Here is a 144,179-nt window from a genome sequence, read left to right on the forward strand (position 1 = left end):
AGTTGAAAATATCACAATCCAGTATTGCAGTGACTGAAAAATAATTACTTGTTGAACTTTACAATTCACGACACACCTATTTTACTATTTTCAGCACAATTATGCTTATCAGATCGAAAATTATGTGATGCAATGGATGCTTTATTATTGATTTTGGTACGTCATGCATTTATGCAGTTTAAAAATAATACCAAAAGATTCGTAATACAATGTACAAGTTACAGTGTATAAGTTTAGTCAAGATTGTTGAGCAACACAAAAAGAAAATTTTACACTTTTATTTGGAATAAATTTACATTTCTATAAATGCACAAAGCCTCCATGAAAATGCTACAAAATGTCAAGCATAGGTCAACAATTAAGTAAAACAGGAACTATCTTACAGAAAAATAATTTGGGAAAAAAATAAAAGATCTTTCTTTCTTTTTCTTTATACCTTTAACAAATTGCCAAAAAAAAAAACAAACTTAAAAAGACTCATTAGTATGTAGAAGATTGGAATTACTTTCTATATACTTAATTTATTGGACACAATGTGACCATGACATAATGTGACCATTCAGACATGAATCCCTGGAACATAGTAGAAAACACGCCTAAACATTTAAAACAGATAAAAGGTAAGGGTAGATTTCTCGGAAGCACAGAGCACCAAAACAGCCCCAGAGCCACGCATTTACATTGTAGCCCACAACAAAAAGAAGCTGTAATGAAGAAACATTTCAGACGGGTTGCTTCAAACATCCAACAAGTACATATACATACAGTCGCATGAGAAGCAAAATACATGATTGGGGTGCATTTTCAGTCAATTTCTATCAACAACAGACCTGTGAAAATGCATAAAATGTGGTTTGTTTGTACTCAATTTGACCACAAAATTTCAAGAGAAAAATCACCACTTCGAAAATCTTTGCAGGGTAAATGGAAAAAACGGCAACACTCAAATAGCAAAATGATACATCGTTGGAACCGGGAAGTTGTCCCTCTGTAAAATATATTAAAGTATGATGACAAAATTGCAGAAAAATACAAAAAAAAAAACAATCTAGTACATGGGGGCAGCTATTAAGGTAGACACAATGTGATCATAAACCAGTCACGTGATCACCCGCCCTGCATAACGTTGAACATGAAAAACTTCGCCTGAATGGTCAAATATACTCTAGATCGGACGAACATATATATATATATATATAACCGACATCTGATTACAGTTGTAGAGTATAGGGTCAGAGCGAATTAATAGAAAACGCTTTTCAAGTGAGTATTAAAATGTTGCGAGTAAAGCTTAAATAAACGATTACATATTGACTATGTAGCAGAGTCTGAATGCAGTCTGCTGTGCAATCAAGTTCCTCATTATAAAGCTGATCATGAGTAACAAAAAATGTTAATTATTTATGAAAGGAACGTTTCATAGTAACTTCGAAGTAACTTTGTGACAAACCTTTCCTGCTTATGTCTAGAAACATCATTATCGCGTAAGCGTGTATATTAACCACAAAATGTAACCAGATTACAGAATAAGCCATTATCAGACACAAAAGTCATAGGAAACTAAATAGGTTTACGTTTCTATTTGCTATTTGTGTGCATGATTTTCTTAATTCTAGGGTCACTCATACGATCAGACATTATTAACATTATTTTAGCTTCATTATGAAGGCCGACTTTAGCAGCTTAGCAAAAATTGTAAGCTGCACTGTCTTATTGATGCCAGGTTATAATACTCTGGTACAATTGTTGATGCGGATAGGAAGATCCGATTTGAGGGTAATAGTTTTTGGTGGTAACGAGGTTTTGACGGATATACCTATCTGCATCTTCTATCTGTGACAGAAATATGTCTCGCAAACCGTATTATACGAATAATAAAATAAATGAGGGAGGCCTCCATGGCCGAGTGGTTAAGATCTCTGACTTTTGCGGATATGTTTATTTCATTGTGTTGGGTTTAACGTCGCACCGACACAATTATAGGTCATATGGAGACTTTCGAGCTGGTTTGCGACGTTACACCAATCAAAATCAAAAACAAAATAAATTAAATGAAACGAAACGAAATAATTTCTTTGTAGCACTCTGTATCGAAACAAAGCGTGAAAATGAACGTCAGTAATTACCTCAGAAACTTCCAATGAAGCAGAGCAACAGAGTTCCAGTTTAGTTTTAACGTGCTAGATTAACAGCAAACATCCGACACTGGGTGTGAAAGATGGATCTTGCCTGCATTGGTAAAAACACTGGAAACTCCAGTCCGTTGTGCAAGTATATAATAAACTGTCACTGATTGACGCAAAACAACAAACTTCCCGTTCAGTTTTGACATTTGTAACGTTATTTTGATTCAAGAAATATACTATATGGAATGGAGATTTTGAGTATTATCGCATTTTACATGAAAAAAAATGTTAGTTGTTATTAACAGCACGAGAGTCATCTGGCATGGAAAGTGCCATATGTGTTTTGCAGGCATGGGTAAAATCACTGGAAATTTCAGTTCGGTGTGCAAGAAATTAATTTACAACGATAAACTGTTCAATGACCGGCTAGTTGTTAGAACTTACAATTGTTTCATAACATTTTATCTGCTTAATGAAAGAAGTTTTGTTTAAAGGCTAGAAATAAAACAAATACGATCATTTGATGATATATATTCTGAGAACGAAGCCAGAAGAAGATTGGGATATTTAGTTCACCGAGTATTTAACGTTGCATCCCGCCCTTAAATCTGCTAGTGCGTAAATTCATATCAAGTATCAAGTAAGTGTCCCATATATTTATTCATGTAGATAGAAAGAAAATGTGAAAACCACATAAATTAATGCTAGACTTACCAAAAGCAATAATAAATGTCCGGCTGGAATGTATTCATCAAACTTTGTGTGTGTTTTCAAATGTTTGATTAGACTTTTATTACACTCATACAATCTGTTATGTCCAATTATTTATCTGCATATCGTCTCTAAATCTTAAGAAAACGTTTGAAACTGGAATATGGCAATTATTCCGAAATTGTTAGATTGTGGATTCTGAAATCGTCCCGAAGCAGTGAACATTTCCTAGACATTTTTTAAAAATTCTTTGAGGGTAGTGAATGTTGAATATGAAAGTTTTACCTCGAGTAACGTTAATAGCAAACGTTTTTTAAAATGAAAATTCCAAGTAATAATGGCAGTACCGGTTAATCATAGCAATCATTTTCTATTTTGTCTTGTTTCTTAATTAAAAAACATAAAAGTAAAAACACAAACAAACAACAGTTAAAACGATGTAACTTATGAAGATATACATCACTGTGCGCGGAAACAAAAAATAGCTTGTTTGTGTTATGTAAAAATTGAACAGCATCATGCTTTAATTTCCATGCTAGTTCCTTGCAATATTACAGTAGTACTGTTGTATGCTGTTTTGAAAATTCCGCCATGTATGCGTATATCTTCTTAAGGATAATATCTGGTGAGTTTTTCACTGCGGTAATACTTGAAAATATTGTAAACATAGTTTATTTACTGCGTTCTTCTCATTCCGCTTTAGGTTCAATTTACTCGCATTTTGACCACATTGAGATATATACTTAGACGTAAGCTTGTAAAGCACCGTAAAAAAAATCATAGCCCCGCGTTTTCTACACAACAGTAAATGCGCTATACTTTCTTCCAGATGCTATAAATATATTTTATTAGATATATATGGGTTTTCTATGAATAGATCGAAAGAAAAACTTGCATAAACCACCTAAGTAAGCATATATACACCATATATACCGCTATAGATTCAAACCGATAAAAGTCCAATTTTAATGATTTGATTCGATTTTTCTTTCGGCGTCTTTATTATTGTGGGTCCGAGAAGCGATCGCAGAAGTTTTGTCGCGCTGGAATTAGACACGAATGAACATTTTCTAAAAAATAATAGGTGATGCTCAAACTATTGGTCAGTCTCGCCCTAAGGACAAAAAAAAAAATGAAAAAAACCTGCTGCCGACGGTTGGATCTGTATTAATATATAATTTGTAATACTGTACATTTGACGTTAGTAACGTCACTTGGTAGCGACATCGTTTTATTCTAATAAGGGACGTTACTATTCGGAGTTTTTCAAGGGACGTCACTATGTAATTATTAGTATGTTACTTTAATAACGTAAACTGTACATTATTACTCCTAAAGATCCTGTAAACGGGTGAAACCGGTTGAGTTACATTTTTTTACAAAACTTACTTAGATCAGATTAATTAAATATGTAAAAAGTTAAGGGCATCTTGATTCATCTTTTTCTCCGCTATTGAATATCCGTATTGCCGATCAATACATTTTGGATATACATACACACACAGTGAAACCTGCCTATAAAGACCACCGTTGGGAGAGCCAAAATGTGGTCTTTATTGGGAGGTGGTCCTTATTCACAGGAACCAGGTGGTCTCTGTTCAGAGACCACAGGTTTGATTGCATATATCCTTGAAGATGAAATTATCATTTCAGTCCACGTGAAATATAAATATGATATGTCATACAATCTCGTCTACTTCGTATCAAATTCTAAAAGCAGTACTGAGCTAAGACCAATTTTGTTGTTAAGAATGTGGATCTGTTTATGTCAGTCGCAATTCGAAAAACAACATCATTCATGGAAAAATAAATTTAAAACTGTTACAAAATATCCTGTCACTATTATCAGCTTATACGTACTTGCCAACGTAACTGCATGTGGATTTCAAGCACTGTCGACTGTAAGATTGTAAATTATTTTTTTCACAAACTTGGGCAGGAAGACGTCCAAATGTATTTAAGTTCACTAGAGCTAACTTTATGAATTGTGTAAATGTTTTTATCTTTCACAATACAGTGATTTCGTTTAGGAGTATCACTTGCAAAACCCTTTATATCTTTTAGTTTAGCTCTTAATACTTTCGCACATATCCCAATATAAACATCTTCTAAGGGGAAGAAAGTAACATTAATGGACACGTTGTATATGTCCTTTATTAAAACCATGCTTGAAATATAACCAGTCCCAGAGCAAAATGGTAGATATGTGTCATTAGTATACATACTCTTCGGAATGTAAGATTTTGAACTCGCACTTCTTTCCACTGGCTGTACACTGGTACAGTGTCCAACCAAAGTCTTGTCCAAATCTTCACTTTCATTGTAAATCAATTTCAAAATATTTGGTATATTGACAAACACATCCTCGTCTGTTTTTAAAACAAACCTTGCACTTGAACAGAACGAAACTGCCCATTGAAGTCCCAGGATAGTTTTATAAGTTAGGTTACGGTATGAATCGACAAAATTTCCTTTTACAATGTCTTTGTGTTTAGCATTTTCCTTAATATCAGACGTCTGTACAACAGTATCACTTCTATCACCAAGAAGGAACGCATAACGTACATTAGCAGTGTTTTTTCTTGTGAAACTTAGCCATGTTGACCTAAGAGTTTGTCGAATTTCAAAATGATCGCTTACTGTTGAAATTAGTATCAAAATATCAATGGTTTTGTCTGGTTCGTCATTTCTGCATATATTTTCGTTGTTTATTAAGTATGAAACATTCGGTGTAAAACATTTGTTACAAGTCAATTTAATTTTAACATTATCCTTTTTCAGCACATAATTTATTCGTTTATGCGGATATTTATCTGTAGAAAACTCATTAAAACATGTGAACATATATGTAAACCATAAAATAATTAAAATCGTAAACAGTTTTTTTCGTGTAAATGCATCTAGAAAGAACTTCGACATAATTCCGTAATATATTTCCTACGTAACATCCATACACAATACTGTAAACAAGTGACTTCACCGAGCATAAACCACGTTTAACTGATTTGCGCGGTTACTGTCTAATATATACCTTGCAATGGATGAGATGATGTTTAAGGTGATTAATAAGATGTTGATCAAATAATAGGTTTGGTCGGCAGTTTAACAAATGATCATTTACACTTATTTGCGTTCAATAACTGCGTAATACATTGTACATGCTACATTTTCACTGGATGTTTTTTTTTGTGTTTTTTTTTTCAATTTGATTCCAGTCGTAGTTGCCGAATGTAGATTTAGTTATTTCAGCATATGTATAAATTCAATTTCACTTTGCCTAAAGACTTACATGATTATATGAGCTATTGTATAGTATTTGTTAAATATTTATATTGACAAATATATATTTAGCAGACATTCATTGCAGATGCAGGATTGCAGGATTGTTATTACCCGCCTTTTCTTATCTGGATGTGCAACCAGGATAGATTTGAAAAATCGTATTTCCAAAGCGGCATACTGTTTAAACATTTGCGTTTAGGTTCAGATTGTTGAACTATCCTACTATCTATAAAATGCTTATTTAAAATTAGTCATCTTTTTAAAATCAAAAGCAGTAGTCCAGTTTTAAAACTTTTGTATTAAAGGTTCATAATAACAAAATTTCATAAAAAAAAAATGAAACTTAAATTTGTAAGAGGGACGTAACTCTATGAAAGGTACCCTTTTAATCCTTATATAAGTTTCTAACAGAATGATAATTTATACAAAACAGGAAACATATCATAAACTGTTGCCAAAATGTGACTGACCACCTTTAAATTATACCAGTTTGAAACATATTGTATTTGTTACAAGTGTACCATATAGGCAATTGGTACCTTGCATATGTTAGCGTCTTGATAATTTGTTTTACAGATTGGTACGAAAAGAATTAAGGTTGTATGTCCATGACGTGAACCTTCACTTCAGTTAGCGACGATAACAGTATATCAGTATTTGATAAGGCATTGATATATCACAACATGGCAAATGGACTAGTAATATAACGGTTCATGAGTTCAAACCCCACTAGAGCAGTACTTTCTTTTTAAATTTCTTCTTTTTTTACTTTCTCTTTTAAAATCTGTTTAGCAATGTTTGATATGTTTACAGCATACATGTAATGGACGAGGTTATGTAGCGAAAAACACGAAAACTGCATGATTATGCTGTCGAGTATGTATTGCTTTACATACTATCTTTCCTATTTCATGGACGGAAATTACATCAGCGACATGTTGTAAATGTGCATTGTAGCATTTAAAAATGAAAGCGGCAATGATGCACTTTTAAGATATCAAAAGAATAACATGAAATTCTGCGAAATAATTTCTGACAATGAAATAAACTACTTTCCTTTCAAATATTTATTTATAAATATACAATCTGTTGGTCTTAAGACATTTATACATAATGCTGAATCTGACCGATTAAAATTTGAACCAAATTCGAAATCTCAAGATAACCTCACAAAATCTGAAAAAAACAAGCCCTTAAATCATAGCGAACAAGAACCGATGTTATTATTAAGCCAGCTGACAAAGGCTTAGAAGTAGTAATTATGGATCATTATTTGTTAGAGGCCGATCGCCAACTTAGTGACACCTGATACTACAAACTACTTGATCACGATCAGACAGAAGAATTTGCTGCGGATGTCTCAAAATCACTCGACAAACTGTTCGATTGGGGCTTTATTAGAGAAGATAACTTATATGTAACGGTGCCAAATCACAAGACAGGTAGTTTTTCCCCATAATTCACGAAGCTGGAATACCCGGCCGTCCAATCGATTCAGCAAATGGACACCCTACATAACGAATATCAGAATTCAGTGATATGCATCTCAGACAACAGGTAAGCAGCCTACCGTCCTACGTACAAGCCACCACTGACTATATGAGAAAAACTGACTCTCAGCAGGTCCCTGGTGACACTTTGCAAAGTCAAGTCAGCTACAAACACAATTAGTACAGTCCAGTCAGGTCCTTATGGTGCCCCTAGATGCCAAATATGCGCTACCATGCCAAACACTAGCACATTCCTTTCCTCCAATGGAAGTTAATCTGCAGTAAGTAAAGGGAGTGGCTAATTGCAAAACGGAAACTGCCATATACCTTACATACAAGAAATGTAACAAAAAGTATGTTGGGGAAACAAAACAGACTCTAGCAAAACGAATGTATCTCCACAGATCTGACTGGAAAACACGCAGATTCAATCGGTCGCCCGAAGCTAAACGTCTCACACCTTTGAGGATATATATCCTGCTATGTTGCATTGAATTTAATGGCAGATTGACGTATACGCAAAGAAAGCATAGAGAAACCTACTGGATCCGTCGTCTCAACGCCTTTCAACCTATAGGCATGACAAAGAGAGATTAAATTAGCATTGCTTGTCACCTAGCGTTAACACATACATCTTACAGCCTGCTTAAGCATTATTTTCTACACAGCTTAATACGGAAACAAATATTCTTTCGACTATCCAATATTTTAACATGCAAAGTCCTGAAACAGCTGATTCTATCTATATGATCAATTTATTTTTAACGTTTATAGGTTAATTATCAACATATTTGAAATTTTACATCTCTGATGATAACAGCTCCATCCCCGCCATTTTAAAGAACTTACCACAAACACTATATTAATTTTGCAGAAAATGTAACACTAAACGCCACCCCTCCTCTCCTTTTTTTCTAATTTAACACAGTTATTCCGAAGATTATCTCCCATTTAGATAATAGAACATAAATATTTGCTTTTACTTAAAAGACACAAACATTTGGTTATATGTTTACAGCATTTTATCCATGTTTGCTGTTTGAGTTAATTCTGAAAACAAAGTAAGATTTTACTCACACCCTTTACCAACTCAGTTGTTTTAACTTTAAACAGAATACATTGTATCATTTTACCGTTTGTTTCTCGACTTCTCAAATACATCGTAACTAATTATTCAAATTACAATTTATTTCTAGGTAGCTTATAGAAAAACCAAGATTTGGAATGTATATGGGGTAATTGGGGTCAAGTTCAATGCCAGGATAACTTATTAAATCTCCACACTTGGAAAATTCCACGGTGGCGCAGTGATCTAGAGCGTCAGACCTAAAGCTACTTTTTGGTCAGCGGAACGAAAGTGTGTCGGTGCAAATCCCACTGAGATCCTATTTTTTGTGATAAAAATGTCATTTAAATACTTTTTGGTCAAGGTCAAAGTCACAGTTACTAAAATAGATTTTTGTTATCTAAAAATACATTTTTTCTTAACTTGATCATCAAAAAAGTGGTTTCCGCTTTATACCTTTAGTTTTGACATACATATTGCTACCAAAATTTGTGTACAGCAAGCTTATCTAAAAATTAGCTTTAAGTGACGTTTGGGGTCATTGTTACTAAAATGGCTTCTACTCAGTATGTTTAGTTTTGGTACACTTATTGTCAGTATACTTTGTGTGTAGCTTATATCAAACACAAAGATTTGACATGATGAGCCATTCCGGGCGAAAAAAATTTGTGACATTTTTATTAAAATTTAAGAAAATCTAAGCGAGCGAGTTAAGTCATTTTATAATTTGACAAAAAAAAAAACAAAAACAAAAACAACCACAAACAAACAAACATTCAATTGCTTTCACTGTTTTAACGGATTTGCAGGAATGGCGTTGCTATGACTAAGTGGATTTGGAATATTCCTCAAGTTTATTTGTCCCTTTACTGATTGTTATTTGTGATTTCTTCAACCGATAGAACGCTAGACGGATTAAGCTTTGCGTTTATACCTACAAAATATTAACACCTACAGGCTCATAAAAACATTAAACAAATATGATAAACAACTGAATGAAGTTTTGCCATGCAAAACAAAGTCCCCTACTTGAAGGCACGTACTTTTCTCTATTGGTATTTATAGTTACAACAAAGGGAAGTTAATCTAAACAAATCTATATAATATAAGTCCACACAAAACTCTTTACCAGTTAGAGATAGGTTAAAATACACCTAACTATTGGATGTAGCATGCATGTTGTACCACAGAAAAGTGGTCTCGATTTTTCCCTACAGCCAGTAACAAAAATGCTACTATATAAGCTATTTATAGTATCAACAAAGGAAAGTAATTCTAAAAACAAGGGTGCCTCATGGTGGTGAACATTTGTTCCAAGTTACATCAAAATCCCTCTATGCATGAAGGAGAAATGCTCCGGACAAAGTCATTCTTGTATCTGATATTTCGCCTCTAAGTGTGAACTTGAAATTAGACCTAGGGACCTGGTTCTTGCGCATGACACTCCGTCTCATAGTGGTGAACAGTTTTGCCAAGTAGTATTAAAATCCCTTTAAGAACTGTTAAGTTACAGACTGGACAGGAATCCAAGTGTGACCTTGACCTTTCAGCTAAGGGCCCGAGTTTTGCGCAGCTTCATCATAAAGAACATTAATGCCAAGTAATATTGTAATCCCTTGATGGATGACAGAGTTATGGACCAGACAGGAGAAAAATTGTTGACCTTTGATCTCCAATTTTGACCTTGGCCTTTGAGCTAGGTGTCCGGGTTTTGCGCGTGACACCTCGCCTTATCATGGGAAATATTTGTGTCAAGTAATATTAAAATCCCTAAATGAATGACAGAGTTATGGATCGGACACGAAACAGACCCTGTTCATGCCATGTAACCATTTGACTACCAAGTGTGACCTTGACCTTTGAGCTAGGGGTCTGAAAGTTGTGCACGACACATTGCCTTATTATGAGGTATATAAGTGACAAGTAATATTAAAATCCTTTCATGGATGGCAGAGTTATGTACCGGACAGGAAAAAAGCCCTGTTGACCATTGATCTCCAATGTTGACCGTCAAGCCCGGGGCCCGGGTTTTGCCCATGACATGTGACTCATCATTGGGAACATTTGTGCCAAGTGATATTAAAATCTCTTCATGAAAGACAGAGTTATAGGCCGGACACAAAATTGCGGACGGACGGACGGAATGACGGACGGAAAGTACATTCCTATAGTCCCCGAAACTGGTTTTCAACCAGTAGGGGACTAATAAATACATAAAAAAACATTGACAATTATGAATTTATTTTTAAGTAATACTAAATCTTGAATGTTTATTCATAATAAAATACAAATCTTAAGCACATATCAAATAAAGGATTACACCAAAAGATAAACATATACCTTACTTCAGTTGAGGTTCTTAAAATTCACTTAATTCACTTGACATAGAGATAAAAGATGGTATCACAGCTTCAGTTTGAAAGACTTCGATTTAAAGAAAATTACATTAAAACTAATTCAGAATAAGTTTTAAATCTTTTCATTTATTTATCACGTTGATGGAAGAAAGAAAGTTGTCGCACAGAGTATAGCCAAGAAATACGAATGATTTTGTACCCAAACCTTTGACTGTAGTGAGAGAGAATGATCGCTATTAACTAAATCAGTATTTGCGAAATAAAATGTTCACCAACACAATACGGAGCTATACCAAAACTATTTTGAAAGCATGACTTAGTGCTATTTGATCATGTCTTTTCAGAACGCGTAACCAATTTAAAGATTTCAAAATGTGTATTCTTTATATGAGTCAATAGATTCTCTAGACCAGTTTTGACTTAATGTTGTTCCAAGGTATTTGACAGGAGATGTTAATTGAATATCAGTGCCATCACATACAATATATAAAGAAGAACTTGAGCTTTTGGACCCAGAAAGTAAAGACTTTATTTTTCCTGAATGTAGAGAACTAATGTTATACAACAACAACACATTTACAAAATGGAGATCATTTGCCATCACAGTTTGTCTTGTTAATATTTTCTTATCATGCACAAGAACGCCAGAGTCATCACGAATTAATTTGAAGCTACTGATGACATACCATTTAACATAAAATAAAAATTAAAGCGGCCCCAGAATAAAGATTTGAAATACATATGTAATATTGCAGTGTAGAATAAATGTCCCGAATCATCGCCTACCAATAAGATATTGATGGATAATATTTTGCCGGGACTTTGTAGTGGAGCTCCCAATAAATGTCCGCGATTTCGGTAAACGAGACGGTATTCGTTCGCTAACCGTTTAAACGTGTAAATGAAAATTCTTATCCAGTTACGTATACGCACCGTTAAGCGAGACCCGTGAAACGAGATCATTTTCGCCTGCGCAAAGAGAAACCGACGAAAACTGTTAAAAGTCTGAATCGTCTTTCAATAACAATATTATTATCAATCGTAAAATTCCACAAATTCATTAATTAACGAATAAAATTAGTTCCAGCATAGGTGTGATATAGCCACGGACAAAGGCGACTGCCTTGGGGCACTTTGCATCCAAGATGGCGGTCTGATGAATATGCATTTTTGATATTAACTTTACAAGTACGGGCCTTAAGTAGGAGTTTACCCCGACACCATACTGTGCTTTTCGGAGAATGTCGCACTTAAGTCAATTACAAAAAGGGCCGTGACTTCCTGTTTCTCCATATTACTTAGAAAAGCATTAACCAACAAAAGCAGCGCCGATTCACATGGGTAAAATTTCCTGCATGCAGAATGGTTCTTAGGCAAAAGACTGATTTGATTTACATGTTTGTTTAATCTGTAAAGGACAGTTTCCTAACTAAGCTTTGACAGAAAAAATAAATTACTCACAGGGCGATAGTTAGTAAGCTCTAGTTTAAAACCTGTTGTCAAGTTTTTGTGGGTTTACTATGAAATGTGACAGTATATTAGGTATCCTCCAAGCAAAATACTACTGTAGTAACTGGTTCCTGGATCTTCTGTGGTAACCCGACTTGTTACACTTATAATAGTTGCTGCTCTCACTAGAGATACTTCCCAACCTGGACTTACTGCAATCCAAAGATTTGCTGCGCTTACTAGATTTGCTCCTCTTATTGGACTTGCTGTGCAACTTGGAATTGCTGCACTTGTTATACTTGCTGCACAACTTGGACTAACTGCGCAACCTTAAATTGCTCCTCTCACAACTTGGACTCGCTGCGCTTATTGAACTTACTCCTGTTACTGGACTTGTCGCGCAACCTGGACTTGCTGCGCTACTGGAGTTGCTCGTCTTATTGGATTTGCTGCGTAACCTGGACTTGCGGCGCTTACTTGACTTACTCCTCTTACTGGACTTGGTGCGCAACCTGAACTTGCTGTGCCTACTGGACTTTCTCCTCCCACTGGACTCAATGCGCAACCTGGACTTGATGCGCCTATTGGATCTACTCTTCTTATTGGACTCGCTGCGCAACCTGGACTTGCTGCGCCTATTGGATATGTTCTTCTTATTGGATTTACTGCGCAACCCGGATTTGCTGCGCCTACTGGATCTGTTCTTCTTATTGAACTCACTGCGCAACCTGGACTTACTGCGCCTACTGGATCTACTTTTCTTATAGGCCTCGCTGCGCAACCTGGATTTGCTGCGCCTTTAAAGTTTCGTAAGAGACAATACTAGAGGTTTCTTTCTGGACCTAAATTTATTTCTTTCCTTTTTATTTCTAATCCATTTCACATACAAAATGCGCGAACCGGATAGAGAGACGCCATTGTGACGTCACGCGAATAAAAATAGCAAACACAAAATGGCGGCAAATTGGGTTTGTTTAAGCAAATAAATTGGTTATTTTTGACACCTGTTTTTAGCAAAGTTCTAATAACTGATTGTATTTCACAGGAACAACAACTTGCTGTAATGAGAGATTCACCAAGTTAGTGATACTAGGCAGAAGTTTACCTAAATGTGATTTAAAAATACATGATGGCAAAATATCTAGCTCCTGTAACGTAGTATTCAATTCACTGATAAGTATTTTCACTTCATCTTTAATCAATTCAGTAAATGTGTCCAAATTTCGTACATCCATTACTTGAGCTTCAAAGTTTTCACTAAGCAATTGACGTATTTTTGAATTTTTTGCCAATGCATGAAAAAGTCAGCAAATTTTCCGGCCACTAGGATACTTGGTGTACTGCGCATGTTGGATCAACATCTTTGCAGCTGTGTCTAGTTCTTTGGATTAAAGATGGTCTCCTCAGATGGTTTCTATCTTCTTGCACTGGTCAACGAATCGCAGGATGTACCTGGCTTTCAACGTTTCGCTGTTAGAACTTCACGATTCTAAATTTGAATGAAGCTTGCTGGAACAGTCTCTACTCGTTATAAAGAAGTCAAGTAACTGTCGGACAGTTCGTCGAGGACACTCGTAAGTATAATGTCGACATATAAACATTCGGTAATTTCACCTGGATATACTTCTACATGTTTCTGGATCGACGCATTGAGTATAACAGGTGAGCATGTAGCTCCATATAGTACTGACTTGAATCTGTATGTGTTCAAGGGCTTGCTGGGTCGCTGGGAACGGATAACCAGTAGAATCTAGTGTCGTCACGATCGTCCTCAAGTAAGCGAACGTCAAGAATTCTTTCTCGATGTCTGTGCAAATTGCGTACTTGTTGTATTTGAACCGGAGCAGTATCTTCAATTAAGTTGGGAGGGGTATTCATCAAGCCTTTATTAATGGGAGTCGCGTGACGACTTGCAGCTACAATCATAGACAATGCGTATTGGAATAGACAATGAGTCCTTCTTCACAGGATGGTGGGGAATGTAGTGGGTCTTTCTGCTGATGTGCATTTCATCAGTGGGTATCTCTTTTATGAATCCACGGTTCTGTTGATCTGTTATAATCTCGCCATATATGTGAAGCAAGATTAGGTCTTTCTTTAATTTGTTTATCACGTGCTCACTTCTAAGTCGACTTATCACTTATTCGTGCCCTTTTCTCCATGGTAGTTTGGCAAAGTATTTACCATCAGTATATGTGATACATGTATCTTGGTAAAGTGTTGGGTAATCTTCATATTCTTGTTCCTTTCCAAACTTTTCCTGGTTAACTTCTTCTTTTGCATGCGTCATGACAACATTTATCATGGAGAGGGTTTTAGGTATTGTATTTCTCGTTGTCTGTGTACTAATGGGTCCAGACAGAAGGTATCCGAGTTTCGACTGTATTGCTGTTGGTCAGTTGCCACGAATAACATCATCTTGAACTATCGTCCAATAATAATCAGCTCCAACTAACACTTCAATATAAATCATCGTTTTACGTGATGGCGCCTCAATGGGAAACGATCTTTTACCAGGTCCCCAACCATTCCATCCTTCCAACAAACAAAATCTCACCCCACCCCCACCACCACCCCAGAACCGTCATTTATTTCTTTTTTTGTCGTAAGATATTTGGAATAATTTTGAAATCACTCTGTTTGATAATCAAAACTGTGTTGATATTTTCTAAAACTAGTTCTTTTCTTACAAAAACACGAGGACCGGGAGAAGATTTTTTCCGCTTAATTCGTTATAAATGTTAAAAAGTGGAGAGGCGGTCGCTTTCAGTCGTAACTGTCGGCATATCTTTCTGCTATGAAGCAGCAACATTGTATACAATTTGAAATAAAAGGGACAGACAGGCACGAAGACACACATATAAAGAAATAACGAATAAAATGTGTATGTAGTACACTAAGGAAAATAATCAAACAGGAAGACATGAAGAACAGAAATAAGAAGAACTTATTATTCCTTCGTAAATTTGCATGATCATTTAATTTCCAACATGTGCAAAAGCAATAAATAACACTGGTTTACACGTGACCAATATTCCGTCAAACAGAACTTTAAGGGAAATAACGCCTTTGCGGTGCGTTGATGTATGTATAATCGGATTCGAAGGCACCCTAATTAGCACACAATTGATTTTAAATTTATCTGCGCACAGAACTGGAAACGATCTAAATTTAAGATAACCATTTTGTCTTTCTGAGTAGAGGGCTTGACGGGAATAGAGAACGGGGGTAGGGTGGACAAGCACACCCACTCCCTTTTCAGTTTGAATAAGGCTGATGAGATATATCCTTTTATTTGTATCATATTTGTTATATTTATTTCAAAATGGATAAAAGTCAAAACCCTCCCATACATTGAATAGAATTAACATAATTTAGCAAATATATAAAATTGTTTTAACATAACACAACAGCAGAGACTAAATTGAAAACAAAATGTTCATGCAAAGTAGTTTGGATATATAATAAACACAAGATAAGAAGTTGTTTAACACGTTCTATATATCATTAGTTTGATTGCCAGAAAACAACAGCAGTATACTTCTGAGTTGTTTTCTTATTCTATCTTTTCACTGCAAGTTCTTTTAATGTTGAACATATCTTCAGGAAGTTACGTTTTGAAATAATACAATGACGTGGCGTCATAACAATTAATTAATTCACATCCACAAAACTTCTGAAGATATACTGTCCATATACTATATACCATTAAAAAGGAAGACACTAATTGTTGCTTTAACTCATTTCTGCTAGACACAGTAGTTAAAGAATAAAATTTTGATATTTGAAATACATAATAGTATAAAAATCAATACTAAACAACGTAAAAACAAAATTATACCCACTACTCACTAGTTATTTATGAAAAAAAAATGATATATAGTCAACACATAAATTTCAACAAAATTTAAACGGATATGACCAACTTTCAGGAAAAAAATGAACCAAAATACAAAACCACGAAGTATGCAATGCGTCTAAAAACGTTTTCAATTTGAATTCTCAATTTTAATGCAATTGAGTAAGCATGTATATGTCTTACCCCCACCATGTTGAGAAGACACGGGACAGTGTATATAAAAGTAATATCCCTTAGGTGAATCTCTAACACACGTAATAGAAACAAAAAGGCATGACATGTAAAACACAAAAATGCTCGTGTATAAATATATAAAGAGCAAACCTTAAGAACCAGAAACGTATGTACTCAGTGCCTTTCCCTTATAATACTGGACACGATTGATTCTGTCTTTGCGACCAGTGTAGATCACACATCTTTGCAGTCTGATCATGATCTGCACTGTTCGCCATTCAGTCAGTACATTTTTGGTAAGCACCCCTTTTAACAGTCAATGGTACTGTCTAAAATGAAATATGCAGGGTAGGGGTTATTAGATAATTAAAACTTATAAACTGTCCAGAATGGGCGCAGTAGTACATTTATATTGATTAGAATATGACCGATTTTACATTGCCTAGTCAAAACAAGTTATTTTGTCAATAATAATTGCAAAAATGTAGAATTTTCGTAATGCGCTTAGAGTGTCTTTTAATTGAGGGAACGTATAATAAGACGGGGGCCTAATGGTAGACAAAAAGGTATGACATGTCTTCGCACCAAATATCCGCTATTAAAACAACAATTACTATTTAATTTATTACTTTTAAGCAAAAGTATGTATAATTCATATGAAATATATGTGCCAATAAAAATGGATATATAGCTTATTTCAAATTATTTTAAATTAATTTACTAGTTGTGTTCTTTAAACTTGTGAAATATCATTTATCTTTAAATTGTATGTGAAAATTGATATGATTTATACAGTAACATAATAAAAGAAAAAAAAATAAATATAAGACAAAAAAAGAGAAAATATTTAGATTATTTTCGTAATCATTTCTTATTTTCGCACATTAGGCGGTCAATTTTAAAGTGGTATAAATGTATTCCCGTACTGTATAATAAAGTGATTGAAATTGAACACTTTGTAGCATATCGTATTTGGATCATTTTAAAGCAGCACATTATTGCAAATGTAAGAAATAAAAGAAGGCATGGGTAATTTTTGTATTCGGTAATATGTCGCGTATTGGAAACGCCAACTAAGCTGTTGATTGGCTGAACGATTCCCGAATCGCTCTTCTCGTTTAGGTATCATTTGATTGTATTGTTACTGAAACTGTTAGTGTCAAGGTCATTAATAAAGGAGAATGTACGGATATTTATCGAAAGCTCCACTTTAATAAGGATTTTGCTTTCTCTGAACAAAGCTTTTACCTTATTCAAAGGTCCTCATTTATTTATATGTACTTGCGAATGTACAAGATTAATAAAACCGAAAATCGTGGCATATGGAAATAAAGCACGCCAATAAAAGTAAAGTAAATGCCCTTTCGTTTTGGAAGATAAAACAAATATTGCATAAACATATTCAATTTATATTTTAAGTGTAAAGGAGACCTTTATGTCGTCTTTTAGTAAATGATTATTTTTATAATTATTTACTTTAAACGTTAATATTTTTGGAGATAAAAGAAACGCAGGGCCAAAGAATGAGAGGATTAGTGTTTAGCTTTTAGATTTGTCTTATATCCTTCCGGCTACCATAGCAGACTAATGCGTACCATAAAAATGTGGGTCGCTATTTCCGCTATCATGCACTTACTGACTACCGCAGAAGCCTAAAACGTACCATCAAAACTAGGGTCCACATTACCGACATCGTACAGCGTAGGACTACCGGGAATTTTTAGTTTTTCTTTGTATCTGGAAGGACTTTGAATGCTTTTTATTTTTATTTTTTTGCAGAATTTCATCTGAAGTGTAAAGTATCATTTATGTTATTAACAAAACGGTATGAAATCAGTTAAACTAATAATTTAAGTCATTCATATGACATACTTGATATTATTACGCAATAAAACACAGGTGTCCACTAAATTTAAAAACAATATCAAACGTCTCATGCACAATGATGTTCTAAAATCATTGTTATCGCAAACTGTTGATAAGATATTTCGTATCAGGCAATTAAGGGATCATCACTCTGCAAAAATACCAGTAAGTTCTGAAGGTTGCACGTCGCGTTAACTTTCAAACTCAGTTTTTAAAACTAAATTAATTACTCATTTCTACGCTACGGTATTTAAAGCTTTTTTGCTACGTCTGCATTATGCTGCTTCGGCATTCTAGGAGTCTGAAAACCACATAATTCCACTGATGCGTTTTGTAGACTTTTCTCCAATTACTTTCACTGTAGGACTACGGTAATTCTGAACTTTTTCCAGTAAAATACAAATATGCACTGTGGTAATCGATTGTGATGTGCAATCGCTATTTAGTACATACGATTTTTCTAGACAGAAATAGTGTACGTTTATACACTACGGCAGTAATATGTTAAATTGTTATTGCACATGGAGCATACATGGAACATACATATATACACTGTGGTAATTCTCTAAAGAACGCTTTATCGTTTTTACGCCGCAACGGTAATATATATGCACACATCACTTCTTCCAGTTGCACAGTAGACGTGTGTACATTTATTCACTATGGAAGTATTGTACTTTTCAACTTTCAAACTCAAAATTTATTGAAGAATGCATTTAAATTATTCAAAAGTACATAATGGTAATTTTGTCTTTGAGCTCCATGCATTATGCATTATAATGCATAGAGACTCGGGAATGCTTTATAAATGGTACAGTATTCAGTTTTTCACATGCGACTTTGCATGCTCATTGTATTCATTTATAGTCCGTGTCCGTAGTATAGGAGATACATTCGTGCACTTGTAATCTCTGAAACCTCTCACTGATGGAGGATCGTGCTACCGAGTAGGATATTTATGTGAGAACGTAGGCAGTTGCTTACGGACTTTGGCGTCTAGCACTGGTCTTTCCCAAGAACGATGGTTAGGTGAACTGCCTGAATAATGTTGAAAACAGCCGTTAATCCGAACAAAAACAAAGTAATCATTTATATACTCTGGTACTGTGGCAAATTGACAATATCCTTCAAGATGTAAAATCGTCATAGCGCGGTTTTGGCAATTAAATCTACCCTATCGACACTATGTGTAGATAGTTCTAAATACTTAAAATATTAAAGCATAGTAATTACAAACATTTGCAATATGGCCTGGCGAAATGTGTGATTCCACCGGGGTCTAACACTCAATCTCCCGATTAGGAGGAAGACGTTCTAACCACCGAGCTATGGGCACCAGGCAGAATAAAACCTTTAACTTCCAATTACCGGAAAGCCCCATAAATTATTCAATTAAAACAGAACAAATGATAATATTTTTAATTTGTTTTACGTTTCTTTTGTCAAAAGCCTGTAATAACTCATATTAATTTCAATGAAGACAGAGCATAACATAATCATATGTTCTTTTTTAACTCTTGTTCCGAAAAGAAACAATCAAATTTTCTAAATAAACGATCATAGTCATTGAAGTCCTAGACGTATTAGTATGAACTGTTTCCAAAACAGTACATGTATGTGTTTCCAGTGAAATGAGACCTTACAATTCTTCATTATTTAAGTAGAAAATTGATACCTCAATTGTGACTTTAAAGAAAAGTATCAACGGAATACTGCTCGCTACTGGGACACGCTCTAATTTAAATACAATAACATTAATAAATTTAGATATTTGAAAGTCTGTTTGAAAGTCAATAAGGCATAACAAATAAGAATATGTATCAATTTAAATGAACCTGAATAATGTATATTTGACGCATTTTAATGATAGACAGTCAAACTTATGGTCCCATCACTGACATAACTGGTAGAAGACTAAAAGTAAAATGCAACAAAAACATTTCCTTTGTATATACAAACAACCTTATAACAGAAAATAATAAAATTAACAACTGAATGAAAACAAAGATCAATACAGTACAGGCAATTCCCTATGAACGGGTATGAGTAAGAAAAATCATATATCAAATACTACACAACCTGAACAAACCTGACTAAATTTCATGATAGACGGTCATACCTACAAACCGATCCGGGGAAAACCGGTAGGCAACTAAAAGTAAAACATTAAAAGCAAACAAAAACATATTAGAGAAAATAACAAGAATCACAACTAAACGAAAGCAAGTTGTAAAAGCTATAACAGATGCGGATCTTGCATTACTAACAAAACATCGCAAAAGGTAACATAGAACATGTGTAATGTTACACAATCAGTTCACTCAACGTCACGAAATGTTTCCTGTTCTTTTTTGTTGAATTTGTACTGTAGTCCGTTTAGACTGAGTTAGAATGAAACAATTTTGTCAACAACTTACGACAGTAACCGTCAATCTATATATACATGTATTTTCTGAATATATTTTTAAACAAGATATTAGAAGGCAGAGGTAGTTTACGGTAATTTGCATTGTTAATGAGAAATAGAAAGATAAAATGTTCAAAATTCAGTCTGCTAAACATGTCAACGGTAGTATTGTTTAATCATTTAAATATTTAATATATCCGATTATATGATTATTATTTTATATCATATTATTAAAATGGAATCACGGTTACGTAGTAATGACGTTACGATGACGTTCTGTTTCTTTCTCCGGTTTTAGCTTAATGTAAGCTAGTCAGACAGTCATTTCTTCTTTGTCGATTTCCCAGATGATTTTGATGGCCTTTACGGGGTGTTTCTTTTTTTAGCATGTACATTCCTGGGTGATTTTTGCAACTGTTATGTAGCTAAACTGAACGAAGGTACTTTTGTTTTAAATATAGTAATAATGAGCAATAATAAAACGTATCAGATTATAACATTTAGTGATTTAAAATGGTAATATATACTAAAATAACAAACAAAATACTTAAAAACTTCATGCACTTAATTTGAGACACAGTAGTTTAGTTCCTGATTTTTCCAGACGCCGTTTTCTGTTCGATCGATTTTCTGCAATTTCCAATCTCGCTTAAGTTGCCATAAGCTTTACGGGCGTTTCCGAATTGGGGGTCAGTGTGGACAGCCATCCAAGTTTTGAATGATACGGAAGAAAGCATTCCCTGAAAGTATTATTCAAAGATCACGGGGATAAACACTGAAATTAGATGAGAAATATTTTCTGTAAGCAAGACATTTTGATTTTCAATTACAATTATGCACAACTTATCTTGAACTGGCTTTTGTACTTCAGGGCTGGATATCTCGAAACATTTAATCCTGTACTAAGAAGATTATCTTGTTATGAGCAGTCGAATATACAATGCAATAACAGACTCATCCTCTTATGCCAAGCTTTAGAAAAAGGTACGAATAATTGGATCCAGATAAATAATTTGAGAACACTTTTGGATTTGAGCGACTTGTTATGTTATCAGCAATGAGTCTGACCCAGTTTATATATATTTAGTATAAAAATATTACGTTCACTTAACATAGCAAGGGCTCAATAACACCATCAAACCATTAAAACTTCTCGTAAGATCAATGTAACTTTCTAATAAGAAGAGTATTGTTGATTTCAACTCATTTAGATTTGAAGATTGAATACCGCTTAAGCGACTACGAGTATTGTTATACCTGTGTAAATTGACCTTACGCTGCTTACAACCAAACAATCGCGTTGATGTTCGGAGACCACTGGCGGTCTTTAGCTTCTTCATTCTGCAAAACCGAAAAGCCCTTGTTCCCCCTGATATTGAGATAATTTTACGTGAGTCTGCAAACTATCAGTCAATGCTTTTTTTTTTTTTTTTGGTTTTCTAATTCTTGAACGGTAACCTCCAACCAGCTGTTCAGCAACCTGATGTAAATGATTCAATTTTTATTTAGAATAATGTTATAACAATATGCATTTTCATATTAACTATTTATATTTCATTTAGAGATAACAGGCACTCTACTTTTAGGTTTAGGCTTTTACCTTAGTTGGATTAATCGTTAATACATGTAATGTTAAGGATTAAGATTAAAACATGATAATTCCGAGAAAAAAGTTAACTTACCCTCTTATCTGGAATTTTGCGAGGACATTATTGTTTTGTGACATTGCTCTACATAAAGCGCATAAAGTTTAGACAAATTGAGCTCACTATCTAAATACTCTTTTACAGAACTCTTTCTGCAGTAATGAGACTCTGAGATTTCAACTCATTTAGATATGAAGATTGAATACCGCTTAAGCCGGTGCTAGGGGGTGTGGGCAGTGTTGCATTTTTCATTACTGCTCATGAACAGACTCAATCAAACCGAGTCTGCAATTTTCACTGTTTGCTTTGTTCTCGATGCTTCAGAGGGATCTACTTTTCAGATTTTATTTTTTTTATCTACACAAGAGAAACCTTTTATGTGGTCTTTACATTCTCATCAATGATCGTAGAATGAATTTTGTTAGGACGCACATTATGCTTTTCTTGTTTGTCATCAGTTGGAAAACCTGTTAACTTATTAGGTTGATTAAGAGTAGATTCTGAATCAACATTTGCATGTGAAAATGAATCTTCTACTACATGACAATAGTAAATGCACATCACGAAATGCGAAATGCACATCACGAAAGGTAGCTAAATAAGAAGTTTAACACACATATATTTTCATATTGTTAAAAGTAAATGAAAACTGCCGAGAGCATTTCCTATGCTTGGCTCTTTGACTGGAAAGTAGTATCCTTTAACTTGAATCTGATTTACAGTTGAAGAAATGTAATGTTTTTGTTTATTATATGAAGTGTGAATCCAGAATTCTTTAAAATAGTTCTCCCTTTGTTGTTAGTACAATTTTGAGGTACATTTTGTCTTGTAATTTATACATACAGGCTTAAGGATTTTTGCATACTTAATTTAGCTAAGACCGCTTACAAAATATGTTCCTAGCTATTTACGCAATAGTACAGACTTTCTTAACTCTCTTCCTGAAAGGATTACTGCAAGAACAGTTCTAGGGTCTTTTGATGTTGAATCTCTGTATTCTAATATACCGCATGTGTTGGGACTGGAGGCATTACACTACTGGTTAGATCTATATCCAGAAGAAATACCTAAACGTTTTGATAAGGAATTCATCACGGAAGCAGCAAAATTAATACATATGAATAAAACATTTTACTTTAGCGGAAAATACTAAAGGCACATAGAAGGTACGGCCATGGGGACAAAATTTGCACCAGTCTATGCTACACTAATTATTGGCTATCTTAAAAACAAATTATATAAGGACGTTTCTTCTAAATTTGGTGAAGAATTAAAAATCTATCTCAAAAATCACTGGAAACGATTTTTGGATGACATCTTCATTTTATGAACACGTTCTACTTAAGACCTAGAAATTCTAGAAAGACTGTTGAACAGTCTCAATGAAAATCTAAAATTTACGATGGAGAAAAGCAGCACTGAATTACTTTTCTCGGATGTTCTTGTGATAAAATCAGGCACTTACTAACAAACAGATGTTTACTATAAACCAACAGGAAAAAACAATATATCTTATTTAAATCTCCCGAATCGCACAAAAGGGTATATTCCGTTTTGTCTTGCAAGAAGGATGTGTGCTATAGTTTCAAATACATAACAACGTGATTATCGACTTTCAGAACTTAGAAGATATATTTTACTTCGCAGTTACCCTTTGACTCTTGTTGAAAATGGCATTAGAATGGCGCTGAGAATCAGAAAAAAATGAATTAAGACAAGTAAAAGAAAGACATTATTCTCCAGCAATTTCATTCGTATTGACAAACAATCCGAGAAAAGCAGGACTTTTTAGCACCATCAAAAATAATATAGCGATTTTAAAAGCTGATGGGAAAATAAGAGAAATTATGGACAAATACAATTTAATTAAGTGTAAAAGACAACCAGCTAATCTTAAGAAAATACTAACACGCGCTAAAGGACCATGTATGATAAGGCACAGTTTTAGCCCCCAAATTTTGAAGAAAATGAAATTAAAACTACATCTCAACGATATGAATTATTTGAAAGATAAAGGATTAATCTTGCATTTTATAAAGAAAAAATGCAACAGTTTTGCCTAAAAAGTCATGATACATGGTCTAGTTTCATGCCATCAACAGAGATTTTGTACATTTTTAGACATTTTCGTGCACTTTATCACCAAAATACGATACGAGCGCAGGGGAGAACAATTTTATTTTTTGGATATGTTTTGAGGATTGCAAAAACACGAAGAATGATACATGAGAGAAAATTGTTCTAAAGTGCGCTCGTAGTAAATTTTGAACAAATACGGTATTTTCGTCGGAAAATTCTACTCTAAAAATAGCCATGTAAAGGGACGAAACTCTTGATCTCCTTGAAGAGCTTGGCGTAAAGGTAAATAAAAACATGTTGTGACGTAATGCTGAAGTGATATCGGTTGAAAAATGGATTTTTGTCAAATTACAGGTAAATTAGACCTTTTGATAGTATTTGCATAGCATTTTAAGAAGTTGTCATTATCATTAACATATAACCATCGATTTATTTCAATGCTGTTAGCGTGTCATACAAAAATTACGTTATTATTACTTGATCAGTCGGCGAAAATCTTGACTTTGGTCAAACTCGTCAAAGATTTTTAGATTCTGTAAAATATTATACTAAATACGCGTTATATGAACCAGATCTAAATATCACGGTACTAACTTGGTTACACAATAAAGGAACTTGTGTAAGGCAGCTATTTAATCGGAATTGGCTATTCCAGAACATTCCCCATTGTGTTGTGGAAGAGGGTGTGTGTGTGGGGGTTGGGGGGGGTGTAATTTACAGGGAGGTTTCTAGAGGGAAAGAGAAGGTGCATTTTGTTTCTGTAATGTGGAAGCAGTTCTAAAGAAGAGGGAGGGAGCATTTTACAAATAAATTAGAATTGGGGGTCTTTGGAAATTGGAATTACCCAGTACTGGTACTGATTATAAACCAGGACAGATGATAAAGTCGACCACCTTGGAAATATTCGATTGCAATCGGTTATTTATAAAATTGAACACACCATCTAATAGTTTCCACTTACAACACCAACTGGTGCAAACAAAAACAAAATTAGTAAATATTCTGTATCAATAAATGACTTACATAAATTTGTATAAAAAATATTTATCCAAAATTACTGGGGAAGAGGGTGTTTTTTGCGCATGCTCACTGTCGAAACATGAAGGCCTGACATTTGGTAACTTTTCATTACTTGATCAGGAATGACTGTTGCAGCTTTTTGGGGAAAGTTTCAATATAATAATACCAAGAAAATTTTGTAAATGACAAAGTGTTCGAATTTATCATCAGTCAACATTCATACAATCCCCTTTTTACATACCCCTTTCCGGGCCTCACTTTTTTGTGAGTTTGTTTACTAAATATAAATTTGAATTATGTAAAGTTTTAAGCAAAGGTTAAGCTTTATTTTGATACCGACCGTTGATTACAATTTGCAGAAATAAAAAAGGTACAGGTAAAAAACTTCATTTTTTGTTCGGGTTTATCATCAGTACCAGTAGGGGTATTGTCGGGGAAGTGGATGGGGGGTATTTTGAGTTAACCGGGTTGTAGAAGGGTAGGAAAATATGTTTTCAAGAGGACGGGTTCTTTTTTCTAAAGAACTACTTCCGGGGGTGGGGTGGGGGTATTTGAATTTCTGAAATGGTCCGTTTATTCAAGGTTTATCTTCGAGTCCCAGCCAAGATTGGTTTTGCACATTCTTCTCAGACCTTGTTTTAATGTTGGAAGTGTCTATCCGTCCAGTAACTGGATACCTAGCCTGCATTCTAGTTGTCTGGTCAGCTATAAAATACTCGGGGGATTTTCTAGTCGTCCGGTAATAGATTTCCTAATGAATAAGTAATAATACCTGTCATTTACTAAAGATATCAATACTAATCTTCAAAAAAAATAATGTGTGCATACATACTAAAGATTTAGTTTTAATTGTCTCGAATAAATCAATGCATTATTCATGTAATGCCGAAATCAATGATGGCAGTGTCGTCACTCATTATTAAAATCTGTTCATCTGGTGGCGGGAAAAATAATGCTTTGTGGGATCGGAATTTTTTAATTTTAACAACTTTTTCACTGGATTTTCAAAAATAGAACAGTTTTAAAATACTTACAGGTTTCATATTTTAGTATATCAAAACTTTTAGAAAAACAGCAGTTAAGCATTCATAATTAACCCATTTTATTTCGAAATAAAAGTCAATATTAATGAACTGCTTTCCATTCATCAATTTATTTTATAAATTTGTGTTTTAAGAATTAAAGTTTAGGCCGTTAGAATAACATCACTTTTTACAAAATAACATGGACGTTTGGCAATCAATGATGTGTAACCAGGCTATTAGATCAGCCAAATTCTTTCATAAAATTTTATGAAAGGATTTGGCTGATTTATCATTTACAAAATTAGAATATCAACGGATTTGTATACAAACACGCTCTCATTCGTTAATATCGACTTCTAGTCGATGAAAATACTTTGGTTTGTTTAAGAAATAATATATCTCATCCAGTGATTTGTTGTTGAATAAATCATTGTTTGGAGTAAAGTTGTGAAGGAATTATATCACGAGGGTACAGCCCGAGTGATATAATAATACGCGTCTTAACGACAAACAATGATTTATTCAAGAGCAAATCACTAAATGAGATATATATTATTTCGATTCTAACACGTTACCAAGGATTTTTACGTACATCCTTGATGACATTCATTAAGTATTTGCCCATTTTCAATCGGTTTCTTTTCCAGCGCGCTGCTAGCCGTTTGATGCCATGACTCAATAATTGGGACGTCAGAACAGTGATTTGTTGTATAATAATTCACTGTTTTCTGTTTTCTGCCTTCTGTGTTTAATAGGAAAATAAATCGGATCGTGCTCGAATTTCACACAATATTTTGTTTACACAGAAAAATAAAGGCTGAAACTATATATGTAAGGTCCATATCGGTGGCTAGTCAACAAGGTGGCCGATTTCCCACGATGGCCGAATTGAAAAAATACGAAGGCGATTTTTAAATTCACAAACGGTGGCGATTTCCCCAACGATGGCCGACGATTGAAAACATAACGAAGGCGTATTTTTAAATTCCACAACGGTGGGCTCTGATTCCCACAACGACGGGCCGATTTAGATTGTTAGTCACAACGGTGGCAGTCTATAATCGTTTAAAGACGTACCCTCATTGTTAGCGTACATTTGCGTAACCTATTTAACTTTTGGCGTATACAAGGATTATTGGGGTGTTTTGGGTTACAGTTTTATACATCATGTGTTCCGATAGTGGAGAAAGAAACGTTATCGGTGAATCATTCATTTTAATTAAATTAATTTAATTGAAATTCAAATTAGTTATCAGACAGTGAAATATATTGCAATGGCCGGATTACAATTGTAACACGTTTATACCATTATTTAGTTTTTCAAAGTAACGGTAATTTCCTTTTTTTTTTTTTTTTTTTTTTTTTTGCATTTTTGACACGTTTGTCATTGCGAACTAGATTAAAGTATATTAAAGTATACACATAATATTATATTAAACCGCCAAAATCAAGTCAAAATGGGACAAAAACGTACTATTCCAAAGTTGAATATATGTAGTTTTTGTAGAAAAAAAAAGCATTATAGAAAGTCTACAATAGTTAAGAAAATACGAAACTTTTAACAAAATCCGGTCGCGGAAAGAAATAAAATCTTACGTTTGGTTAGTTTGGTAGTAGGTATTTTTGCTTCGGTTTGTTACAGGAAAGCCTTGAACAGCCAATGACTGACATGAGTACGTAAATATGTATTGGACGTCACGTAACCGAGTCTTTTATTTGGCAGAAAAAAAATATTTGATGAAAGTTACCGAGACGTTAAATAATGCGCACTGGTAAATTCTGTTACATTTACATGACGTTTTTCTGATGTTTCTATTATTCTCTTTGTCGAATTAAATTTATACTAATTATTTAACGTAATTGTGATCACATTTACTAGCAGGGCGATTGTTTGCCTTTTCTGTTGATATAAGGATATAAACAACTTCAATTTTTAAAAACCCATATTCTTAAAAAGAATTTCATGAAACAGTCAATTGTAAGAAAATTTACAAAAATTCCCGATGGTCGCCAACAACGGTACGCAACGTCCAAAGTTTGCGAAATTGACGTCATTCGTAAGCAAACACACTGACGTCATGATATTTGGGACGTCATAATTAGCCGCACGCTTTGCTGTTATGATCAAAGATGGGAGGATCATCTCCCACACCTTTCGGCTAACAGTAAAAAAAGACAACCAGTGACAAAGCCAAACTGAATGGTTTGGGCTCTGAATTTGATCTATTACTACTGTCGCCGAAAAAAGAAATCCAGCAATCCCAAATGGGGCCAAAGAAACTGTCAGAGTTAACAGATGTTAAGAAAGGAAATAAACAAATCCTAGAGAAGTATTTTATGATAACGATGGGGAAAACAAAAAAAAATAAAACATACAAAAAAAATAAACTTTATCCCCCCGCACCCGAAGACACCACCTGAAAGCATAGGCAAATGTGTTAGATAACGCAGTGGATAAGTGTTTGCTGCAGTAGAATCGCACGACATAGACCACAGGAAACCTGACGCCGTATATGCAATGCTTGCGGAGGCACATATTTCCGGTACCGAGGGAACAGTTATAAGACAATTTTTCAAGACGGAGGTATGTATATTGAAGTATACAAATTCTTCCTTAATATCCAGTAAAATGTCAGGCAAATTCGTGTGAAAACAATGAACAATAAAAACAACCAGGTCACATAGGCTTGTATTTGTGAAAGGTTTGTTTGAAAACCACCCACTATTGCTTAAACTGATTTTTCAACATTTTCATAATTTTTTCGTTGTTTTTTTTTTTTCTTTTTTAACTCCAACCAAAAGTAGAATTATGCTAAAGACACCGAATAAGGGTTTATTCTTTTTACTGATTTATCAGAACTTATTTCATTCATAGTCATATTTTAATAAAATATTATTACCAATTAATCTGGTTTCACATTCACTTTTGTAACCTTTTATTCAAAGGAAAAAACTCATAACTTAAAGAAACTATTGTTGAATTTTGAAAAAAAAAACTATTTCTAGAAATGTTTTTTCCTATTTTCATTATGAATAAAAACAGTTGGTTTGTGAAAATAAATAATGACAAAAAGTATGAGTCAAACTGAAATTAGTCTGTCCACCTACGGTTTTTCATCTCACGTGGTTCTGTTGTTTCAAAATTTCATTGCTTTTTATTGTTTAGACTATAATCAAACCATGCAAGTTTCGAAGAAAATAATGTAATTTTGTATGCTTCTGAAAGACTCCCCTTTATGTGAATGTTTGGGTGGTCAGGAGCACTCTAGAATTTCTCCGCAATTTTATCAGCAAATTGTTTTATATTTTTTCACAAGAAGTATCATCTTTTTTTCACAATTTTGAATTTAGAGAAAACTGCTTTGTTATTTCAGTGTTTTGATTATTTGCTGCAATCTGTTTTGTATTGATTTCCATACTGAAAAAAAAAACATAATTGCGGTAAAATAAACAGTTTTTAAGCTGGTTCTGTACGGTCGAATTAAAATTATCTTACAATGTGTCATTAAACCATGGTCTCGAAAACTTCGGCATCTACTTTAGCTGCTTCGGAAACCGAGAACGAGAGGGTTGTATGCTTGATATTTGTAGACTTTTTTTTTTTTCCGAATTGTTAAAAATTTTGTAACTTCCACCAGTTGTCACTATTTTTGCATCGATCACCCCCCTATAACGACCCGCACAGAGCCTCTCTGTTGCGACCAGTCAGTCGAAATCAAAATAGAAATTATTTACTTCAAGAAAGGGATGTGTGTATTTTATTTTACGGACAAGTGAACATACGCATCGCATCTGAAATTATTTGCATGCACATCTGGTTGCGGTGGTGTTGTGTATTCTAAGTTCTTTCACTGGGTTGTTAGGTGCAGATTGGAATATCCGGCCCTCGAGGTAAACTGTTTAGGCGGGAACGAGGCTCCCTGCGAGTTACCGCCTAAACAGTTACCCGAGAGCGGCTATTTCAGCTGCACCCTATACCCAGTGACAGAATCATTTTCTGCATACCGATTTCAAGAATAATAATAAAAATTTAAACTCAAACCGAACGGCGTTCTTATAGAATATTTCCAAGTTATAGCAGTGTATTTAAACAAAGGCGGGAAACCAACGTTCCGTTAAACAGAAGACGTCATGACGTTTCAAAGCAAAACAATAATGCTTAGGTCGGTTTTTGTGTTTATCAGTTGCACGCGTAACCGTTATGAATTTTGATAAAAATAAACGTGTTTTGAATCGAGATATATACTATCAGGAACTAATAGGAATCTCAGTATTGAATTTGTATTCCGTTTGTAAATAAGATTGATAAATTACTACTAAATCTTCTACATATATGTAGTTCGTAATACGTCATTTTACAGCTGGAGAGTACTCTTACACCCCGGGGTGTAAGCTGGAGTTTTCAGACACGACGGTAAAAATACCAGAAAATCCCGTCTGGTATGCAAGAAAAGTGGATCTAAACTATAAATAACTGACACCTAAAAACCCTAAGGGAAATATATTATGGTACACTATAAAACCTTACAATAACGTGCATTCGCCGTTTTAAGCTTTTTTTTTTGTCTAACACGTTCCTTCTTATCTCTATCACCGCTTCACCCCACCCCGCTCACCCTGGATTATGGGATCCTTCAATTACTAAAAACCAACAAGCTTCGCTTGTCCGCTCTCTAAATTCAACCTTTTATCCATTCCATCATCACAACACTCGATTGTCAAGGTTTTTGGCACAGTAATGTCGGCCAGGTTTGTAAACAGCCAAACAGACAAGGGCAAATTATTGATAACATACAAAAGATGAGCAGTTAAGGTGGTAGTTCTGTACGTTTAATAATCCGGAAGTGATAGCTTAACGTCATTTATCGGGAAAAATGTACAAAAAGTCTAGATTCGGGTACGAAATGAAAATCAGTTAATGAATTAAAGGCACCTGTGAGTTTAATCTATTGCATGGCACTGTTATAACTTTCTAAAGTTAAAAAATATGATACTACAACACTAGCATGTGAGATTATTCAAAATAATGTCTTAAAATAAGCTTGAAATGTGGAGGGTTCACATGAATATGGTCAGATATCTAAAAAAAATAGCGCACGAAACCTATACGATTTTATTTTCACCAATTTGAAATATAGGCTAAAAAGGTTATTATAACTTTGCGAAGATTCATTATTAAAATCTACAGTGCAAAAAAAAAAACATATCTTCATGAAAAGTTACGAAAGCTGTGATTTTTCCATAGACTTCCTTTATGAGACATTGCGCGAGATCCTATATTTTCATATTCGTCTGGCCAAAATCACGAACAGACCCTGTCTTTTTATTGCTGAATTTTCTAATTATATCGAAGTTTGAAAAATCACAGTTTTGTCAAAATTCTACATTGTAGAAATTCTTTCGGATCAAATGTGCAGTAACTACCTAACTTGAGTATTTATATGCAATGTTCAACAACCTTGTCGAATGTATATGGCATTAAATACTGGGCGCTTGGGAGTTATGTTACTAAAGTTACAATACTATGAAATTTGATAATACTTATAATTATTTTATGGTGTAATGTCTTCTGAATTATCATAAACTGTTACTTTTTTTGATAACTCGCATTTCTAATAACACGTAATTTCTATATGTCGCATGTTTCTTTTACTTTAATATTCAAAACCCTCCCTCTTTAGCCAATAATACGGAAGAGAAAGGCGTAAAACAATATAAGAACAGAATGCCAGTCGTTTACGTCTTTAATAATTCAATACAAAAATGTAAAGGGTACATTGAAGAATAAAGGCCCTTTTTCTTCTGTTTCATGCATCTAAATAAAATATGCTTTGCGATTTAAATGCCACCAGTGTAATGTGCTGCAGATTTACCGAAGACAAAAAGATCAGAAGACCCTATACAGCGACATACCCAAACAGCAGTTGGCAAATTGGACTTGTAAGAAGGATGCCTGCCTGGTAGAGGTTACAAACTATGTTTTAAACTGTGGACTGCTACTCGAGATTTGTGATTTGGCAAAGCTTTGAAGAGCAAGAATCAAAAGAAGTTGCGAGGCCGTAATCGCGTTAATATACAGTCCGGAGCTCCTCGAAATAGTTCAGTCAGGTAAACATGCATTAACATATTTATATAGAGAGCTTCTAAATGAAAGACTTTTTGATGCCATCCCCCCCACCCCCCCCCCACCTCCATGATTGGTGGGGGCATATAGATCTTGCCCCGTCGGACCGTGCGTCCGTCCGTCTTCCAACTTATTTAGAGTTATGGCCCCTAACTTTGTAAAATTGTCCAATTTAGTGTTGTGGTCACGTTTAGGCTCCAAAACGTTATTTGGACGTAGTCCACAAAACTTTACGGGAATGTAAAGTATTTGATCTAGAGTCACAAAGGTCACAGGAATGTTTGGTCAGCTGGCTAGTGTGCAAATGGGGTTTCGCGTCCGGATTCATTAAGTCATGTAGGAGTAATGACCCTGATTATTTTGTTTCTTATTTTTTTCATTAAATAAGACCAGACTTCTTGTCCAGACTTACTCATAAAACATTAGAGGACTGTTTTCTGCCTTGAATGTTCTTTTAAGGATTTTACTCAGCAAGGCTTGAGTTATGGCTAACTAAGTGAAAGATACACATACGGTTCTTACGTTTGGTTTTGCAAAATCTTAAAAAAATATTTAAAATGAGTCATAAAACCTGTTGCGTGTGTGTGGGGACGGGGGGTGGGGAGCGCCTGTGTCATATAAGGAACACTCTAGTCTTTGATATCTTATTAATTAAATATTTTTTTCTTAAATATTTCAAGCTATGCATCTGTTTAGGATGCTTTATGGCAAACATAAACTATTTGTGTCCGTACAAACTCTACAGCTCTTTGCAATGAAAATGTACTGTGGTAACGTAACATAAATTTTCCTTTATATAAAAAGCAGTTATCATCTCAAACATTGTTCATTTAATCGGCCTGTCTGGACACAACTAGTTTCGCAATGTATAAAATCAATGCCTCATACTAGCAATTAGTTTAGATAATGGTAGAGAGTTTAAAAACTCTGATCTGCTGATGTTGTGATGGAGTTTGAAGCAATACAGATGCATGAAGACCCCTCCCATCAACAGTTCTCAAGGGAAGAAGAGTAGAAACGGATCACTCGAAACAATGATGATTACTTCAGGATAAGATGTTCGATGAGAGGAAAATGGGTTTACAGTACCCGAATATTACTACAGTTACAACATCACAGAATCACTGATCTACTAGGCTTCAAACACCGATACCAAAAAGTTTTTTAAAGGCCAAATTTTGCTGCACCCGAAGAATGATAGGTGATGTATTTAGGTTTAGGTTATCGAATGTTCTCAACAGTGATGAAAACATCATGTGGAATAACTGACATTTAAGAAACATCATTGAATGACAAATTGAAAACTAGACTATTTTGTACATGCTTTTGCAGATTGGTTTATATTACATGGTTTAACCAGATGTTGAAATTCATAACAGTACTCGTTCTTTTTTATTTCCTTCATCAAGGTTCCCTATGCTTCTCTCACAGCAGAGAGAAGGAATTCGTAAAACGGCGCATATAGTCGTAGAAGGCGATACAGAGGATATCATATGACGACGTGGTCGATTATGTGTTGTTTGCACAACGGTTTTATCTGGTAACTTCAAAATTTCAATATTTCATTGCTCTTAAAGTCCATTATTATCTTTTTATGTATAAAAACAAAACTAGAAAAAAGCAAAAGATTGATATTCTTTTTAAATAAATTTATGAGCTACCCATTTATGAAATATGTTTAAAAAACCACAAAAGAATGTAGGGATAACGCATGTGTTTTCTGATGTTACACCTGCAGAAGGGTACAACGGATCCGAGGAAAATAACATGCGCTAACGCTTTTCTTGCTACACACGCCCCGAAAAAAAAAAATAATCGGATGAATGAAATAAATTATTTTCAACGCATAAAATTTCCGTTTTAAATGCGCCTGCTAGTATCCGAGTTGTTCTTTCACGTTGACGTCATTTTTAATTGAATTATCCGTATAAGTTTACGCTGTGCTATAGGGTTAACAGCCCACGTGAGGCGCGAGAACCCCTCTTTTAACCACACATTTTACTCCTGTTAATTCAGCAGTTTTATGCTTAGAAAATGTTTCATAAAGAAATGTGTGTTGTATTTAGTTTTTTCACATGCTTGACGTCACGGCCATTGTATTAAAGCCTTAATAACAACAATACGCTAGTGTAATAAAGCGTTGACGTCGACGTTATTTACAGTTATCGGGCACGTTGGTCAATTTGACTTATTTATCAGTGACAAGGGAAGGCAGATTTTGCCCCCCCCCCCCTTTCTTTATGTTTCAGCAGAAAAGCTAACATGAGATAAAAAGAATATTGTATTTTGTGACTTTCCACATGAATACACTGTAAATTATAATTAATAAAATACTCGGCAGAGGCCCCTGCTTTTATCATTTTATCTAACTAGTTTAATTTATATTCGATATGAAGAAGACACACATGTAATATCCGCTATGTACTCGCAAGATTCGAGATAATGTACAAATTTGTACACAACTTAGATTTTTTCTTTTATTATGGTTGTTATTTAAAGCAATACATCGAACTGTAAAGTTTTTGAATTACTGGGCAAAAAATATTTACAATTTCAATGCCCGCTGAGATGTGTATAAAATTAAAATTTATTATCATCACTTCTGCCCCCCCATTAATAATGTCTACCGAGGTGATTTGTTTCTAAATGTTACCAAGCTACTCTCATTGCGTCTGGACGAAGCATTACGGAGAGGTGGCGGGAGGCCGGTACTTACAGGAAGAAGAAATTAGTTGTAAGTACGATTTACTTAAACGTTTTATCTTCAAACCCTAATGAAGCGTAATGTTTTAATGAAAAATGTCTGACATAAAGAATTGTCAACTGAACGTAATAAATCACGATTAACAAAAAATTTAAACAAGAGGCCAAGGATGGCCTAGGTCGCCTCACCTAAGAAACACACCATAACAGTGTGTAAAAACATGTTTGACCTAGTGATTTTTTGGAAAACAAAAGATTCTGACCATTTTTCATTAAGATTGGACCAACAGGTTGGTATCTTGCGATAAATAACAAGCATTTTCTTTAGATATGACCTAGTTTTGGACCCTAGCTGACCCATGTTCAAATCGACCTAGATTTTATCAAGGCAATCATTCTGACAAAAAGTCATGAAGATCAAATTGAAAAATTAATGGCTCTATCACATACACAAGTTTTTCTTTGATTTGCAAGTGGACCTAGTTTTTGGACCTCAGATGGCCTATTCAAATTCGACCTAGTTTTCTTGAAGGCCAATCATCCTGACAAATTTCATGAAAAATCAATTGATAAAAATCAGTTTCTAATCGCATACCACAAGATTTTTCTTGAATTTGAACTGTGACCTAGTTTTTGATCTCAGATACCATCTTTCAAACTCAACCTAGATTTCATCAAGGCAAATCACTCTGACCAAAATTTCATGAAGATCAATTGAAAAATACATCTCTGTTGCTAGGTATACACAATGTTTTTCTGCGATTTGACTAGTGACTAGTTTTTGACCCCAGAGACATTTTCGAACTAGCCTAGAATTTCTCAAGGTAATTCATTCTGGCTAATTTCATGAAGAGATCAGTTGAAAATACAGCTCTATTGCATACACAGGTTTTTTTCTTTGATTTGACTAGTGACCTAGTTTTGGACCCCAGATAACCCATTTTCGAACTTTGGTCTAAATTTCATCGAGGTAATCATTCTGATTAAAATTCAATGAGATCAATGAAAAAACTCCCGCCTCTATCGCATACACAAGGGTTTTCTTTGATTTGGACCTAGTGACCTAGTTTTTGACCCGAGATGACCATTTTCGAACGTCGCTAGATTTTATCAAGATTATCATTCTGAGCAATATTCATGAAGATCAATTGAAAAATACAGTCTCTATGCATAACAGGTTTTTTCTTTGATTTAACTAGTGACCTAGTTTTTGACCGAAATGACCCATTTCCGCAAGGGCACTAGATTTTATCAAGCAATATTTTGACCACTCTTCATGAAGATCATTGAAAAATTACAGCCTCTATCGCATTACACAAGGTTTTCTTTGATTTGCCTAGTGACCTAGTTTTTGATCCGAGATGACCATTTTCAAACTCGGCCTAGATTTTATCTAGGTAATCATTCTGACCAAATTTCATGCAGATCAGTTGAAAATACAGGGCCTCTATCGCATAACAGCCTAATGTTGAGGACAGACGACAGACAGACGACAGGACCAGACGCCGGACATCGAGTGATCAGACAGGTTCCATTATGACCGGAGGATGCAGGAAATCGCACCTAAATTGCAAAGTTCTGTAATGTTTTAGTTTGGCTTTAAAACGTAATTTTTGCCTTAATTTTTCAAGACACAGTTTTTGTCGAGAGCGAAATTAGTATGCATCCGGGTGACTGAACAGAAATAACTGGTATTTAAATCTTTGTTACTGTCAAAGTAGAAACAAAACTACCTGTGTTAAAGAATACATTCAATTCTGTAATACCAAAATGATGCAATGGCATTATTTCCATTCCAAACCGTAAATCGTTTTCACTCCAATGATGAAACATTAAATTGAACATAGTAACAACTTTTCTGTTCGAGCATTTTTTACCATGGTACGCAAAGTTTGCAACCAGAAACCTGCTTTTTATGTCACCTTTAGTTGCAACTCGTGATCCGAAAAAGGACATTACATCATATATATGTGTATAAGCTGATTTTATATATTATTTTATTCTTAAACTTTAGCAACAGCATATTTGATTATCTCCGACGCTACCTTTTTACATGTTATGGATTTAATGAGTGTTATATGCATTGTAAAGAAATCCTTTTCTTTAGGAAGTCTCAAAGTCAGGACGTATTATATACAATGGACACCAATTTCAATGCCAGCATAACACCTGTGCATCTAACACACTAACGCAATTGTCAGAAAAAAACAGTAAGCGTAAAATATATAATTATTGTTTTATGTTGATAACAATACAAGAAACAAAAATTTCAGTAACATTTTTTTATCTCATATTATAGTTTGGACCTTGTTTTAACCATCCATAAAAACATAGGTTAAAATAGCTTAAGAACTAGCCGTGCTGTTACATTTATTCAATTTTAAGTAATATTGTACTCATTACGGCCTGTTTCTGTCATTTCTCCTAACTTGATTTAGCAGAAAAAGTAAAGAAGAAAAGTAGGGCTATTGCACTCAATCCCGTTGTCGGCGTTCGCTTGCTCAAAGTTTTTTTTTTTATAAATATCTCTCTTATTATCAAAGATTAACTTGAACCTTTTAAATGGTTGTAAACTTACTATCAAAGTCTGGCACCAGTGAGAAACAATCTCTATATCTGATTTGGAATTTTGACAGAATTATGCCCCTTTTAGTTTATTTTGTTTAAGTTAATATCTCTGTTATTATCCAAAGCTATTGACTTGAAATGAAAATAGTTGCTACTATCCAAGTTTTCACAAGGAAAAAATAATCCCATAACTCTGATTGAATAATCCATGGAGTTATGCCCAATTTTAAACTTAGAATTTCGGTAAAAGTTTTTTAGCTAAATTCATATATCTCTTTTACTATCAAAGCTATTGCCTTGTAAACTTTGTAAATAGTTTTCTACTATCAAAGTCTTTACCAGAAGAAACATCTCCATAACTCTGACTATTTATTTTGATTGAGTTATGCCTTTTTTTAGCTTATATTTTTTTGGTAAATTTTTTTTTGTGTAATTAACCAGATATATCTGTTGCTTTCAATGCTGTTGGGGGGGGGAAAAAACCCCTTTGAATTAAAATAGCCTATTTATTATAATCAGTCTTCATCAGGAAGAAACATTCCTCATAAACTCAATGTGACTTTATATGGAGGGATGCCCCCTTTCTTACTTAAGATATTTTGTAATAGTCTAATATTTCTGATACTATCAAAGTTATTAAAAGAGTTATTAACTATCAAAGTTCTACCACTTGGAAGAAACAACTCCCATAACTTGATTTGAATTTTGTCAGAGTTATGCCACTTTCTAACTTAGAATGTTTGTTTAAAGTCTTTACGGGCAGGATTCTAATTTGGAGAACAAGCACTCGGCAAAAAGTCGGCGCGCTTGTTACCAGAAGTTTGATTTTTACCCCCCACAATTTTTCTCGTCAAGGATATTGGTAATGAAATTACCATAAAATTAATGTTTATGCTTTTACAGGTGACTTGTATAATAGACGTTTATGCTTGTTTACATCTAATGTTAATGAGTAGTAACAGTCATTCATTGCCAGTGTGTATCTTTAACAAAAATTCTCATTTACCTTTACTTTTTTTCTTCCTAGATATAGACAGAGAGTCGCCGATACCTGGACTGAAACATCCGAGGAGAACAAAAGACATTGTGGTTAAGACAGTTTTAATACGAATTGAAACTGATTTAAAATGAAAACAAATCAGTGAAATGTTATATTATAACGCGTTTTTGCTACCAAATCCTTTCTTAAATATGTATTGAATTAGCGTGGATAGCGATATTGACTTTTAATCACTGTAAATATCTAAAAGAATAAGCATGTTGAATTATACATGCATGTTCTGTTTTGGCGGTAACTCGGTACAGTTCGTTTTCACCTTTAATTTTAATTTAGTCATTATGTTTTTAACAGTTTTAAACGTATTACAGTACAATGGTTTTATTATAACCATTTTTACAAAACTTTATTTAAAGGTATATGATAGCGAGACGCCTATCCACTGGAACAGGTACCCCAGAGGGAAAGAAATTTTATCGTAAGGAAGGCATTTTTATACAGTTCCTCTGGAGTATAGCTCTAAAAAATCATAGTTTGTCAATGGGTTTCCGGGGGCCCTTAAAGTGCACCAGCCCTGTATGATAACCTTCTCTTAGTATATCTACTCTTTTCACAATGTTGCCGTATAGAACGTGTCAGTTTTTTTTATTAAATTCTGTATTACATAAATATTTACCAAATAGAATCAACAACAAACTTGAATTTGACGAAGTTCAACGCGTATTTCATTATTAATATTGAAGGTAAAAAGCAAATTCGTAATATATAAAAAATATTCTAGGGAGTGAAAGAAGATGTGAGCCAAGGGAAATTGAAAGTGGATACGCACAGGTATCAGATCTAAATGTATGGACACATCATTAAACGTATTGTTTTAACGGTTGTCTGCTTGATAAAGCGCTGTTTAAATCTGCTACAGAATCAAATCGCTGGAGGATAATGACTTTTAGATTATGTTTTTAAGGTATACATTACTATACCCGTCATCAATTACCCGACCGGTATTTAAGTTATTTTCAGGTTCGACTCCTTACTATGGATAAAAACAAAGTTCATGCATTTTAATTTTTTAAACAGGGGTGTTTTTAATAAAAAAATAAAAAATAAAAAAATTTTTTGTCATTTTTTCGATTAATTGCTCTTGCTATGAATAGCAGTCAACGTCTGTCAATACCCCCAAAATGTTTTCAAATGCGACGTCTTAAGAAGGGATGTAGTGTTTCGACAGTATGATTTTGCAATATCAGACAATAGCTGCATATAAATGGGAACTTAAAATGTGTTACAAATGGCATACACGTTTTAGAGCTATAAAGCAATTATCATCACTTTCAACATATCCGCCTGAAGTAGGAATACATTGAAGGGCTATAATGCTTTTCTAGTAAAGGAAAATTTGTTGCTGCGACCAATGAGTTTAGACTTCTCGGTGTACAAACACAGCACAAAAACAACAAATGTACAAACCCAAAACTCCCTCCCCCCCCGAACCAACTCAACCCCACCACCACACTTCCCCAACCACCACTACCAACTCCCCCCTCCCCCTCCCACACAAACAATCACGTTTGTTTAATTTTCTGTTCTGGTCGGGCGCCAAACAGGGGATCATGGTCTATAAGACTTAAGCAAAGATCCCATAATGTCTTACGTTTTTTAACTACCCGTTAAATCATAACTGTGTTTCTAAACTGTTTAATGTTGGCTTATATTCATGTTTTACATTTTTGTTATTTTTTCTTGTTAAACAGCGAACAGTTAAGAATACAATTGAAAAATGGAGGAAGCGCAAAATCTGTGTGAAAATGAACAATACCTGAAATGAATCAGTGAGTTATAAAGACAAGCTTCTTTGATCGTAATAACACTATTAGGTTTTCCCTTGCCAGTGTTTCACTAAGGATAGTCACATGTAGAGGGGCAACTATTATTGAAATTGATCATTTCGTTTCATCCGCAATAAAAAGGTGACGTTATCAAAGAAATGGACAGTGTTCAACGTGTATATTCCAACAGTAATTGCATAAACGAAAGAATAGCTGATTATGTATCCTCAATAACCAGTTGAGCACAAATCATTTTGACTGGTTATTAAAGGAAAAGTTCTGAGCTTTTTCGTTCTGAAATAATTTAAAACAAAGAGATGTTTTCTACACTTTTGATTTACGGAGACGTTATTATAACGTTCGCCCTAGGGTGGTGAAACCTAAGCTAGAGAGGTTTGTTCCCTTTCATAATCTATTTAAGAAGCAGAAAAATTTGCTAATCGATTTTCTATGCCAAAACATAAAGTTATCCTGCATATTCTCGCAACATGTTGTTGATGTGCTTCTCGTGGACGTAGTCGTCTGTGAGTTCGACCGGCATATTTGGAAAAAAAATAATATGAAACTTAAGCATTTATTATGTGTTAACAAAAGAAATGCGGATAAAAACGTTAATATGTGCCTCTAGTATGTGTATATTTCTCTTTCAGGAAATTGAGTACCATTAGAACAAAGCTTAAGAAACGTAAATAAATGTCATATGTAAACAGAATGGTTCAAGTATTGATGGATTCAAAACAAAACGTCATTGATTAACTCATATTGTTTCCCAAGCTAATCTGGTGTATAGGAAATTATTTCCACATTCGATCTTTTCAAACAGGCCACTGTACGTGTAGCCAAGCTCACCATTCATCAAATCTTGCTCATAGATGTATTTCATATCTGAATGCAATGCTGATTTAAACACACTGACTTTAACCTGGTTAATTTTTGGCGTTATAAATTTGTCAGTGCGACTGAAAATACATTGCGTTAAAATTGTATCGGCTGCGGTATTATGTCACGTGAGCGCACGCGCGGCTATCACTACTTTTGTTGGTAAAGGCATGTCACCAATGGTCGGTGATGGACATTGATGGTACGAATTTGAATCTGCTGCTTTCTGCAGAGAGCGTATTTCTCGAGATGCCGCGTGCATAGGAATACCGAAAGCATTGGTTCCACACTCAATAGGGAACTTATTTGAAGACGTATTACTGCTGTATAATGTGTTAAAATATAGTGTGATGATTATTTTGTGCTTTAATCTAAAACAGTAGAAAATGATTGTAAGTGCTCTTTTAGTCGCATGTTAACCGTGGCGTCATTCTCTCAGACTCGTGATTTAACGGGAAAGAATACTTTTTTGAACCAGGAAAAAGCATCAATTACTGTCTGATTCTGTTTCTGAATCTTATTCCTCCACTTCGGGAGTTGCCAGTTTGCTATTAAAACATAAATTTATCAAGTACCAAAGGTAATATATACAATCATGATGACATATCAACAGGGAATGCCTTAATGTATAATACTATATCATTTGAGGATAAATATCAAGAAGCTGTTATGTGTTCTACTGCTCTTCTTGTTCATTTTATACTGTCTTTTATACACTTCGTTCAGTATTCTAATTATCTGATATTACAAGCAAACAGTTAAAATGTAATCATATGAGGAGCGCAATAAAAGCGATATGTCCGTAATGCGAATTACCTTATCTCGTTTTCAGACATGCCTTCTCAACAATTTATCTTACTGTAAACATTTTTTTAATTTAAAAAAAGCAATTTTATACTTGTAATGTAAATGTTTGTAATACTGGTTCTAATTAGTGAAAAAACGATTTCGTGTACCGCCACTATAATAGAAACATTTTGTATAACGTGAGAAAATCATCCGAACCGATGGCCTATCCAGAGTTAACACTAAGTCTCTGTTAAGGTCTTACGGTCTTGTCATCTGTTTTTGCTATTATATCTCTTTTAAGTCTGTAAATATATTGTTAATACCAAGTTAGGCATCCGATAATAAGTGCATGGAGGACAAACACCTGTGGTATGATCTACGTTTTCGTGATATCTAGTGACTTTATTTAATATAGAACTAGGTTGTTTTGTACTTAATCTTTATTAAAATAATTGCAGGAGAGGATAAGGATCTAAAAACGTCGCGTTGCAGGACGGAGCTAATAGAAAAATGTTCTCTGGACAGTTTAATTGACACCCCCTGGTACATGGCCGATATGAATTGTCGACTGCAGGGGAAAGTGTTTATTACGAATTGAATCCTGCCCTCAGTGTCGGAACAGTTGTTGCAATACGGATTTTATCGTCTGTGAAAATGTGTTGGTGTTCACATACACTGACACAGGTAGGCTTTACAGAATTTATGATGACCGGAATGGGAACAGAGGCACACACTCAACAGGTTTCAATCAACCAGCATGATTTGTACATTCACATTGTCAATAAATAAATATAATTTTTATGCCCAACGGTGGGGCATATTAAAATCGCACATGTCCTTCCGCTGCGTGGCGTGGTCGGTTAATTATGTCTCCCACAACATCGTGGTGGGGGTACAATATTGCATTATCAGTCCGTGTGCTGTGTGTGTGTGTCCCAAAGTTGTACACGCTCTAAGTCAAACATTCTCATCGATTTTCACAAATTAAAATGTTTGACCATAAGACTCGGCAGTTCGATAACTAGCCAAATCGTCCTAGCATTTTGGAGTTGACCCTTGACATTACTGAAAAATCAGCCTTTACTCTTGTCAACATTTAAGTCGACATTTTTCAATTCGTCTTCACTAAACTTGAATAAAATGTCTTTGACTATGAGACCACGGTCGGGACTGTGTGCTAACTTGTCAGATAGGTTCAGGCATTTTGGAGTTACTGTCCTTGAATTACGAAAAACGCCTTTTACTCTTGTCCGCCTCACTAAGTCGTACATTTTCTCCTCGTCTTCACCAAAACTGAACAAAGTGTGTTTGGGATAAGACTTAGCACGTTCGATAACAAGCCAAATACGCCACAGCACTTTTAATTTATGGATCTGTAGGGGAGTTGTGGGAGACATTGCGGCTTTTTCAAAAGATCTCTAGTTCTTCTCCGGGCTGTAACTCCATGAATGATTTTTTAATATACTTTGCCCCCCCCACACATGATTACAACATGACGACGCGATGAATGCGCAAGATCGACTGACGCCCCCCCTACAAGGTCAATGTCACATTGCGAAGACAAAAGTTTTTTTATTGGTTCCATAAATCTGCCATTAATAAAGGGATATGAAAATATTTTAAACAATAATTTAACCTCTTGCGAATGCTGTTCACGTTATGAACCCGGTGTCTCTTAGGTCAAGGGTCACGAAATGATGTTATGATTTTTTACGCATACAGCTGTATAATTTTGGCGTGCTTTTTTGGGCATTTGTCATCAATAGTGACCCACCTCTTGTTCAAGACTGAAGTGGCCTCGTTATTTTTAGAATAATTTATAGCAAAAGGAGTTTTCCACTATTATACACGATGGGTGGTAAAGTTCGTGCGTAATACTTTTCCGATGGCGCAGCCGAGTGAGGCTTCACCAGTACGCTGTCTTACCCGCACAGATGTATAAATAATGTTAAAAACATGCATTTGCTATGCATTACTTCGTATAACTTATACCCTTCATTTAAAACAGAGATAAAAATATAGTAGCGCGATTTTAAGTCGCAACACAAAATACCACTGACGTGATCGCACGTTAAGTACCGTCATTCTGGCGTACGTATGTTTTACCCGAGACAATTTATTAGAATAAGATATAATTTATAGAAAAATAGTGCTTTATCTCTACTATACACGATGAGCGGTAACCGTTCGGGCCCGTAATAATTTCCCGGGTGTACAGTGACAAAGCACTGTTTTGTTATAAAATATTTTGATTTCATATTGTAAAATTAATATTAAAAATGACAATGTTTCTGCAGAGCATGCGCAGTAGAAAGGCTTTTTGTTAAACACGCCAGGACGGAAACGGTATTACGTCTTGCAGCAGAATTCAGTTCGAGCGAAATTATTGCGAATAATTCGCAAATGCAAATACACTATTTAGTATGTGTACTAAATTTAAATCAAAACATTTTAGTAAGTGTATAAATTAATCAACAACTTTGTGCAATGTGACATTGTTCTCAAAACATGTTATTTGTAAATTCGTGATGAATTTGAAAGGACTTTTTCTTGATGCGTACTATATATCACGTTGGCGTGATTGTCACATAACATCGTTGTGCAGATTAAAGCATTGTCGTTAGCCATATTTGAATGCAAAATATTGCATTTATTTAGCTGGTGGACAGTGTGTAGTGGTATGTTTGAACACATGATCTTTCTAGTTATTCCGGTTTTAACTTTCAGTAATTTGCCTCATATGCATGTTATCGATTTTGAAAATTTTATTCATCAGATTTCAGACGTTGTTGCCGTTTCTAGCAGATCTATTTCCCTACATCCGTACATTTTTAAGATATGTCTAGGTGATATTTTGCTTGCTAATGATAAAAATCGTCAATTCCAAGAAATCAATATGGTGATAAATAGAGAATATTTAGGTAATTGTCTATTCTTAACGTATTTCTTTCCACGAGTTGGACATTTTTTCATCCTAATGTTGACATAACATTTCTTGCATAAAACCTATTTTTGAACGGATACGCAAGTATTTACGGGAGCAAAAACGTGTGCAAACGATGTAACTAACGTGCTGAAAATGCATGTTTTTATTTTTGAAATGCTTTCCAAGCATTACACTGCGGTTATTTCTGCGATAAACTGACATTAGTATCTGCGCGTTGAAATGTGTTCCAAATTTCTGGGTTTCGATTACTCACTTATGCAAGAAATAGGTTTGAGTTTTATAAATGTTTTAAGTACGTTTATTTAAACAGTAATAGAAACTGGCATTATAGATGACATCTCTTATGAATGTGTATGATTGTAAAGAGTTTGCTCAGTGATGTTCTTTGCCTAAGTCTAAATTGTATTATAAGCTTTTAAAGATACATGTTTAAGCAAATAATCAAATATATTGAGACTTCGGTGATGAATACTATTAACGCCGAAACCAGGAACTATTGGCTATGGAGGAAAAAAAGCTTAGGACTTTTTTAAAAAAGAAAACATGTTTTTCAGCCCATTAAACCCACGGTTCAAGGTCACCGATTGTTGTTATACGTGGAATTATTTTTCCAGGTACTGTTAATAGCCGAAAGAGTGTATATATGTATGGTACTATATGTGAAAATATTGAATGTTTATAGTAGACAATTATGTTTGAAGGGAGTTTGGTAATGTCAGATCAGTTTATACAGGACTGATCTGTTTAATATTCGTTTTCTAAAAACCATTTTTATTAGATACACGTTTGTAGTGTTTTTTGTCTTTTCAGTTTTGTTAATGTAATTGTCCACTTGTATGTCAGTTTTTCAGGCCATTAAAAGCCAGTTTCTCAGTTTTTCACATATATTGTTTCTTTTTTTTTAACATTTCTCAATACAATAATAGTATATGATAGAAATTTTATGATATTTATAGAAAATAATTCAGTCTCCAATAATTCTTTAAAAGAATGGTCTTGCTTATGATTTTATTTATTACTCAAAATAAAAAACCAATATCTCATACAACACTCTTTATTCATCAAGAATATGCACATTGATACTTACGACGATAGTTAAACATACGCATGATACATTTTGTAATAATTTAATTAAATTCAGTTAAAACAAAGTTTATTGACAATATTGGGAGTTGATCGGCCGCCTCATGACTCAACAAGGGTCCACCGTGTAGAGTCGTTAAAATGCACAGCAAAATCGTCTTCGACGGAGCGGAGACAGACGCACCAACCCAAGGGCTTGCAAAAACAAGCAACTGCGCATCCATCGAACTACGAATTGTGAATCCAACCAGCCCGGTGTCACGGGATGCGGTCAAATGCACAACCCCTAGCCAATGTAAAGCGAGGCAATATAACACAACGGACCCAAGGGCAAAGCCAATGCAAGGGACACTTGTACTGTGTACAGGTATCACATAACAACGCAACGTAAAACGCAAGACACTTTGTACTTTGTAAAGGTGTCACTCAAAGGCGAAGCAACACAAGACACTTTTCACTTTATAACGGGATCCACTCAAATGCAAACACACACAATTTCAATTGAACGTCGAGCTACCATTCACCTTTCGGGTTTCACGAGAAATGAGCGAAACGCAACAGCGTCAATGAAAGCAGGCAAGGCAAGGCAAAGTGACACACTGAGAGCAACGCAACATACGCAACACCACGCAAACTAGGAATCGCAAGTACTAGGGCAAAAACCTTTACTATCCAGTTAACACAAACTGGTAAACATATGTTACCCAAAAGTACGCAACTTGAAATGCAAAATTACAGACACGTATCGCTCACCTTCACGGCGACAGAATTTTTACCGCCAACATATTATGAGCGACAATATCCAATCAGAAGCCAGTATCATAAATGAACACCTTTTCTTATAGTATTCTGACAAGATGAAGAAAAAACTAATATTAAGGTTATCAAATGTCACAGTTAAAAAGCCAGTGCCTACATATAATTGTTACTACAAATAATTAGAGAATTTCTTAGAGATATCACAAACTGTGATCACCAAAGTTTTTAGTCTACATAAAATAAATATTTCCGGACAGTCAATACTTCCTATACTGATTTTCCTGGTCCTTGAATTTAATGTCAATACGACACATTTACTTAAAAAGTGGAAACCTTTTCTAATAATTTTATTACTTCACTATTGTCTTCTTGTACATTTAGTTGTATATATTTTTAATATTAGAAATACGTAATATAATATCAATCAATATCCCGTGCCTTTTTAAAGAAGTATAAAATTTTCAATTATACTGGAGAGTCTTATACACATAATCGTCACCGCATGCTAAACCGTTTCTTAAAAAACAAAAATTTATATAACTGCATCAAAATGTCTCAGTTTTTTCGTCTAACATCTGTATGAACAATTCTACATTTGGAAGTCCTTGGTCACGTAACAAGATGCATTAGCCCGTCATACATTTTGATGGCTGGATGTGTTATTCTCCTTGCAGTGTTATTGCTCTCGGTATACACCTCATCAAATTTACTTTGGCACGGTTTTAACCTGCAATTGTAAGTAAAGACGGCAGTACTAACCAATCAGTCGTCATAGACCGGGTGGCATTAACAATTAACTTGAACTAAGAACATCAAACGTTAGCAATTGTTAAAATAGATGGACTTTATGCAATTTCTTTACAAACTTGAACCAATTTCATAAAAACATTCCAAGTGATGTAAGTCAACATAATAGATCAGTAAAGTGTATATAAAATACTGACGCGTATTCTAGAAGTTGTTAAAACTACAATACTAGCCCGAAATAAGAGGCAAAGCTCTATGGTTATTTCGAAAGTTTCTATAAATACAGGGTGTGGGCGGGGCGGGTAGTTTTGACCCCCCCGTAAGAGGTTTGTAGCTAGCAAAATGTGCGAGAACTGCACGAGATTATTGGTATTTTATTATATCGATGGGTACAGTGGCAATAGGAACAGTTCAGATTCAGCAAGTGTACACTTTCGATGACACGTTTTTACGAAACCAGATGACAATTTAATAAACTAGCAAGACGGTAATTAACGGGCAAACCAATTTGAGAAAAATAATTTAAATTATTTTATTAAAAAAATTGCCATTATGTTTGTATTATAATGTAATTTGTATGAAGTACATGTATGCAAGAAATGAAACGTAAATAAAGATATATTGTATCACTCTTTCACCTGTTTACTCCCCTTTTAAAAGTGGGTTCCGATTCAGTTTTTTTTATCGATAACGTGATTTGTTAAACTTGCGTGAATGTTTGCTTTTTTAGGATATTTTTGTATAGTACAAGTTATCATTCTTGAAATTATGCACCCTGTATCGAAAGTTGTAAGTAATATAAAAAAATTAGTAATGTTATCTTTAATAACGAGAGATAATAAACTCACACAAAAAAACTTTTGAATGTGTTTTTTTATCTTTAAAGTGTTACACAGTAAGAATCCCATTCTGGAGACGTTGGTATATAAATCGGCCACCGTTGTGGAATTTAAAAATCGGCCTTAGTTATGTTTTCAATTCGGCCATCGTTATGGAAATTGGCCTCCGATGTGGGACTAGCCAATGATATGAAACTTTCATATATATATTATGTGTCGTAATCGCTTGTACAGTTTTTCGACAGGACATTATTAAGTAAACCATGTCATGTTAGAATATGGAAATGTCTAGATGTCTTGTAACCAATGCCTAGCCAGAGTTCTAGCTGTGAGGTAACCAGATGTATCTAGCACATCCTTAAGTACGTGTTTTCTTTTCATCATCTGGTTACGTCATGTGATTGATATTTTATGTTAGGAAAACAGCTTCTTATGAAATTGTAATTGTCATTGTTTAAAAGGGTTCTAGTTATGTTTTTGTTGTTGTTTTACTAATTTTGTCCAATATAAGATTGAATGATACATTTTGTAATGTAATGATTAAGAGTTAATTGTGTTCGAAGATTTGATTCACAGAAAATAATTAGAATTTTAATAAGATCCGCTTTAAGCATGCTTATGACGTGAGCACAAAAGTACAAATTTGTTTTTTTTTTATATATTATATAAAATGCCATTAGATATGATCCGTGGCAAAATACGAGCCATGCCATGAGAAAACCAACATAGTGGCTTTGCGACCAGCTTATGTGCAGTCTTGTCAGGATCCATGCTGTTCGCTAACGGTTTCTCTAATTGCAAAAGGCTTTGAAAGCGAACAGTATGGATCCTGACCAGACTGCACAGATGCGCAGGCTGGTCTGGATCCATGCTGGTTACAAATGCACTATGTTGGTTTTCTCGTGGCGTGGCTCATATTATTATTTCGTGACACTTTCACAATACTTTAATAGATAAGTATAAATTTCTTTTTCAGTGAACAAGTTATTGTGAGATAGTCTGATTACTTTGGAGCTGCCAGATTGTGTATGAAATCCTGAACAAATTATTTCAACAACTTTTTCATGAACCACAGAAACTTCACCTTACCAAATTGTGTGAGTGTATACATTTGCTAGAAATATTTTTTATGAATTTGTTGTTTGGATAATCCATAAAACCCAGTTTCAGAATACTATACAGGTTAAAGATCATGACTTAAAATCTTTCATTGTTTCATGACATATAATCTATAAACATTTAAGACATTTTATATGTATCTTTAGGTAACGTCTCTTCTTCCTGGTACACATGCTTTTCAAGAAAGTTCCACAGTCATTAATTTACAACAATAAATAAAAAATGTAGAAAGAAAACAGGGAGTTGAATAGTTCCTATTTGAAATGCTGGTCAGTAGTGGTCTGCTACCTTAAAATTTAATGCCTACTCTCAAATTCGTTATGAAAACTTGTCGAAGACATGAAAACCATCACATTTCTTGTAGAATACATTCCAGCAGTCGGGGACGTAGCTTTCCACAAATAGGTGTGTAGGTACATATTTCCTAGTGAGAGTTCAGTGTAATATCTTCTCGGAAGTTACAGAAAGAATGCATAGTACAGTGGCGCCCGCGTGTTGGTTCCCCGTGCACACGATTAAACCCTTGCGTGGCACCATTCATAAACGTTTCCCACTTTAAAAACCCTTATTTAAATTTTCGTGCGGGCCAAAAAATTTATTTTTTAAGCCGTGTAAGGGGTGCGGAAGCGGAAAACGATTTTTTTTCTTTTAAAACGCATGCGCAGCGTGTGGGATTGGAGATGGAAAGCGCAGCCACTCGCGCCCCGGCTGCATGATGCCTGTGTTTGACCACAAGGGAAATTTTTTCCCCAACTTTTTTTGTTTCCCCTTTTAAAAATTTAAAAAGGAATAAAAAACAATTTACAAATTTTGGCCCCTTCTTTAAATTTACGATTAAAGCTTTGTCTTTAAAACAAATATAAAAGGTTTTTTTTTTTTTTTATGTCAAAAATCGTTTTCGTTCTAAACGGGTGTTAAAATCATTTTTTTTTCCTTTTTCAGTGAACCTCTTTTTATTTTTCAAACACACGTTTGTTTTACGTAAGTCATTAAATAAAAAAGGTAAAATTATTTTTAAACAGTATTTTTTATACAGTTCCCATAACATGATACAACAGTTCTAAAGAAAAATGGGGATTAGGAAACAAATTTGTCTTTTTCTCCAAAATTTTACTAACATTTTAAAATTTTACTTGTTATAAACGGGAACTTTACAAGCGCACAAAAAATAAAAACAAAAGAAACAACTGTAAAAACAGGATAAAAAAAAAATTTAAAAGTGAAATTACCCCATATATTTCCAAATGCCTGGGGAAATTTCCTTTATACTTTTTTAATGGTTTTTGCGGGCGTTTTTCCACTTTTTAAAAAGGATGATGTATACCTTTTTTATCAAAAATTATTCTTGTATGAAATTTTTTTTAAATAACTTTTGAGGCTGAAAAAACTAAAAAAAAATTTTACGCTGAAGAAAACTCTGTCCAGAATACGGGCTAAAATTAAAGTGTAAATAAATTTGTTTTTGATAGATTAACACATTGGGGAAAAAATACAGCTTTTATACGGGGTTTAGCGTTTTTTAAAAAGTTCCTTTTTTTCTCCTATTTACTAAAAAAACTCTCATCTGTCTAAAATCAATCAAAAAAAAAAAAAAAAAAAAAAAAAAAAAAAAGGGAAAAAATCCCGAACTTTAAAATAATATGAATTTATTTTTCAACTAAAATATTCAACAAAAAACAAAAAATTTTATCATAAAAAATGTCTCTAAATATACGTAATAAAAAGAAGAAACATAAGTTCTTTTTTCGAAAAATTTTAAACTTACACATCAATTTTACAAAAGTTTAATACATATTTAAACAGGGCGCAAAATGCTACCCCCTAACAATTAATAAAATTTTTGGATAACAAATCCAATCCTGCCAGTCAGAGGATCAAAGTAAATACCGCCTTTGGCGGAAGGGTTTACGGGGCTTTTGTGATCTACCTAATCAAACGAGAGTCTCAAAATTAGTACATTTTTTGACTCAAAATAGCTTGGGGCAATATCTCTATTTTGAAAATATTGGGGTAAATTGAAAAAACTTTTCCAAAAACGGCCAGCTTTTTAAAACTTCTTCAGGCAGTTAAAATCAAACCCCTTCTAATAGAATAAACCACTTGGGCCCTATGTATCAATTTTAAAAAAAAAATTTTTTTTTTTTTGTAATTAAACACGTAGTGTTAAATGGGGGGGGGCACTCTGTCTAAAATTGGGGAAAGGGAATAAAATATGTGAAAAAAGGGAAAAATTTCTGCGATAAGTCCCCAAAAACGGACCAAATATTTTTTTGACTGTTTTTTTCGAATTTGGGGGACCCTTTTCATTTTCGTGGGGGGAAAAAATTTTTATAAAATATCACCTTATTTATTCGTCGCCCCACATTTTTTATGCAAAAAGGGGGCCCCTAAAGTAAAAGGGTAAATTTTCCTGTACTGAACTCGTAATTTGGGAAGGGAAATTTACTTCTGACCGGTTTGAAATTTAAAAACCTTAAAGGGATCGCTTGCCGGAAAAAAAAGTGGAAAAATATTGCCCGGGGTCCGAAAAAGTCATTTATTAAACTTCAAAAAAAAGGTTTTTTTTAAGGTGTTTTAAACATTTTTTTATCAATTTTTTCAATTTTTACTATAAACGGAAATTACTTCCCAAACTTAGAAAAAACGGGGGGGAAATAATGATTTTCTCGCCCAAGGGCCCAAAAGTTTCCCGGCATAAAAATAAAACGTTTACACCCCTGACTTTATTTTTTTCCAAAATTTTCAAACATTTTGTAGACCTATTTTTTTGCAATACTTAATGTATTTTTCGTTTTTAAAAAAAAAGGAGGGGAACCGTAAAAAATTGGGCCCCAACAGAAAATTTCCCAAACCATTTTTTTTTCCACTAAATTAAAAATTCAAATTTCTGTGTATCTGGCAGCAGAACGAGAAATTTCCCCATTTAACGAAGGTTCGTTTAATTTTATTTTCTTTTTCCCTTTTGGGGGATTTCATTGAATTTACAGATTCAAAGATGATATTGTGACAAAAGAGAAGGCTAAATCAGATGATATGTCCCCCCCGGGTTGCACCACTTTGAGAATATCTGCCCTTTTTCCGGGGGGCGTACCCGCATCTTTTTTTTACTTTCCAACGCCACAAAACCACTGGGCCACAAGCCCCCCAAACCCCCCGCCCCTGCACACACACATATCAGCCAATGTGTAGTTGCACTTTTGCTAAATTATCACTATAGGAAAATCTGTGTTTTAAAAAATTTGAATACATTTCATGTTTATTAAACAAAAAAAAGGGGCATAAACTGCATTTCCCCGGGTAAAGTCGGATAATAGGGTGATAAAAAAATTTTGGCGATTCTAGCTTAAAAAAATCCCCCTTTTAAAAACACCCAACTGACAGCCGGACGGGCAAAAACAAAAAAAATTTTCTTTCCCTTTTGCAGGGGACAAAAAGGAAACATTTTTCAAAAATACCAAAAATGAGAAAAAGATTCCGTGCAATTTACTTGTCTCATCACGATTTAAAACTTTTTACCTTTTTTGAAAATGACGCATTGGACCGGGAAAAATTTAAGTACAAAAAAAGATAATTTTAAATGCTTTCAACATAGTAACTTTTCCCGTGTTTTTTTACTGCTCGCACCCTAAGTAATTTAAAAAACTGTCCGAGATGTTTTTTAGTACTTTTGGGCCAAAAAAAATTATTAGCACATAAAGGGAAATAATCCCGAATACTCTTCAACCAGACATCGGGTTCTTGTAAGATGCATTTCGTCTCACGAAAATCTATGTGCATCTTTTTTTTTAAATGAAATGTCGGCTGAAACTTTACGAACTTTTTGTAACATCGACGCCCGGAAAACGAAAAATTTTTTCCCCCTAAAATAAGAAAATATTTTTTTCCCTTATTTTTAAAATTAATGCAAAATTTTTTGTTATTTTTTTTAAATTATTCTTTTAAAAAAAAATTGCTTTATCTATTTTTTTTTTTTAGTCCAAAGTTTTGCCCCACATTTAGCATAATAAAATTTTTAAATTGGGGGAAATTTTTTTAAAATTACCCTTTTGATATTTACTGTGTATTACAAAAATTGCCTGGGGGGAAAAAAATACCCCGGTCAGGGGGTCTTAAAAATTTTTACCCCCCCAATTACTTCAATAACAATTGGGTTTTTTTTTTTAAATTTTTTTTTGCGTTGATTTTAATATTCATTTTTCTTCGTTTTTTCTGTACCCTTTTCCCCTTTTCCCATCGGATTTTAATTTTTAAGTTTTACCCTTTTTTTTTAAATAAAAATGACAGGGGAAATTTAGAATTCACAGAAATATTTATTTTTGCCCCATCTATAAATTTTTAGATTATACCAAAAATTCTTTAATAATGGGGCCCCGCAAATTTTTAAACTAAGTAAAGATCCGGGCCCCAAAATTTTAAATAAAAAAACTTAAGAAAATTACTTAGTTAATCTGCTATTTTTAAAATTGAGCTATTGCGGAAGTTATTGTTTTTTAAAAGTTGTTTTTTAAACATTTAAAGTTAAAATTTTAAAAAAGGTATCGTATTTGTCAGTATACTTTTTCAATCACGAAAAATATGAAAATTTCCAAATTTAAGCACGTAAAAAAAAATTTAAAAACCCTTTCCCAATCAAAATTTTTCTTTTTTGAACTTTTTATTTTTCAGTTTGGACGAAACAATAAATTATGAAAAGGGTGCATCCCCAAAAAGGGTCCCCAAGGTTTGAATGGCCCAAACTTTGCAGATAAAGACATCTGCAGGATGTGCGGGCCCTGACCCATCATCACACTGATCGTAAATAAATGTGTTAAAAATTTTAAAAAAAAATGTTACGTTTTTAAAATCTTTAAGGGGCCTATTCCATATTTTTGAATATTTATTTTATTTCGACTGTTTCTTGTGGTGAATTTTCGTTTTTTTTTGTACATATATATATGTTTAACAGGAGTTTCATGTATTGAAAAAAACCAAAATTTTATGTTTTTGATGTTTTAAAATGAACGATTTCAAAATATTTTGATAACATATTCGTTTTCGAAATTTTCCCTAAAAAACCCCTTTTATTTGCAACTGTTTAAAGAAATAATAAAAATTTTTTTCGACATTTTTAATAATATTAAAACTTCATTCAATATTTTCTTTTTCGCAAACCGCCCGCCAGAAAATGCATCAGAAAATACCAAAGCTGTTAATTACCCGACCCCATCCCCGTTTTACTAAAAACAACAAAAATTAAAATACGGAAATCGACGAATCATCGGGAAAGGGGGCTGTTTTCGGGGGAGATTAAACGGGGGTTAAAAAGGGGGCGGGGTCCCGGGCATTTGGGGTTTGGAAGGTTTCTAAAAGTTGGGGTTTTGGGGGTTTTTCAGTTTCAAAAAATGTGGGGTAAAGTCGAACAGGTAACAAAGCAAAAAATTTTTAAAAATTCTCAACGGGAAAAAATAAATTTTAAATTAATTCTAAAAAATTATTTTTTATCAAAAGAAGTTTCAATAAAAGAAAAATTTAAACAGGAAAAAGCCCCTTTTAAACTTTTTTTAAACCCCCCCATGTGATAAAAAAAAATTATCACTATCCAAAAACACAAAAAAATTTCAAAAAAAATTTAAAGGTTTTTAAAACAAAAAATCATTTTCTTTTTTTAAGAAAACCTTGGGGTGCTTTTTTAAATTTACAAAAAAAAACCCCAGAGGGCCATGATGGCCCTTATGCCCCCGGGAGTCCCCATTACTCAAAATGAATGATCAAGTTTGACAAAAGGGGGTCCTAGGCTCTTTTTCCCTGAAATTTTTGGTACTAAAAAAAAAATTTTCGTTACATACTTAATTCGTTTTCCCCTACAAAAAAGGGGGAGGTAAACTGCAAAATCAGAAAAAAGGGTTATCTACCCGGGATTGTCCGGGGCCCCATCTGATGGCACAAATGATATGCCCAAATCAGTGTCTTCAGGGGTTTACCGAGTTACAACCATTTTAATTTGGGAAACAAAGGGAGGAATTTGGGTCATAAATTCATTTCAATAGGTATTTTCATTTTTTTTCCCAAAGGGCCCAGGGGGTTGAAAAAAGAAATTTTCAATCAGTACCTTCGGGGTTTTACAAGATATTTTCCTTTTAATTTTTAAAATAAAGGGGGGAAATTTTGAAATCAGTCCTTATTTTCCCTACCCTTTTTTGTCTCAGCCCAAAATTTAATGAAAAAATGAAATTTCAAAAAAAGTCCTATAAGTATTTAAATGATATAAACCATTTTGATTACAATCAGGGGGTAATCAAAATTTTAAAAAAATCATGGATCCAAGATTTATTTTTTTGGGGAAGATATTTTGGAAGTCCGTATCAATCAAACCAAAAAAAGGAAATCCTAAAAGGTTTTGAAAAGGCCAACTTACCCAATTTGGCCTTTGGGGGGCCATAACTCTAAACCCTAAAGGAACCCGGGGCCCATTTCCCAAAAGGAACCAAAATCTTGGGGTTTTTTTAAAAGTTGTGCGCAATTTTTATTTTAAGGGTAAAAACATAAACAAGCGCATTGGGGCAGAAAAAGGGTAAAAATTTGCTTTTTTTTGGGGCCCTATCGGGCCTTTAAACTCTAGTACCCATGATGGAATCTGGCCTTTTCAAGAAAGGACCCCAAAAATCTTTTTGATACAATTTGGGGGTGAAACCCTTGTTTAAAATTTTAAAATCATAAACAAAGCTCTTTTTCAGACGGGGGAAAAAAAACTTTTTCTGGCTTTTTCGGGGGCCCAAATCACCCCAAAACCCATAATGAAATTTTTTGGCCCGGTTCAAAAAAGGAATTTAAGACCTTAGGGTAAAAAAATTTTGTTGCAATTTTGTTTAAAAATTCAAATCAAAAATTTAAGCTGCTATTGTGCAAAAAATTGTAAAAAAAAAGCAAATTCTGGTCCTTTTCAGGGCCATAACCCGAACTCAAAATGTTTTTTGGGGGCCAGTTCAAGAAAAGGAATAAAGATCTTTTTGGTGATTCAAGTTAGGGGAAATTTGGTTAAAATAAGATAAATTAAAAAAACCCCTCTAGGGGCCAAAATAAGAAATTGTTGACGCAAGCACGGACGGGACGACGGACAAAGGGGGATCACAAAATTTCACCTTGTCACTTTGTGACAGGTGAGCAAAAAACCAAAGCAAAAATTTGGGGGTTGGCAATATCGGCCCATTCAGTGGAAAAAAAAAAGCTGCAACAATAAAACCCAAATTTGTAAATCCGGGTTATTTATACTTTTTTGTCCGCCCCCAAAGTTTAAAGGAAATTCCCGATCTACGAACCGCGGTCGTGATTTTCGACCCCCCGGGCGAGGCGTTGTTTTTTGGGGGACGTTTTTTTAAAAGACACTGTACCTGAAATCATTTTTTTCCTCCACCTCTATTCATGTGGGGAATTTGGGCATTTACTTGCGGAGAAAAAAGTTTGAAACAGGTACAAAAAAAATTAAAACACTGGGGGGGTTAACGTCCTAAATCACATAACTAAAAACACTGTTGAATATGAAAACTGTAAACCTACAAAAATTTTTTCGAAAAAATTTAAAGGGCCAAAAATTCGGCCCTTACAAAAAATTCAACATACAAAAACTTATCATTTTTAAAGCTGAAGGGCCCTTCGTTTTAAAAAATTCAAAATTAAATTTTAAATGCTCATTTTAAAAAATACGGGTTTCAAAATGAAAAATTACAATTCAGTGGGTTAAAACAGACACAACAAAAAAGGAAAAGGGCGCAAAAAAAAATACAGAAAATAACGGATTCTAATAGTTTGCATTTTTTGGCTTGTAGAAATACATCCTTTCTTGTAAATGCAATTCCTTTTTGGCTCAAACTATTTAAACAGATTTCCGAATGTTTGGGAGCATTTTTTGCGAAAAAAAAAAAAAACAGAAATTTCACGGGGAAAAAAATCCCTTTTTTTCAAAAACATTTGTAAACTGCCTGACAACAATTCCCTTCCCAAAAAAAAGTAACTAAGTCACAGACCTTTCAAAAGGCCCGCGGGTGCGCATTGTTCAGTCGCGCTGCAGCACTAAAAAATCCCCCTATTTTATATTTGAAAATTTTTTGAGTCAATACCCCCAGCAAACGTCTCTGTGGTTTCCTTTGCGCGAAGCGATAATTTCTGTATTCGTCTGTTCTTTTCTCCTTCCAATATAAAATTTTCGTCTGCAGCAGTGGGCCCTTTGCCATTAAATTTTAAAAGGGAAATTTAAAGTAAACAAGCTTACTTTATTTAAAAAGCTAGTAAAGCGGCCGTTGGGGCTTAACCCGGGGTAAATTTTAAATTTTTTTAACATTTTTTTTTCATCGGGTCTACATTGCACAATCAAAAAACTGTTTAAAGGAATCGTGTGCCATGATAACTCAGTCGTAGGGCGCCCCCCTAAAGGATCGAGAGCTCCAAATTTGAGCACCCCGAAAGGGGGAAAGAGAAAAAGGTCACAGTTAGGCAGAGGGAGCTGGGCCGCGAAAAGCCTTTATTCCTGAAAGAACTTCTTCAATGATGGAAAAAAAATGCAAACTGGCCCGACGCAGTGGGCTTTCTTCTCGGGGTGTAAATTCCCCCAGCTTCGTTTGATGCAAGACTTTTTTCTTTAGCGGGAAAATCATAAACGGTTTCTTCTCTCCACAACGAGATTTTCCGGGCTTAATCGCAGATTTTCGTAAAAACAAATTTTAAAACCGTCTCGCCCAAAGCGGGCCGAAAACTGTCCCTAAAGTTATCACAACTTTAAAAATCAAAAAGAGTTTTTCCGTTGGTGGTTCTGCAGCTGCCTCCGAAAAAAATGCTTGGGAAACATCAATTTTTTCGTCCTTCAAAGTAAAAATTTTCCTTTTTTCACCTGCAAAAAGATAATTCTCTTTTTCCTTGAACAGCAAACATTTGAAGGGAACGTAAATATTGTAATCGTTTTCCCACAAGAGACACAAAAGTTTTAAACCCCCCAATCGAAAGAACTTCGCAGGTTTTATTTTTCCGCCATTTTTTTGAAATTAAACCTGAAGAATTTTAAATCTCAAATTAAACCCATCTGTGTCCCAACCCTTTTTATGGGCCATTCCCCTTTACTTTTTGTTTCGTTTTCATGACCTTTAAAAAAAACAAAAATGTCCGTAAACATTTTTTAAATTTTTTTATACCTTCCCCCGGAAAATGGTAATAGAAAAATAAAATAAATTTTTTTTACAAACTTACACGAGAAAATTGAATCGTTAAAGGGCGAATTAAAATTTTTTTTACTTTTTTCAAAACAACATGGGCATTTGACTCTTGATCGCTCACCCAAGTAACAATTGGGCCCCATTTTGGGGGCCTCTTTTTAACCAGGGGCATTTTTTAACAAACTTGGTTTTGAAAATCCGCTAGGAAAAGCACAAAACCTAAAATCAAAGGCGTAAACCCCTTTAACTTTCAAAAAAATATTTTTTTTTCCCCTATTTAAAAATTTTAAAAACCTATTTTTTGAATAGCGGAGCTATAATGCACACTTTCCTTTTGGAGTTCGAGTTTCAGGGTTCGGAAACTTATAGAAACTTAAAAATTTTTTGGGTTTCTTTCCCGGGGGGGGGGAAAGGTACCGACGTCTGCCCTAAAATTTAAAATTTTAAATAAAAAGTGGCAAATTTTTAATTTTCACATAAAAGTAAAAATTTGGGAGGAAAAAGTATCTTTATTTTTTTTTTTAAAAAAAAAAAACAGTAAAAACTTAGCCGGGAAAAAATTCAACGGGGGCCGTACCGGGCAACCACCCCTGGCCGCCTTTGCAAAATAGGGACTTTTTGCGGCAAGTTATTCTGCCTTTGCGACCAGTTGGGGCCAAATGGGGCGGGCCGATCATGGTCCCGCTTTTTTTTGCTATTCGGTCAGTAAAATTTTTAGTGAAACCCCTTCTAAAAAATTTAAAGACCCCTTTCCCAAAATTTTTGTAAACATTCCCTTTTGAAATTTTTCAGGTAAAAGGGTTAAAAAATATATTTAAACAAAGGAAAAACCCGCATATTTAAAGAAAATAAAGTACCATTAGTTTTATGCCTTTTTTTGTTTTCCATTTTGGGGGACTGACGTAAAAGAAATTTCCGAAATTTTTTGTCTAATTGGCTGGAATCCCGAAACCCAAATTTTGGGCCCCCGTCACATTTGCTTTTGGGTTTTTAAAAGATTGACTATTTCCAAAAATAAATTCCAACTACATCATTTTACGTATATTTGCTTTTGGGTTGTAAAACTAGGGCCGGATAGCATAAAAATAAAATTTTTAAAAAAATTCCAAAGGGCGTTTCCCAAAAAAATTGTGGTTTTAAAAGGGTTTTAAAAAAAAATCCTCCGTTTCCCAAAAGATTTCAACTCTGAATATAGGGGTGTCAGTTACTTTTAAAACAAATTTTTTCATTCCTTTTCCCTGAGAGACTTTTTTTTCTTTTTTCAAATTTGCTTTTTTTTCGTATAAAATTTCTATTTAAGTTAAACTTTTTTCCTGAAACGAAAGCTAATGTTTTAAAATGAAATATTTTTCAACAAGAGGGGGATGAAGGGCCCCATATCGCTTTACCTGGTTTTCCCTTGCACTTAAGGACAAGAAGGCAAACAAAAAAGGGGAAAAAATTTAAAACCCAAAAAAAACCCAAAAAACTTTCAAAAGGGAAAAAATGTCAAAAAACACCTTAAAAATTGGGTACCATCCGTGTTGTACCCCAAAAAGTGGTTTTGGGGATCTTTATTAGTTATGGAGATTTACCCTTTTTTAAATTGGGAAAAAAGGGAGGGAATTTGACATAAAACAAATCCGTAGTTATCTACCCGAATTTTCCCGTTTCCACTAATTTTTAATAATGAAATTTTAAGTAATCCCATAAAATACTTTCTGAAAAATAAATCCATTTTAAATTTCAATAGGGGGGTAATTTAGATATTAAAAATTTCTCGGGAACCCACGACCGAACTGACAATTTAAGTTAAAACAAGGTTTTTTGTAAGTCTGGTTTTAAAACAATTCTTAAAAAGGGAAACGCTATTGTGCAAAAAAGGTCAAAAAAGCTAATTTTGGCCCTTTTTTAGGGCCCAAAATCTGGAAACCCCTTTTGGGGTCTGCCCGGTTTTCAAACCCCCGCACCGAGACTTTTTGGTGAACAAGTTTTGTGCAATTTGATTAAAATTAAAATCATTTAAAAGAAGCTGCTATTGTGCAGACAAAAGGGCAACATAGCTAATTCGGCCCCACAGGGGCCCAAAAACCCGGAACCCTTTAAAAGGGAAACTTTCCAGTTCAAAAAGGCCCAAATCTTTTGGGGGATACAAGGTTTTTGCAAGTTTGGTTTAAAAACAAGTCTTTTAAAAAAGATCAAATTTTGCAGACAAAGTCAAAAATACTAAATTTTTTCCCCCTTTTAGGGGCCATAACTCGGAACCCCTTTAAGGGATCTGGGCCGGTTTTTAAGAAAGGAACCCAGAGTTATGGTGACACAGGTTTTTTGCAAGTTTGGTTTTAAAAACAAAACATAAATTTAAGCTGCTATTTTGGGAGACAAGGGCAAAAAACTAATTTTTGGGCCCCTTTTAGGGGCCCCATAACCGGGGAAACCCCTAATGGGATCTGGCCAGTTTTAAGAAAGGAACCAAAAATCTTATGGTGATTCAAGTTTTTTTTGGGAAGTTTTGGGTTAAAAAAAAATCAAAAAAGAAAACCCCCCTTTTCAACAAAAGAAATTGTGGACGGATGCGGCCAAGGGGGATCACAAAAGCTCCCCCCTGGGCACTATGTGACAGTGAGCTAAAAACAACCCTTTGGGAAAAATTCCCAGGGCAACGTCATAAAATATTAAATAGTACAGCAATTACTTTTAAAAACGGTTTTTGATACATGTCCCAAAAGGGGTTTGAAAAAAGTGCAGTCAGACCAAGATTTAAACCCAGAGCCTCGGGAAACCCTTTTAGATCTCTCCAACTGGCTACCCCCGGCCGCCACAAAACTTCTCCCGTTTTTAAAATTTTAAGTCCTATACCGTGATTTATTTCCCCAACCCTTTTTAAATTTGTCCCGGGTTTTTTTTCAGTTATAGGGACTTAAGTATATATAAGCAAATTTCAGGCGTAGGAGATACCAATGTAATACCCACACCGCCAAAGCGGGGCGCCCAAAAGTCAAAGGGGGGAGAAAAATGTGCAGCCCCGACCGGGAAATCAAACCCGGGGCCCCCGTATTAAATGTTCTATGCCGAAGGGCTGGGGCTACAAAGGGCCCTCTAAAAATTTTTTCCCCCGTTTTAATTTTCCCAAAACCTAAAACCCTGAATACAATTTCCCAAAATTCGGGTTTTGAGGAAAAACCCGGGCTAGTCCAATTTTGATGTGATCCTAGAAAATATTGGATCTTTTTTTTTTGGGAACCTTAGGGTGGCCAGCACATTTTTTATGCAATTTTCGCCAGGGAATATGTTTTTTTACAAAAAAAAAAGAGTCCCCTCGACCGAAACAAATTTCCCGGGAAAAAAAGAAAATGAAAGGAGAATTCAAACTTAAAACCCAAAGCCATATTTGATTCTAATTGCCGGGGCACGCCAGGGTCACCCCGTCGGACGCTCATGACTTTTGGGTTTTTTTTTTTTTTTTTTTTTTTTTGCTATTGGAGAGTCAATTTTCGCACTTTTAACAAACCCGAAACTGAGACCACCTGAAATTTAGTACAAGGGGGGGGTAGCTTTTTTATCTACAAAAAAATTTGGCTCAAATAATTTAAAAAATTCCCAAAAAGAGGGCCCGGCCCCGAACCAAAGGGACAAAATGAAATTTTTGGAAACTAAATCAAATCGCCAAAGGGTTTTTTATTGATGTTGTTTTGAGAGTGTCATTAAAAAGCCTTGGATTAAAATTTAAACCCAAATTTGGGGAAAAAGGGAGACCCAAACATTTCCCGAAAAATTTTTCAAAAATTTTTCTTTGGGGGTAATAAAAAGGGTTTATTCATGGAAGCCTGAAAGGGGCCCCAGACGCTAAAAAGGGTTTTAATTAAAGTTTTAAAGGGTGCGGAAAGGATAAGGGCAATACCCCCTTTTTGTGGTTTTTTTAAAAAAACTGCTTAGCATTTCGTATTTTAAAACCCCAAACCCCCTTTTTTAAAAGTTTCAAATGCTTTTAAAAATTCAAAAATAAATTTCACAATTTAAAAACGAAAATTTTTTCTCCCCTTTTTTTTCCGGGGGGAAGGGCAAGATTGACTGGGTTTAAAAACTTTGGGCATTTAAATTTTATCCCGCAGCTTTTTAAAACTTAAAATAAATTTGGAAATGTACCGGTCAACATCAAAAATGCTTTCCGGTTTAATTTTAAAGAAAGGCAGAGAAAAGAAATTTTCCACTTTTTTTGGGGGGATAATAACCCTAAAGTACGTCAACTTTTTTGGGCTTTCAAAAAATATCCCCCAAAAGGGAAAATTTTGCAGCATTCCCAATTTTAAACTTCACAAAATTTTTGTCTGGTTAATCAAAAAAAAAACCCCCAGGGTGTGCATTTAAAGGTGCGATTTACCTGTGAAATTTTTTTTTTAAAACCCGGGCTCCAGATAATTTTTTTGGCCAATGAGTTTTACTCAAAATAATTTTTTTTTGAATGAGTAAAAGGTTTAAAAATAAACTGACTACAATAATTTACTTTTTGAAAATTTTTTTAAAAGGAAAAAAAAAAAACAAAATTTTTTTTCCCTATTTACTGGTGGAACCCCCCATGCTTTTTTTTGCAGTTTAGTTTTTTATTCCCCCTTAAGTTAATTTTTCTTCCTTTTTAAACCTTTGGGGTTCAACCCTTTGCTCCGAATAAATAAAATATTCAATATACCCTTTTGCTAGGGTTTTTGGAAACAGTTTTTTTTGGGGTTTTAAAAAAGCAAAAAGGGGTTTGTTTTACTTTTTTTTCATTCTTTGAAAAAAGACTTTTTTTTTATTCCGCACCGGAAATTGAAAATTTTTAAACGACACCGCTTTAAAAAAACCCCAAACCCGGCCATCAATTTAAGTCCCAACTATTTGAAATACCAGATATATTTTGGGAAAAAAGTTTAAAAACCCCGGGTTTTTTTGAAGTTCCATTTTTTTCGTGTGTATGTTCAAAGTGGGAGAATTGATCCGATTTTTGCTCTGTTACATAAAACATCCGGCGATTTTAGTTTTTTTTTACGCCAATAAAAAGTCCCTGCCCTGCATTTTTGGGTTTTTTTATATAGATCAACGTTTTTAAAATTTTCTTAAAAATTTTCAGACATCAGCGGTACGCATTATTTTAAAGCGTAATTTTTCGCTAATACACCTTTGTCTTTTGGGGGTTTAGCCCTGTAAACCAAAAATTTACGGCCCAAAAAACTGAATTCCCCCCTAAAAAATTTTACTGTTAATTACTGTGTGTGCTCTACTGGGGAAAGTTCGTAAAACAGCTTTTCCCTTTACACTTTAAGTATAATATCACGCCCCTGTTAGCACTGGTATTTTCTAAAAAGGAGGCTTACAAACAGGGAAAAAAGGGTTTCATACATTGAAAAAGTTTTTTTGGGCAGAACCCCACCGTAGAACTAGTTAAAAAACCCAAAATTAAAAATTTCATATTTTCAACAACTGAAGACAACACCTCGTTGACCGCAAAAGGTGTTAAAAAAAATTAAAGGGAAGTCACCACCTTTGGTTTATTTTTATTTTAATTAAAACATTTGCCCCGGGTACAAGAAAAAAATCTTTCAAAAGCGCGAAATTATAAGAACAGTGGGAAATATTTAAAATTTTTTTTTTTTTTTTTTTTTTTTTTTTTTTTTTTTTTGGGGGGTGCAACAGGGCATATGCTCAAAAAAAAATCAAGCCCTAACTTTAGGTAACTTTCAACACTTACTGATGGAAGGCGAATCCAAATTTCCTCATGTCGCCGCTTTTTTTTGCTTTGGGAAATCCGTCTTTTTTTTGGGTGTAACAACATCTAAAAATCCTGTCCCACACTACTTTCCGGGGGGAAATGGTTTTTAAAAAAAACTTTTTCGGAAAAGATCAAAAAGTTAAAATTTTAAAATCAAAAATAAAAATTTTAAAGAAATATCATCTTTCCAAAATAAAAGATGAATTTCCCTATCCTTTTTAAAAAACTTAAAACCCTTGCACCGAGCATGCGCATTTAACCTGCCCGGGTTTTTCCAAACCCGGGCAAAGCGCATTTTAAACCCTTCCCCGGTTTCACGCTGGGCATCCAGGAGAACAAATTTTTTTGCGCGGCCGCGCAAAGCTGCACGCTGAGCATGCGCAATAACTATTTCTCGTTTATGCACGCATTTCTAACCGTGCAACACGTTTCACTTTTCGCCTTCAACACGCGAGTTGCTCGCGTTATCCCGCAAACTCGGGGAACAAACACGCAGGCGCCACTGTATTATGTTTTCAAACTTATTCATGATATAAATATTTCTTTTTCAGAGGACCAGACATTGTGAGAAAGTTTGATTGCATTCACTGCCAGAGCTAAAGCTAGAAAAGAAACTAAACAACTTCTTCTCATGATCTGCTTAATTGATCTTCACATTGAATTGTGTGAGTTATGAATTTTGTTTCAAAGGGTATCATAAATTCTCTTTCTGATTAATCCGCAAGAACAGGTTGAAAACTTAAATATTGAACATTCCTTTAACACTATAGGTCATTTGATCATATAGCTCTTTTTTCATTTACAAGTTAATGAAGCTTACACTAAAAATGATTGTGTCGCATGGCGGAGATATACTCTTTCTGCCTTTGCCGTCTGTCTTTCCGTCCGTCTATCCTGATTAAGCTTGGCCGGCTTTCTTAGGTCAAACTGCTGGCTGGATTTCGAAGAAACTTCACAGGAGTGAATCCTTGATCAAAACCAAGCCTAGTTTTGCATATGGCGAACACGTTCCGCCTCGCTGCATAAAACGGCTGACAGAGCTTAAGGTATACATAGGGGGGGGGGGGGGGGGGGGGGGGGGGGGGGGGAGACATATGTTTTTGTGACTAAAGCACCTTGTAGTTATTCTAACAGATTTCAGCGGAAGGGCGCAAATTTATTTAATAACCTGATGCATAAAAAAGGTGAAAAATTGAAAGTTACTTAAATACCTTGAAATTTAAAAGCATTTTACTGAGCTGTATATTCATTTCTCAGAAAAAAACATGCATATTAACTTTTTGTTTTCAGCAACCTGTATGCTACATTGTAAAATGACGTTGAGCAAATAAAGATACTGCAGTCAGCGTTACAACCTTCATTAAACAGTAAGATTTTTATGACAATATTTTAAATTACTTTACATATATTTTTGTCAAGCACAGATGGCTGTGCTGTGTATGTGTGTCCGTCCGTCTGTCTAGATTTGAATCTCTCGGCCATAACTTTGACATGCATGAAGTAATCATGTTTATATTTGGCATGAATGTTAATCTCAATAAGACAGCGCATTTGCAAACCCAAGGTTCCTATCTCAAAGGTCAAGGTCACAGAGGTCAAAGGGTGGGCCCGACATGTTTCCTGTGGGCCTCTAGTTAAGGGGGGTTATTGCACTTCAAATCTAAGTTATCCATGCAGAGTTCTGGTTTCCATTGCAGCCAAAAAGGAAAAAAATACTTTAAAAATTTTCATCACAGAAACTACCAGTCTGATTTTGAATTCTTTATCTCTACAGCTTTGATATTCGGCATGTGATACAAGGGTTTGACTGTCTACCATAATTCTCCAGATTATTGCCTTAAGGCCAAAAAGGCCATACCCATGTTAAGGCATGAACAGAATATAATGAAAGCCGGGAACATGTTTTGACAGGTCAAATAAATTGTACAATATAGGCTAACATAGAAGAAGCCCAAATCTGTACTGGTACCATTACACAAACACACTTAAACTTTGAACACAGGTGAGCACTTTAGGGTCAATGACACTCTTGTTTTCTGAATATTATTTTTGCTACTAGTGAATGATATATATATACACTTCAATGGTACCAGTGTAAGGTGGTGCAGAGTAAAACAAAAATATACTTACAACTTTTTCTTGTATATTTTTTTCTTCTGCAATTAACTGTTTTAATTAAACAACTATTTAAATGATAATGTGCACTTCAGTTTATGTTTTCACTCTTTATTTCAGGAATGAATTGGTGTTACAGAAATAGATAACATATGGAGACAAACACTTTCAGGCTACAGAAACTACACTATGAGACTATGAAAATGGCTTATTTTCATGATGGAACTCATACCACAAAGAAAGAACTTGCTTTATCTTGTTTCTTATAACTAGTCCTCAAAGACATACCCAAGTAAACTACAACAGGAATGAAAGCAAACAAAGTTGATTCAGGATTTAGAATTGAATGTTTTTGTGTCAACAGTGTGTGAAAACTGCGGAAAATAGGATTTTAATTTCAAGGATTTGATTTAGTATGTCAAGGAGTGATTTGTTTTTAATTCATCACACAAATTATTGACACTGCTCTAAAATATAAATATGAAGTTTAAATACAGACTTTCATACCTAACTAAAATAATGTTGAACTCAACAGAATAAACAAACTACCATCTGTTGTATAATATATTAGTTGATTTATCAAACTTTGTCAGTTTTGTTACATTACTTATCATTGATAGAATCTATTATCTAATAACTCTTTACAGTGTGTCAAGTACTCATCATTATAAGCCATTTTGAAATAATTACAGGACTGATATTTTACTGGTATTAGTTAAATGTGTTGTTATTAGACCCCTTATATTTGAAAGTGAGTTTTCTTTATACATACAGGATTCTGCTATTCCGTCTGTCGGCTAGTCCAGTCTGTCAGATCTTTGTCCAGAAATTACATTTGAAAATAAAATATAGCATCATTTCAGTTATTCTTGCAAAGAAAACTTTTAACAAGGTGATGGACTGCTTGCACGTTTCAACTACTCTTTTTCCAAAAACATGGTGACATTTGAAGGTCCAAAGAGTGCAATTCATTGAGGACTGTACATAATTCCTTTCTTTCTGGATTGATACTCTATTATCAGTATTATTCAGCCAACTTGTTGCATGCAAGATTTGATGCAGTGATTCAAAGGTCAGTGTTACACGGAAACATTTAAGTTTGTTAGCTCAGATATACGAAGTATGGAGAGCTGTCCTACTTGGCCTCGGGGTCTTTCTGCGTCACCTTGGTTAAAGTTTTGATGAACTTTCTCTTTATCTCAGTAATTACTCGAAGACTTTGTTTCAAACTTAAAATAGTTATTCGTCATCTTTACCCACATCATATGACACAAGGATCATAACTCCATCACCAATATTTCATGAATTATCTCCCCTTTTACTTAGAATTTCAGTTTGAAGTTTTGATACACTTTCATTCTGTCTCACTTATTAATCGCACGCCACAAGTGGTGCGGGGTGGGTGTTATAGGAATGGTCTCCGTCTGTCCTTCCGTAACACTTTTGTGTCCGCTCCATATCTCCTAAACCCCTTGAAGGATTTTCATGAGACTTGGGTCAAATTATCACCTCATCTAGACGATGTGCAGAACTCACGAGTCTGCCTTGTCAACTCAAGGTCAAAGGTTTGAGCCTTCCATTTTGTGTCCGTTCTATATCTCCTAAAACCCTTGAAGGAATTCTATAAAACTTGGGTCAAATGATCACCATCAAGACGATGTGCCGAACTCACGAGTCTGCCTTGGCAGCTCAAGGTCAAGGTCACAATTCAAGGTCAAAGGTTTGAGCCCTCCATTTTGTGTCCGCTCTATATCTCCTAAAGCCCTTGAAGGAATTCTATAAAACTTGGGTCAAATGATCACCTCATCAAGACAATGTGCAGAACTTATGAGTCAGCCATGCCGACTCAAGGTCAAGGTCACAACTGAGGGTCAAAGGTTTGAGCCTGTCCACTCTGTATCTCCTAAACCCCTTGAAGGATTTTCATCAAACTTGAGTCAAATGATCACCTCATCAAGACGTTGTGCAGAATTCATGAGTCAGCCGTGTCCGTTCAAGGTCAAGGTCACTGCTTAAGGTCAAATGTTTACCCTTTCACTATCCATAGCAGTGGCGGGGGATTTAGCTGTCTTTCAGACTGCCTTGTTTCTAAATGGATTTGATTCAAACTTAAAAATGTTGTTCCACATCATCACCCACATGATATGACTCAAGGTTCATAATTCTAGCAGCAATATTTCATGAATTATGTTTCCCTTTTACTTAGAATTCAAGGTTCATTTCGATGCATTTTCACTATATCTCTGTTATTACAAAGAGGTTTTGATTCAAACTTAAAATAGTTGTTCCATAACATCACTCACTTCATATGATACTAGGACCATAACTCTTGCACCAGGATTTCATAAATTATCTGCCTTTTTAGCTCACCTGTCACAAAGTGACAAGGTGAGCTTTTGTGATCGCGCGGTGTCCGTCGTCCGTCCGTTCGTCCGTCCGTGCGTGCGTCCGTAAACTTTTGCTTGTGACCACTCTAGAGGTCAAATTTTTCATGGGATCTTTATGAAAGTTGGTCAGAATGTTCATCTTGATATTATCTAGGACAAGTTCGAAACTGGGTCAGGTGCCGTCAAAAACTAGGTCAGTAGGTCTAAAAATAGAAAAACATTGTGACCTCTCTAGAGGCCATAATTTTCAATGGATCTTCATGAAAGTTAAGTTGGTCAGAATGTTTATCTTGATGATATCTAGGTCAAGTTTGAAACTGGGTCATGTGCGGTCAAAAACTAGGTCAGTAGGTCTAAAAATAGAAAAACCTTGTGACCTTTCTAGAGGCCATATATTTCACAAGATCTTCATGAAAATTGGCCAGAACGTTCACCTTGACGATATCTAGGTCAAGTTATAAACTGGGTCACGTACCTTTAAAAACTAGGTCAGTAGGTCAAATAATAGAAAAACCTTGTTACCTCTCTAAAGACCATATTTTTCATGGGATCTGTGTGAAAGTTGGTCTGAATGTTCATCTTGATGATATCTAGGTCAAGTTCGAAACTGGGTCACGTGCGGTCAAAAACTAGGTCAGTAGGTCTAAAAATAGAAAAACCTTGTGACCTCTCTAGAGGCCAAATATTTCATGAAATCTTCATGAAAATTTGTCAGAATGTTCACCTTGATGATATCTAGGTCAAATTTAAAAGTGGGTCACGTGCCATTAAAAACTAGGTCAGTAGGTCTAAAAATAGAAAAACCTTGTGACCTCTCTAGAGGCCATATATTTTACAAGATCTTCATGAAAGTTGGTCAGAACGTTCACCTTGATGAATCTAGGTCAAGTTTGAAACTGGGTCCAGGCCGTCAAAAACTAGGTCAGTAGGTCATATAATAGAAAAACCTTGTGACCTCTCTAAAGGCCATATTTTTCATGGGATCAGTATGAAAGTGGGTCTGAATGTTCATCTTGATAATATCTAGGTCAAGTTCGAAACTGAGTCACGTGCCATCAAAAACTAGGTCAGTAGGTCTTAAAATAGAAAAACCTTGTGACCTTTCTAGAGGCCATATATTTCACAAGATCTTCATGAAAATTGGTCAGAACATTCACCTTGATGATATCTAGGTCATGTTCGAAACTGGGTCACGTGCGGTCAAAAACTAGGTCAGTAGGTCTAAAAATAGAAAAACCTTGTGACCTCTCTAGAAGCCATATATTTCATGAAGTCTTCAAGAAAATTTGTCAGAATGTTCATCTTGATAATATCTAGATCAAGTTCGAAAGTGGGTCACGTGCCATCAAAAGTAGGTCAGTAGGTCAAATAATAGAAAAAACGTTGTGACCTCTCTAAAGGCCATATTTTTCATGGGATCTGTATGAAAGTTGGTCTGAATGTTTATCTTGATGATATCTAGGTCAAGTTTGAAACTGGGTCAACTGCGATCAAAAACTAGGTCAGTAGGTCTTGAAATAGAAAAACCTTGTGACCTCTCCAGAGGCCATACCCTTGAATGGATCTTCATGAAATTGGTCAGAATGTTCACCTTGGTGATATCTAGGTCAAGTTTGAAACTGGGTCACGTGCCTTAAAAAACTAGTTCAATAGGTCAAACAATAGAAACACCTTGTGACCTTTCTAGATACCATATTTTTCGATGGATCTTCATGAAAATTGGTCAGAATTTTTATCTTTATAATATCTAGGTCAAGTTCAAAACTGGGTCACATGAGCTCAAAAACTAGGTCACTATGTCAAATAATAGAAAAAACGACGTCATACTCAAAACTGGATCATGTGGGAAGAGGTGAGCAATTCAGGACCATCATGGTCCTCTTGTTCACTTAGACACTCAGGTTAATGTTTGGTGCATTTCACTCTATTGCACTTATTATTAAATAGATTTGATTCAAACTTAATGTAGTTGTTTCACATCATCACCCACATCATATGACACAAGGTACATGACTTTTGCACCAGTATTTCATGAATTTTGGCTCTTTCTTAGCTCACCTTAGCCAAAGGCTCTTGGTGAACTTTTGTGATCGCTCATTGTCTGTCATCCGTTTTCAGTGGTCCGTCCGTCAACAGTTTCAAGTATCAAGTCAAAACCTTTAATAGTAATAGAGATATTTGACATTATCAAAAACTTGAACCAAAACTTGTAAGTAAAAAGGGGCATAATTCTGTCAAAATTCAAATTAGATCAGAGTAATGGGGATTGTTTCTCCTGGTTTAGACTTTAATTGTAAATAAGTATTTAAAGTTTCAACTCAAAAGCTTTGATAGTAACAGAGATATTTGTCTTAATCAAAAAAATTAACCAACGGTGATGCCGACGCCGGGGAGAGTGCAATAGCTCTACTTTTTCTTCGAAAAGTCCAGCTAAAAACCACCCCGTCAAGTTTTTAAAAAAAAAAATTTGTCTCTATCATATGTTATCCTCTGCACCATACCTGTCCATATTTATTTAGTGGAAACTTTTATAACCATCTTCTCAGAACAGACGTGCCCTATTTCAGAATAATTTGACAAATATTTTCCTTGCATGGCCATCTACCAAAATTGTTCAAGCAAGCAGTGTAATTCAGGTGAGCAATCTGGGATCTTTATAGTCCTCTTGTTTATATTTTAACACCACAGACTCCATATGACACCAACACATTTGTTTTACTATAGTTAACCTATAGACTTTCTTTTTTTTTAATATCTCAAAACAAACTTGAGTAATTGAGGAGAAATAATGGATGCCTTTTTAAAAAATGCATATGAAATCAATCTGTAACCATGGTAACAAGTCATTAGATTTGTAACCATGACAATTTCTAAACTTACAAAATAAGATAAAATAGATATAAAACAATTAACATTTCATGATGTGTCTTTATGGTGGAAATTTGAAAAAATATGCATTTTAGTGAATTTTTACCTTAATTTCCAGTTGTTTTGAGTGAAGAAGAGTTATCTCCCTTTATATTTCTTTTCTTATCCAAGTATTATAATGGATATTAAATGTCAAAATAAATTTCACACTATATTAGCAATGAATGATCAAGTAAATTTCTAATTTAAGTTAAGTAATAACTCCAATATGACACTTTTTTAAAGCATACCCCCTTATAAAGCAAATGTTCACACACTTGGACGCATGTATATATAAATCAGTATTTTTCAAAAAATACTGACTTTATTTAGATATTTGGCAACTAAATGAAGAAAATAGACATATTTTATAGTCTAATGATGCATTTAAAAACAAAATTGAATTGGGGGCCCAAAACACCCCTTATCATACATGGTCCTTTCACGACGAAAAACAAAAATATAGAATTACGAAATATGAGGGAACTGTGGATTATGCCCTCATCTTCTAAAAGGGAACACATATGCATTTAGAAACGGCAAATATTTTCTGCAACTTGCAATATTAAGAAAGTGATGTATGTAATACGCTGCTTTAGTTGTAAAGAAGATTATATAGGATAAGCCATCTATCTATGAAACAGAGTAACACTACATAATCAACAAGCAGACGTGGCAATACTTCCAGTTAGCAGACATATAGCAAAATGTGCAAAAAAACTTACACCAAAATTTAACATATTTCAATATTATAAGCCGAAAGAAAATATTAATAGTCATCGAAATATGAAAGAAACATATTTCATCAAACTATCTAAACCCTCTCTAAATACTAAATAATAATTACTACTTATATTAATATTTGCAGAATCTACAATTACGGAATTTATGCATTATTTCATATTTTATTTTTTTTACAATTTTACAATATTTATCATGTACATAAGCGACCTCATTATTGATAACGTCGCTGGCTGACGACGACGTCATAAACGTTCTCCTGGAGATCCATATTAATGGTGAAATCGGTTGAAATCTGTTGAAATATTTAACTTGTAATTTCATTCAATTAAACTATGTAAAACTATGTAAAACCAGAAAGGCATTCCCTTCCTTTTCCCCCGCTGTATTATCCGTATTGTTCAGCATCAATACATTTTGTTTGTTTGTTTGTTTGTTTCGGGTTTAACGCCGTTTTTCAACAGCATTTCAGTCATGTAACGGCTGGAAGTTACCCTAACCAGTGTTCCAGGGTTCTGTACCAGTACAAACCTGTTCTCCGCAAGTAACTGCCAACTTCCCCACATGAATCAACAGAGGTGGAGGACTAATGATTTCAGACACAATGTCGTTTATCAGATAGTCACGGAGAACATACGCCCCGCCCGAGGATCGAACTCGCAACCCCGCGATCCGTAGACCAACACTCTTACACAATACATCTTGGATATATATATATATATATATATATATATATATATATATATATATATATATATATATATATATATATATATATATATATATATACATACATATATATATATACATATATTTAAAAAAAATAAAATGACTTCACATGCCTTTCCAACAGTATTTGATTACAAAAAAACAAACTAGTTTCGCCTATATTTGTGTGTACGCTAATGAGCCGATAGGCGAAACTAGTTTATATATATAATACTCAGAAGATTGCACTCCATTCCCCAACCTCTCTTACGCTAATATATACAGTATGGATTACTGTTCACATACTGAAATTATCAGTATAACATAATTATTGCAGTCACAATTACACTACACAGAATCAATCTGGCACTCTTCTTCAGCAGTGTCCAATATTTAATTGTTGATAGAAATGCTGCTCAGAAGTATTATGCTGTGATATATACTAGCCTTATTATGTAATTATAAGACATTAAATCTAAAAACTGGTTCGAAACAAAGAATATGGCTTTCTGAGTAATGGAAATATTCTTTTTTTTAATCTGACTTCGAGGCTACAATTTTTTCAGTGATTTAGGAGTTAGATTTTTTTTCAATATATGAAAGCCATAATATGTTTTTTTTTCAAGCAAAAAAAAAGACCGGATTTTTTCCAAAAAAAAATAATCCTAGCAACCTCCGCCCTACCCCCCCCCCCCCCCCCCCCCCCCCCCCCCCCCCCAACACCCCCGAATGTCAATTGGTTTCACCCTTAATGTCCGTATTGTCCATCTTCTTTCATTATAAAATACCTTTAGAGGGTCATATACTTCAAACCTAGATAAAGCTTGTGCTCAAAGGGACAGAGATAAACGAGCTGGAGATTGTAGCGGCTAAAATATTAACATTCACGAAAAAAATATCATTTGTTACGGTTTAACTAATTTGAATTTGCCCTAGCAACAAGGTAACCTACCTCCTTAAGCAGTACAGTGTATGGTGTTCAAACTCACTGAATGTTAAAATTAAAATAATTACTATTTTGTTTGCCTATCTGTTATATTGACTTTTAACAAAACATTGATGCAAAAACAAGTCAAGTGCACTAACCTTTTTTTTTCTTTAGTGTACAACACATACTATTTATTCGTTTTTCAATAGTTGTGTCTTCATACTTGCCTCTCCCATTTATTTCTAACTTATGAAGTATAGTTGTTTCAAAGCAGATAGATAAGCCGGTGGTTAAAACTGAATGCGACTCCCTCTCCACCTATTTAACATTTGTTGCAACTTAGGCGGACAAAATCCTCCCCCGGTCCTCCTTCATTTGAGATTTAGAAAATATCAACAGAGTTATAAGAGTTTATTTTTAAGATTTAAGATATATTTATCGAACAGATTGAATTCAAAGTTATTCGAAATATCTTATGACAAAAAGTACTAAATTTGCTGACCTTGAGTGGGTGAGGGGATTTTGTCAGTTGTAAGTATGGCGTAGTTGTGTGCTTTGTTTCTTGTATTTTAATATATGTTTCTACATTACAGGAAAATAAAATATCAAATTTAAAGCACAAAATATATGGAACTATTTACTCGAGTACATTTCTACCAATACTATAGAAGAGAAAAGAAAATATATTATTGTTGTCTTATAATTACATGAATTATCAATACCAGAGCTGACTTAATATAAATCTAAATACTAATGTCATTCGTGAATCGTTTAAAATGATCTATTTCCTTAATTTGATATGTTAACATATTGTTACTATAATCTGCTGGATAGCAAACTACAGCATGTGAATGAGATTAAAAAAATGATTAATACTGTTTTAATTAACACATTCTCCCCACTGCAGGTTATCATAATAGTTATCAATGACTGAAAACCAACAACAACATTTTATTATTATTTATTATTTAAGATCCCGTTTATGAAATATATAAAATACCGTGAAATTAACTCGCATGCAACAAAATATTTATGATAAGATATTTTACGCGAAAGGCAAAGAATAACATGTTTAAATTATTCTAGTAATACATCATTTAAATCCAATTTGCTTCCAAAAGAAGCATGTAGTCCAAAGTGTATCGCAAATTTAAACTTGAATTGATATTTCTGTACGTTAATAAATAAATTTATAGGATTCTAAATTTTATTATTTCGAAAAACTGAATAAAATGATTTGATTTTTTTCACCTTTATCGTAGTTTTCTCGATACACAGACGGAATAAACTCTCGTTTCATGTTTTCGTTTAACGATGCGCATGCGCAACTCGATAAGAATTTCCATTTACACGTTTTTCGCTTTTGCACAATTACCGTTTCCTGAACTGTCCGCGAACGAATAATGGTTCGTTTCTTGAAAGTGCGGAAATTTATCGGAAGCTCCACTGTATATTGTTACGCGTTGCGAACTGCGGATATATATTGTTGTGATAATGTAAAGGTGCACATTTTTATTTGTCATGTCCTTGTCGCCTAAGACAACATTCTTTCAATACAAAACGAAGTAAACCGACGTAGCATTACGCTGTATTGTGGGAATATGTTGAATTGATAATACATTTCTAAAATAAAAAGAACAACAAAGTTCTAATAGTTAGGTAACGTACATTATTAGTGTCAACTATATCGTCAACACGGAGTTATATTTGTTATTGTAATATGTATGAAATGAAACAGTTGTTTGTCGGGTTGGAAACATAATAAGCTGACAGTGTCAATAATTGAACAGGCAGTACTTATGTTAAGGTACATGCACAGGTGAAACATTATTATAACAAGAAAAATGGGATTTACCAAAACACGCGTGACTGGTTTACTTTTAGTAACGGTGGTGATGTTTTTATGGGTCCGACTATCTTATGACAGTGATACAAATAAGGAGCGTATAAATAGTAATTTGATGAGTAATGTAAGCAAAGAAAAGCAGCCACTTAAATACAAGGCAGAGGAAATGTATACCAACATAGCAAATCTAATTCAACAGAGAAATAATATGTCACGTGCGTTGAATCTGAAACAACAAAAAATAGGTCAGATGGAATGTGAGGTTGGTTAAACCCTATCTTATTATTTTAACTCTTTCAATTTATTCATGTCACTTTACAAGCCCTTTGCCCGCCTAACCCTCAAAATATGTTCCTCGTTTAAGCAAATGAATATAATTATTTCTGTTGCATGTTTCACAGATTGCTACCAGATATTTTATGTACTTATACGCAAATCATTGCATTAAAGGAAGCGATGATATATGTATCCTTATGTTAGTTACATGCAGGTCATTATGTATGTTTTAGAATGGCTATTAAAATAAGTAAACCACAATTTATGTACTCGATAGCTGAACAGGACTCGTGTGTTTCATGCATTTTTTGAGTATTTGGAAAGGCAATTAATTATCTATTTATTTTAAGCATTTCAACTACCTGTAATAGCATACATTGAACAATACCGCACTTATATAGAACAGTTACAAACGTTAACTGTCGCATACAATGTGTGACTAAAGCATGCTCAAAATCATGAAGAACCAATTCATTAATGATTAATTAGACATTTGCGAATTAAGACGAAGTGGAGTGTGAACTCCTAAGACGTTAGATATTTGAAGGGGACAATCTCAACATAGTTTGATTATATTATATTCTGTAGGAAAACATGCGTATAACAGTGGTACGGCCTGACTTATTATGCCACCATAATGTAGTGGGGAAATTTATTTTGCTTCGTCTGTTCGTCCATTCGTCAGAGAAAATTCGTGTTACACACATCGCAAAAAGAATTGAACGACCGTCATAAATTTGTATACGATTAGGGGCCGTGCACCCGATATTTAGGCGCAACTGGGCATTGTGCTCAAGGTAAGTTTTGTGGTAGCACTGTGTCCGTCATCCGTTTTCGACCGTTGCCACCCATCGTTCACAGTTTAATAATCTAGATGTTATAAGTTTAACCAGGTATTAATGAAAAGTCAAAATGTTGTGTAAAAACAATCTCTGCACATTTTAAAACTGGGACATCTTGGCTCGAACAGTATATACAGTACCTTTATGAATTAAGTCTACGTGGACTGTGAACACCTAAGACGATCGATTTTTCAAGGGGACCGTCTCAACATGATAATTTTTATTTATGTGTGGTAGGAAAACATTCCAATAATGATGGTAAGATCTGGCTTATTATGTTACCGCACAGGATAAGATTTGGATTTGTCTGTCCGTCTGTCTGTTCGCCAGAGAGGTGTTTTGTTATGCATATCGCAAAAAGTATTTGATCTAGCGTCATAACACTTTCCCTGAAGGTTCTTCAGTATTATAAGTTGCGCATCTGCGACAAAGTTGAAAAGATGAGCTTATCTGTTCGCAATGTATCCGTATTCCATCGTCGTCCGAAATGAAAATAAATCTTAACTGGGTTAGCTGGGATCAAAATGTAGGTCAGCAGGTAAAACATTGTGAAAACTGTAGAAAACGAAATATCTTGCGTCTCCATTCTTTTGTTGTTATTATAGGCCCGACGGAACGTATTTTGGTGTTCGTCTGACCGTCTGTCTGTCTGTGTGTCCTTCTTAGGGGTCAAATGTCATATAACTTTGTTTCGAGTGCGATGTGTAACTCTTAAACTGCTTGAAGGAATTAAAAAAAAATTGGCACAAATGTTCACCACATTGAGACGAAGTGCAGAGCACACAGCTCGCTTCAAGGTAAAGGTCACACTTAGAGGTTAAAGGTCACATGACTTTGTTTTGTGTTTATGTTGCTTTGCATTGCGGTGCTCTTGTTTTTATTTGGCAGATTCTTTTTTTTTCACTTACAATATTTTTTATTGAATTACTTCCCTTTTATGTTACTAGAAATAGGTTATTTTGTAACTTTTTTATTATTAGCCGTAGGTGAAAACCGAGGCCAATTTTCTTTGGTCTTTGGTACAACATGGATAATACCTTTAAAGTTAAGGTGTATTTTGACACATCTGTACCTATTAATAATTTTAGTGGATTAAGAGTTTTTCGGGGAATTTCTTCCCTTTGTTGTCATTTTCCTTAGGACTTCAACAGTAAAGTTTTTTAAATTTTGCTCCAATCCTCTGATATTTGACTTTATCCAAACCTTTGGGGGCCTCCGTGGCCGAGTGGTTAAGGTTGCTGACTTCAAATCATTTGCCCCTCATCGATGTGGGTTCGAGCCTCATTCCGGGCGTTGAATTCTTCATGTGAGGAAGCCATCCAGCTGGCTTACAGAAGGTCGGTGGTTCTACCCAGGTGCCCGCTCCTGATGAAATAATTCACGGAGGGGCACCTGGGGTCTTCCTCCACCATTAATGCTGGAAAGTCGCCATTTGACCTATCATGTGTCGGTGCGACGTTAAATAAAAAAAAAAAATATCAAAAACATTTACCAAAAATTCTAAGTTAAAAAGGGACAGAACTCTGTCAAAATTCAAATCACAGTTATGAGGATTGTTTTTCCTGCTGTAGACTTCGAAAGAAAATAACTATTTTAAGTTTAAAGTCAATAGCTTTGATAGTAACAGAGACATTTGAATTGATCAAAAACTTTAACCAAAAATTCTAATTTAAAAGGGGGCATTATTCTGTCAAAATTCAAATCAGAGTTATAGGGATTGTTTCTCCCGGTGTAGACTTTGATAGTATTTTAAGTTTCAGGTTAATAGCTTTGGTAGTAACAGATATATGATCTGACGCAATATGTATTTTGCGTCTAGCTCTGCCCCTTATTTTTTAGAGTTATGGCCCGTGAAGTATACTCGGTAAAAATGTCCTGCAGAGCTAGATGTTTTCTTCATTATAGCGCCAATAAAAAAAAATTACATGCATTTTTGGATTTAACATAGCCAACAGATATCTCAAGGACACTGGTCGAAACAGAATGAAAATCGATACACAAATGATCAAGTTATAACAGTTTATATGCACTGGGGGAGAGCCTTAAAAATGGTAAAATAAGCAGTAAATTTGAAAAGTGCTCAGAATAGTATTGCTTACATTCTTTCCTCACACACTGACCATACATATTTACAAAGTCCTGAATAAGAGTAATTTGTTTTGATTGTTGATCAATCAAACACCTAGTAACTTAATTACTACGTTTGTAAAATGAATTTTATAAAAGAAAATAAACTTGCGATCCATATTCAAAGTTTGGCCACTGTCAGAGTAATGGCTAATGTACTGCCAAGGCGTCCGTTAAGACGACCAACTAATGAAGACCGGACTCGTGCTCTGGGACATTTACAAGCTGGTATGCGACCCTAGGATGTTGCAGCGATATTTGGAATTCACCGGAGTACTGTTGTTCGTCTTAATCAGTGATATCAAGCAGAGTGTCACATTCAGCGTGGAGAATATACGCAAGAAACCTTGCTCGAGTCTTTATCATGATATGAGCTTACGCATCTCCTATTCTATGTCTGACTCCACCAACTATTTCCTGAGTTCTGGCCCTTGAAATAGTCAAAAATAGTATTTCATATAAATTAATGAAACTTTGAATGAGTCTTTGTCATGATATGAAATTGCGCTTCTTCTACTGTTTGGCCCCATCCCCTATTTACAGACTTATGGCCCCTGAATTAGTCAAAAATGCACATTTTCACCTTGTGACGCGCCTAGCTCAAAACGTTTTTCATACAAATTAATAAAACCTTGCATGAGTCTTTATCATGATATGAGCTTGCGCATCTCCTATTTTTCGTCTGGCTCTGCCCGCTATTTCCAAAGTTATGGCACCTGAAATAGTAAACAAATGTACATTTTCACCTGGTGATGCGACTAAGTCAAAAAGTGTTATCTATAAATTAGAGATACTTTGCATGAGTTTTTATTATCATATGCTCTTGTCTAGCTCGCCCTCTATTTTTAGAGTGATGACCCCTGAAATAGTCAAAAATGCACATTTTAACTTTGATACGTGCCTAGCTCAAAAAGTATTTGGTGTATATTGATGAAACCTTGCAGGTGTCTTTATTACGATGTTTACTTGCACACTTTTAATTGTGATGCTCATAGCTTTAAAAAGTACATAGCCTAGAATAATAAATCTTTTTATATAATAATTATGTTTGTTGAAGCTATACTCCCTAAAGACTGCAAACGTTTGATTTTTTTGCCCCTTATTTGTGACAAAATTTCAGTGAGGACACAGACACATTCTAAATTCCTGCTGGATATGTAAGCGATCTGGTTAGAATGTCTTTATATGATTTACATCAATTTTAATCAAAGCCAGTAAACTTGCAGATTTAAATAATTTCATCAAAAAATAAGATAAGAAAAGCGGTTGAATCAGTTCGTTTGATGTTGAATATGAAGGATTCCAAGTCAAAGAAGACGCGTAGTATATTTTTGAAATTTATCTTCTCGTTAAAAGTACCAGGCTTATAGGTTATTTTTCTTTTTCTTTTAAAGATGGGGAGAATCCATTCAGTCCTTTTACTAATTCGTGTGATTATAAAGATCGTGAGGTTGTTTTCAAGCAAAAAGATAAAGTTAAACTAGGACGGGAATTATGGTTCGTTATTGCACCAGTCAATGTTGTTCCACAACACCAACCACAAGGAACGTTTTATGTGGAGTTTTCTATCGAACCAGGAAGTAATGTCAGATTCTATCTAGTCAATTACTATCATGGAAATATTTAATAATATAAATGAAAAAGTAAATGAAATAAGAAAAAAAAAACAATAGGAAAACCTCCTTTGTATTTAACAGCTACAACATGATATATTGCTGGTGGATTATTTAGAAAAATTACTGGTAATGCTAGACCTGGTGTTCTGGATTAACATACTAAACGAATACCTGTCATTTTAACGATGTTTATCTTTTTTACAATGTGAGCACATGCTGTGCGAAAAACTAAGGTTAACGAACACTAAAATTTATTCATCTTCATTTAGTAACAAAAATTAATCGAATTAACTACCGACTACAGGGTGTCCTTCCGAACATTCTCCCCTCTTGATTGGATATACCAATCAAATACATTAACACAGTTTCTTGTCTTAATTAAAAAAAAACTTTCTATAGACACTGATCTTTCTTAAGAAATTAGAATAATCAATTACTACAACTTTCTGTACCTTAGTTTGGAAAACTGTCTAAATAAATGTTCATACAAGGCACTCAAAATCACTTATATGTAATAATAAACTGATTAAAATATAAGCTTTAATTAATTCAACAAAGACTTTGCTTTACATGCTTATATACTCTATCTAAGGCTAAAGATTATTAAATTCCGCAAATACTTGTAATGCCCAAATACAAATATTGATACAATGTTCTTTATATTAACGACTTTATTATAAAGTTTATCACTGTAACTTTTTGTAGTAATTCTCAACGTAGCTGATGCCTTCAAGTCATTGTTTCAACCTGTTTCTTTGTGTCAGTCTCTTCTTCAATGAATAGCGATGGAAAAGTTTAACATCGATACTGATCAAAGCAGATATTAGTGGATTATTATGCCACTTAATCACTTTTTAAAATGTTATTAACACTGAATTGCTCTTTCATTGCAATTTATGAATGCACGGGAATTATAATGCCCTAAACACAGTGCAATCAATATTTTTTCTCACACACTGAAAACATTTATTTACTAAATGCAAGGGATTATTGTGCCCATTAACACGCAATCAGTATTTAGGCTTGCAACTCGAGAGGACATAACTTAGTAATAGGCCGGGCTATTTCATTCTTTCCTACACGAATTCTAGCAGCCCGATCATGATCATCTCTTCCTTTAATAACTATGGGTCCTAATGGCCAATGACCACGCGCGGTTTCGTGTGATATCACTACAACAATCTCGCCTTTTTGAAGATCGCGTAGTTCTTGATGTCACTTCTTTCTGTTAGGGATAGTAGGCAACCACTCTGTTAAACAACGTCTCTGGAAATGACGTATAAATTCCCGTATTCTACGCCACCTTTTCATGGGGTTGAAAGGTACTGTATCTATTGTTGACGGAACGAATTCCCCACCCACTTGTCCGAACAAGAAGTGATTTGGTGTCAGTGGAGTAATATCTGCCGGATGTACTGACTGGTAAGTTAATGGTCTGGAGTTCATAATAGATTATGCACCGGTAAATGCTGTCATTAATTCTTCGTCATTGATGTCTGCAGCCGGAAGTATTGAGTATAGTGCCCTTTACGCAGCTTTTATCATTATTTTATGCACGCCAGCCCAGTGCTGTGCCAGTGGATGATTGAACTGCCATTTAATGACTTTGTCAGGCGTATTTGTAATGATTTTATCTTCATCAAGCAATTTAACTAGTTCTTTCAACTCCTTGTCTGCCCCAACAAAATTCGTACCATTGTCTGAGAGCATTTTAACCGGAAGTCCTCTTTGATTCCGTAGAAAGCGTTCAGAAAGGAATCGGAATCAAGTCCAAATGCCAATTCTAAATGTGCGGCTCTTGTAGCTAAACAAGTAAAAAGACACAAATATCGCTTCACAGGTTGTTTGCCTCTGCCTTGTTTAGTAAGGAATGGTCCTCCATAATCGATTGATGTATGGGCAAATGCTCTGAGTGGCATTGAAAGGCGACTTGCTGGTAAAGGAGCCATAAGCTGGTGATACGGTTGTGCTTTACGTTTTCTGCACGGAATGCAATTATTTTCCACTTCACTCATTTCTTCTCTCGCGCGTATTGTCAAATAATGTGCTGATAAAGCAGCCAACGTATGGTTTGTGCCACAACGATTGTTCAGTTCATAAAAATACTTTATTATCAACATTGTTATTCTTTTCTTTCGCGGCAAAATGACTGGAAAGCGAACATCAAACGACAAAAAATTCTGAGTATTTCAAACGACTGTCAGCGCGGAAAACTTCGTCTTTTTCTATACTGAACAGCAAAAGAAATTATCCAGATGTGTAACTGGTATATTTTGAAATAGAAAAATATTTTTTCATATTTGAATTGTTTCTTCATACCAACATTACACTTGAAGATCTTCACGTGATGAATTTTTAAAAATCAATCAACTGTGAAGTCAGTAGTCCCACAATAGCCGTTTGAAAGGCTATATTTTCTGCGTATCAGTTGCCTTGTAACATTCCAATTAGGCGCTCGCGCTAAATTTGATTCAGTCGTGCGGTGCAACCAACAACATGTTTAAAAATTTGTGCTGTTTTTCGAGTTAGCCAATTATAAATATTTCCAATGACAAAAAAAAAATTCACAAAAGAAAATTGTTAATTACAGGCGCACGTGAATTTTGTGCAAAACGGCTAATGTGGGACTACTGACTTCACGGTTGATTATTATTTTTTTAAATTTTACACGTGAAGTTCTTGAGTGTAATGCGATATGAAAAAACACAAGTGATTTATAAATTAAAGATTTTAAGTAAAATATACGCCAGTTATAAAACTTGGAAGTTTCTTTTGCTGGTCAGTATAGTTTGGGGTTCAAGGGTTTCAGAGTTTTGTTCATTTGCTTTAATATTGTCAGCAAACGATTCTTGCTGTGCCTGTGTTAAAAGCCTTATTTCACTTTCTTTAATTTTATCTAAGTTAATGGTCCAGTGACTTGCACATCCCTACAGTTGTTCACAAAACGATACCGGATGCCGATACTCGCACTAACCTCGTCCACTTTGGAAATCTCTTTGGATCTTAACCCCAGGACTCTTTTGAAGTGACGTCTACCATGTTTTCGTTCGGCTCTTTTATAGCTATGTGGGCTCTCTCTGGATTTTTTTCTTTTCTGGGTCATTTGGTATCTCTTTAATATGCGGATTCTCTAGACATTTGCTACGATATTGTTTGAGGAAATCAGGCCCTTCCCACCATGTTTGGTTTTCAGCCATATTGCTCACAGGTAAGCCACGTGAAACATAGTCCGCAGGATTAATAGAAGTTGGTACTTTACGCCACTGTTGTGGAGTTGAAATCTGATGTATTTCACCAACAAGCAACGAACGGTTTTCGACTTTGATTTCTTATCCTGTGAGGAACATTCAAACTCAGACCATATAATTGCTGTTTTAATGTCAATTTCAAGAACTCTACAGATTACGATAGTTAGTATGAGTCCCTGAACAGCTGCAACTAGTTCTTATCGCAGAATGCTCATAGCGGATAATGGAGCGACTTTACTCTTAGCGGCTATAAATCGCACTGTCACATCACCACTTTCATAGATATATCTGCAGTAAGAATCAGCTCCATACGCCTTTGACGACGCGTCCACAAATTTATGAATTTGTACCGATTTTGCAACACTGTATCTTCTCTTCAAACACATCTGGGTATCTTAATAAGTGTTAGATCTTCAAGCTCTGAAAACCATGTGCGACTGTTATCCGATATTTTATGTAGCAATTCGTCATCCCAGTCGATGCCGCTGACCAAAATACCTTGCATAATCATCTTTGCTCTAATAATGTAAGGCGCAATGAATCTTTGAGGATCATACAGTGAAGCTATCTTTTTCAGAAAGTTTCTTTTTGACAGAGGCATGCTTTTGTCTTGCGCGCTAAACTGAAACATGAACTTATTATTTTCTGCTGACCATAGAACTCCAAGCGTTTTGGTTGACGGTAACTTGTCCTGTGACAGATCAATCTTTGAAGCTCGATCTTCTGGGGAGATAGCTTCCAGTACATTTGACGAGTTTGATAACCATTTACGAGCATGCACCCCTGCCTTACTCAAGATTTCAGATAACTGAAAGAATAACTGCCCAGCATCTGCTTCCGACTGTACAGAGTCCATACTACCATCCATATAAGTGGACTTAAGAAGTTTCCGATGCTAACGGGTAGTCTTTATCGAACCGAGTTGCATCATGTTGAGCGACAAACTGTGCCAAAAAGGTGAAGCGTTCACACCGAATACCAGTCTGTTGAAATGATACACTTCCGGAGGGTCTTTCTCAGAATTCCACAAGAACCGGTGATAGGGACGATCACATTCACTGACACCGACTCTCAGGTACATTTCTGCAATGTCTCACACTAATGCTATTGGATATATATTCAAAATCGCAACAACACATGTCACAGCTCATTTTACAATTTTTGATCTTGGTAGATCGTATCATTTAGACAAATTGGCGGAAGCATCAAAAACGATCTTGCCTGGTCTTGTAACTGGAAAATGAGGAAGGTACCAACTTGGTTTAAACTCATCTGCATTCTTGTCCACTTTTGATATAAACCCTTTTTCCACATAATTGTTAATAGTATCCGCGTAAGTTTGAGCAACATTGTCTGAACTTTTTTTCAGTATTTCGTAACCGATTCAAAGCCATACTGTAATTATTCCTGAACGCCGCCATATTATCTTTCTTCAAAGGCATAGAAACTTCGTAGATCTGATTAACTTTATCATAAACTAACGATTCTGTTGATTTTTCTAGAGCTATAATATCTTCTTGTGACATTGCCACTTTTTTTCTGTTTCTTTGTTCTCAATTTCCCAAAACTGTTTCATATTTTGATTCAAATCATGACTGAAAAATGTAAAGAAACTATTTTCACTGTCCAAAACATTGACCGATAGACCGACACATGTACATCCAAGTAGGGTAAGTCTTTCTATGGGCTTCCTGGGCAGACCTTGGACTTCACACAAACATCGGTGCAGATCAGTGTAATCTAAACCTATCAATAAATCAACTTTATTTTTCTTGCTGACACATGGAAGTTCAATTCCTGCTGAATGCTTCCATTTCCCAGATATTACATAGTTTTGCTGTTTCGCAGTATCTTCCTGTCCTTTTGGTTTGCAAACCCGCCCGCCCCCCCCCCCCCCCCCCCCCCCCCCCCCAAACACACACACACACCACAAATGGAAGACAAAATATGAACGCACAATTCTTGGTAATTAATGCATCACTATTTATATTTTTGCCTTAATTATGAGGAGATCACGACTGATAACAAGTACATGGCCTGATACAAATCAATTCTGATTGTGTTACATGTATAAAGAGAAAAAATAAGATATTATTCAAGTTTAAAATCTCGAATTGCAGCTGGTACATAGATTTATTATTATCAGGCGTTTTATCTACTATAGTCTGTCCCACCTAGATTTGGACCTCAACTTTGGACTGATATGAAGAAATGGAACGGGTTCAAAGAACATAAAACATGTTTTCTTGTGAATTAAAAAAGTCACCCTCGAGAATTTCAAGGATTTTTGCAACAATCGTCTGGTTTTCCCGTGCGACTAAATTTCAATTTCTCTATGGGAAGTTGCTGTTGTTTATTTCTGGTCGCCATTGCCAAATATTCTCTATTTTGGAGATTTTCGCGAAAATTCACGTGTTATTCCTCATGGACGTTTCACACTTTTTGTTTTACATTTAGCTTTTTTTCCTTCCGTAAAAACAGATTGAGTTTGGAATAGATTCTACAATTTAATAGATCTAGTCTACAAACGAAATTTGGCAACATGCAAAAATGAAAATTAGAACTTACCTTGCAAGAAAGAATCCTGCCATTAAGTATTCAATATTATAAATTCCATCAATCATAATTCATTTTATCCGTAAATCCTTCCAATCGAGCACATCTAGTTCAATGCACAGCCTTTTACACAGAATATCCATCATCCGAAAATTGATCCAGTCCGTCCTTGGCAGTGTTTTTAAGAAATTCACGTAAATAACTGAACTATGCATATGAAACAATATCTTTAATCACAGTATTTTTCAAATCATAATCCAAGAAAAACCTGTACGATACAAAACCATCAACTGCTTCAGGCTTCTTAGAAAGTAGCCTTCTTTACATTCAAAACAAGCTCTACAGGACACAATAACTTTTCAAACGCTGAATTTCAATTATGTCATGCAGTATATGACGTCACTAAATATCTCGAGCGATTAAGTTTATAGGCGGGAAGATATGTGGGCTCTCTTACGCATAGCTATCCCAATGACAATTAATTTAGTAATTATTGAAGCTAACTGAGTCCGTAAGTTAAAGAGGTAAAGTAAATTAGCTGTCGACTGTGCAAATCTGACTACGTAGATAAAATTTAAGTCAAAGGTGGGGGATGTTCCGGATTGATTTAAGTTTGAGCCCATACCTAAATCTCAGACCAAAAAGAGAATGTTTCATTTATTACATATCAATACTGCCAGTTTAAAAGAAACCGTGAAAAAGGGATGTTTTTTCTGTCACCGACAAAAAAAAAACAACCTTGTTACGGAAGGTGCGTTATATTTATTAATTCGAAACTTTGACTTCTTACCTGTAAAGTGTAGATGAATGTAGGTTAGAATACCCGAAATTATTTAGGACTGTCAAAGACCATCAAAGGATATACGGATATACGTTGGCTCACATCTAATTAATGTTTACATTGACTCACGAAATACAATTGGACAAATAAATGTCACATACAAAGTTCAAGAATAATACAAAATGTTCTATATTGATAGTTGTATCTCACAAATATTATACTTTAAAATTTCATCGAATATTTCAAACGAGACGTTTAGTCGCATACGAGGTCAGTGTCATATCTAATGGGAAGTTTAAGTTCTAATCTATTTTTTACTTTATTTCTATAAACCTATTGAAAGGTGAGATTTATTTGCGTTTGAATTAGAATATTAACTGTTTCGGGGCATTTGGAGTGTAGATTGTATTTCAACTCATCGCGGATAATTAAGGGGGCTTCTCGGCCATGTGGTTGAGGCCGCTTACTTCGAATCACTTGCCCCTAAACGGCGTAGGTAGATCCACTTTGGTTCTCGTCTGTGATGAAATAATGCCTGGTGGGGCACCTAGGGTCTTATTCCGCCATCAAAAGATAGAGAGTCGCCGTCATGACTTAAATTGTGTGGGTGTGCCATAAAACGAAGCGTAAAAACAACAACACGAAAACAAACAAACATATTTTGTTAAAAGCATTTGGTCAACATAAGTCCTGAAGCTTCGTGAGCTTCCGTATGATATATACAATGAAAATCCATTTTGCATTTTACTATATATTTCACATACATGACCGCACTGATGTTCTGTGTACATTTTGCATTAGTTACAAGTAATGGCACCGTCATTTTTGTCAGAGTTTAATTTTTAACTGAAATGGGTTGATGTATTTAATAGGCTAGTTATACACAGTATGGTAAAGTTACCAGCAATTACGAAATTTTCGACTGAGTATCTATGAAGTTTGAATTGCCACAAATAACTTTTAACGGAAACACTGTGTTGTCGCCGTCAACGCGTTTTTTTTGCGGAATTTTCAGTGTAGCTATCTACTGTCCCCCTTTCCCCCCCCCCCCCCCCCCCCCCACCGCATCCCTCCCATCATAGCCATTCTTTGTAATAGAACCAGAAGTAAATGTTTCGTATTCGTACTTTTTGGTGGGGAAAACACGCGTGTTTTATATCATCGAAAATGAAAGTAACGGACGCGCTTGAAAATGCTACTTTTATCTTAAGCTGAAGAATAAAATACCCCTTTATAATAAAGGCAATTATTAATTTGTTTAACGTAGTCCCTTATATAGGCCGTTGTCTCAAATTAAAATATATCGAGACCGTATATTTTAAATTATTAATTGCGTTGAGATCATTTTTTTTACCTAGATCGAACGGTCACTAAAAATAGTAAGCACATAGGTAACAGAAAGCACCAGTCAGTACACAAACATGTATTTACACAAAAAAAACATAGTGTTATCATCCGAACCTTTGATACGACTGTTAACGATAGTAACCCATAATGAAAATGAGTTATTTGGCTTGCATGCTTCTCTTCTTTCCCCACCTCTATTATCTATGGCTGAAACAATGATACGCTGAAAATCTGAAACAGAGAAAACAGCTTAATTTGAAATGAAATGTTAATTCTGGGCTTTCCGTGAAATTTAATCCTACAGGTTTTGGACAAAGTTTGTTTAAATTTTCCATGTCTTTTATTCAACAATAAGTTGATCACACGTCGCTAACTGTAAGCATCCCCCAAATGACGTTTGTATGGACGCCGCCATCTTGAAATGGACGTCTTGTCATTTTACAATGCAAGTGTATGGGAAAAACATAAAATCTTGATTTTTAATTTCATATTACATTTTTTTCAAAAAAAGTGAAAAAGGTGTCTAGAGATATTAAACTTCTGGTATTAACAATGTCAGTTTTGACAATTTGTTCTTACAGTATAAATAAATTATCGGCGGTCCAAAACTAGGTGCGACAGAATTTAGATACACCGAATCAACTCAGAAATTTTGGTCTTATGCATAATAGAATAGAAATTTAGTAATACCTTTATTTCTGCCCTAGTAGATGTGATATACTGAAACACAGTACAAGATATGAATATATATGGAAACGAGGCTACAAAACACAAAAAGCAAATATATATATTACAAGAAATATATATGTTATATTAACTTTATGCTTTGATATACGTATGCATGTGTATACACTAAGCCTTTTATAGTCTCATTGCTATATAAAGTAGTGCACATTTACATATGATAATTACGGTGGAACAGAGGTGACATCCGCAACACTTTATTTATATTGTGGCCACAACTTAGTAACTTGTGGCCACAATGTACTAAGTTGTGGGCACAACTTAGTAAATTGTGGCCACAACTTAGTAAATCATGACCACAGTTTAGTAACTTGTGGCCACAACTTAGTAAACAGATGAATAAATTGGATTGTACCTACGTACCTACCTACTTATTTATTTGTCTGTACTTCTGTCCGTCTATCTATCTATCTTCCATTCCTGTCTCACCTCTCTCACGTAGTGAGTCCATTTCGTATGGTTGCTGAATTCTGCCATTTTGCGTCGAGTTAAAATGCGAAGAAGCACATTGAAAACTCTCTATTTTTGCAGGGACGCGGAGCGAAAACACGATAATTACCGGGGTCGCGGGGCGGGAATTAGTAACTTGTTTGTCGGGGACGGGTTGCGAAAAACACGATTATTAGCGCTGCTTAAAACGTAGTGTTCTCGAACCGCGCCCCGACATTCCAGTTACTAAATCTCAGTCCGCGATCTTGCTAATTATCATGTTTTCGCTCCTCACCCCCGCTAAATAGTGAGTTATCGCCACTAACCCCTGCCATATAAGTGGTAAATTTCACGTGTTATCGCTCGGCGGGCTCATGGGCGAAAACTCGCTATTAAACGTTTAAGCAGCGCTAATTATCGTGTTTTCGCTCCGCGCCCCAGACACCCCAGTTACTAAATCTCCCTGGTGGGGTTTCGGCCTGCTTTCTCGACATTTGAACTTGTTAATTCTCGTGTTTTCTCTTGATGGGGACGCGGGACAAAAATATAATTCAATAGGGCTAAAACGCGAATTGACAGAATCAGCCAATCGAAACGACTGTTACTAAATTGTGGCCACGACTTACTAACTTGTGGCCATAAATTACTAATTTGTGGCCACAAGTTACTAAATTGTGGCTACGATTTACTAAGTTGTGGCCACAATTTACTAAGTTGTGTCCACAATATAAGTAAAGTGTTGCGGATGTCACCTCTGTGCAACCGTAGATAAAACTACCAGACATGACGTTTCACATAGCGGCAAGGTCAACTTGAAAGACCAATAAGACGTATTCTACCGAAACAGAAAGTCGAATTGTGAAAGGGACTTACTCTCGTCTCCACATACTGGGCCAGATCTGAAATCAGTGCTGTGCATTTGCCAATTTCCTTTCGTAGAGTGACATACAGGTTTTGATAAAAGGCTATGCATAGGACAGGTATAACAGATAGATTTCTTCTGTCATTTCGTGATATTTGACCCCAAGAACAGTCCTAGCAAACATTTTATTAGAACCTGCGAAGCGATATTAATTACTATTACCCATCTTAGTGTGAATAAAGTCAACAAACGTGTCTTTCAGTGTAGAGAGAAATTCAGTACGAACGTGTCGAGTTTTATCAAAGTACACCTGTTCGCAAAGAGAACATACGGGAAACTTCTCCGTCTTGAGGTCTGACTAGTAAATCTGCTATGAAATGTGATAATTCGAGATCCTAATTGTACAAGGGCTCCTTCCACATAATAGGATGAGATATATGAACGTGTATCCTCCTAAATCTGTAAAGGTATCGATGTGATTGCCGTCTTAGTGACCATAAATAAAATTCACTTTGGTCGCCGCTGGCTCCTCGCTTGCCACTTTTACTTTCACTTTGCATAATTAGTAATATCTTCTATTTAGGAAGACAGCAGACATTTATTTAGAGAATGACACCACTATGTAGTGACCCTTGCGGTAAATCTCACTTATTAAAATGAATGTCATCTCCCACTCATTGACTATCAAAAACGGGGGCATGTGGGCTGAAAATTGATATCCATTAACGGTCTCACAAGGCCAAATTTGTTTATAACTAATAGAAGTTGTACAAGAAACACAACAAACAAACAAAATAGATTATGCTTGCATTTGTTTATACGACTGTGACTTTGTTAGAAGATTGGTTTAGACACTATCAGTTAAGACGGGAAATGTTCTGACATTTACTCGATATTCTAGAAAAATATTTAGAAAACACTAGAGCAACGCCTACTTTGCACCATACTGTTTTGTAATATGTTTTAATAACGTTGCAAGAGTACGCTTTGGTATATCTTGTCAATAAAAATGAATAACTGGAAGCAGTTTTTGTCTTCTTTGAATTTTGACTCTTATCACTCATGCGTAAATTACAACATTGCTCCATTATTCTTGGAGCGATTCTTAGACTTTGATATCCAAAATGGCTGTGAGTGAATTCACAGGGTTAAATATGATGAACATAATCAAAACAATGTTCTGTATGGTCAATATGATTAACAGCGCTAAAGCAGTGTTTTGATTAGTTAGTGATTTGACGCATTCTGATTGGTCACTCATGGATCAGACTCATATGTCAGATGTCAATTTGACTCTGACAGAAGGCGTTACGAGCTACTGCATAAACCACCACCGCCACCAAAACTTCCACTACCACGAACTCCACTACCACCACCCCCTCTACTACCACCACCACCTACACTATCACCACCACCACCATCATCACAACAACCATCAATCCTATACTTCTGACAGCAGCATCTGTCTTAACGGCGTAAAAAATGCATGTGAAGCTGGTAAGAACAGAAATCAGTGTCTTTTTGGTACGAAAATTATATATATCTGTTTCACAAATGAATAATAGCCTTTTTTGGCACCAGTCATTCTCGAGGCGCGACGCAATGCTGAGAAATCAACGTTATGTACACGGGAGCGACGAAGCCACTGGCAGTTATTTATAGTCCTTACCAATATCAGAGACTTCAAAAGAGATGAAGTTTCAACATAATTTTCTATGGTCGTTTCAGGACCTAGTGGAAGAGGAAAAAATGAACGGACAAGAAAACTGCTATTATCAAATCATGTTAGACCTCAGTCTCAGTGTATTATATGGTGTTTTGGACAATCGTCAATGGTAACCTTTGTATGATGAACTTCAGTGTCAAGTTACTGGGATCGAATTTGTACACGGTATTCTAGACTACTTGAACGATTCCCAATACATGAATGCTAATCAAAGGCACCTTTGACGATTTGATGACAGAAGCTAAATGCGATCAAAGAATTGCTGATCTCTTTTCAGTCGCCACAGGAACATATATGTCGTATATCTCACCCAAAATTTGTTCCTTCAAGATAAAGCCTGTAGAGATATCTCTTGTTATACCGTATACCGGTTAATTCTGCGGGTTTTAATTCTGCTTATTCTGCGGGTCGAGGCTGTCACGCAGATATAAATTCCGCACATTTAAACTATCAGCAGAATTTTTTGACGCAGAAATAACCTTCGATATTTCGTTTAATATAATGACTCGTTATCTTTATCTCACGAGTTTTTCTTCAACTGTCAAGATATTCACACTGTATCGATTGTGGTTGATTGCTTTTGTTATTGCATCAATCTATTGTCCACGAATGAATGATTCCGTTTTGGGGGTGAAATCATTACAAGTGTATATCACAAAACACACTAGATTTATAAAAAGTTTGACAAACGTTATATAAATTTGGAAAAATAAAATTAAACATGGACTGTGCACGGACTATGTACTAGATCTTTCAAAATGAAGTACAGGTACTAGACCTACAGTACTTATTTCTAACTCTGATTTCTGATCATGCGCGGTAATGAAAAGAAATCAAATTAAAACATAAGTCAGCTGCGCAAGCTTCACTGTGCTAGATTCCGACCAAGACATAACTGACGAGAAGAATATGCATTTGAGTCATTAATTATGACGTAGTAAAAGCAGTAGCTATTTCCCATGCGCAAAGTTTACTTCCGGTTTATGCAAACCACAAAAATTAATTCCTGCTTTTCTTGAAGGTCGCAAAAATAAAAAAACACAGAAATAATATAGGCCCATTATAGGACAAAACCGCAGAATGTTTTGCTCGCAGAATAAACCCGCTATACATTACACAGTATCTGGTGCTGTTTAATTATCCTATTGACAGACAGCAAGTAGCTATATTGGCAAGAAGAATTTACTCTCCTTACAGTAACAACTTTATGAAACGGTTTGAACAAGCGATATCAAGACCGCATGGTCATTTTGTCATTTGGTCATTTGGTTATAGAACTAAAATCGAACACACCAGAACGACTCCGTTTACGCGATAACATTTTAGAGGTAGACAATTAATAAAAAACAACTGAAATATGGTTAATATAAACCAGAAGACTACTTCAGTGGTGAAGAAAACTTACCTGACAGAAATGATAATGATAAAAAGGATGATGAGGAGGATGAAGAGGAGGAGGATGATAATGATGATGATGCAGATGAGGATGATGAAATATAAAATAGGAATTAAAAAATGACATCAGTTCTACACAGAAACGACCTTTGTTCAAGGGACCTCCTGGTAAACGTAGAAAAGTTGAGCTCAAAGAAGAGCAATCAAGTCGTGAGATATGGTATAAGCGTTTTCAGGATCGTCTCAGACAATAAGCGATTTCAGGACCCTGTCAAACGATCAATTAAAGAAAAAATTAAAGCTAAAGTAAACAGCTATGTAGATACAGGGATTTCTTTTGAAAAAGCCTACCGTCGCACTGCTAATGACGAATTGCCTCAAAAGAAATGAACTGAGACAAAATTATGCCCAATTTCAAATAGACTTTTATGAGCTACAAGGAGATTCTACTGAGCTGCAGATTCTACATTCGGCAAGGAAACTAAGAAGTCACCACGATATGACTGTCTGAAGAATCCATTCGACAAGCCGTTGCACTTCAGAAAAGGCATATTTGAATCGTTGTGGCCCTATCATGGAAGCAATGAAGAGCATCCATTAGAGAATAATAATGACGATGATGACGATCAAGCATCGGATGAAAATGAATGAACGTTGTTAGAATGATCGCTGTGCTTTACCTTTCACCACGCTAAAATGGGTTCCATTGAAGCGAACGATTATTAACAGCAAACATGTGTACCGTATATCCCGGACCCGGAGAAGTGGTATCAACATTTCAAAGAATTGAGGGACGGGTACGTACGCCCTGGTCATAAGGGTCGTTACATCGTGGGTAGTGGTACTCTTCTTAGAAAATGCCCAAGTTAAAAGAGAAAAAAGAAAGGAAAGCAATGAAACAAGAACAAAAAGTGGAAGAATTAGTGACACCTGTAGCTCAAGCGGTTTATATTGCTAGGTCGGAAATAAATAAGATAGTCACAAAATCATAGCGATCTGATGCGACATAGGAATGAAATGGACAGAACTATGAGCTACGATTTAGACAGCCAACGACGTAAGAAATATCGCAAATGCATGACACAAGATACTATTGATTGGAAGACATACATTTTTTTTTAAATGAATATCTATGAGGAAATGTTAAAATAATAAACTGGACAATATGTGCTGCTTATGTACTTAAAATACGTGAAGGACAGTATGTCATTTCAAATACATGCACGAGCCAAGGATCTGGAAAACATTGGGTGACCTTTCTTTCCCTAAGAGAGGACCCGACGAACTTTTCGATTCACTTGCTAACAGACCTTAATTATGATAGGAGATACAGCCACAGAAGCCTCAGGTACGGATAGTTTTAATTTTATTTCGTTTAATGTTTTATGAGTTAAGAGACAAGAAGGAAAAGTCATATTCATAGAACGCAGCTGCCCGTGCACAATAAGTAATGAATGTTCCAAAAATTTATTAGACAGTGCCTTAGCATGCACTATTTATAATAAAAACGCATTTATTTAGATATCAGTTTTATAATTATATAGCATCGTCTGGTAATTAACAGTCACTGATGTATCAATCTGCATATCCATTTAGTAGTATCTACTGTACTGAATCACAAGCAACAAAGTTAAAAGTTTTATTTCCGTTTGTTATCCTTTAGTCAGCCAAAACCATGCGGATATAAAAATGACAAAGTCCTATTAAGTGAGTCTGTCTTATTGCCCACCCACGGAGTTTATCAATTCATAAGTGTCCGTATGTCATGGTTTCGAACTTTTATGATGAATAACTTACGACGGATCTGTGTCATAATTTTCTACATTGTTCATTTTCTCTTGTACTATTTAACAATTTTGAATTACAGAACAAAAGTTCTTTTAAATACCTTACATTTTTTAATCATTACATATAGATAAAATAGTATAAAACGTACCATTCGTTTGGTCTGATGTGTTAAACTGATTATAAAAAATTAAAGTGAAAGTCTATTTTAGAGAGAGATATAGTATCTCTGTGTTGAAATAAATTTCAAAAGCAACCACGGTTTCGTTTTATTTTGACATATTTTACCAAACTATTTCTTTCTGCGTGTATCAAACTTAACATTTTTATTTGCTTTTAACGAGTGCGATCAAATCTCTGAATCAATACCTAATTTCGCTGTCCCAGTGAAAGAATCACCGCATAGCAAGACACAATGTGTTTCTTTGTGACAGTAATCGTAATTTTAAACCTTCGACTAAACATCAAATGATTGACCTGCTATTAAATTTGATTAAATATTTAGTGTAAGACACCGTTTAGTACACAATGGATATTCCGTTCAAATTCATGTAGGAATATGTTTCACTAAAGAAACATGTTTTTTTTTTTTTTTTTTTTGGTTTTGTTTTTTTAATATACCTTCAACTGATATAATATGATGTATGTACATGTCCTGATGTTATAACGGCTGTGTCTGGTAAATCGAATGTTGTTACATTCGCTTTTGGATAGAGTCAGTTCTGTATATTATTTAGTATTTATTTCAAGAAGTTGTTGATGTTGAATCTTCATTTTAGCACATGGGTAAGAAACACAATGATTAGCCGCTCCGAATTTAAATGGACCCGTATATAAATGAATTAAAAAGGATAACACGTCGTAAAGTCTGATTAAAATATTAAAAGTATTTGTTACAGCGATACTGAATATATATTTTAAATAAATGTTAGGTGTCCAGTCGAACAGTTTCAAAATGAAATTATTTTTTCACTGTGGTTGAATGTCGGATCGATTATTTTAGCTGATACATATTCCGGTGGTTATACGTGGTACGAAATAGTCCACTCTGGCTACGCCTTCATTATACAGAATTCTGTAACATTTACTTTTCGGCATGTGATTTTTGCTAGTTCCGGTATATCAGGATAATTTAAATTTTTCAGACTTTTGTAAATTATCTAGGAAGAGGAGTCTCAACATTTCGCTTATATAAGATGTTAGAATACGCTCGACGTATAACCGCGCATCGTGTATAAATAGTGGTAAACACACAGTTGTGCTATAAATTATTTCTTAATTCTGATATGTTTAAACAACGATTAAATCATCACAGCAATAGTATATTGAAGTCACGTAGAATTGACATTTAGCGGCATATAATCATCAAGAAATTGCGCTTTCAAATTTGATCTAATATTTTACTTAAAAACACGTTTAAAACGAAACGTCACATAACACAAATATCTTGATTAATTTACACACACATACTGAGTTGGCAATTCGCTGCCATCATAAGCGCTCTAACTGAACTATTCCGCAAGACGTTTTGCAATTTCCGGTCCAGACGTGTTTAAACGAAGGAGCGTGATGAACTACCATTTGGCGCCATACATTCGCAAATAAACAATTATATCACATTTGAACTAATTTTTACAATAAAAGACGTATTATAATCAACATAATTTGTAGCAAAACCCTGTTTTAACACTATATGTACACTCCTGCTGTTAAACGTCGTACGAAATAATTCTCTCGAGCTACGCCCTCGTGAAATGATTACGCCCGGCGTATAACCGCTCATCTGATATGTTTAAACAATGATTAAATCATCACAACAATAGTATATTGAAGTCACGTCGAATTGACATTTAGCGGCATATAATCATCGAGAAATTGCGCTTTCAAATTTGATCAAATATTTTACTTGAAAACACGAATAAATCGAAATGTCACATAACACAACTGTCTTAATTAACTTACACACACACTGAGTTGGCAATTCGCTGCCATCATACGCGCTCTAATAGAACTATTCCGAAAGACGTCTCGCAATTTCCGGTCCAGGCGTGTATAAACAAAGGAGCGTGACGAAATACCATTTGGCGCCATACATCCGCGAATGAACAATTCTGTCACATTTGAATTTGTACAATAATAGACACATTATAATCAAAATAATTTGCTGACCCGGGCCCAACACTGGATTGCAAGGAACGCGTAAATTGCTTATTACGATTCAGCTATCCTTCTAGACGATCAGGACCCTTCACTGAAGTGCTCGGAATATAAAAATTACAATGTACATACGATCAGGACTTTAATATTTATTCTTATCTTCTTTATGATGTGACTGTATGAGACGTATAGATATCGCAGCAAGTGTGACTGGTGTGCCATCAAATCCATTTATTGGAGAAAAGATCAATCACTCTAACGTCAAATAATTTGTTTTATAGTGTACAGCGCATGCGGTTTGCATTTAGACTCTAATTTTTAGGTTTCCACACTTTAATAACTGTATGTACCCAGTTAATGGATAGCTACACTTTCCACCATAAAGCATTTTCTCGCTTCACCGTGACGACCCGGACTTGAATGGAAGGTGTGAAAACTCAGCCGATACAAGTATTCGTAAAATTGCATCTCAAACCAGTCGAAAACAGGCTGTAAGGGCATAACAAGACATTCGTAATAGCGCATTTTTTGTAAAATTGCATTTTCGTAAAATCGCGACTTTGTAACATAGAAATAAGAAAGACAGAATTATACCGGTATTTCGTTAAATTGCGATTCGTAGCACCGCTAATGCATATGAATGAGTGAACAATTAACCGTCAGCGTTAAACTAGTATACGGAGGAAAACTAAATGAATGAATGGAGGTTTTAACGTCAGCAATTAACTAGTATACTGATGTAAACTACATGGATAAGTGAAGGGTTTACAGTTATAGTTAAGACACAATGTTTATATTTTATAATTATTATATATAAATGAAAAACTTTTTAACTAAAATAATTTGAATCGAGAAATATACTATAAAGAACAAAGTGCGACTACAATTTTCATCATGTTTTAAGCAAATAATTTAAAATTTATACACACGGTGCAAGTAGATCGGCAAAACTATATCATTTACAGTGAGTGATATGCAGTGAGTGATATGGATTATATCTCACAGATAAAACACAGGCGTAGCCTGAGTGAAAATATCAGAATTGTCTCACCTATCGATATCTCACTGAAAACAAAACAAATTTTCTATTTATTTTATGATGATTGGTGAAGATCAACGACATTTCTGTTTATTACATGCTTACATGTTAAAATAAGACCAATAATTCATGTTGAAATTCGGATTTATATAGGCTACCGTGTAACATATGATGCATCCGCTAAATTACCATGAACACTTAGGCACATTGATATCGAATATTGGTGATTAGGTTCGTGAAATCAACACGACGCAATTTTGTTTTTAAAAGAAAACAAAAACTGCATTTAAAATGTTTTCTTTAAAAAATGCAAAATCCGCGGCTAATGTCAATAGTTAAATAAGCATATTTAAAACTTTTTGGTCAATACCGTCAGTTTGTTGAATAACCGAAAGTTTGCTTTGTTTAGAACACGCTGAAGGTCAGATTAAAAACATCACGAAAAAGCGTAAACAACTGGAGAATATCCGAAAGACCTTGGGAAATCATGCTGCGGAATCAAATATTATCATTGATTCAATTGAAATATTTTTTTTTTCAGTTTCTTTTATTTTGATCAAGATTCTACCATGATCTTACAATATCTACAATCATTGTGATCAAGTTACAGGAGAAAAAATACCAACATAAAAACTTTGGTCTATTCCCTTACACTATATATTGAAACCTCAGTTATCAATAAAAAGTGAAAAATCAATCGAAACATTTTCTTTCAATCTGCATATAGGTCATAAAAACCTTACATAGAAGTACAATGTAACTTCAAATGAACACATAATTGCTTATCATTCCACTATACTTATTATTGGAACAATCTTAAATTCAAAAGACAAACTGCAGACTTTTTGCTACATTCCAAATCCTTGTACTGAACTAAAACGGAAATGTTTGCTCCAATCATCAATTATTACATCCGCTAATATATAGTTAAAGTTCAACAGTAAACAATATATACTATTGTATTTGTAAGTGACAAAATGTACTTTTTTAAATTGGTCTTTAAATAACTGGTCTAAAACATTTCACAAATTCTACCTTCAATGTCAACATACACATCAGCGTACAAATTATTTCAGTCACACACACAATCACGGTTCCACATATTGAAACAATATCTACAACAACAATGCTAACAATGTTAGTCAACTTGTCACCACTTTAACATGTTAATGTATTTTAGTTCATTAATGAACATGGATAGTTGCTGTCCTTTGTATGAAATGATGCACAAGTGTTCACAATTTTCTATCTTCGGTTGAACATTGGGCCACCACGTCCTCTTCTGATTCAATCGAAATATTAATGTAAGAGATGTATAGCATAACGAATATGGATGGGAATTGGGACACAACTGGCTGGGTGGGAAAGTTTTTCGACGAAAATGCTGCCATGTTACGTAACATAATTATTCCAAAACATAAGCAATGCATGAGGGAGCGCTTTAATAGGATCACAAGTCAATGTATGCGCTGTCTGCGATTTTGAACTGATAACAGAATCTTATCAGCAGGTTCAGTAAAGTGGTCATATTGAATATCAACCATATGCTATATAAATGCATGCACGTCTATATTTTGGTGATAGGATTTTTTATTATTATTTAAAACGCACGGCAATAATAGCGTACAGTTTATTTATCACAAATCTTTTCCCGGTTAACATACGAAAACAAATGTATGATTGGTGGTAAAATTTACTTCTAACGCTACAGAATTAGGTTCTAAGATACTTAGATGTTAAGTCTAAGAACATGTTAATCTACGAATTCATATAATACTGATGCTATATGTCATATCGCGTCTTGCAAGTGTGTCTGTATAAGACATTTGTGAATTAAGACGAAGTGGAGTGTGAACTTCTATGACGATCGATTTTTCACGAGAACCATATCAACATTACTTTATCATATTATGTGTTGTAGGAAAATGCGTAAACGGTGATATTCCTGGCTTATTATGCCAATACTATGCTGTGGGGATGTAGATTTGGCTTCGTCAGTTCTTCTACATGAAGTTCATTAGATGAAATTATAGAAAACATCGTTAACACACTAGAGGCCATGATATTTGTTCGACCTTTATTAAACCTGATTTGAATTTTTGACATTATAAAGTCTAGATATAGTTTGGAATTGGATTATCTGTGATTAATAACGGGATCATGAGGCTGTATCATAGAAAATAAAACATTGTTAATACTGTAGAGGCAATATTTACAACTGGACAGAACACGGTCGGAATAATGCCTTTATTAAATATAGGTTGACTTTGAAACGGGGTGAAAATCTAGGTCATTAAGCCAAATAACAGAACAGCCTTGTAAACACGATTGAACCGTAAGCTGTTACAGCTTTCTGTCCAATTCCTTAATAATAGTTTGTAAATGTTTCATGAATTACTGAAATAAAATATGTTTAAACTAAACATCATAGAGGCTAAATTGTTGACCTGATTTATATGAAACACATTCATAATATTTGTCACAATCAATTCTAGGTCAAGTTTAAAATTTAGTCATCTAACATTAAAAGGTAGGACAGTAAATGAATCATAGAAAAAAGTTCCTAACACACCAGATGTCATATTTTATACATGTATATTAGCAAAAACATTTCTCTGTATAATCTTTATAAATGTAGAAAGAGTGTTATCTGGGATTTAATAATTACTGAAATAAAATATGTTTAAACTAAACATCATAGAGACTAAATTGTTGACCTGATTTATATGAAACACATTCATAATATTTGTCACAATCAATTCTAGGTCAAGTTTAAAACTTAGTCATCTAACATTAAAAGGTAGGACAGTAAATGAATCATAGAAAAAAGTTCCTAACACACCAGATGTCATATTTTATACATGTATATTAGCAAAAACATTTCTCTGTATAATCTTTATAAATGTAGAAAGAGTGTTATCTGGGATTTAATATATGTTGTCCGACATTTTGTTAAGACAATGATTCTGACCAAGTCGCAAACGATTGGGCCATTATTGTTATCTTCAGAGTGTTCAAAGCGAAGACTGTTTGCGTCGGACGAGACCACGGATGATACACTGGGCGATCACACTAGCACACTAGTGTGAGGAGAAATACTCTGCTTTTTTTCCAGGTAGAAAGGTATAATACTATGTGCAAAGATCATATGCTATTTAATAATTATGTGAGACTTAGTGATTCTAGCTGAAATACGTTTTGAATCATAAGCATTTTCAGTTTTTTCCAAACACATCAAGTGGAAAATATCTGCTTTGCCTTGGTCAAGGCGGATAATATTATGCGTGAGCAAATGTCAAGTGCTAAAAATAATTTTGTAAGGTTTGGTTATTCTACCTTCTACCTGAAAGACTTTTTGACTTATAAGCGTTTGATTTTTTTTCCAACCAAATCACGGGGGAAAATCTGTCTTTACAAGGTCAAGTTGGGACATTTCTACGGATGAGCAAATGGTCGTGTGCCTATTTACAAATATTTGAAGTTTGGTAATTTTAGTTTAAACACTTTTTGAATCATAAGCATTTTCAATTTCGGACAGACAGACGGACGCACGGACGCACGGGCTCACGGAAGCAAGAACGTCCGGACGGACAACGCAAAAACAATATCCCTTCGCCTTCGGCAAGGGATAATAAGACAGACCTAATCATTATTATGAGCATGCAATCGTCTGCACATAATATTATTTAAATGTTGAGATGTCCCCCTTGAAATATCGATCGTCCTATGTGTCCACAGTCAACTTCGACTTAATTCGCAAATGTATAACAGAAGCAGAACTTAACATAGTATTAAAGTGGACTATTTAAACAAAAAAGTTGGGATTTACTAGATTACACGCGATTGTTTTATTGTTAATAACGGTAGTAATGCTATTTGGAGTCCGACTGTTTTGATACGATAGCATAGTAGTTCGATCCATGATATAAAATTTGGAAAAAAAGAACAAAACAAAAAACAGGTAGGGAAAATAACAGTATTCAATCATCGCAAACCTCGTTCAACAGAGAAATAACTTATCTCGTGTAGTGAATTTGAAACTACAGAAAACACGTCAGATGGAGTGCAAGGTTGGTTTGGATCTGAACCAATTTTATATTCATATATACTTTCTGAGAATGTTTCCTAAGAAACGTGTTTCTAACATGATCTGTAGGCGCTTATGTAAATGATAAATATCTTTAATTACGGAATTTATGCATTATTTCATATTTTATATTTTTCAATGATGCAAACAACAGTTTTAAAATATTTATCATTTACATAAGCGACGTCATTATTGATAACGTCATTGCCTGACGACGACGTCGTTAACATTCTCCTGAAGATCCGTATTAATGGTGAAATCGTTTGAGATTTTTGACTTGTAATTCTACTCAATTAATCTATGTTATACCAAAAAAGGGCATTTCATTCAATCATTTTCCCGCTATATGGAAACACATCATGTGTTTTTGAGTCTGCATGTCACAAATTGACATACAGGCCTTATTTTATCTGTATTGTAAATGCAGGTATTGCATCATCTTTTCGTAATTTTTTGAGTTATTGAGGTAAATGTTAGATTTCACGCATAAAATACCTCTAATGTTTTTCTGTACTTCATAACTTAAAATTTCCATGTAAATTTCATTAAATTCGGTTCAGTAATAAGAAAGTTGATATTTTATAAACTTCAGTAATTTATGTTTTTATCCCCAAAACCACTATAATGGGCCTCAAATTGTCAATTTAATTCCGCGCCAAAGTAGTTAGATTCCCCGGCTATATCGTGAATCTCGTGAAAATAGAAATAGTAAGAGTTCACGCATAGGCCGTGAATCCCATGAAATTTAGTATTTGGTGGGACATTACCCTTTAAATCGACTGGACTAGATATGCTTTGCGCACACCACCTTCCGACATTATAGACAAATCTATGTCTGAATTATTTTCTTGCTAGAAATTTATGCTCGATCGAGGTAAAAAATTTATTTGTTAGATTTTTGTATGTTCTTTTGCATTACGATTTTTATTTGGTAAATTTTTCTTCTTTATACAGAATTCTGTAACATTTACTTTTCGGCATGTGATTTTTGCTAGTTTCGGTATATCAGGATAATTTATTAAATTTTTCAGACTTTTGTAAATTATTTAGAAAGAGGAGTCTAAACATTTCGCTTATATAAGATGTAAGATTTATACTGAAATTTTGTATCGTGATAATTGTAAAGCACTGTTTCAAAAACTTATGTCAAACATTTTGTTAATTATGGAACGACATTACTGCATTGTATTGTTATGTATAAATCTATATGGCATGTCTAGTACCATATATGTATATATTATTGTAATTTGTAATTGTGTGCCAGTCTATAGCACATCTAATTAATGTCCGTTGTAGTGTATGGCATTAGATATTATATCGATACCAACTATGATATAACGTTTGATTTATATTGAATTTTGTTAATTTGTAGTTGTAAATAATAGCTGCAGTATATCATGTCCGTATCTATAATGTTTCATCATATACTTTTCATATCTTATTCATACTTTAACTTTTAAGTAAGTAATCTTTGTAATAATGGAAGTAATAAGTGACGTATTTTAATCATGTGACGCATGAACTTAGTAGCACATATATTTTGTATAAGTAGCACGTATTATTTATGGGAGCCTACAGAGGTATGGTGTACCCAAAGGAGCAGTTTTATGCCCTGACTTATTTGTTTTGCTATGGTGCTTACCATTTGTTATATATTTTAGCTTCTTCCGCCAGACGAATTTACCTGGTGATGTCATAACCCGGAAGTACAATGCCCGAGGTTCACTTGTCTTCACTCGCCTGGATGTGATATTCCCAGCGCAGAGCTTTCGTCCCATGGTTGTACCGTAAACCGCAAAGACGATGATTTTTGTTATCCTCTGAAGTCAGCTCAGGGATGCAATCACCTACCACCATAGGGAGCCAATACGGAATTAACGTATTCACGGTTTAAAGGGACTGGATTAGAAGATATGTTGTCATATATTGTTTGTGCTACTTAAAGTTCGCAATTAAATTAAAGAACTGTACCACGTCACATTAGAATGGAACTATACGAACTTTGTATCTGGTGATACTGAACTTTTAGTTTTTTTTCTTATAATCAGTTTTTTTTTTTTTTTTTTTTTTTTCATATCATCTATTCATTGTAAATAATCATCTTATGTAAATAAATTTGTAAATATTGTAAAGGGCGTTGATTTGTTCTGATGGTTACTGTCGCCGGTACGGCCTTTCCTGTCACACTGCATGCGGCCTACCTACAGTAAAGTTTAGCGAATACCACAGTGTTGTACACTTTTGAATGAAAGATCGCAGACATTTACAACAAGCTAGACATTCATGTGGTATGGTACAATAATAAAATCCATACAATGATCATAGGTGATCACTTGGTAAATAGTACAGACCTTCCTTATTGCATGTCATTAAAACTATACAGCTTCTTATTAATCAGGAACAAACAAACATGAATTCCTCATGATACACAAGGCTAATCATTGCCATTCATTGATGATGGCAAATACAAAATGCAAAATGGTAATAAGTATTCAAATATTATATGAGTTACTTTCTACTTGTTATGTCAGTGAACAATCGACAAAAACGACTTGAACGATTCATGCTTTAATCATACAAAGAACAAGGAAAAATGTAAGCATTGTCTTTGCAATTTTATCAGTGATATATTTCCTCTAGTCACATAGTCATTGTCGTTTATATTTTTGCTTTAGCTCACCAGAGCACAAAGTGCTCGTGGTGAGCTATTATCCGTCCGTCCATTCGTCCGTCGTCCGTACACACTTTCTTTAAAATACATGTCCTCCTAAACAAAAGGACAATTTTGATGAAACTTCACCGGGATGTTTCTTCCATGGTTTTCTTTAATAATTGTTCAAATAATTGAATTCCATACAAAACTCTTGTCGAAAACCGAAGGTCTTAGGGCTTTCATATTTGCTATGTAGTATCACCTAGTGGTCTTCTACCAAGTTTATTCATATTATTCCACTGGGTCAAATATGGCCCCGCCCTCGGGATCACATCGTTTATGTGGACCTATATAGGGAAAAACTTGGAAAATCGTCTTGTCGAAACCCAAAGGGCATAGGGCTTTGATATTTGGTAAGTAGCATAATCTAGAGGTTATCTACTAAGATTGTTCAAATATGGCACCGCCCTTGGGGTCACGTGATTTATGTAAACTTATATATAACTTTGAAAATATTCTTGTACAAAACCACATGGCTTAGGGCTTTGAGATTGGTATGTAACATCATGTACCAAGATTGTTAGAATTATGCCCCTGGGTGTAAAATGGCCCTACACATGGTGGGGTGGGCACATGTTTTAAGTAGGTTTGTATAGGGAAAAACCTTAAAAATATTTTCTTAAACCATAAGGCCAAGAGCTTAGATATTTAGTATGTGGCATGTTCTTGTGGTTCTCTACCAAGATTGTTCAAATCATGACCCTTGGGTCAATATAGGCCACGCCCAGAGGGTCCCTTGTTTTATTTTGACTTATATAGAAAATATCTTCAACACTCTTCTTGTTGAGAACCATAAGGCACAGACCCTAGATATTTGGTTTTTAGAATTGTCTAATGGTCAACTATCAAGTTTGTTCAAATCATGACCCTTGGAGTAAAACTGACTAGGTGTATGACTTTTGATACAGGTTTCATGACCATTTCTTCAACCATCATCTATTATTACTATGTATTAATATCTTGTGAGCTGTTTCTTATCTGTGTAGGTTGTTATTAATCGTCGGACAAACAAAGGAAATTTTGTAATTTTGAAATATCAGGTTTGAAGTAAACAAAGAGTTTTATAGAATATAGATAAAATTTAATAGGTCACTTATATTATATTTATTTTTCAGGAGGCAACACAGAAAAATGTGAAGCAAAAGGTATCTTCTACAGGTGGATGGTGTGCTCAAATTAGTGTAGAAAACTCGGGGGAACATAATACTGATAGAAAATTAGTTCCAGTATTGGCAAATTTTCTCAAATGTAAGGCTATGACGTTCTCTGTCCAATTTCTTACGAAATCTTAGTGGTGTCACTTTAATTTCCGCTTCACCAAGACGCGACAATGCGATAATTATCGCATTATCGCCCTGTCCTAAAACGTATATACATGCGAGATTTTACAATCCTCGCGAGGTTTTCAGGGCGATAATTATCGTCTTAATTTTCGCATATCTTTCTTAGTTCTCGCATCGGGAAATTAAAATTCCGCTGAAATAATGATATATCGTTGCAAGAATTAGTATAACATCGCATTGTCGCAGTGTCTCTCGGTGTTAGGGGTTATTTCTTACTATAGCGCCCTGGTTGAAAATTTATATTACACCGTTTAAAAGGGCAGGTACTGTCATTAGAAATTTGATTGGTGTATTGATACATACTACCCAGGAAGAATAGTATCAATCAATTTTCCAGAAATTTTATCCCAAGCGACAGTGCGATAATGCAACAATACTAATTTTCGCAACTATCTAACATTATTTCAGCGGAGTTTCAATTTCCCGATGAATGAGAGAATTAAGAAAGACATGCGACAATTGAGACGATAATTATCGACACAAAAACTCTGCGAGAATTGTTAAATCATGTATATATATAACGCATGTATATATGAGCCGCACCATGAGAAATCCAACATAAGTGCATAGTGCATCTGCGCAGGCTGGTCAGGATCCATACTGTTCGCTTACGGTTTCTCTTATTGCAATGGGGTTTGAAAGCAAACAGTATGGATCTTGACCAGACTGCCGGTCGCAAATGTTCTATGTTCGTTTTCTCATGGTGCGGCTCATATGTTTTGACAAGGCGAAGATGCGATAATTATCGCACTGTCGCGTGTTGGTGAGGCGAGAATTAAAGTAGCACGAACAGGATTCCATAATTTCTAATTATTTTTACTTAAAATGAAAATTACGTGTAGGGACATTCAGCTGGTAGAGACTGAGGATCTAAATACACAAAAACTGTAACAAAAATAGCCATGCCACAATGTGTGAAAGATTACAACTGACATAAAATCACATCTATCCTGTGAAGAAATAACAGACAATAAAGGCTTAACAAAGAGATACAGGTACGCAGTTGTGAATCGCTTAGAATAATTGACAAAGACACCCATGGCCAGGACCCGAACAGTTTGTCATTCCTAACACAAATTATGTTACAAAGTAACATATTGTAAGGCTTACATATGCAAATAGATACATAAAATTACAATAAATTGAAAGGAAACGGGTTGGGCAACAGGTCCTTACAACATTACATTTAGCCCTTTTCAGGCAGTGGTAATAAGATCAATCAATGTCAGAACACTCTACTCTTAGCAAAAGTTACCACTTGTAAAACGCAGAATTGCTTGCGTAAACTTATATAAAATATAGAACTGTAGATACCTCTACTCGGTGCATGTAAAGAAGGAAGAGTAATAGCAAAGCACTATTAAAGGTCCGACGAAACTGAACAGCAGCGGTCGAGTGTCCCTGGTTTAAATGAACTGCCAATCACGGAAGCAAACCGCCAGGTCCTGTCGCGTCAGTATGTAAATGGGGTTATACCAAACAAGTGTAGGCGCCTTCTAAACCTTCTCAGCTATTGATTCAAGCCCTGGCAGAGAAGTTAGAAAATCAGTAGTTTCACTTAGTGTCCATGTTGAATATAGACCGGATAGTGTTAACAGAGAAATAAGAAAGTTCGGAAGATTACAATATGGTGTAATCAGGTACATGTCCTCATATTTTCAGCGTAATATTAGGCCCGATATTCACAATACATTTTTCGTTCTCGACTGAGACTGACCATCTATACTGAACAGTCACTTAACATAAATTTAAACTTAACATAAAATTCTAAACATGTAATATAGATAGAAATGACAAGTAAAGTGTCATTATCAAACTCGGCTGAGACTGAAAATGTTCTTTGCATATGTGGCCAATTAAATGTGAGATCCACGCTCGTCTGTAAGTACTTGACATTAGGCAATATGTAGAAAAAGAATGACGGCTTAGGTCATTCGAACACACATCTACTGACGAAAAAGAATTGTACGATTTAGAAGATATAACTCAAAAGTAATCTAAACAAAATATTCAAACAAGAAATACCAGTTTTCTAAGTTAGAAGTAGCCATTGTTCTAACAAAACGCACAAGAGAGTTATGGTTCTTCACTTACTTTCTTACCTATGACTCTAGACCATGAATGCTTTTACATATGCAAAACCAAAATCAAACTGATGGACTTTCGGACGAACCGATAGACGTGCGGACAAGGCATATCTTTGTGCCTCGAAATCTATCTACATTTATTTTATGTCACAACAAGTAGATGAGCTAAATGAAAATAAATATTATAAATCAGCACTTGTCTGATTTCAACTTTAAAGGATAGAGCATTTTCTATATTTCTACCTATTTATTTGTCTGTGGGACGACAGAAATTACATTTAAAGTAAATGAAGAATAGAATTCCCAAATTTAAATCAGTGTATTCTTGTATTTTCTGTACAGATACTTACAACGATTTTTTGGGTCTCATTTCACATATCTGCAGTAAAACTTCTTTTAATGAATAATAAGGACATTGAGACAAAATTCAAGTTCAGAATATCTTTCACCGTAGTGAATTTGTAAGATCAAAGACTGCGATAATATGTCTACGACCTCTCACTTGCCATCTTTAAAGCTTCAAATAATGCCTATTTATTGTTTTATTTAAAGATAAACATCGCTGTAATCATACTTACTAGGTTCCAAGTTTAAAGACCCAATCTCTGTTCTCAAAGGCAGTAAGTGTTGATAAAAATGTAATTTATTGTTACCACCTGTTATATCAATGATATTGTTACTCTATCGTTAGCAACATATGAATTTATATCTGATATACAATTTAATAGGTGGATAGAAAAAATGAGTCTTTGGTTTTAACTTTTGTATGCGACTTGTGCAGAAATTGTAAGAAGTGCTCTGTTTACGAAACAGCTTAAAACGTGTCATCCCACATAATGTGAATATAGATCCAATTACGCACGACCCTAAGTTACACAATAAAGATTTCGACTCTTTAATTTAGGTACCGAATATAACACTCTCCAACGGGGCAACTAAAAGTTTATTGTAATATTCATTTAGTGTAATTTGCCCAATAGTAACTTTAAATACTCTGATAATACATTTAATATTTTAAAAGGAATTATATAAATGCGTTTTACGTAAAACTATTCAATAGCCATTCTATATCTAATTTGGTTACGGAGTAAAAGCTATCATTTATGTAATGTTGCTTAAGGACGAAAAACATAAAGTGAATGATATACGAAACTGTTGCGGACATTTGTACAAATATATACATGATTCATGTTATATTGCTTCAAAATTCATACCTTAAAACAAACAAACTGATGAAATACAGGCAATCGCTTTTGATTTCCGGTACCGATCTCTTAAGAGTCCTGACAAAAAAGACGGATGTTTATCATTGTAGTTAAATAGTTCTGAATACATACCGCAAAGCCAGTCTGTGCAACGGTTTAGTTAGCATTTAAGTAAACAAAACTCAGTTTCAAAGCAAACCTTGAACCATAACGCTATTTTAATTCATATCTTAAAAAAAAACAATATTCATATCTTACAAATAAATGTCATTCAATGATGTACTCGTTAAAGCCGTGAATTTCATTGACAGTTTGCCATATATAGATATATGCGAAGTTCTCTTTACAAACACGATGTAAGACCACTTTTTAAAATAATTTATGCTGACAAAACATATATAATAAAGCAGAAGAGTCAACAAAATACCCCGGCAGTTAGTTCGTCCTGATAACATACTTCTCTTTGTTTTGTAAAATTAAAAATTGTTTTGGTCACACACAATCCCTTTTATCATATCTCATTTGCATTTTTCTATGCTGCAGCGGTTTAAAATGTTTCATGGCATATATACGACACGACATTAAGATCGCACGCCTCTAAAAAGAGCAGATCATGTCTGCAGATAAATAACGGTTTTTAATGACATATGCTTCATTAAAGCTGCAACTTCAAAACAGACCATAAGACTTCAGTGTATATACACACACGACATACATGGCATAATAACGTCAGCCTTGCAAGTCTAAGAGTGAACAAAAGGTGGCACTGCTTCGTTGGGTCATCTATATTTTTTAGTGTAATTAATTTTCACATGTACTTAAAAACGATAGCAGAGAGTGTGCATATTAAAAAAAGGGGGTCATTTAAACTCAATCTATTTCAAATTTTTATGGTACCTTCTCGTATCTGCTTTTTTATCAAGTGATTTTAATAACTGGGACATCTGACACAATTAGTTACAACCACACATCTTAAATGAACCCAGGAAGAAGTTTATCGTATGTCCACTGTTGAAATATTAAACAACCTGAGAGGTTCTTTAATATTCCTGAATAGAAGAGAGCAAAGTTGAGAGTATATATTCATCTGCCAACAAATCATATAGAAAAAGTTAGTTAATAGTACAGACTAGTTTCTTGTATAATAGGGGAATACTATGTCTCTGGCCGCGCTTAACTGCCGAATGAAACGTGCTAAATTTCCAAATAATGCTTCTTCCAAGTCTTTAAAAATGCCTTTTGATCTTGAAAGAGGAATTATTGAATCCCTAACCTGCTTTGATGTCTTAGAGTCGAACTCTAAAACATTAATAGCATGCGAAAATTTTATCATTTATCAGTAGACTGCAAAAGCTAAATAACTGTGTATCTATACATTATCAGTTTCTAAAATTTCCAACTTATTTCATCATTTACTAAATAACAATTCAGTTTGTAAATGCAAACATCGAGTCATTTTGTTAATTAACTGCATACCTAGCGCAATGAAATATACAAATACACTTACAGAAAATATTGAACACAGTAAACAACACATGAAAACAACAAGTGACGACAATCATAGTACAAATATAGTTCTTTTTAGTGAAATCTATTAATTTAAACGCAATATTGTAAAACTGAATTATCTTTGCATACTTTGGACACACTGACTTGGTCGCTGAGATTTTGCGTTTCTTACAGAACATAGTTTGGTCTGTGGTAAAACTCTTGTTTATACAAACAATGGACACACTGGTAAGTCTGCTGTGCCTCAGCGGTTCTTACACAATTTAGTGGCGTCTATGGTACAGAGATGTAAAGGTATTGTTGTTAACGCAATCTGCGGACTCATACAGTATTATTTCTGCCTAGCGAAAAAATGTGCATAAAATCTTCTCTTTCGGTCAAACAGATTAAAAGTTTTGCACTATTCGTTCAATATTATTTTCAAGTTGTTGATATGATGTCAAACATGACACGTGTCCAGTGTGCAAAATGTATTGATAAAACATTTGGGGTTGTCAAAGAGATTTTTACTACAACTCTCATCTTTTGTTATTTTTTTTTATTCAAATTCGACGTAAGGGCAAACTTTGTGTCTAATTCAAACAAAATAAACAGGATCTTCTACTGCATAACAAAGTAAATTCACGAATAATCGAGAAAGACTACTTAATGGGGAACATTAGTCAGTTACTTCCCCTAATTATGTCCAAGAAGTAGATTGGTACTTCCTCTGTTTTTATCGTTGACTTCTTTGTAGTTTTCAAAAGCAATATCTGTACTTAATTTCATTGAATTGAAAAATGATTAAGGACAGGTTTTCTTTTAGTGGCTCTATGCTAAATTTAGGTTTGATTTACCATTTTTATTTAGAAACCTACACATAAAAACATATTTGTTTTGACCAACCGCAACATCTTGGACAAAGGTTATGACGAAACAGTCAGAGAAATCAAACTGAAAGGGACCAATGTTACATTTGGTTATCCTTGCTCTTTATCATACAACTTTTCAAGGGAAATAGCAAGCTAATGTTCGTCATACAAAGATAGATTTTTTTTCAATCACAGTGATGTTTCAAAATAAAAGCAGAAATGTTTCTCGCGTGATTCAAAAAGCTAAAAGTTAAGGATATTATATAACAAGAGCTGTCACAGAAGACAGCGCGCTCGACAATTTCGATGTCAGATATAGGGCACAGCTAGGGAAGCCGAAGCTGTCACTTGAGTGTTTAATGACTCAAATTTGGATAACAATATTGGACAATAGTTTAAGTCTGAGTCAAATGCATTTTGTAATAATAGAGATAGAGGTAAAGTGCATCAAAACATTAACTAAGTATAAAAAGAACAGAATGCATTGAACATTTCTTTAAGTGTTTTGTAGCAACATGTAAATACAGATAAACGTTATTTTTCCTCTATGCTGTTAAAGCTAGTAGACAATATACATTTACAACACATGGTTTGGCGGCGTTTTGATAAAGCAACAAATGATTATTATGGCATGTGGGTGATGATCAGGAATAACTTTATTATTTAAACTATATATTTTTTACTAAGTTAGAAGCAAGTCCATCAAGTTATAACAAAGATAAATTGAAAGTGCATCAATACTCTAAACAAGGTGTGGAAGCGGACGCGGATGCCATGGCGTGTAGGATTGTTCTCAAAACACTTCGTGTAGTCGAGCTGAAAAGGAATTGCTTAAAGAATTATTAGGCAATCGGTCTGTCATTTACCGTCTACGATCCGCAAAATTGATGCATCACAATCTACTGTGCATTACAAATCAAAGTGCAATTAGTCTTCACGTATATTATGCTACCTTAACGGACACTGTTACGGTAACGGTGAATATAGAATACAAATTTTGAACAGTTATTGAGCAGTAAATTAAATCTACTTTCAGATAAATACGTAGCGTCGTTCGGAGATGGACCTGGACGTTATAAACAACTTATGCTGGATACCGGCCTCCTCAAAGGATACGATGCATATGATGGTGCTCCATTCAGCGAGAAAACCAGCAAGGGGCGTGTCAAGTATCTTGACTTGACACTCCCACAATACGGGCTGCCTTTACATGATTGGATAATGAGCTTAGAAGTGGCTGAGCATATACCACAAGACTTCGAGAGCATTTATTTGGACAATATAGTACGTCATGCAAAAGAAGGTGTAATTCTCAGCTGGGCAAAACCAGGTAAATGGCGCGTGCTTTGATAAATAGCTCGTCTTGTTACAATAAGTGTAAGGCATATGCTCTTACTTTTAGGTCAGATATGCAGATATAAATGTTAGATGATTAATGAATGAATAGAAACCCGCTTAAGTTAGTGCTAGAAAGCTTGAGAGAGTTCATATTACATTACTTTCCAATTAATAAAATCTGTAAAAAAATCTTATGGAAGCATAGAATGCAACAAATAAAAATAAAAGCCTGCTCGGTTTGATTGAGTCTGTTTACGAAAGGTAATGAAAGTTGAGTTCGCTTTTATATTACTTAGTTACTTTCTGGGCTTCTTACAAATTTTATATCGAAAACAGTTCAAGATTTTAGTACCAGTCACGAAAGAAGACTTTCAGCTAGATCTCACCGAGTCGTGTGGCAGCCGTACGTTTGGCTCAGTGCTGTTATAATACTTTATAGAGTCCGTTCCACGTTTCTCTATAATAGAGTGAACTACAGCTGGTACCAAACGGTATAAGGGGTTTTGCATGATTAATTACATTTCATGAACATACCTATTTTAACCGAAGAGTTTATTATTTTTTCGAGTTGAATGGGGAGGGATGACGGGTGATGGATATTCGTTACTTCTACTGAACAGGCTGAATAAAACGAGTCATAATTTTACTTAGTTGGATTCCATCTTTCCAAAGGAGTCTCTAAGAGCAGTTTTGAAACACCATTTGGTGGCTGTAAAATGTATTATTGTAAATGAAGTTCATTCAGTGTACTGCATAGCAGAGTTTTGCTCATCCAGAGTTCGGTAGAGGAAACAATTTATGGGTTTTCCCTACTTTCCTAACGGAAGACCTCATTCCTAATATTGCAACTTTGTTCTTGCTTAGAAAGCAAAATAACAATGTTTACTTTTTTATTTCAAATGGCTAGGGGCATAAGACTACACATAATATCATTAACTGAAATACCCCATTGGTTAACCTAAGGTATATTTTCTAAATTTCTACCGTTCATATTTTTTAAATGTCTTAGTCAATTTTTATTCAACTTTGTGAAATGTATTGCACTTAAATTATACATTGTATATTTCTTTCTCTTCATGATAGCTTTCCTACCTCGTTCTTCTAGGGACTTTGTTCAGTTTTGTTTATATCAGTTTTACATAATATGAAAACACTTCAAATATGAAAAGACTTTCCCGCAATTTTTAGTGCAAATTAATGTTAATTTTATACCTGTTTCGGAATTGGGAAGTGAAGTTTCCATTTCGGGAAATATAAAAATGTTAAGCAAAAATTATACTAGGAGATCTAAAATATTTCGAACGATAGAATTTTAGAAATGTATCTTAGGTGTACAATTGTGTATTTAATTGAACGACACCATGTATATTCCTATGCACTGAGTCTTTTGAATGAAACAAATATAAAATGATAATTATGCTATATCTATATCAAGTTCCTTTTGGGAAGTAGGAAAAAAACATTAACTGTTTCCCAAACCGGAATGTTCCCCTACTGGAGCTAGGAGCTTGAGGGATATTGCAAATTTGATATCATCAATCTCACGAACAGTCTGCTTGATTGTTATATGTTTTGTTATGTTCTATGCTTCTATATTTCTCAACGATTTTTCTTACTGCCACAACGTATGATGGTCGTTAAAGTGTCGAAGTGCTTTGAATTAGTGTTGCAATATTTTCCGGCCTTTTATGATTATGGGGTCAATTAAGTGTTATTGTAGAATTCTGTTGCACCCTATTAAACCAATACTGCTATTAGTTTGCTGGTTCAATCCTTTGCCTCTAAGGGCTCTTCTTACAGAATGATGTTCATACAAAGATACCCAATATGTGGCCTAAGTTTTATATAACCAAACAGAGTTGTGAGAGTAAAAATATGATCAATGACCAGGTCAATAGGGAGAGACAGATCTACAGATCGTGGGTTCCTGAGTTCGATTCCCGTGCGGGGAGTACGTTCTCCGTGGCAATTTTATAAAAACATTGTGCATTAGATCATTTTTTCTCCACCTCTGATTCATGTGGGGAAGTTTGTAGTTACTTGCAAAGAACAGGTTTGTACAGGTACAGATTCACTGGTTAGGTTAACTGCCTACCATATCATATCTGGAATACTGAAGAAAAATGGCGTTAAACCGAAAACGAACAAATAAACAAACAATATGATCAAGCATAAAATTTGTTTAAGTATATGCAAGTTCTTCATAATAAATCATATTAAACAGAAGTTTTCAATTGTATTTTACGACAAAATAGACTGATCATTTTAACTTTTGGGTTGGACTAACTGCAACATTTTGGTGAGGAATAAGTGTAAGAAAATGAAACACAGAGAAAAATGCTCCAGAAATATCATGACATATGTTTGAGATATTGCATATGGAATTCTGATGTAACGTCTAATACGTATTGTGGCCATTACTATGGACCATATGCTGTAATGTTGTACTACTGGTACTACTAAAGTATAAGTGTTTGCTTTGAATTACAGAAAAAAATGATATTACAGTGGAACGTCTCTAATCCGAGCATGCTCGGACCAGAAAGCAGTTCGGATTAGGGAGTTTCTCCGAATTATGCTGTTTGTTATACATGATGTGTATATCATTCTACTTGTGACAGGAGTATTAAACATAATTAATGTATAAGTACCTTCTAGAGCTGTTTAGTGTGATGTCAATTTTCATGTTAATTTTACTTTTCAACATCAATCACAAATATTTCACCATTTCTACCTTCGCAGAAGATAGCTGAAAATAGAATATTTTTCTTGTCCGGTTATTCTAAAGTTCCGATTAAGTACCACTTAAAGAGAATCAAATTCCTGCTTTAAATGTCCACATTGCACAAACATATGCATGGAAAGTACCGGACAAATAAATTCATATGTATCTATTACATCGGCAGCACTTATCACAAGCATATCTATTCTTATGAATTTCTTTTCAAATAAACTACTTGCATATTTCACGCATGTGGTAATTGCATGCATCTACAAAGCAAACCTCTGACATGACTTGTGATTAGCAGTGCTTGCGAGCCTTTTGTTTGTTGGCAGCTTCTTAAAGCTTCTTAAAGAGTTATGATAAAAACAGAAACAAAAGTGTCAAATATGAACAATGAGTGAGGTACTTAATAAAATACATATTTACTAGAAATTCATAAACAATTATTTATAAAATGCTTTTGAACTGCTTTATCATGCAGTGCGTTCAAGTGAATAAAGAAACGATACAAACATTTCATTTAATTGATCCCATTTCTGATAAATTTGAAATACATTGTTTAATTAAAATCTAAAGGAAGCTGTCTTTAAATATCACCTGATTTTCAGAGATTTGGCTGGATTGCTTTGAGGACTTTTTTTCCTGTAATACATCAGTAACTAAAAGCTATAAATCATCAATGAAACTTTGTTGGAATAAGTTTAAGGATCTGACATCATTTGTGGTAAAATAACCGGCTTAGAAAGTGTGACGGAAACTATCATGGCTGTTTTAGTTCAAATTGTGGACAAAAACAAATCGCTTGAAATACTACATTAAAGATTTTAATCTTAGTAATCACACCCTGAATTGATATTATTTACGCATAAATGTCCAAAAATGAATTAAAGATCAAAACGCCATTTACATTATTTCATATCTTTGCGTGGAGCGCGTTCGATTGTAGATGTGAATAAGGTGCCCACAAACTACAACATTTGATGTTGTGTTATATCAACGCCTTATAAGCAATCTAGAAGTTAGACACGTCATATACTAAAATGTTTAAATAAATTAACACTCACCGGTATTTAATATTTTGATAGTTCTTGGCCTTTTATTCCTTTCATATTCCTGAATTTCAAAGGTTAGACCAAACATATATATTATATTATACCAGATTTATATAGCGCCCTTTTCATGATAAACACGTTCAAATGCGCTTTACATAGCGCAAAGGCAGCCTCTTTGGGCGCCAGATTCATCCTCTGCTAGCAATGACACATGGCAATCTGACCAGAGGGACAAAATGAGACAAAGCCCCCGGAACAGAGAGAGAACTCTCTTTTAGATACAGGTTTGTCCGGCTAAATAAGCCTAGCTCTTTGCAAAAAGACAGCTTAGTTCTTTAACGTGCCCGGTGTATAGCACCGATGCAAGCGCAGCCGTCTTTCCTGGGAAGAATCAGTACTGGCTTCTTACTTAGGTAGGAGACACTCAAGAGCATCTCAGAAATGTCCAGTGCCTAGACCGGGATTCGAACCCCAGACCTACAGCTCTATAATTCATACGTCTTTCATAACAAAATACATAATATTTATGATTTACTTTTTTACTGAAGAGTTGTGTTCGACCTCCCCAATTTGACAACTATTAAGATTACATAAACCGGTTTTGTTAATTTCTCACCATATCGCTTTCTGTGTGTTGCTATATCGGGAAGCATTTCATTTACTAAAATATTTGATTTCAGAACAAGGAGGATTTTCACATGTAAATACAAGACCATTTGAATACGTTAAGGCTGCCTTTGAAAAGCTTGGATTTGAACACGATGCTGAGAACTCTGATAAACTAAAAAACGGAGCTTCTTTGAAATGGCTACAGTGGAATACCAACGTTTACAGAAGAAAGGACAAGAGCAACATGGAGCATATCAAAACTCTTTTAACTTGAATAAAAACATGGTGATTCACAGCAGTATTTAGTGTGTTTAGTGTTGTTTAAGGATTCCCTTCCTTCAGAAAAAAGAAAAATTTAAAGGTAGTTCTGCACGTTTGATAAACTGGAAGTGATGGCGTAACGTCATTTATCCAGAAAACGTTGAATAAAACCTGGATTCGGAAAAGGAAATTATTTTATGAATTAATGGCAGTCTGTTAGAAAATTTATCACTGTGGCACTGCTATTATTTTTCTAAAGCTTAAATATAGATTTTAAAAATTTGAAACATGAAATAATTCAAAATTATGTCTTAAATGGCGCGCAATGTGCGGTTCACTTTAATCATGGTCAAATATGCTGAAAATGAGCACATGGACCTATTCATGCTATTTCACTACATTATAGGCCAAATGTTGATTTAAAATAGAAGTGTCATCAAAATCTACATTGTAGAAATTTTCCTATTCGCAAAAATATTATGAAAATTATGATTTTCCCACAGACTCTCATTAAGAAAAAATGCATGAGGTCCATTTTTTTTCAAATCTGTCTAGCAAAAAAAAAAGCAAACTTACGACCCTATCTTTTTTAGTTGCTGAATTTTCTAAGTACATTCTGAAGTTTTGGAAAGTGTAATCAAATTCTACATTGTAGAATAAAGTTCGATCCGAACGTCCAGAAACACCTTAACAGCAGTCATTAATATTAATGATCCTGTGGTGGCCGGAAAAATGTCACCCATACTTCGTCCTATGGCAGTTCTAAACGTTCGGGTCAATATGTTTTCTTCAAAGTAAATCTTATCTAAATGATAATTCAGTACCAGTTAGTGGTGCAATTCCTTAAATAAAGCAGCATCGAAAGTAATTGTTTTCTTCGTTTGTGAACTGAATTCGCATACTCGTTTATATTACTATGTTCATTCTCATGACTAGTTCTGCGTATTGTTGAGGATATTGGTTCATATTAATTATATTTGAGCCCGCACTCTTATCGCAATAGAAAGAGCGCGGATCTACGGATCGCGGGGACATTTGTTCGATCATCGGGTGAGGCAAATGTTCTCTGCGACGATTTGATAAAAACCATTGTTTGAAATCATTTATCCTCCACCGCGGATCAATCTAGGGAAGTTGGCATTACTTGCAAAGAAAATGTTTGTACTGATTCAGCATCCCGGAACACTGGTAATGTAAACTTCCAGTCGTTTCATAACTGTATTACTGATGCAAAATAACATTTAACCTTAAACAAACAAACAAATAAACAAACAAACAATTGAATTCTCTTTACGTATAATACTGCATTTGGCTTACTTTAATTGATTATTTATGTAGTGGCTTGAGATGTAGTGAGACTGCTCTGTTAGAACGTAGATTTCTTTTCCCCGCTAAACATTCATCCTTGATTTTGTCCACTTACCTCCACCCTTTATGTACCCTTTCAAGCCTTATCACCACAACAGTTTATGTATAGTTTAGAGCATGATACAGAAAAATTGAAGGAAGTAAAGCATATAGACAACAAGCTCAAAACGTACATATACTGGAACTCAGTGTTGCAACGCCTGCAAACCAACGTTGGTATGTTTACATCAGTAAATTCGGCGAAAATTCTCAAACTCTTTATCCCTTCCATATTCCATATATTTGTTGCAGTATACAGCAAAGTAACCCCCGACAGCTGAATGCCTTATACGCACATTTGTTGCTAAATGTACAAGATGTGAAACACAAAACTGCTAATGTAAATAATTATATGACCAACGTTTTGGCCTTTAGGATTATGGAATCCATTCAAAATTATTGTAATATAATTCCGCGGGCGTTCAGGGTGTTTCCAATTTCTTCACCTCTCATGAACAAAAAGCTTGTTCAATATAATTTTGTTTAGTTGCGTTCTATGCATCAAGTGGATCTTGTTAAAGCTTTCATGAACAAATCATTTACTCGTGTACGTCATGCCGTTGCAGTAAGCAAAACAACAGCATGGCATGAATAAGGACTCGGCGAATCAGACAAAAGCAGACAAATATCAGAGCAACTCGGTTTTAGTGGGCTTTAAGAACTACATATAAATCTCATGACATCTTCAACTTCTTCCATTAGACCCGATGAAAGTGTAATTCCAATTGTCAAAGAACTTCACACCAAACATGCACAATTATTCCAGATAACCGTGTCAAAAAATTAAACGTTTTATTATTTTACCAATTGCAGCTAGGAACATTGCTATGGAAGCTGATAGGTAACTACTCATAATGGCCGCCGTGTTTTTATATACCTTGACATTGAGGTGGCTTTGAATTGCTATTGAAATTTAAAAAAAAAGACAACTATGAATAACGATAGGATATTCCCGCCGTTGATAACGGTAGTCCTGCTAAAGCATTATATATTTCGTAACACTGCATTGGGAACATTCCCATCTAAATAGTGAAAGTTTACAAAACTCACGTGAATTCTATCACTCAATGTCAAAATACATGACATTTGCTCGTTTATTAAAAGCACGATATCCAAGTATGCTTTTGTTACTCTTTTGTTATTGACGACATATTTATTCAAACGTGTAAGAACTTTCAGAAGTTAACGGCTGGAAGAATAAAAAATATAGTTTAGTATATTGAAGGGGCACTAAAAGTTTCGACTGGTTTATATATGCATCATATATGTGTAGTTAGATAAAATGATAAGTACGTATACATGGATATAATATCAAAATCTACAAGTCATTACATAGCGTACCGGAAAATATATGAATTATCATAAGATCAATAGGAACAATTGTGTGGATTGATCTTCAGTCTTAACATTCAGTCGTAATGAATTTCTTACTTTGATTATGACACTGGAGAGTTCAATTTATAGACTCGATAAAAAGAATAAGAACGATTTGCTTTGCCTTTTTTAAACTACTACCTGTTGTAACTGTGACAGGATGGACGTACCGGGGACAGTAACTATCAGAACAAATCAACGACCATAACAATATTTACAAATATTTTACAGAAAAATAGTTTTATAACAATGAATAAATGAAAAGGGAAAAAAACCTTATTGTAAGAAAGAATGTAAGAAAGAATGAACCAAAAAAATCTGAGCTCAGTATCTCTTTTTAACAGGTATAAAGTTCTAACACTAACAGTTCCGTGACAAAGGAGTTTCCGTTAACTTCGAACTTTAAGTAGCACAAAAATTAAACAGCATATCTTCAGGTAAAGTCCCTAAACCGTGAAAACGTTGACTCCGTTTAGGCTCCCTATGATATTAGGTTTTTCCATCCCTGAGCTGTTTCAATTGTTGCAAAAGTCATCGTCTTTGCGATTATGGCACAACCATTAGACGAAAGCTCTGCGCTGGGAAAATCACATCCTGGCGAATGAAGACAAGTGAACCGCGGGTTTTGTACTTCCGGGTCGAGACATCATCACCAGGTAAAAGTCGTCTGGTGGAAGAAGCTAAAATATATAACATATGGTAAGCACCATAGCAAAACACAAGTCACGGCATAAAACTGCTCCTTTGGGTACACCATACCTCGGTAGGCTCCCATAAATAATAAGTGCTACTTACACAAAATATATGTTCTACTAAGTTCATACGTCACGTGATTAAAATACGTCACTTATTACTTCCATTATTTCCAAAATTAATTACTTAAAAGTCAAAAATTTAAGTATGAAAAAGATATGAAAAGTTTATGATAAAAAACTATAGATAATGAAATGATAAACTGCAGCTATTATTTACAACAAAAAATTAACGAAATGCAATGTAACTTAAACGTTATACAAAAGCTATTATGAATATAATATCAATTTCCATTCAAGAAAACGGACATTGTACCGATACGCTTTAGACTAGCACACAATAATTTCAAATTACAATAACATATAACATACACGGTACTAGACTTGCCACATAGATTTAACATTACAGTGCAATTAGCCACAGCCCATGATATCGCTAAATACTCCTTCTCTATTACTGAGTAATTTTGCTCCTTAGGTAGCAATTTCCTACTAGCACAGGCTACATGTAATTTATCTCCATCACATTCCTGAATCAAAACAGAGCCTAAACCTACATCTGAAGCATCTACTCTCAATATAAAAGTCTTATTTAAATCTGGTATCTTCAAAATAGGCTGACCCATTCAGCTAGCCTTCCAAGTCTGGAAAGCCTTTTCTTGACTTTCACCTCACTCTACAAGATTTGGCTGACTCTTTTTTTGTCAAATCAGTGAGTGGAACTGCAATGGCGGCAAAATTCGGGATAAACTTTCTGTAAAATCCGACTACACCTAGGAATGAACGTATTGCCTTCTTGGTTTTCTGTCTCTCGGCATTCTGTATGAAATGTACCTTATTTGGAACTGGTTCAAGGGTCTGGAGATCTCATATCATATGTCCTAAACATTATCTAACTTGAAAACCTATAAAATGCTTAGTCGGATTCGCTGTTAACTTAGATTTTTTTAGACTGGATAACAAATCAGTAAGTGCTACTACATGTTCTGGCCATGTGATTGTATACACCAGGATATAAGCAATAGAGCTATATGAGTGTCCAAGGTCCTTAAAACCTTCCGCATCAGTCTGCAAAATGTTGCAGGTGTGTTAACTAATCCATAGGGCATCTTACGGAATTGAAACAAACTTTTCGGGGTTTCAAAGGCAGTCATGGGTTTTGCCTTTTAAACAAAGGAACCTGCTAGTAACCTTTGCTCAAGTCTAGTTTAGAAAAATATCTATACTTAGATAGTTTGCAAACATCTCCTCCATGTTAGGTTCAGCATCGAAAACCGTCAATTTGTTGACCTGGCGAAAATCTATACAGAACCTGATACTGTTATCTTTTTTCCCAATAAGGGGGGGGGGGGGGGGGGGGGGGGAAAGTGGGGAATGAGCATTTAATGGTTCGATTGCTCTCAATTGAAACACTTTATCTACTTCCTCTTTCAAAACTGGCTGCGAATGAAAAGGAATAGGATAACCTTTTATTACTCTTATCGGATCTGTAGTTGACAAATGAATAACATGTTCAACTAAGTTGTTATTTCCAGGAATATCTGTCAGTACATCTGAGAAATTCTCTAAAAATCTACTACTTCCTGCTTACATTCTACCGGCGACTCTGGATTTATCTCTACATCTTTGCACGTTTCTGAACCCTGTTTTATAGGACATAAAACTATACCCTTTTCTACTCTATTCGAAAACTCATCACTGCTTTCCTTCGGATCTAATCTGTCATAATCTCTCTGATCCTCCTCTACAATAGCTGCTCCAACCTTACTTAATGTACCCTTATCTGGAATAGACTTACTCTCATCATTTGTTTCACAATACTGTTTCAGCATGTTTACATGAAAAGTTTTAAACTTTCCGTCTACATCTATCGTGTAATCTAGTTTATTTACTACCTCTACTACTGGGTAAGGACCCTTCAAATGTTACAACAACTTCTTATGTTTCGTAGGTAACAATACCAGTACCTTACTACCTGCCTTAAATCTCCTATCTCTAGCCTTCTTATTGTAATACTTCTTGTATTTAGCACTGCTTTTCGCTAACTGTTGCTGAGCTATTTTACACGTATCCAACTTTTCTTGCAAACCCATAACATACTGGTAAATGGTTCAACCTTCTTCTTACCAGCCCATAACTCTCTTTGAAAAGTTATCGGTCCACGGATTGTTCTGCCGTAAAGTAACTCAAAGGTAGAAAAACCCAAACTTTTTTTGCAGATTTCCCGGTAAGCAAACAACATAGCATTCAAATACCTTTCCCAATCTCTACGTCTTTCATTACACATACGCTTCAACATTTGCTTCAAACTACCTTTAAACTTCTCTTCTAAAACGTTACACACAGGGTGATACGATGTTGGCTGTATGGCAATAATCTGCTAACTTCTGCCATAAAGTCTGACGTAAACTGCGATCCACAGTCTGTAAGTTTTTCGTCTGGAACTCCTTATCTACAATACATATCTACTAGTGCCTCTGCTACCCTCTCAGTTTCAATACAAGGTAGTGCTATGGCTTCCGGATATCTAGTAACATAATCTACCCTGGTCAAAATATATCTGTTTTTCCTATCAGTCATATGTTCGATCGGAACAACAATGTCGACAGCAACTTTGTTAAACGGAGTATCAATCAAAGGCATTTTTCCTAACGGAACTTTGCTTACTCTACCCTTATCTATAGTACATTGACATATACTACATGACTGACAATACCTCATAACCTCTGCCATTACTCCTGGCCAGTAAAATTCACCTAATACCCTAACAGTAGTTTTTTTCCTAAATGACCTGACAGTAACGAATTCTGTGCAACTTGCAGCACCGTTTCTCCAAGACATTTAGGTACAACCAACTTTTTAAATTCTGGGCGGTATCCTCTCGATATAACAACGTTTTCCTAATCTCAAACCTAACTGAACCCTTACCTCTACACTGCTTAATCGTACCTTCCTCAGCCTTCCTTCTACACAAATCTAAAGTGTTATCTTTCTGTTGCTTTTCTAAGAATTACTCTCTAGGTATATCTAAAATCTGAGGCGAAACTTTAAGCTTTACTTGCTTCTTAACTTTGGCTTGCGCCCTAGTTTCTACTGCTGACGCTAAGCTACCAACCTGAGGTTCTACAGCTCTCTCTACATTACCAATTATAACATCATGGGTAGGATTATCTACAACCAACGCTTCTACTGTACCCTTGAAATACGGACAATCAATATTTATTCTAGCCATATCTAGCCGCCTGTGTTCACTCCCGTCTGTGTACTTACATTTACGGGTTTTCTCTACAAAATGATATGTTTCTACTAAGTCCCGTTCCACTGTCACACATGTAGCACCTGTATCTTGCATAGCGATTATATCTCCACCAGTACAAGAACAGGGTTTTGTAGGACATGTTCTTACACTAAGCATACCTAACTCATCAGCATCACTGAGTTCTATAATGCTATTTCCTCTCTCCGATTCACGACATACTTCCTCCATGAGTCTTTGCAAACAAATCTGCATCTTCTGCTACATCCCTAGCTTTAACTAACCTCTAACTACTCAAATTCTGATACAGTTCTCTGTTACATACGTCTAAGAATTGGTCCCTAAGCATAAAATCTAACAACCCTTTGTAAGATTTTTTACCTTACTCAACCTAAGCCACCGTCTAAATATCTACTTATTCGAGCTAAAAACAGACATCACAAAGGTCTCATTATCACGGGGCCTTTCAGTTCTAAACTTTTTTCTTATAGCCATCGTCGGTGAGTTCGAATTGACGTAAAGCTGCTTTCAGTTTAGCATAGTCCCGCCGGTCTTATAACGGAAGCCAATCAAACACCTCTCTTGCTGTACCTTTCGGAAGAAACGGTAAGTTAAGTGACCATATTTCTTTGACCCATTCCAGCGCAACAGCGTGCGTTTCGTACACATTGAAGTACGCATCCATGGAATCAATTTTCTCATCAAAGGGAGACATCGTAACCTTTACCTTATTCTTACTTATCGTTTCTAAGTCTCTCTTAAACTTATGCTCTGTTTCTAAACTCCTACTTTCTGCTTCCTCCTTCTCTGTTTCTAACTTCCTAGCTTACATTAACTTCGCATTTTCATACTCTAACTTATCTAGTTCTAATTTACGTTCATATTCAACCTTTTCCTTCTGTAGTCTAGATTCTAACTCTAATGTTTACGTACCTCCTCTCCTTCATAACCTAACTCCTCTCCAACCTTTGTTTACTCCCCCACTCTACGCATGTTTATATAATTACATTATATTAACACTATACAACACTACAGTACAATAGTTACTGTAACAACCTGAGACACAAGTTAAACATATCTTCAAGTAAAGCCACTCTAAACCGTGAAAACGTTGACTCCGTTTTTGCTCTGTTTTGGCTCCCTATGATATTAGGTGTTTGCATCCCTGAGCTGTTTTAGTTGTTGCAAAAGTCATCGTTTTTGCAGTTATGGCACAACCATGGGACGACAGCTCTGCGCCGGGAAAATTACATCCTGGCGAGTGAAGACAAGTGATTCGCGGGTATTGTACTTCCGGGTGGTGATATCATCACCAGGTAAAAGTCGTCTGGTGGAGGAAGCTGAAATATATAACATATGGTAAGCACCAAAGCAAATCACAAGTCAGGGCATAAAACTTTGGGTACACCATACCTCGGTAGGCTCCCATAAATAATACGTGCTACTTATACAAAATATATATGCTACTAAGTTCATACGTCATGTGATTAAAATACGTCACTTATTGCTTTCATTTTTTTCTAAAATTAATTACTTAAAAGTCTAAAATTTAAGTATGAAAATCATATGAAAAGTTTGTGATGAAAAAGTATAGATAAGGAAATGATAAACTGCAGCTTTTATTTACAACAAAATATTAACGAATGAAATGCAACTTAAACGTTATACAAGCATGAATATAATATCAAATTCCATTCAAGAAAACGGACAATGTATCGATACGCTTTGGACTAGCACACAATAATTTCAAATTACAATAAAATAGTACATGCACGGTACTAGACTTGCCTCATTGATTTAATATTAAAATGCAATGCAGTATCGGCGTTCCATAATTAACAACGAAATGTTTGACATATATTTTTGACACAAAGAGTACTTTACAATTATCATATTACACAAATTTAAGTACAAATCTTACAGCTTATGAAAACGAAACATTTTAGATTGCTCTTTCGAAATAATTTACAAAAGTGAAAAAAATTACTAAATTAGCCTGACATACCGAAACTAGCTAAAATTTTGCCGAAAGGTAAACGTTACAAAATTCTGTAGAATGAACAAACAAATTACTACATAAAAATCGTAATTAAAAAATTATACAAAAATCTAACACATAAATTTTTTACCTCGAGCGAGCACAATTTTCCAAAAAAAAATTAATTTGCAAAATTTGTCTGTCGAAAATTGGGTGGCATAGACTTTCTATCAGTCTTTTGTAGGTTTGCCCCGCCAAATACAAAATTTCAGGGGGACTCACGACGGGCGGATTAACATTTCCACGAGAATCAAAATTAGCCGGAAAATTGACCATTTTGGCGCTGATTGTTTGGGACATTTAAGGCGCGTTTTAGGGTTTTGGGGAAAAAGACACAAAATATGAATTTTATAAATATAAATTTTCTTATTATTGGGACCGAATTTAAAAAATTTAGGGAATTTTAAGTTATGAAAAAAAGAAACCAGAGAGGTATTTTGTGAAAAAATTTACCTCAATAAAAAAAAAATTTTTCCCAAAAGAGATGCAATACTGCATTTAACCACAGATACATTGGGGGCCCTAGTCGGGTTGTGAAGAACAATCGTTGTCTTAGTGGTTGCGCGGCGGGAATACAAAGGTAACTGGCGTTCAATACCCCACAAATAGTTTATTTTTCGTTTATTTTTTTTCTTTATCTTTACGTCTTTTTGTGTTATGCATTTTCCATTATCCCCATATACAATTAAATTTGTTTTTAATGCAAACAGTTTCAAAAGTTTCATAGGTTTCCCCCCTTTCTGTGTCATGAATTCCTGGGTAAGGCCAGGCACCATTTTTTTCAAACCCGGGCTTAGAAAAAATTTAATAACTTTATTTGCATACTTGTAGATAAAACACATTCATTGCGTTTGATTAAATTTATTTAAAAAAAACGCTAACACAAACGAACAAATTCATTTTTTTTTTCGTTTAATATGTATTTCTCAGGAGAGCATTTTTTTCATAAAACGGTGTGCGATGAAAAGGTTTTAAAGAATAAAAAACCAAAAAAAAAAGCGGTCTTTAAAACCTACAACAATTTTAAATGCAATCATACTTCTATGCTTACTTGCTACCCGGGCTACTAAGGGGTCTTTTTTGTGCTGCTAAAAAAAATTACCCCTTTAAAAAAACGCACTAAATCTTACTTATTTGCAAACAAAACCTTTTTTTACAACTTAAATTGACGGGCAACCTTAAACCGAGCTATTTTTTTTAATCTTTTTTTAAAACGTAAATGTATATACAGTGAATTACGTTGAACATTTTTCATTAAACATGTTAAATCAGTAGGACAAATTGTTAGCATCTGTAATATTTCTCTTTGAGTTATTTTTAATTTATCACTTGAAGGAAGTACTGTTTGTGATAAAAATGACTGCGTAATCCATAACATACAATAGTATATTTTGAATGGTCAATAAAAGTGGAATTGCTAAAATATTTGCTGTACACTTCAACTTTTGTCTTATTTTGTTTGTTTGACTTTCTGGTTTATGAAAAGTATTTGTTTCATTTTTTATTAATTGTTTCTTTTTTTGGCAGCCATCTTGCATGCAACATGACCTCTGTTATTTTCTATGTTTTGGCAAAAAAGGAGAGAAATTTTATCAAATCTTCAAATCAATAATTTGTGCTGATTTTGCTTCGGAAGTGGTTAAAAAAATATTTAAAAAAAAGTATCCCCATCTTTTTAAATGTTGTTCGATCTGTTTCACAAGAAATTTTAGAGAATTTGCTTGATCAAAGACCCCGAAAATTTTTGCATGCCTGATACCAACGGATGATGCTAAATAACTCAGCACTTTGATGAAAAGACCAAAAACAAATTCCCAACACTTTTTTCCTATTCACGGACTTTCGTTGCTCATTTTTAAGGAAAGGCGTGTACACATTTCATTTCTAAAGGTCGGCTTGTTCCCTGGTCTCATTCCATGGGAGTTTTCAGGGGTAAAAAATTTTTTATTCCGTTCGTAATGTTCTTTTAACCCCTTGTTCATTTGAAACAATTCTTTTTTTAAATTTAAATTTAAAGTATCCTTACTTTCAAAGTTTATTGAGAAACTTTTTGGAAATTGCCCCCTTCTTTTTTTTCTGTAATGTCTTTTAAATTTGGCTGAACTTTTGTGTTTTTTTTAAATTTTTTTCTATTTTTTAAACCTTTTTTTTAACTTCCCTGCACGCTGACGGGACTTGTGCCTGTACATACAGGACTGCTGCCCTTAAACGGATTTGCTGCCGTACACTGACAGGAAGTGTACTGTACATAACGGAATTTACCCCTCCTCTCTGAAAATGACTCCCCTTGTTCGCTGCCATTTTCCCATTTTCACGTGGCAGGGTTTGTCTGAAATGAAAAAAAATCCTACGTAGACATTGGAAAAAAATATCGCATTCAAGTACAGGAACAAAAAAACAAAAATAGAATGTGTTTTAGTTGATAGGAGCCCTCCTTAAAGCCTTGTCTAAAGCAAGTAGGTCAACCAGCCCATGAAGAAACGCCCCTTTCCTTTCTCAGAATAACATTTTTAAAAAGCAGGCCCCAAGAACAAAGAACCCCGTAAATTTGCAATGACTGCCTCTCTGCAAATGTCCCTGGAACAATGCTTCTGCAATTTTTGTGGAGCTATTCTTCCTAGTCTCCCTTAAAAAGTCCCCTTTTTGAATTGCAACACTAAATCCGAGTCAAAACTCCATTATTTAAATCATATCTCTGTTGAAATCCTGAGCCTATTTCGTAATAAAACGCAAAATATAAAAATTAAGTCACTATCTCGCACTATAAAACACTGTTCACTATTTGGTAAAAAAACATTGTTGTTGCAATTACAATTAAGTCACTGATGGTAGGCAATTAGAAATACGAGATGTAATTGTAATCAAGTACCTAGATAAAATACAGAACATGATAAGAAAAAGGGTTATGTAAGCTCAAATATTATAAAAAATGTTGTGTAATTAATGATATCATAGTAATTATTACTATAATAATTATTATTATTGTGCTGTCAGAACTTTAAACAGTAATTATACAACAACTATAAAGCAATTAAGACCTTTAAAATCAGCAATTTTACACAACTCAAATAAGATCGTAAATTGTAATACAATTCTTATTTATATTTCATAACATGTATTATGTAACTATCAATGTTGAGAAAATGAGATGTTCTTATTCCATTCCTAAATTATACATTTTTCCAATGTTCCTTTTTAGGATTAAAATTTAAAAGTTTGTTATCAAAAAGTATAACCAGGCGGTTTTTTCCCCCAATTAGAAAACCCTCCAAAACCGGGCCAAAACGGCAAAAGTTATCAGTTAAAAAAGTAAACTCTTTTTGATTTAGTGGTATATCTTTCCCCAATCAAAAATAAAAACGTATTTTTTTGGGAAATTTTCTTGTACTGGTTTGAGCCTACCAAAAAAACGAACCCCAATGTCCAAATAAATGATTCAAATTACTTTATCGTATATAAAAAAAATGGCGATGTACAAGGATGTATTTTTTTTGGGCCCCCTTGTCTTATTAATTATATATTTTTTATATATATATTTTTATTAAACGATCTTCCTTTGGTTGTCGAAAATCCAAAACTTCAACTGAAAGCCGTGATTTACGATGCTGTAAGCGCTATAAAGTTTCTGATATTAAAGAAATTGAAATTGATATTTCAAATTTAAAAATTGGTGCATTTTAACAATTGGTTTCCACCCAATAAAACGACAGTTTTTAAATTTGGCATTAAACAAGAAAATAAATCAAGTAAAAAAACATAAATCTTACTTAAATATAAAGTATTAAAAATGTACTGTAAAAAATTGTTAGGTGTTTAATCGAAAAAAATTGAAATTGGCATCAACAGAAAAAAAGGGTGTGTGAATAAGGCACTCTAAACCTTTTCGTTCTTAGAATATCAAATACCTAAATTGGGATTGAAGAATATGTTTTATAATCTATAATTTTACGATGCTTGTAGATCTTTACTGAAATATTTGCCGAAATAATAATACTAAAAAAACAACCCAAGCAGTTGTATAAATTCATTATTCACTTTTAAAAATTTTTACAATAGAAGCAATTTTTTAAAATTTCTTTTAAAATTTAAAGGGTTTGGGCAGAAATTGGTCACAGCTTCACATAAATGTAATATAAAATCAATAATAAAAAATGTTTAAAAGCAGAGGGGGGCCCCGTAAACAGGGCCCTAACACAGTATACTTGAAACAAACAAACTTTTTTTTCCAAAACGTTAAATATATGGTGAGGCGACCAAACCGCCAAACGGGGATCAAAAATTCAACGGTGATCAGGTTTTCAAAACGACTCGAATCAGTGACTACGTTAAAAGTTTATATATGACACTACACATTTCGCCCGCCCGCTTAGTCAGTGGGGTAAGAGCGTGGCTCGGATCGCGGGTTCGTGAGTTCGATCCTCGGGCGGGGCGTAGTTCTCCGTGACTATTTGATAAACGACATTGTGTCGAAATCTTAGTCCTCCACCTTGATTCATTGGCAAAGTTGGCAGTTATTGCGGAAACAGGTTTTTTGGGTACAAATCCAGGAAAAAGGTTTTTAAACTGCCCCCTTTCAGACTGAATACGTTAAAAAAACGGCGTTAAACCCAAACAAACAAAAAAACAAACATACACATTTCACAGTTCTGGGAAACGAACACGTCTGCCCAACACAACATGTAAAACTGCCAATATTCTATGTGAAGCTGTAACGACTAAAGGGAAAGGGATGGTGGGTAAACTTAACACAAAAGATGTACCTGAAATTATAAAAAAAAAAGTAAACAAAGCAAATAAGGGGGTGGAGGGTGGAATTAAAACATCAGTAAGTATAAACAATCGAGGTTCCTTCGAAAAGAAGCAAAAAAAAACCCTCGCATTTTTATGCAAACGACTTCTTCCCCATGTGAAAAACTGAAAGGCCCCAAAAAGGGTTTAATTCGAAAAGGGTTTTGAATGGAAATCTTTTAAAAAACATTACAAAGATAGTTGGCACGGGAAATAAAATTTCTAAAAAAACAACCCAAGACAGTTGTATAAATACATTACTTTTTTTAACATTTTTACTATAGCAAGCAATTAATATCAATTTCTTTTAAAAAATGATTGGGCAGAAATTGGGTCACCTTCCATATGTCAATACCAAATCATTTTATAAAATTTAAAGTATTTTTTTTAAAATGCATTGGAGGCCCTGTGAACAAGGCCTAACACAGTATATTCAAATTTTGGGGAACTCGGGGAAAAATTCTTAAAACCGCCCCCAGTTAGCAGCCCCCCCTGCCTGGAAGCTGTCCCTTTTAATGATTTCGGCTAAAAAGGACTGAAGCTTTTTTTATGGTGAATAGAAACAAAATATTTCCAAAATGACAAGTGCCCCCACCCTGTTAAGAGCCCCTCATGGATTCGCTTTTTTCGGGTTTAAACGAACGTATCCCCAATGTTTTAAAAAAAATAAAAAGGCAGCGAATTTTCCCGTTTTTTCTGCTTTCTCAAAGTAAAAATTTGTTAATTACTAGTGAATCAATGTTAATTGATTGTCTTCAAAAGGAAACAAATTAAGTTAAGGGGTTAACTTGCCGCCTTTAATACACCATGCTCTGACACGTTGGTGCTTTTGTGCTGCTTAAAATTGAAACCTCACGGTTTTCCTTGTCGAAAACGAATACCGCTTTATAATTGAACATCCAACTACCTTGGGGGAGCACTTAAAGTAAAAACAATTGCCCAAAAAAAGGGAAAATAGGGGGAGGACTGAAACTGTTTGGCTTAAGACGAGGGACAACAGCTGCGGGGAGAGTATTCTAATGAAAGATTTAAATCATTAAATGGGGGCGCAATGCCCCTTTTTGAAATTTCTAGGTCATGCGCGTTGCGCACCTACTCTGAAGATGGGTTTAAATTTGGAAGGCACAGTTAAAGCACAAAAAGGCCGAAAAAACCATATATCTCTATTTAAATCCAGGGTCAAATAGAACAAGTGAAGGGTTGAAAATGTGTACTCCTTCCCCTTTTTTGATCGTTTTTGATAAATGAAAAATATGCAAAGTACACCATACAAACAACTAACTTTCCCAAATAATGCGTGCATTTAGCACTTATATTCGGGGGTTTTTGGGTTTCTGGTAAAGCTCACTATCCTTAAAATCAAAAATGACCAGGGCAAATCTGCTGAAAAACGTAAGCCTAAAAAATGAAGAGCAAACATTATTTGTCCCTTTTAAGTTTACGAAGAAAATAAAAGGTTTTTAAGGGTTTTGCCTGATGTCAAGTCCGATGCACCTATAAAAAAGAAAGCTTCTTGTAACTTAAAAAATTAAAAGAGTTCAAGATATTAATTTTACAATAAAAAAAGCCCGAGAAATACAGACATGTTGTTGAGACCTACATTCTTGATTAAAGATGGGAAAAAAGGGGAGAAAAGGTGAAATCGTCTTGCATGAAATTTTAAACCCGACACTCGGCACTAAACTTTTAATTTTTTTTTTTTTTTACTAAAAAAATAAAAAAAGGTTACGTTTTTTAATTACGAACGTTTCCCCCCTAGAGGGCCAAATTGGGGAAAAATAAAAACTCTTCGAAAAAACGCCGCCTATTCAGTACGCCAGCGTATCAGTAAAAAAATTTTTAGGAAAAACTTTCAATCGTGTAAGTCGGGAAAAGTGCAAAACCCATTAAAAACGTAAAAACAAAATGATAACCATATATCTGTTATTGAATGGTCACTCTTAATGATGTGATTTTTAACCCAAAAATTTCAAAAAATTGCAAAAAAACCCATGAAATAGTTAGAAAGGGATTGTTCTGCTCAAAAATTAAAAATCAACTTGGGCTTGCATTTTTTTTTTGCTACGGGTATGTTAAGGTATTTGCTTAATCTTTTCACAAAACAAAAGGCCATACTTTCCCCTGAATTAGAGCGACCAAACAAACTATAACCCAAGTAATAAAACAGCCTTTCGGATTTCCTCTTGTCCCGGCCAGCTATTCTATAAATTGCAAACTTTTCCCAAAGGGGCAAGAGATTTCACACCTGGTACGCTTGTCTGTAAAAAAATCCCTTCCAATTGAAAGGGTTTTAATTTTAAAACAATTATGAACTCAAAAAACGAAAGGCGATTTTATGCCAAATTTAGCCCCTTTTGCAAAAATTCACTAAGAAACAATAGCTCCGTCCTTGATTTAAAGAAATGTACTGAACGTAAGAAGAATAAAAACATTTAAAATTGAACCCCGCGGGAAAGGGAAAAATGGGGTAAAATCCCGAGCCCCCACGGGATTTCCTGAAATTTTGGAAAAAGGCTTTCTTTTAAAAAAGAACCGCAAATTTTGTTAACTGCCTTTCCCACAAACTTCTCATTAGCTAAAGCGAGTTTTGCCTAACGGAATTTAAGTTTGACAGAAAATTTTTACTCTAGGGCGCTGCTTTTGTAATCAAAACCCCTTTTTTGAAACCCCCTAAAAAAATTTAGCGCCACTTATTTTTTTGGATATAAAGAAAGATGACTTGTAATTTTTCTTATTTTAAAAGGTTTGGGGAGGGAATGTAGAGTAAATGACCTTCTTTGAGATGCCGGTTTTTGGCATCGAATTTTTTTCCCGAGGTCCAGGACGAGTAATAGAACGATTTGTTGGTGCTATGTGATTCTGAAAAAAAAATACTTTCAAAAGGGGCTTCCCATGACAACGCGTACGTATATCTTACACACAAAAAATTTGGTTCAAATACCCTTGAAAAATAAAGTCATAAAAATTTCTTGCGCACGGTATATATGATTTTATGTACTTTAAGGACCCGGGAATGAATCTTTTTTTTGGCCGGAGCCTTTGCTGAAAATTTTAGATATCAGTCTGTTTAGTAATAAGAAAAACCTGACCTTGACTGTTATTTTAAAGTGACTGAGCGTAAAAATACTTTTACTCATGAATTTTCCATTACCATCGTAAATTTTTAAAATTTGCTGAAATTGGGCCCCAAGTGTTATAAATGCCTTTAAAAAGGGGCCCAAATCACCATTTTTTTCAAAACTGTCTGACAGGCACGAAACAAGCCAAATGCTCCTTTGCTCGCAAAAAGGGAAAAATGCTGTTCGCAAACAAGGTCACCCCGCCACAAGTTGTTGCGGGTTCAGATCCCGGTTGCGGGGCTGAAACGGCTGGGTGGCTTGCGGTGGATGTCCATCTGGACTGTGTTGCGGAAACCCCTTTGGGTTTTTGAAAATGTTGCGTGACATTGTTAGAAATATTTAATTGTAACTTGCAATTTTCCTATAGTTTTTTAATAATGTAAAATTTGTCATAGCCCGGAATAAACTTTGAGTGAAAGGGAAAAAATTGCAAAAAGCAATCTGGCACCTCAAAACAAAATCATGTCACCGATACCAATGCTATAGGTGAATTGGGCAACATTTAAGGGTAAAATAATTCATCAATATACTTTATCATGAATTCAAAATCTAATTACCCCAACCAATGAAAATAATGAGCACTCTCTTTTTTAGATAGACAAGCCAAATGGGGAAACACGTTCATCAATTAATTTTGTTAAATTCAAAAACCCGGTTCCACCAAACACAATGGATATAGCGGCGCCTTTTTTTTATAAATGATTGACATAGCCAAATGGGCTAAACACAGTTCTCAATATTTTTTCTAAATTCAAAAAACCGGGTTACCCAACACAAAGGATAACGGTAAAAAAAGTTCGTCAATATAAAATTTAACATAATTCAAAATCCGGTTTCAATCCAACCAAAAGCTTTAATCCGAAACCTTTTTAAAAAAAATTTATTTAAAAAAAGCCAAATGGGCTAAACACAGTTCATCATGACATTAACCATGATTCAAATCCGGTTTCCCTCCAAAAAAAAAGGGGAAAAATCGGGAACCATTTTTTTATTTTGTTTTTAAATGATCGACATGCCCAAAGGGCTAAACACAGTTCATCGTTTTACAATAAACAAAATTTAATATTGGTTTTCCCTCCAACACAAGGGGTTAATCGGCAAATTTTTTTTTTTTTTTTTTGAAAATTATCGAAAAAGCCAAAAAGGGGTGAACACGTTTATCAATTTTCAAAATTATAAAGCAAAAACGGTTCCTCCAACACAATGGGTATAAGGGGAACCTATTTTTTTTTTTTTTATTTTTTTTTTAATGATCGAACTAGCCAAAAGGGCTAAACACTCAAGTACAATAATCTTAATTCAAAAATTTGATAAAGCATCACACAATGGTTTTAATGGGCAACCCATTTTTTTTTTTTGAAAAGATCAAAACCAGCCAAAAGGGGGTAAATAGGTTCATCAATATAAATTAATCATAGATTTAAACCGGTTAACATCCAACACAACGGGTTAATCGGCAAAACCCTTTTTTTTAAAAGATCGAAATAGCAAATGGCGAAAAAAAAGTCAAAATACATTAATCATCAATTTAAAATCAAGTACCCTCCAACACAATGGAATAATACAACTTTCTTTAAATTTCTTTTTTTTTTAGAAATGATCGAACATGCCAAAGGGCAAACACAGTCAATAAAATTATCAAAATTCAAAATAAGTACCACCCAAAACAATGGATATAATCGGCAACCACTTTTTAAATTATCGAACTAGCCAAAAGGGCGAAACCGGGGAAAATTCATTAACATCAAACAAAATCAAGTACCATCCAACACAATGGAGTATAGCAAAATTTTTTTAAAATTTTCTTTTTTAATTAGAAATGACGAACAAGCAAAATGGGCAAAACACATCAATTACATTAATATAAATTTAAAATCAAACCCTCCAACACAGGGATAAAAGCAACTTTCTTAAAATTTCTCTTTTTTATTAAAACGATTTTTAAAAAGCCAAATGGGCGAAAAAAGTCAATAACCTAATCATAAATTCAAAAAAAAAGTTTCCCCCCAACACAAAGGGGGAAAATTTGCAACTTTCTTAACTTTCTCTTTTTTATTAGAAAAGATCAACAGCTAAAAGGGCGAAAAAAAGCAATATACTTTTAAACATAAAATTAAAATCAAAAACCATCCAACACAAGGGGATAATAGCAATTTTTCGCTTTTTTTTTTGAAACATCGAACATAGCCAAAAGGGCAAAAAAAGTTTCCTTAAGCAGTAATCAAAAATTCTAAATCCCGTTACAATCCAAAAAAAGGATAAAGGTTTTCACCTTTTTTTCCCAAGCCGTACCTGCTGTACAATCAAAACATTAGCAACTGGGCTAACTATAGATTAAGTTTGAAAGGCGAAAAATTAAGTCTGGAAAAAACAATCATCCCTTTACAAATACAAAAAGTTATAAAAACATTTTTGATTTTTTTTTGTTTTTGTAGGAAGCCCAAATTGCTTTTTATTCATTCATTTGATTGTTTAAATTAAAAATATTCTTTTATACAAACCTAACATTAGCTCGGGCTAAAAAAAAAACTACTGCAAGAAACGGGGGTAATTGAAAAGGGAACCCACTTATTTACTGCACCTCCACTTAATTACTTGATCCGTGCTCATGAAATTTACTTTGCGTAATATATAGTGAAATGGAATTTAATTCTTCACTTTAGCGAAAATACTTTTTCAGGGATTAAATCTGATAAAGTTGCTTAAAAACCCCTGTTTGTAAGCAGTACATGAATAATAGATTTAAAATCTTAGTTTAACGACTAATGAAAAAATCGCCACTTGTAACAGAAATCGCTGCTACACTGCTAGCATGGTGTTTTTACACATGTCATTTTTTAAACCCCCCATTACAAAGGAATCATTTTTATCAAAAAATTTGGGGGAAACCCCAATAATTACCTCATAAAAATTTTCAAGACATATTACAATTTTAACATTCATATTCGAAAATCGACCTCCTTTTTCCTCTTGTTTAAGTGTACACCCTTCAGTAACACACAATAAAAAACCTCAATTTCAAGGATTAAATTTTAGCAGGTCCAAACAAATAGTATTTTGATAACTGCAAAGGGGAATAGAAAAATATTAATCAATTTAATGTTAAATCCCTTTGGGACACAAATAATCCGTACAAAAAAATACAAACTAAATTAAAAAAAAGAAAAAATACAGCCCTCCCTGCTATATAAAATGCTAATTATAGATTAAATCCCAACAAAAAACCAAAATACTTTTTAAGTTCTCTCAAAATATCTATATGCTATAGAATAATTAAGTCCATATTTTAAAATCACAAGTTAAAAATCGAGGGCTCCTTATAAGAAGCAAAATCAAAACCCCGCATTATAAGCAAACACCTTCTTTTCCCGTGCAAAAATGAAAGGACCCAAAAGGAGATTAAATCGCAACAAGTTAAAAAAATACAACAAAAAAAAGTAAAAAAGGGCCCTTACAACAGGATCGAGCCCTTCGTAAACGGTTTTGAATGGTAATCATTAAAAAACAACTTTGGGGACACTGCTCTAAAGGAAATATAGAAAAAAAATTTTTAAATTAAAAGGGGGGGTTGACTTTATTGTAAAATACACTTCCAATATCATCCGCCCTCTATTTTGTGAACTTTAAAAAGGGTTTTCCCAAAAGGTTTTTAAAACAAAATTGGTGTTTTGTTTTTTAAACAAACAAGCTTTACCTTTTAATTTGTGACATGTTTAAATTTTTGACAATACACTATAGCCTTCGTTCTAAAAAAGAAGTTTGAATTCAGCACCTTCGACCCAAAAAAAAAAAATTTTGTTTTTTTTTGGTTTTAGAAATTTGGGAAAAACATACCTTACCCCAAATTAAATTTAAAGCATAAAATCATTTTAAAAAAATTTTTTAGAATCTTTCTTTTTAAAAAACAGTGTGGGTTTCCTGTTATGTGACTGTTAACATGCGTTATCTTCATTTACAAATTGCTCATGGAATGACTGTGACATTTCATTTTTATGGTAAACTGACTATCATTTTGATATATAATATACATATGTAAATGTTTGAATTACCACTGTCATATGGCAAATTCACACATACAAAACCTTTTAGCTTTATCCCCAGAAAAATTAACCAAATTTTATTTCAGTTTATGAATGTGGAAAAAGTTAGTGCTTTTTTATTTTTTTTTTTTCAAAAAAAAACTTGTTAAGCGGGTACAAAAAATTAGAACAACATTTGTTTCTTCTTGCTCACTGCAAGCCACCTGTAAAAGAAAAAAAACAACAAACTAAAAACATAATTCCAAAAGACTCTTATGCCTGTAGAATATCTTTCAAGTGTAAGAGATCAGGTAAAAAAGTCAAATATAAAAAGCAATGAATTTTTCCCCTTGTGTGAAAATGTTTCAAATGTTAAACTGATCAAAATATAAGAAAATAGCAGTAATCACTTTTATGGTCAAAAGAAAGTCAGTTTTTAAAATCTGTGTGCAAAATGTATTGAATCCAGGATGGGCTCTTTTCACCCGTAATTTAAAAAAAAATTTGTGACCACATCAAGCAGCATACCAAATATCAAAACTTTGCCTTGCAGTTTTAGGGAAAAGTTTTTTTTATATAAGTCTATGTAAAAATTTGGAAACCCTGGTGGGGCTTTTTCCCCCTAGGGGGGATTAAATTTTAAAATTTGGTTAGGGCCACTAGGCAATGCGACATACAAAATTTCAAAAAGACAAAGGCAGCATTTTAAACAAGAAAAATTTTTCGTCTTTTTCCTTGTAAATTATGTAAAAATATGGGCCAAAGGGGGGGGTCCAAATTTTTTGCAATGGGAAGGTTTTTGGAGTAGCCCCTACATATTTTTTTTACGTTAAATTCATGTGAATGTTCCAAACAATAACATCCCTAAAGGTTCGTTTGTACAGGAATTTCATTTCATGCCGGGAAAAAAATTTTTGTCACACAAAAACCGGGGGGAAGAAAAATTATAGACCCCCTAACGGGCGTTTCGTTTGAGAATTGTATTGTTTAAAAACCCTTCCATGCAAAATGTGTCCTTGTTATGCCCAAAAAGTAAACAAATGAAAGCCATTTTTTCAATAACCTTTTTTTTGCCTAAAAACAGCAACTCACAAAATCGTCCACCCCCTGCTTTTTTTATGTTAAGGATTCCCTTTGTTTAATTTTCTAAGTTACTAAATTCAACGCAGTGTTTTCTTCTGCGGGGTTTTAGTTTTTGTGAAAAAAATGGAGGTGGTGTGGAAATAAAGCTCACAAATACATGATACAGTTGGGGGCACTTATTCAAAAGTTTTAAACGAAAAATGTCGTCCAAAGGAGTGACATTTTACGGTTTTTTTTTTTTTTTCATTCTGTTGAAAATTTTTTCATAAACTGGATCATAGGTCATAAAATTACATACCAAAAACACAGGGTTTTTCTTTTGCGTTCAAACTTTTCATCGGAAAGTTAATGCAGAAAACATTCAACAAAGTTAAAAGTTAAAAGGGTGATGTTTAAACCTTTTTTTGCATTGTGTTTCCGGCGCTTTTCCCAAATAGAAAGGGAAAAAACATGTAACGTTAAAGCCCTTTGATTTTTGATACAGTGTGGCGCCTTTTTTAAATTTTCAAGGGACGAGTAAATTTTTCTTTCGAGAAGGATAATTTAAGGGACAATGCGAAAAAAGTATATGAAAAAAAAAAAAAAACCCCCTAAATTAAGATACATTTTTTGTACTTGTCGAAACATCTAACGTCCCTCTAACGAATTTTTTTGGCTATTTCTTTCAAAATTCTAAGTGAACATTTTTTAAATTTCTCCCTAATTTAGACAACTGTTAACTTAACACATTACAAAATGTTAATAAAATCAAACGTGCAAAGTTACATTTCGTTTATTTTCGATCGTACCCATTTTTTAAAAAATAACTAAAATACACTTAAAAACGTAGTGCTTTTAAAAACGAGTGAAAAGTTCATAAAGAGCAAAGGTGCGGGCTTTTTTTACTGTTTTGGTCAAATATTTTAAAAGGGAAAATTAGATTTATTTCAAAGGGGGAAGTGAAGATAAAGAAGTCGTTTTGATTTGGGAAGTTTATGTGACTTTTAAAATTGTGCTTGATGCCGTAAAATAAATAAATTGATTCTATAGCATCATTCGATTTTGCTGAAATTTTCACGTATGGTTTCTAAATATATTTTGCTACATATTTGAGGATATTTCTAACAAATGTATTATGAATATGTAAGCTAAGTCTAAGACGCAGAATGAACACATTGATTTAGCAATGATCCAAATTCCTTTGACTGAGGGCCTGTCCAATTTTGATAAAGGTTTAATTGTTTTCATTCGAATTGATGAACTACGAGCTGCTTATCTCAAGTTAATTCCTCATTTGACTGTGGTATTTTTCAGTTTATCAGTTGCATGTCAATTTTCAAACAAAGCAATTGTACTATAACAACTATTGTTGAATACAGTGAGGTATTCCACAATTACTATTTTAATATTTCAATAATTGGACGCCAAATTTCTGGTGTACTTTTGGGTCAAAAGTCTGAAATCGCTCGAGCGATACCATAATACACGGTTAGCGTGTAAATTTACATGCTTACCGTGTAGTTCAATCGGTAGATCTATAAAAGTACACGCTTACCGTGTATTTTTACGCGTTTACCGGGTAAAATATACGCTTAGGTGACTACTCGTGATGAGAAAATGCACGGAGGGGCAACTGGGGTCTTCCTCCACCGTTAAAAGCTGGAAAGTCGCCATATGACCTATCATGTGTCGGTGCGATGTTAAATCCAACCAAAAAAAAATACGCTTAGCGTACAAATTTATACGCTGTGGGTGGTGGGAGGGGGCGGGGCCGGCTCCTTGTCACTTAAAGTGCTATTTTAAGTGATCTACCGGAAATCATTACGTAACTATTATGCAAAATGACATGATAAAACATATATAACCTAAGTTATCAAGATCCTTTGGAGGTCCCCTAATGGAGAGCGGATCATAAAATTTACTGAAGCATATAAGATGGCTTTGATATGATACAATTTAATGCCTTCGGTCATCAATGCCACTATATAAGAACGCACACGGATTAAAATATCACGTGGCGGAGCTGTCTTGTCAAACGAAAACAAAACTTTCACGAGATATCTAATATTCTAAAATCTATAAGAATATACTTTGAAAATTTAATGGACATTTTCTTTTTAAAACGATGAAAGTAGAGTTACAAAAAAAATCTAAATTCGATAGATATGAATCAAGGACTTTAACGACATACTGAAGGAAAATACCTAATAATATATCTATAATTTTCATTTCTTATATTTACATGCTGGATCATATTTATATCGAAAATATATCGTGCGCAAAAGTCATTATCCGTAATTTAATAGAATAATTATGGTAAAGCTGAATTCCGCAAAAAAAGAAACAAACAAAAATTCAAGTCTGGAACACCCATCCCTACTACACGCTCCCCCCTCCCATCCCTGCTACACGCCGCCACCAACCCCCCCCCCCCCCCCCCCCCACCACCACACACACACACCCCTCTCTCTCTCTCTATTGAATCTGACCGCTGCCACTTGATATTTTCAAATAAAAACTTACAAATTCAAAGAATCAATAGAAATGAAAAATAACAATTTTAAGATGATTGGCCTATTATTTTTGAATACGGAATGAATTGATCCCCACATGAGTATAAGTGGATAAAAAATGAAAGGCTTGACTTAATGGAATATTTCATTTTCAACTTCCACTTTTAATTATATTACAAGTATAATGCAAGCTCATTGCGACAGGTTGTAAGTTCTGCGAGATCAAGTAAGGAAATAAGACAAAAACTTTGGTTTAGATAATTGATCTTTAAATGTTCCATATATAACTATTCTCCATTAGGTAATACAAATTTTAGCCATTTCGGCAATGAAATAATATTTTCCATTTCGTTGTAGTTATTATCCATTTTAGTAATAAGTTTTTAAGTTACAGGTACGCATAATATACATTTCCTAGTCTTCGCGCGGCTGGTCGTCGGCTACCCAGAAATAAATATTATCCATTTCATGAATGAAATTATTCTCCATTGCGTTGTAGTTATAAATTATTATTCATTTCAGTAATAACTTACAGGTACGCATGCTATATATGACTGTGGCTTCGCGCTTCCGGTCGTCGGCTACCCAGAAACAAATATTATCCATTTTAATTTATCAATGAATTTATTCTCCATTGCGTTGTAGTTATAAATTATTATCCATTTCAT

General features: G+C 34.5%; 2 protein-coding genes and 1 long non-coding RNA gene across 5 annotated transcripts in view; 2 read left to right on the top strand and 1 right to left on the bottom strand.

Moving 5' to 3' along the window:
• The window catches only part of LOC123566220 (beta-1,3-galactosyltransferase 1-like), an 18,492-nt gene extending 12,586 nt beyond the window's left edge, over positions 1-5,906 (bottom strand). The window contains exon 1 of the mRNA XM_053550106.1: positions 4,698-5,906. Within this exon, the coding sequence (XP_053406081.1) occupies positions 4,761-5,756 (996 nt within the window). The 5' untranslated portion in view covers positions 5,757-5,906 and the 3' untranslated portion in view covers positions 4,698-4,760. The remainder of the gene's footprint in view (positions 1-4,697) is intronic.
• A 17,480-nt stretch (positions 5,907-23,386) lies between these two features.
• On the top strand, positions 23,387-67,740 carry LOC128559084 (uncharacterized). 2 transcript variants are annotated; one of them, XR_008372136.1, is made up of 5 exons: positions 23,387-24,866; positions 49,795-49,915; positions 65,393-65,506; positions 66,132-66,208; positions 67,077-67,740. It is a non-coding gene; the product is annotated as an uncharacterized LOC128559084 (long non-coding RNA). The 2 variants fall into 2 exon arrangements; XR_008372135.1 differs by lacking the exon at positions 23,387-24,866 and having other exon boundaries at positions 48,896-49,915; positions 67,077-67,737.
• Positions 67,741-75,984: 8,244 nt separating this feature from the next.
• Positions 75,985-120,051, top strand: LOC123566181 (uncharacterized). 2 transcript variants are annotated; one of them, XM_045360089.2, is made up of 4 exons: positions 75,985-76,735; positions 107,319-107,451; positions 114,235-114,528; positions 118,994-120,051. In XM_045360089.2, exons 1-4 carry the CDS (start codon positions 76,472-76,474, stop codon positions 119,194-119,196), a joined length of 894 nt encoding a protein of 297 aa, XP_045216024.2. In that variant the 5' UTR covers positions 75,985-76,471; the 3' UTR covers positions 119,197-120,051. The 2 variants fall into 2 exon arrangements, with proteins under 2 accessions (XP_045216024.2, XP_053406082.1); XM_053550107.1 differs by having other exon boundaries at positions 76,015-76,129.
• The last annotated feature ends 24,128 nt before the right edge of the window (positions 120,052-144,179 follow it).

Source organism: Mercenaria mercenaria, chromosome 8 (genome assembly GCF_021730395.1).
Source record: "Mercenaria mercenaria strain notata chromosome 8, MADL_Memer_1, whole genome shotgun sequence".
NCBI classification, from domain to species: domain Eukaryota; kingdom Metazoa; phylum Mollusca; class Bivalvia; order Venerida; family Veneridae; genus Mercenaria; species Mercenaria mercenaria.

Coding starts and splice junctions, on each gene's coding strand:
- LOC123566181 (XM_045360089.2), top strand. CDS start 76,472: ATGGGATTTACCAAAACACGCGTGACTGGTTTACTTTTAGTAACGGTG. Junction 76,736..107,318: donor TAGGTCAGATGGAATGTGAG/GTTGGTTAAACC, acceptor TTTATTTTTCAG/GAGGCAACACAGAAAAATGT. Junction 114,529..118,993: donor TCTCAGCTGGGCAAAACCAG/GTAAATGGCGCG, acceptor ATTTGATTTCAG/AACAAGGAGGATTTTCACAT.